Consider the following 144,179-nt stretch of genomic DNA (forward strand, 5'->3'; position numbering starts at 1 on the left):
AAAACCAAATGTCAATTCGTTCATATTACAAATATGGAATCCGATCTGTCATACTGTTTCAAAATGAAGGTCATTTGAAAATTTAAAAACTTAGTAACTCCCATAGTTTTGGGTCATATGATAAAAAGAATAAAGTGATTTCTCATTTTGGTTTTAAAAATCTTGGGCAGGTCTCAAAAAATAGTTATTGAGTATTTTAAATGACTTAATAATGCGCATCACGCAGATTGAACCGGACATTGCCGCACTAGTACAGTCTTATATTTTTCTTTTATTTCAATATGCAATTCTCATTAGTTTCATAACGAACTTCTTTCATTTAAATTGATTTTTAAACAACTCTGCACTTTTTGAAAATGTTTAATAGATGTATTTTTGTTGTTCTTAACACTATGCCTATGTATAAAAATAAACATATGCCTATCACAACAAAATTCAAAGTAATATTTAAACATATTTTCGGGCATTAGATTCTATTTTTCTCTTCAGCTTATTTTCGCGACTCCCCCTACGGGACGCAACTCCTAGGTTGAGAAAGCCTGCTATAGACTGACTAAAAGTAAGCAGCAAATAAGTTTGCAATCTCCTTATTGCGTACTCTTAGGTTCTTGATTATTGTGTACCAGTGTGTTACACATGAGATGATGTGTCTTTAGCAAAAGTCCACACTTGAATTGGTTCGATTGAAGTGGCATGAGTTTTAAAGGAAATGTAGAGAGAATTAAATCCAAGAAAATTCCCTGTGGCCGTAATATTCCAAATTATGGATACGTTTAAATATTACGTAATAATAATACGAGGACACTTTCTCGATGATGGGCACATCAAAACGACTTTAACAAAATAAAATCATATCAACGAAGAATTTATATGTCGATAGAAATCAAGAAATCCTTGTTATTATTCAGTCCAAACCCTCTTCTCCTCGCGAATTCTGTCGAAAATTTTGAAGCTTAAATATGTATAAAACGATAATTATGTCTATTGTGCTGTATGTTTGCGAAACATGATCACTTAATTTTTAGAATGAATTAAGACCTACAGTATTTGAAAATTAAATCCTCAGGTGAATACTCAGACCCAAAGGGTATAGAAATGAATGTCTGAATCTATCCATATTATAGGAAAGTGCTTAATGTTGGAACATATTTTAGTATTATATCGTCTTCAAGAAAAATTCTTCAAACCTCACTAGATTTTGTACCAACTGTCCATTTAAAAATTTATCTTTGTTCGTAATTTTAGTAAAAAATATTTTCTAATAAGACATAATACTTGGCGGGTAAGGAAGCACAAGAAGGCAGGCTTTGGTTACACTTGATCTCAGCAAGATACACTTTCTTGTGTCGCCCGAAGATTCCCTCACGGTCATGCTTCCTTGTTCGTTTCTTTTTTCTTTTGCTTTCTGTTCTTCTTCTTCTTTCTTTTTTGATAGTTCAGCCGCACATTAAAGATCATGTTTTATTCATTTTGATCCGTCCTTCCATAAGCTTTCTTACCCATAATTCGTCTTTCATCCGTTCTGTTCTCGTGAAGTTAATCCCTCCTAGTATCGATCCTCGTACTTTCAGAGAAAGACTGCCAACGGCTCAGATTATCTAGCAAAAGCCAGTCGAGGTTCTCTGTTATTTTCTCTTTGAAGGAGGAGGGAGGGGAAAAAAAGGTAAATGCCACTCACTACTGCCGAGCGTTTGTTCGTGTCGTGAGAGTTTTACAAGAAAATAACACTAAAAAAGTCATAACTTATTTTCAGGTTGTTATTGTTCAAGTTAAGAAAAAAAAGTACGATCTGTCCAAAAAAAGGTTTGTTTCTACTCATAGAAGGTTTTGTGATAATACAATAGCTCTTGAATTATGACCTGTTCTTGCCATTATATGATGTATTGGCCTAAATAGTTTTCAATGCTTTAAAATAAAGGGCAGACCTCAAGTATGATACACTACTAGGTAACTTGTATATGTAACTCAGCAAAAAGTGATCTTTGCTATTCCTTATGGCATTTATTTTGTTGAACAGTAGAATTGGTTTCTCATTCTGAACATAGCTGCTATGTGGCTAACATACGGGCGTCTTAGAAGCCGGAGAACGGGATTCGTTTCCTGTTGAGATGTAGATTAACATCTCTAATAGACCCGGTGTTGACAATGGGCATTAAGCTTCAAACCAACCAACTAATCATTTTGAAGATATCACTATCATCTACGAATGAAATTTATATATATATATTATGAAGTAACAAGTTCACTTAGTAACAGTAAACACTTAGGACTGTTTGTGATTCTGTATTTTGAACAATACTACAACAGAACAATGATAAAAGCATTAGTCTCCCTTTCTTTTGTTTTAGTAATCGCGCTTCTATCCGTATCGGATAGAAATCTACTATTACTTCCGGTAGGGTCACTCATAAAGAAAGGAAGCGCCCACAAACGTGTAAAAAAAAACAACATATATTAACCCTTATCCGGGCAACCGGGGCCTCCCAGGCCCAGTAGCTTCATATTTTTCTTAGAATTTCTTAATGACCATAAATATTTCGATGTCATAAAATTCTGAATTCTTCTATCTTTAGTCGAAGTTAAAGTCATGAGCATATCGAGTTGGTAAGGCTAATAGAGTTGGTAAGGTCCCAGTTGCAGTCTACGTTACAAAAATAGCTTGCCCGGATAAGGGTTAAATATATGCACATAATCTCCATTCCGAATCAGTAATTTGTCTCACCTTTGGACCCATATCTCAAAACCCTTTGCAAAAAATCAGGGGTCTGGTTATTTAGCACTCTCCTCTCACCATCCACTTCACTTTTTCATCACCACTTGACAAGAGATCAGGTTCTTAGTCGAACCTGATCGTTTCTTCATGGAAACGCAATTCAACCTAACTGACGGGGTCTCTTCTTCGTCTTGACTGTAACGCCCGCTGGAAGTCAAACAGGACACAAAAAATGAAGAATTAGGGTGGAAACGGCTGTCCCACTCTCCATACAGCCTGAATTTAGCACCGAGTTACTTCCATCCTTCTTTTCGGTGTTAAAGTCTGCATTACAAGGTGAACGTTTCGAAAGAGATGAAGAAGTAAAACGGAATGCGAGGAGAATGCTAAATAGCGAGAGCAAAGGGTTTAGATAAATTCGTGCAACGGAGAGACAAATACCTGAATCTCAATGGGGATTATGTGCAGAGGTGAGGAAAAACCCACCTGCACATGTATATATAGTTTGCAAACGTATCTTAAAAAATAAGTATTTTACAGCTTAAGGAATCTTATATATTGAAGAGCCACGTATATATATATATATAATATAATAATATATATATAATATTGTTTTCCAATTGTGATTTCTTCCAAGTTTGAAATTCCCGCTGAACTGCCTCCTGTAGTGCGCAGTCCCACGTACGATCATGTTTGCTAGCAACGATTTTCCACAAAAGCCTTAGTTTTTAAAATTTAAAATAATGGTAAAATAATTCGAAGAAAAACAACGAGATTTTCAATCCTTTAATTATTACTGTTACTATTGTTACGTGGCTATTTTCGTAAAAATAGAGTTGGCAGCAGTGCTGACGTTCGTTATGGTTGGGGCGGGGAGTCATAGATTGTATAGGGAGCCCACTGGGAAAGTTTAGACATTCTGACAGAAAATATTTTTGGGGTTCACGAAATATACAGTTTCAATATGGATTCTCATAGAACAGAAACAGTAATAGATAGCGAGAGGCTATTTATTGATAACGGGCTGGAATGAAATGAAATGAAATCTTTGAGTTTTACGTCCCATGGTTATGCCGGTTAGACTAAAGGAGACGGTGATGATGAGTAATGAATGATGAATGAGTAATGAGTAATGAGACGGTGATGAAAAAGTGTTTCTAAAAGAAATATCTGATTTAATACCTTTTGTTCTACACCAGTGATTTCCAATTACCTCGAAGGTTGCAGCACTTTTTTTTATTTTTAAGATAGGATATCGACCCGATCCCTTATCCTTAAATTTTGGTATCTGCATAGCAATAGTAGTAATTCCGCCGAGGTAGGTAGCAATAACAACAACAATTAGATCACAAAACCTATATTTATATTATGAACATACAATATACAGTACATATATAAAGACGGCCCATAGCATAATTTATATCATTTATAAATTATAAAATGAAAACAATGTAACGGAGTCCCTAAATATGGTTCACGGAACCCTAGGAGGCCCGCGGATCACCAATTGGGAAAGACTTATTCTACACTATTTTCATTTTGTTTCTTTTCTTCTATTTCAATTATTTTGCGTAGACTTGCATTACCCAGGTCTTTGTATTTTTTTGTTTTTGTTTTTGCCCTTTGCAGGAAAGTTAAGCTCATATTGTGTATAGGCCTATAATAAATTTTCAATAGTAACATTTTTGACCGTGAAACTTTGTAGCAATAAATAAATAAGTGCACGAAGGAAAAATGTGTCTTTTGTTAGTACAGATGTAAATTTGTTTCAAGCAGTGGCGTATTTAGGGGGGTGGCTTCCGGGCTTAAGCACCCCCGAAATCACTTTGTATAGTAAAGTAAATGAAATATCTTGCAGAATGTTCACATTTCCAGGCAAAGCCCCCCCCCGAAAGTTAGCAAAGCCCCACCCGAAACTAAATCGTAAATACGCCACTGGTTTCAAGTGAATAAAATTTGTGAGTAGAATTTAATTTATTGTCTTGTCTTGTTTCTGTTTTGTACATGCTATTAAGAGATACAGAGCTTGGAACAAGTACAATAGAAAATAGTAGCAGGTTTTCCAATTACGTAAAAAATCCTCAATCATTAATTTTACAAGTAGTATGTACGTCAAGAAGTGTACAGGTAATCGTTAAAGGAACAAAGACCAATAGATATAATCTGGTACTAAATAGAATGCTTTGATACATATACAGGGCAAGACAAAATGATGAACCCGATTTCAGAAAGGGCCTGTGACACATTATTATTTCAGAAAAAGCCTGTGAATTATTTGCGCATTCTGCGCAGGTGCAGACAATTCGTTTTGATTTCGTTTTAAAGCTATCATGTATCTACTACGGCTTGCAAGGTTTGCTTGATCTCGGTGGATCCGTTCTCGAGATATCACGACAAATGTTATCTTTAATAAATCGATTGTATCTCAGAAACTACAGCTTCTTCGACAAATTCCTGCTAATTACATTAGTTTTGCAAGGTGTCCTATTATTTTTCTACCAAGTTTCATCAAAATCGGTTGTTATGGCCCAGACACCTTATGGATGTGTCACAGGCCCTTTATTCTGTGAAACCTAATGTACATATGTTACTGTGAGACATGTGGTAAGTTTTCCTGAAACATATCACAAGGGTTGTATGTGAGCATCTAGCATAATACGGCACACATCAAGCCGATTATGCAATTCCTGTAAAAACTCCTGTAATGTGTTGTGGTCAATACCAAGCCAGTCGATTTTCATTTACAGATGAAGTCCAAATTTCCGAAATGTTATACCACATACGAATAGCCTTCATTGTATATGGGTCTCTGCGATATTTCGTACGGAAATGACTTTGCACACTCATCACAGACTTGTTTACATGATAATCAAGCACAAAACAAAAGAATTCTGTTTTCCAGTCAGCGCCATTTTCCTTGACTGCTCGCTGCTGACTCTTAGCGGTATAAAGTGGAAACACAGCATGGAATCAAAACTTTGGAAATTAACGTTTCAAAGCGAAGCAATTGGTGAAATAAATAAAAAAAAAGACATTTGTAAAAGGGAAATAAAATATTTATATTTTAATCGTAGGACGAAGATTAAACAAAACAGGCACATAGTTAAGTACGAGAGTTTAAAACTTATATTTAATACAATTTTGGTATTCGATATAATTTGTACTTTAATAATTCACAATTTTAAATGACTTTTTATGTGTAGATCTTATCAAAGATATACGGCAGCAAATAGCTGTTAATTTAGCATGATTTACTTCACATAAATTTACAATTTAATACAGTTAGACTTGGATTTACGTCCATATCATTTTAGTTACACCTTCAGATTGTAACTCATGAATACAATCTAACATAATTTAATGTTTTATACAATCTTCTATCTTTATGCCAAACTTGATGAAACAATTAACCTGGCTTATGGCTGTAATTTTTATTATTTTAACTAGTCTGTAGCTTAGAAGAAAGAAACGAATGTTACAGCATCGATTTTAATACAGATTATCAAGAACAAAGAACTGCGGTTTTAAATATAAGTGTTACCATGTACCTCAATGTTCTATTTTGCTTAAATTTATAAACGAAATGTTTACAATAAGGTAATTAGTAAGATTGAACTAACACATGAAATGTAGATATATAAATACCAGACTCTTTCATCACTAATTGCTCGAAGATATAGCAGCGAAACTGAGTCTCCTCGAAAACATTTTTTTCCACTGTACTGGCAACATTTTTTTCCATTTCACATACTGTATAAAACAGAAAAAGTATTTGAATAGCAAAACAGTGTACGTATATAGAAGAGCAGCAGGGAAGTCAGTATTTTTCAACATGAAAAATTCAGAAGGGTCATACCGTTCTACTCTTACTCTATTATCTTCGCTTCCCTCTTCTCTCTCTCTTTCCATATTCTAAAAGTTTGGATTTTTCTTCTGCATTATTCCTCTGCTATTATTTACTCCGTTCTTTCTATTCTTGGTCCATTGTTTTTAGTGGCTTTTATTCTCTAAACATTGGCCTCTGGTGCTGTTCGTGCTATGTAACGAAACTAAACTAGTAGCATTGGCAGACGGTGATTTATATGTATATTTCATTCTTTCCTTTAACTTACAAAGTTTCAACCTTGTTCCCTTAAAATCTTCCAACCCGAATTTGACTAATTTTCTGACATCACAAAATTATCAAATTTTGCACAGCAACATAAGTAGGATAACAATAAAATAGATTCCATTGTTACAAGTTGGGTAACAATTGAATATATTTCACTGTTACTTTTATATATTTATTTATGTATTTTTGAAGTTAGATCTCTTGTTCAGTTTTAAGAATCGATATCAGCCTTTTGTATGCAACCTTTTCACTCTTCCGTAAGGCCGAATTGTTTAGTACACGAATCACAATTAAAAAAAAAAAAAAAAAAAGATTTTTCCACGAGATTTTTCATAACACATTTTATAAAAATTGATTTTTAAAAGAACATGTTTCCTTTAAACATTTAACGAGCAACGTGGAGCAAATCGTACTAAAAAGTAGAAAATAAAATGTGCTTTCTTTAAATTAAAAAATAATAAATAAAAAAACACAGATCGCACTTAAAACTTAAAAAAATAACTATTTTCGAGAAAATTACTTTCAAAAACATATTTATGCACGAATAAAATTAAAAACATGGAGATTGATCTCACATATAGTAAATCACTTGATTTACATGAGAATTATATATATGATTCCAAATATGTTATTATATATATTATATATATGATAGCAAATATGAAGTTGGGGCCAACTGTTAAAATATAAAATTCAGAGCACCTGATCATATAAAACCTTAATAAATATTTTTATTGTTTCTAGAAGCTCCACTTGGCGATTATTGAAGTACGGTCTAGATTATATTAATGGTTCATGTTAGGAAATATATTGTTCATATTATGAGGCAGTAGCAGCATTTTAAATTATATTCAATTCTTTTGGAAATAGTATGGTGGGCCTATTTCGCCGCTTACAAGTTACATTGAGGAAACACTGACATAACTTAAAGCCTTAAGAAAGTATTTCTGGAGGCTCTGATAACACACAGTTTACTGAAATGAGTCCAGATCACATTTTGGCTTCATTTAAAACATTTACGTGTTTCTGTGTTATTTTGGGGATGTCCTGAACCTCTTCCATGTTTCATTTTCATATTCATTTTCATATAGTATTACTTGCATTTGAAGTAGGCTTCCCTTGAAAGGCAGGGAATTTTAAAAAGAGGGCCCTGCACCTGTGTGCTGTTGTATGAACACCTTGATGAGGGTATAATTCAATATCAATTTTAATAGATGCGCTTTTATCGCACTATATCAACTTTTAGGTCAACGAGAAACAGTAGTTTTCTTCTCGATTTTCTCGAAAATTACACATGAGGATTTATATTCACCCACATTATTTTGTTCATCCCTACAAGATCTATGGATTCATATTTGTCTCATCTTCAGACAAACAAATTTTTACTATACAGTAATAAAATTAACGTAAATACCCAAAAATGTCTAGTCAAATTTGGTTCTCTCAAAGGAAAGATCAGTTTGCAACGTTCGGGGAGAACATGACTGTATCATTTTGGTTAAAGCTGCGTACAATTTAAACAAAGAAAATTGTCCAGCGAGTTTGTAATTTCGTCGAGTGTTTCGAAATCATCGTCGCCAAAGATAGTTATAACATTTTAAACACTCGTAAAGCATATACATTCATACAACGCTATGTGCAGTTTCCATATTTAACCTGCTCTAATTAACTGTTAGAGACCACAACTACCAGGCTCGAGGACAAGACACTTACTAAAACGCCTTAGCTTTTTTTATTATTATTATTATTTCCATAGTCAAATGAAAGATGCTGAAATATCTAAAGTTGATCTGCATAATGAACGGTTAGTGTTTAGTTCCGAGTTAGTACCTACCATTTCAAACGAACGCCACGATCGGCTTTGTGGCTATTGGGCTTCTGAAGATGTTTTCTTCAGTTCGACCACATGAAACTTGGATGGTGGCTTTAAGTGTAAACCCTGGTCGACTCGCTTACAACGTTTTATTTCTATTGTTAATTTCAACCAGAAAATATCTTTCGACTTCGTACCTGGGAGTGTAAAATGACATGAAAATGAAATGAAAATATTTCAGTTTTATGTCCTATGATTATACCCTTTAGGCTAAGGAAAACGGATGATTAAGGCAAACGAATGATGATGGATGAATTGGTGGAATGAGAAAGTGGGAGGGAATGGGAATACACAGTGAAAATCCATGGATTTGATGTCCTCTTCCATGAACATACATGGCTAGGGAACCCATTCACTCAAGTTCTACTACTGAATCACCGCTCACCCTATAAAATGACATGGGATTGTTACTTTTATGTCCTACGGATATGCTCTGTACGCTAAAAGAGGCTAACGATTAATAAAAGAGGATGATTTGAAGGAATTGGTGGAATGAGAATGTAAGGATATTGTGTGGGGATCGAGCTAAGTCCCTCCAGTAGAGGTAAGCATTCTACCACTGACACACCGTACCTACCACCTGAGGGTATGTTAATAAACAAAAGAAATAAATGTTATCCCCGCTGGTCTAGTGGCTATGTACCTAGGCTCGATTCCCGGTAGGAGAACATCGAAATTTCAATGTGTTACGGTAGTAGGATGCTACATCTTAAACTGTAAGTGCAAGTTTTGTGTAGCCTCAGTGCTGCAATAAGAATAACGGAATTAATAAAAGAATGTTTATAGACTTAGACATCTGACCGCGGCATCGGATTCTAACTTTTCCTTCTGGAGAGACATACAGCTTTGTGCTTTTTGTCAACAGACATCCAAGTAAAGGTAACCAGATCCTGAGGAGCCCATCAAACTTTGGAGGTAGCGTGCATTGTCATCTTCCCAGCATCGGCGCCCATGATTTTTGGTAGTAAGTAATGTAAGTAGCTAAACATAAAAAACGTTCTGAATAATCTGCATGCATGAGTTTTTTTTTCTAAATTCAGATCTACGTAAATTTGCATAATACAATATTTTTAAATCCAGGTTATTAGACCATGTTTTATCCAATACAGAACGAAAATTAAACATATTTTTTTTTAAAACACAGAAAAATAAAATACGAGATACTAATATCTGCAGTACGTGTCAGAAATTTATGAAAATGTAGCTTGGCGAGAAACATTTTTCGATTGATTTTTCATTTCGTATATACATATGTGTACTTTTTTTTTTTTCATATTCCACATCCCCATTACAACTCATCTATATGTAACCCCACATGACAAACCATGTTTGCAGGCCAGCTATCTGCACCTTTTTTGTCACATTTTATCAACTAAAACAGCTGGAAATGAATTACATTTTTTTGTATTTATTTAGTTTCTTTTCCAAACGAGAGACAGAAAAATACATTCAAAAAGTGAAGCATACTAAAAAAAATATCATCAAAGAAATTGTAATCAGTGCACGTTTTTCTTTTGAGTAAATAATTGAATTTATTTTTTTCAAAATTGATATCACATTTGTTACAATTTTTCTAAGTAGGGTGCAATGGTCCATTTGTGGCTAAACGGCTAGGACTGAGGAAAAAAAGATGTATGTGGCATACGTACAAACGTAGGTTACATGCGTAAATCCTATAATTTTAGGACTTAGCGTACGCCTGTATGTAACATCTTGTAGCATATGTATAACTAAAAACGTATGTTTCATACTTTCCGTATAAGTTTCATTTATACGTACTATCGTACGAAAGAAAGTACTGCATATAGGCGGTCAGGGTCTCACGTATAGATGGACGTATATAGCATATAGCTGACATATGTAATATATGGAAGACTGTTAGATGTCAAACATCATGCAGTGGCATGATGTGACATTTAAGAGGGGGGAATAAAAGGCAGTGCTATGTTGCATATGGATAAGGTATGCACCGTTCAGATTTCCGTAGTAAACATAAGTATTCCGTATATTTGTGTAATATACCGCTGTTCGGATAATGGATTTTTCTCAGTGTACTATATATGTGCACATGTTGTAGGTTCTATCCCTGAATAGTAGGTTCTATGTTGTCTCAGATTATTTTTTTTTTAAAAAAAGAGTAATGTTTTGGGTCTCGCCTAGTATAACCCCACCCTCGTGATGAAAAAAAAATATCTAGCATCAATCATTTAATTAACATACTGCTTTCTGTTTTGTTTCCTTGGTGATGCTATGTGCGTCCCTCTTCAGATCCGTTGCTATACGAGACATGGGTGTACAGTTTGTGGTGGAATCTGAACCACCGCAATGCGTTTAAATTTTAAGGCTGTCCCCCACCAGGAATACGTACACCAAAGACGCGTGCGCTACGCACTAGACTAGCTTTCGAGAGAAAACAAAATGTTTTTTGCGATGTATGTCGTCCATAACCAAATCTGATGCAATTGGATAGCTTTTATTTTGCTAGATTAGATTATCTGTTTATTTAGTAGCAGAAGTACCTGACCCTTGCACTAACCTAACAGTATTCAACCTATAACACTGGTGAGCATTGTGGACCAGTAATGCCAACCTGGACCATAACTAAATCCCATATTGAGAGGCAAAAGTCCTATTTTTCTCTGAATTATACCATTATACTATTTACAAATATAATATGACAAACAAAGCTTTTGTGTGTTACTCACTTTTCACAATATCTGTATGAATTAACCGTAAATTTCGATTTTCTATCTTGGAAGAATAGCTTATGAATAAATATTTTCCTCAATCGAAAAAAAAAAAAAATACATTTCATTATCAAGAATGCAGTGTCCAGATCAAGATTTTCAGTCATCAGCTTCTACTGATAGTAACTAAACGGAATAATACTTCATTCTCCACATATGTTGTACACAACATACGGTTTTTGAGCGTAAATGCACTTCATAAAACATTTTCACTACTAGCATGCACTTTCTTGAGAGCAAAGACAATAAATATGTTGTGCTAAGTCTTTGATTTTGACTACCAACATTAATTTCGCGCTTATTTATGACTATATTATGTGTACTTTGCTCCCGTAGAGAATTTTGTTGACGTTGATTCTATATATGTTGCATATATGAAATATCCCATATATGTTGCCCTTTATCCCTTTCTGAATATACAACGTCAAAATTCCCACGAAATGGAATATTTCCCATAGGCATCACTAGTGTGGACTGTTGAACTTCAAAAAGTTCTAATATACTCTATACTTATTACATCCAGAACATGTGAATCCCTCTTCTGATTTTCTCCTCGAATCGAGAACTAAAAAAAATGGCTTTGTATGCGATTAGATATGGTGAAGATCCTATCGGTGTACATTGATTTTTCTAACTGATTCTAGAAAGATTCACAGACACACATATACACATGCTCTTTTGTATATTACCTAGTAAAGATGTGTTACACATGAAGAATATACCATATTACAGTATTCTATCTATTTGGTCTCAATACCCTTAACAATGAGACATATATTCTTAAGTGTAATAAACATATTGCAAACAGATTCTCTCATACTATTTGTAATTAGTGTGTGTTTTAAAACTATTATAAATCATACACAAGTCAGTGTAGAACAATCTTTAATTTCACTTTGTTTTACATTGTATTTTAGATGTTCCCCTTTAAAACCTAAATAACATTAAGTTCCTCTAAGTTATAGAGACTGGCAACGCTGCACAAGGCAAAGCATAACGAAGTGACTTCCCTGAAAATGATCCGTGATCCGCTGGAGAGGAATTTTGACTGAGTTTTATGTGCAACAGCAACCTAGAGAATGCTCTTCCTTAACGTTCTCTATTTTGAAGCTCACGGAAGGTGTCGCATGGCCGCAAGTCGCAATAATAAGCAGTGTTATCGCTCAAGATTTTCTAGTTATAGACTCGCAGCTTCATAACTAAAATGCAAGCAACATCTGCTTCGACGCTTTAGGCTTGCTGAATGACTACAAATGTCAAAAGCAGACTGTCGAGCAAATGTGATTGTTAGATCTTGGTTTTCGTTGATGTTATAACATCATTGTCAACCGATGTGCATTGTTGATTCATTACTAACAAAGACGCTTATAGTGTTGGAAATGATTGCAGTTTCGTATTCCTTCTGTGAATCGGAAATGAAGGGATATGAAGGAACATACTTTAAATAAGATACATTAATTTCTCACCAACGCAAAATAGCTTATAAAGTAGATTATCTTATTACGAACTGTTGAAAATTTGTTCAAAATTAATGTAGTTAATTTTGATGTAAGATTTAAATACAACAAAAGAGGTATCGAATACAGTATTGTATCAGGATAATCTCAGTATTAATGTTGTGTCTTTATCAGCGGCGCAAATCTGTCAACATTGGGGTGACGGATAAGACCGTTCCCATATATTTTTAAGAGATGTTCAAAATATTTATGACGTTGAAAAATGAAGCTGTGGAGGATGAGGGTAGCAGAGTTGTCTTCAACATGGAGGTGGGCAGATTTGTGGCTTATTCTGGGAAGACATCAATTTCGTCTCACTTTCCTTTGTGTTAATCGGACACAAATCATCACATTGCCCCCCCCCCAAAAAACACATTTCAAATCAGATTATTGAGGAGGACAGTCCCCTAGTTCCAAGATTGGAGGGGACATGTCCCCCTCATCCCCCGGGATTTGCGAAAGTGGTCTTTATGTATTAAAATTGAAAGTAAAGTTATAGCTTGAGAAATCTTATGCATCTTAATCAATAAACCGAAAATAAACCTATTAAACGAACTCATATTTTAGTTGATACACGTTGTCGTGTCCGTAGGTTTTCTCGGGATACTCAAGTTACCTTCCATATTATCATTCTACTCAGTGGCGTATTTAGGGGGGGGCTTCCGGGCTTAATCCCCCCCAAATCTTACTTACTATAGTAAAGTATATGAAATATCTTGCAGAATTTTCACATTTTCAGGCAAAGCCCTCCCCGAAAGTTAGTAAAGCCCCCCCGAAAGAAAATCGTAAATACGCCACTGTTCTACTTATTCTTCCAACGTCATTCACTAGCCTGAATCATCCGTTTCCCCTTTAACCTAATGGACATATTCGTGGTACGTTAAACTGAAAGCTTTTTAAAACACAGTAGAGCCACAATTTATGAACCCCCTCCCCTTGTAAACAATTCAGTTTAAGATCAAGTTTCGTGAACAATTTGTATCTCGGCATACGAACAATATTTAGGGTACTCCACACTCGGAAACTGTATTAAGTACCGTGTACCGGAAGTAGTTGGCAGGAAGTGACAAATTTCGGTACCAATTGCATTTTCTTCGTCAAGACGAGTTGACTGATACATATAAGTTGCATGTATGCAATGCCTTGTAAAACGCCAGACCGGTAACTGTATAAGGTACCGTGCACCGAATGTTTGATTGTTATAACGAAACAAAAACATTTCAAAAGATTCTCCGTAAGTTTTTATAACTTTTTGAACACATTATAATGTATATATAGGATTATGAAGGAAACGAGATTACACTTGTGTATATATATGAGCGAATGTAATTTTCTATTGAATACCTCACAAGTGTAATCTCGTTTGCTTTATAATGCTACACGTTTTCACATGACATTGGTATTGACTTGACTTTCGTGAAGAAATGCGTCCATTTCAGGAATTGTACCTAAATTTTTTTAGGGGCTAGTCAAGCTTCTGCACCTGAAACAAGATACTCGTGAGTGATTTTATAAGATGCCTCTATATATATATATATATATATCTATATATATATATATATATATATATATATATATATATATATATATATATATATATATATATATATATATATATATATATATATATATAATATAATAAACAACGCTTGCAAATATCATTTTATTGGATAATTAGATAAGGATAAAATAAGTTTTGATAAGGTGACCGAAAGTATTATTATTCCAGCTGGTTCTACATACATTACAAACACTTTTCTTGGTTACCGTATTCAACTTGCACAATGGACGATGCATATATACATGTATCATTCTGCGTTTATTTGTAATCAAGCTTGTCTTTATATGTTGTAGGTACCAATCCGGTATTTGCAACAGAGAGGAAGTGGTAGGCGACTTTTTCTTTTAAAAATTCCCGGACATTCGTATATCTTCCTCTATATACGTAGGTATACCCTTGTGATGAAGGGACTGTTTCAGTAGTACTTATGTATCCTAAAATTTTACGACGAAAATTAAAGGCTGTTTCATCAACGATCATGACAGAATGCAATTTCATCCTGTTGGAAAAGGAAAGGATATATTGTGCTTTGTTTCAAGACGGAAAATATAATGTTCTTCCTCTTCATTCGAGGGAAGGAACATGACCGCTTTATCTTTAAAAAAATGATAAGAAAAAGTGGGAAGGGGAGAGAAACATTGCAAAACATGCTAGCTGGTTATCAAGAAGACCAGTTATGTGCTAAAGCTTGCTACCCCATTTTTTCTTGAACAATGTTCTTAGTTGACATCACTTTCGAAGGAAAAAGGGGAGCGTAAACGAACGCTACCTTTACAGCTTGTGTTGACCTCATCTGTATTATGTCTTGTTGTACTGCGTGCGTCGTGTATTCCTGAAAATTCTTAAACCCCAAATAAACCTATTAAGTGCTGAAATAATCAGCACAAAACTTGTTTTCCCATCCAACATTGGGAACCACGTTTCAATTGGATAGATATTTTTCAAATTATGACGTGATCAACACATAAAGTGTTGAAAGAAAATTGAAGTGCTTCCCTACTCATTACAAAGCACAAACGGACCCTTAAGTATTTTACTGAGTCTCAGGTTTAATTCAACTTAATTAATCAACTGATGATCTTATTTTGTAAGTACATAGTCATATTACTTGATATGAATATATGTCAGAGTCAAGACGGAAAACGGATATCTTTTTAGCAACAAGGGCAAATTTATATAACGTAAGTATCTTTCCAAAGGATCGCATGAAGCATTAAGCATATAATTATATTTCACTTTCGTAAAAATAACCTTCTTATTGAAGAAAATGAATCAGGTTACTCCTTTTCTGTGTCTTTCGTCATGTAATTATGTCATGAGAATAAGAACGCTGTGCTGCAGTTTGGATAACTTTACGCAGGAGAGAGATAAGACCCATCTTTTCAAAAGTATTTGAATCTTGCTAGAACACTTTTTTATAGACCAAGGGCCAAGGGGCTGATAAATCCCCCCCCCCCCCGATTAGGAAACTTTTCCCACTATATTAGAAATATTCCTTAGGGTCCTTAGAATCAAAAATAGTTGTTTGTCAAGATATAAGGGCAACACCTGGGTCCTGGGGCTCTTAACCCTTTAGCGCCCGTGTATATTTACAGCCATCGATGGGATCTCTTCAAATGACCGTAGATCAGATCGTTAGTGCAACAGTGAAACAAGTTATACCTCGAGCGGTTTGTTATGTAATGAATGGAACATTTCTGTCTACATAGGAAAACTAATTGAGGGATATTTAAGAAAATTTCCCTTAAAAAGTCCCTTCTCGCGATTATTTTAGCTATTGGGATTCCATGCCCCAACTAAGGAGATGTGAATAATCAAGAAGAAGCTGCTAACTTTTATCTTTAGCGGATTAGAATTACGTGGCAACGCTCCAAACTAGGTGAATAATAAAACGTATTTATGTGCCCTATTTTGTCTTTAACTTAAACTGAAAATTTCATCTTGATCTATCGAATAGCAGCTGAGGAAATATTTTTTTGTACTTTCCACAGAGTTCATAATAGTAGATTTTCATGGAAGAAGGATACGACTTCGTGTCAATATTCCGAGCGTCAGGGCAACAAAGGAACAAGTTGAACCTCGATCGATTTGTAAGAGTGTAGGCTTTTAGTTTACGTAATGAACGAGACTTTTCTGCATACAAAGGAAATTAATTGGGGGGATATTTAAGAAAATTTCCCTAGAAAAGTCCCTTCTTGCGATTCTTTTAGTTATTACGTAGCAACTCTGCAAACTAGGTGAATAATAAAATATTTTATGTGTTCTGTTTTATGATCAACTTAAACTGATACTTTCGTCTTGATCCACCAAATAGTAGCAGAGGAAATATGTATTCTATAGTCTTCACAGGGTTCATAATAAGTGATTTTCATGAAAGTACGAGTATGACTATGTGTCAGTGTTCCGTTTTATTTTTCTATCGAAAACAAGTGATACAAATTATTCTAATTGATTTTATCATTCGTTATATCATGACAGATTCTCAGTACCGAGAAATTTCCCAGGAAGGTTTTATGGTTTGTTGGTCTATGGTATAATGGAAAATATTTCAAAGTAATAATTTTACTGTTGTGCGGTTACGTTATGTTATTTTGAAAATACTTGTTGTCAGGGGCGGACTGGTAACCATAGGGCCCACCCTGATAAACTGAAATGTGGGCCCACTGTATAAAAATGTACTTGGCATTCTTCATATGTATTACATATAAAAGTCCATCTTTGAACCCATAGATAGTATCCCATATATTCATACAAAAGCAAAACATTAATTACAAAAAATCTTAAGAAACTTAAGAAATTTCTTAGAATCTGCTTGCAAGAACAAAAAATCTGCAGTAGGAACGTTTTAATAGTAACTCATACAGTGTGTAATTGGCATTATCATTTTTTATTGTAAACACACATAATACAGGAATTGGTGCTTTCAGTTATTTATATAGTGCTATTGTTTTTTATGTAATAAATTTAAACAATTGAATGTCATGTTTTAGAAAACCCAAAATATATACATGTGCAATAAGTAAAAACTAATCTCAAGTCAACTTTGAAACACTAAATAATTAAAGCACTGACATAAATAATGTAAGTTTCTTTCCTCATAAATCAGTTCTAATATCAAATTGGTTGAAATTTTCTACTGAATTGCATACTGTAACCTAATATAATATAATATTAATATGAATGCCAGAAATGTATGCTAATATTAATATCTTCATTATGCCTCAGTTACACTTATTGAAATTTGATAATTGTACTTCACTACTAAGTATTTTTAAAATTTGTTCAGGAATGCGATGATTCATCGTTACACAGCCCCACTTACACATGCCGGAAGAAGTTTTTCAATGGAATAAGGGCATGTAGCCTATTCAGGGCCGGCGGAGAATGAACAACAGATTTTTCAAAATTATAAACTAGTTAATTTTGACATAATTTTACCCATGTCTGGTGGAAATCCCAAAATAAAGACTGGTATTTCAGAAAATGCCATCAGATTAAAAATAAAAGCAGTAGAGGAGATATAGACATTTGGGAAACGTTAATTAATTTTGAGGCAATTTTTATTGCGTTTTCATCTAAAATAACATATCTGAAAGTTTTTTTTTTAAGTAACCAAACCTCCAACCACCCTACTTAACGAAGATCCGTATTTTGTCATAGCTGATCTGGGGCTCCCCTCCCCCTTGATACGTAAAAAATACCACTTACTTCAGTCGGGAGTCTGCTCGCGAATGTGCAGCAATCTCTCTCTGTACCTGTCTTTTTGGCGAGAAGAAAATGTAACCCACATACACAAACTCGTCTAAATATTGCTGTATAATCTCGAGGAAGTACGCCCCGCTCTTAGCAGACAAATCCCCCCCCCCGCCCCAAGCGTGTCAGGTGAGACAACAGACATGGCGTCAGTGTTGGGAACTTGAAAAAGCTGTAACTTTGTGGCCTCAATGCAACACAAAGAATGCGATTGGAGGTAAATTTGCGATAGATTTTGAAACGCAAGATTTTCCTTGACATAAGTAAGTCATAATATCATATCTTCATGTTGCAGAAAGATTAGATATCGTCTATCGTCTGGTGTAGTCCACCCGTTCCTCGGCTGGCCCCAACTTCTCTTTTCATATGAATACCTACTTTGCACATCACAAATAATTTTTACATTTTACTACACTTTTATTTTAAATTAACTTTAAATAACTAAAGGGAAGTTAACATTTACACGATATACACACTGATTTGACTGACAGCATAAGTGTTCAGCACTTTTAGAAGTTACACCAACGCTTACTGAGCCCAGTGCCGGCAGCTAGTCAGTCAAATCAGTGCATGACTACGAACCTCCTTGGGTAACAGGTCGGGTCACGGCTGCTGTGGCCACGGGTCGGCTCGGGTCAACTTTCTTATGCGTCGTTTCGGCTAAAACCTTGTCGGGTCATGAGTCGAGTCGGGTAGACGTTGAACTCGATCCGACCCTCTCGACCCGAGAAGGATTTAGCCGAAACGGCGCATAAGAAAGTTGACCCGAGCCGACCCGTGGCTAGAGTAGCCCTGACCCGACCCGTGTCTCAATCAGGCTTGACTCGACCCCTGACCCATTAAAGCCTGATCTGACCCGTTTGACTGAAGCACTACGCGGCAGCAAACAGTTCAGTTAATTTCGTGTTTGCCTGTTAAAGTTGTGTAATTTCAAGTAAAAATAGCCATAAAAGATAAGCTACAATTGACTGAAGTCATCCAAAGACGTGGTGTATACATTATAATTTATAAACACCTTAGACAGAAAAAAAAAAACCTGGCAACTGTCCTGCAGTACTCGAATGAGTCACATCACGCTCATTTGTTTCTTGGGGCTTCACATTCAAATAGCCTACGTTGTTTTGGGTCAGATGCAGCTTTTTGTAAATCACATCTTCGTTTGTGTTTTTGTTTAGCACCACTTTTATATTTTTTTCTTTACAGTAATCTTACAATCACTCCTACCATCCATACTGACACAACCACATGTCTTCCACGACAAACGACACGTAACTGGTGTTCTAATAATTGAATTGCTGCTATCGGATTTTCTCTTAGATGTAATATACAAATGAAACACGAGCCGAGGGCAGCAACTTCATAGTAATTGTTTGAGGTTTGTATAAAACAATCGTTGATAGTGGCGACTAATTTCTTTTCCCTTTACCGCACTGAAAAAAAAAAAAACAACAACAACGAAGCCTGATCCGATTTCTTTCTTCGAAGCTTGGTCTGAGGACATTGCAGTTCAAAAGCGTTCCGGCTCCACCTCCACTTTCCACAATAACAATATCTACGAAACTATTGTTTCTTTAAAACATCGCCACTCGCCGGCTTGTAAAAGGACCGGAGTAGGCAATGGTATCCAAATCCAATAACAACCTGAAATCTACTGTGTTCCTTATATTTAAAAAAAGTAGTAGTTAGCGTGCTCGTTTTTAACAGCTGCTGTATCACAAACCCTGCAATGTTTTAGGGCCTGATTGTCTCATAGATGGAACCTTTGTCGATAAACGTGAAGAAGAATAAGGTCTGTTCATGAAAGTTTAACTTTACGTCTTTTTTTTATGCAAAACACAAGTTAGCGGAAGTTACAATGCCATATTTTTGATGCTGGTAGGTTTAATTGAGCACATCTTTTTAAAATTGGTGAAGGGGGCCCACCTGTTTTGGGGGCTCACCCTGCATTTGCAGGGTAGCAGGGTAGGCCAGTCCGCCCCTGCTTGTTGTTCTAGTATTCTGCAATGAATACAACTTCCAAACATATCTGCTAGTATGTGAAGTTATCAAAAACTCTCAAAGTTATTTCATAGGGCATGTATTCTTATTACATGTGCACACAGATAATCGCACTTAACATAGTATATAATATATAGTTTTTAAATTGCCGTAACATTAAAAACTTTGGTATATTTTTGTGATCTTGTCTGTCTGTAAGTTGAGCTCGTTTGCTCTGAAATCAACGTGTTCCCCGTTATTCTGAAAAAGAATGGCAAACAAAAAGAAGCCAATCAGACAGACGACAATTGGAACAAGAAAAGAGATTGCTGTTGTGAAAAATCGAAAATTTTGTGTAACACACTACGCATAAAACGAAACCGACATGAGGACGACAAATTTCACCGAAACAGCTTCTATAAAAACTTTCATGTCAAAGAACAGTGGCAAAAGAGTAATACTGAAAAACTTCACCGATTAACATCAATCTTCATCCCAATTCCTTCAGAATACGACACAAACAAACACGGTCTATCTCTGACATTACGAAAGTTTCATAAAAGTACCACGATTGCTAAGCCAGTCTGCTGAATCATATGTGGTGGAAAATTGTACACTCTTAGTGGATAATTCACCATATTTGGAGCCTATTTCTAATCGACAGTATGTAGCAGATATCCTGTTAAACGAGGAGCAGTGCCTATTTTGCCGAAAATAGAGTTAAAATGAGGATCTCAAGATAAAAGGGAAAGGATGTTTCATTGGAAACTCTAGCAACATGTGTCACTAGAGCAGCTGAACACGCCATTAAAGGAACAACTATACTAACATATGCCAACATATTGGACCGAAATCCGGATGTTGACATATACAATTTTATCCACACATAACTCAATGTATTAATAACCATACTACCATGGGGGCAGTTTGAAAAGTTTTCTTATAATAAACTTATCCATTTAATTTTAGGTAGAGCAAATAATTAGTTAAGATGGATGGTTATAATTGTAGGAATAAAAGTAGAGATATCAGAACAGATAATTACCCAAAACTGGTGCTGTGGCCTTACGCTAAAATTTATAATAACTGTCATAATGATTTTTGAAGATAGGAAATGAAGTAAACGAATTTTGTGACAAGGTCGAATAATAAAGTGTGATATCAAATAGTATCCAGCATTGTACTCACCCAGATTTTGACGAATGAAGATTTCATAACGTGAAGTAGGAAGCGTTATTATTTCCTTGATACATTGCTACGTAACATATTTTTATATTTCCTATTTAAAAGAATGTTTTAACTGGACATAGTTTTAAATTATTATGAGACTTCCTTGATTTCTTTGCACGTGTGAATGACCTACAGCACCAGACTGGGGATTGAATTTTATTTGCATTTAATATAACAAGGTTTACAAAATATTGAAGCCAAAACCAATAAAATATTAATCGTCCTCACCAAAATGCTTTAGTCATATTACAATACGATACGAAGATGAATTACTACTGTTACTGATTTAAGAAGTGAATCTCATAGCAGCCGAAATGAGGTACCACAACTTGTCGCAAATCGTCAAGCTCAAATTGTTCATGGAAGAAACATACCTGGGTTGGGATGGTTTTTTTCATTTCACTTTGACGGTGCAACATAGGGGATGGGGAGGAGGAGGAGGACAGAGCTATATAAAAATAAATGATAGATGAAAGTGACTACGTTTGGAACTTCGTACCTCTTGAATCACCAGATCGGTCTCGATCAAATTTCGCAAATAGATGAGATTCTGCACTGGGATGGTTTTTATCATTTCACTTTGACGGTTCAACATAGGGGATGGGGAGGAGGAGGAGGACAGAGCTATATAAAAATAAATGATAGATGAAAGTGACTACGTTTGGAACTTCGTACCTCTTGAATCACCAGATCGGTCTCAATCAAATTTCGCAAATAGATGAGATTCTGCACTGGGATGGTTTTTATCATTTCACTTTGACGGTTCAACATAGGGGATGGGGAGGAGGAGGAGGACAGAGCTATATAAAAATAAATGATAGATGAAAGTGACTACGTTTGGAACTTCGTACCTCTTGAATCACCAGATCGGTCTCAATCAAATTTCGCAAATAGATGAGATTCTGCACTGGGATGGTTTTTATCATTTCACTTTGACGGTTCAACATAGGGGATGGGGAGGAGGAGGAGGACAGAGCTATATAAAAATAAATGATAGATGAAAGTGACTACGTTTGGAACTTCGTACCTCTTGAATCACCAGATCGGTCTCAATCAAATTTCGCAAATAGATGAGATTCTGCACTGGGATGGTTTTTATCATTTCACTTTGACGGTTCAACATAGGGGATGGGGAGGAGGAGGAGGACAGAGCTATATAAAAATAAATGATAGATGAAAGTGACTACGTTTGGAACTTCGTACCTCTTGAATCACCAGATCGGTCTCGATCAAATTTCGCAAATAGATGAGATTCTGCACTGGGATGGTTTTTATCATTTCACTTTGACGGTGCAACATAGGGGATGGGGAGGAGGAGGAGGACAGAGCTATATAAAAATAAATGATAGATGAAAGTGACTACGTTTGGAACTTCGTACCTCTTGAATCACCAGATCGGTCTCGATCAAATTTGCCACATAGATGAGATTCTGCGCTGGAATGGATTTTGTCATTTCACTTTGACGATGCAACATAGGGGAGAGGGAGGGAAGTATGTATAAATGATCGAAAATGACCGATATTAGTTTCGAGTAATTGTGTTTGTGTTCACTGAGACGAACAGTGATTTCTGATATCGTTTAAATCCAAATTAAGCTCTGCAACTTGAGTGAGTGGGAAGGGAGAGATAGATACAAATGATAGAAAATGACCGATTTTAATACCGAACTCATAGTTTTTGGAGTCGCTCAGATCAACAGTGACACTTCCGACGCTGTTTAAATCCAAATTCAGGCCGAAACTTGGGGGAAGGGAAAGGGGGATATGTAAAAGTGTTCCAAAATAACCGGTAGTGTCGAACCTCTAGCTTTCGGGGTCACTGAGACGAGCACTGACACTTGCGACACCCTTTAAATTCAAGTTCAGCAATTTATGTCCAAAATGAAACGTATTTTTCCCGTGCGAAGAACGGGTATTCTGCTAGTAACGTATAAATTTGGGTGCCGAACATTTTTGGCGTCATCATTTTGTATGAACAACGTTGTTTACTTTCAACATTTTTCGTTATTCACTGTTTTTAGGTTTTTCAATATTTTTTTTTTTAAAGTGGGGTTGAACTAAGCGAAGAATCTTAAAAGTGGGTCGTAAATAGAACTGGGGAAGATCTGTAGCTTTCTTACTTCTCTGAAAATTAAAGGTGAAATCAGGAACTTCAGATTGCCGAATTTCGTTCCAAAAAATTCTAGAATTTAATCGACTCTTAAAAAATTGGAGCGAGATAAGTAAAGTCAATACCGCCTTTGCATTAATGATTAATCTTGTGACTAAATTATTGTAGTGACAATTAAACTAATCACAGCACCAAAGGTGAATGCAGTGTGCCCTTCTTCATTTACTCAGTTAAAAATTTCCCATCGCCAAAATACACAGCTTCTAAAATACAAGAAAAGTCGCAGCAACACTAATGCAGCATAGTAACGTTACCGGCCTCAAACGCTAAATGGTCATTCGATTCAGCACTTTGTTTCTGTCTCAACTAACGGTTACCGCCCAGCACTTACCGAGTTAATGGAATTCTAATCGATAACTGAGATTTTATGTTGCCGGTCATATTGCTACCTGCCTGCTTGCCTGGGATTCTTGTGAGATTTTTTCCTCTTATTTTGTTGGCTATAATATTACTGAAACTTAATTACAACAATAATAAGAAGCCGAGATGAACCAAATTCAGAAGATCCCGGTGTGAGAGCTGTGCAACGCAGCCTTTGTTGTTGAGTCAAGCTACTCCCTAGTCGAGCTACGTATGGTACCAAGTATAGTGATCTTTATTCTTCAGACAAGGACTACTTGCCCAACAAATTCCATTAATGTCCTGCCAGTAGTTACCAAGAAATAAAGTACCACATACTAGGAATGCAATGGATATACCCGATTGCAATGAAATGAGCTGAGCGAGCTTAAACTACGTAATCAGGAAGCGTTTTTCGGTGATTATTCCTCGATGGTACATCGGATTTTTGATTTCGACCTATGTTGTCACTCAGCACGACATACTCTATCAGCGTGCTAAGTTTGGTTGAGATCGGCCAAACGGTCTAGGAGGAGTTCGCGGACAACCAAACGGCTAACCCGAGTATAAGAGCTTCGCTTCGCTCAGCTCAACAAGTCGAGGCGAGCAAGTTGCTGGCCGAGTTTGGACACCAATTGTAGAGAGTTTTATTTCATAAACAATGAACAACATGACCACTAAATTTCATTCAGGTCCGGTCAGTAGTTACCGAGAAATAAAGTACTAAATAAAATTCAAACGAGCTGATCCTGTCCCTGCTAGAGCCTCGCCACCAAATATTGCAATCATTAATCCTATGTGAGCTGCGATGGTTCAGTGGTAGAGCTTCACCCCTGGTGCATGGGATCCTCTGTTCGATCCTTGCTCGCACTAAGTGAACTTTCTGCTGGACAAACACCGTGTGCGTGGGTTTTCTCGAGGTTCTCCCGTTTCCTCGCACTTTCTTCATTCCATCATTTCATTAATTTCTCATCATCGCTGTCTCCATAGCCTACCCGGAATAACCGTTGGACGTAAAATTTAAAGATTTAATTTCACTTCATTAGTCCTATGACCATTCGCTACTTCGCCACCAAATTTTGGTACAGATTCGAATGGTAATTACCAAAGAAATAACACACACAGAGAGAGTGGAACTATATGCTCCCTTATCCTTACACCTGGAGCTAATAATTATCAACTTCTTCAATAAGTTATCACAAAGATATTAGAGAGGATAGCGCTAATTATATGTCTAGAGTATGGCTAGCCACCTTTAAAGTTTCCATTACCCGTTAGATGATTATGGATTGGCCCCATTATAAAACTCGGTGGAGATAATCGCTTAAGCTATCTATTACAAAAACAAAATTCAAAAATTCACTTACGTGTATAGAATAGAGATAACCACTGTGAAAGTCGCCGTAATTCGTTGAGTTGCCAAAGGATTTCCTCCATTAACGAACTCAACCGAGGTAATCACTCTAGCAATCTATTTCAGAAATCAGAATTAATAAATTCTCTTATATGAAATATGGACTATATATACTGTTAAAGTCCCCGTTATCCGTTACGATGTTAATGAGTTGACTCCATTAACGAATTCGATCGAGGTAATTGCTCTAGTTATCTTTTGCAGAAAACTGATTTTTTTTTTTTAAATCGCTAACATATACGAAATATGGACTATACATAGCTACTCTTATCCCTTAATACGTTATCGTATTGACTCCATTAACAAGCTCAGACGAGATAATCGGTATTGGAATAAAACAAAATTAAAAAATTCGCTTCATGTATGGGATATGAATTATAGATAACTGGATGGATGGAATATTCATCAAATTAGAATAATTCTGTGATATAAATTAACCTTATCTTATTCACAGGTTAATTTATGTAGCTATTTGTATATATATATATATATATATATATATATATATATATATATATATATATATATATATATATATATATATATTTGCTGGAAATGTATAATCTTGTAATTCGAAAGAAAATATCCAAGCTTCTTTCCTAGAAAGACAGTAAAACAAAAAGTATAAACAAAGGTGAAAGTATGAAAATAACATATGGGAATAGAAAATAAGCAGGTTAAAACCAAAAAAGAAGTGTAATGTTTCGTTAATTTAAAATAGAGAGATTTGTTAATAATTTGAATAATTGGTTGTAGGATATTGCTTATTTTTTCTTGTATAGTATTTAGATGTGCATAGTTTTTTGAGAATAACTGAACAATTGAAATGGTTTTAGTGTTTTAGTAAAAAAAAAAGAAATATTAATTTAGATGCATTTTAATTATTACTATAACAAGTTACATAGAATTAAAAGAAGGTTACAAAATAATAAATACAGAATTTATGAATGAAAACAATTAAACTTGTCCTGGAGTAAGACCTGCATGCACGGAACTTCTTGTGTGTCGCTTCTTAGCATAATTAATTGAAAGTTACTTATAGAATAATTTAATGGTATAAGCCAGCGTTTCCCAACCTTTTTCAACTTGCGGCACACTACGGGTGTAACTTGAATTCTCGCGGCACACTCATAGATATTATTATTTGTAAATATAAAATACCGTGGTATTTTTTTTCTGTTATTACTGATATCCTTCTCACAGAGAAGAAAGCTCGATCACTGGTTTTTCCCCGTGGTAAATCATTATGCTTATTTTTCATTCTAATTTAAAAATAGAAAACAATTGCAATGAAATATTGGACTCAGGTTTTTAAAACTAAGCTTTCTTTTCGAAAACTCTATCCAACCTTTCACTAAGAAGAAAGATCACTAAAGAACGAACGAACAAACACATTTATTTTAGTTTTAAAACACAAATGTAGGTAATCTGTATGCATGTTTGCTCTATTGAAAGGATTGAATGATATTTTAAAATTTCAAGTTACGAAATAGTCTGCAGCAATAAAGAAGCAATAATAGTCATAACAATGGTAACAAATACTTTTTCAACATTAAAAATGTACAGAAAAGTAACACGATATGAAACTTCAAATTGTAGATTCATAGTAGAGATTCATAGTAATGTGAAATACAAATATATACTTTTCCTTTGTCTTGCAATTTGATTGCTATAGAATTAATAATTTGTTTCCATTTCCTCGCGGCACACCAGTGTGCCGCGGCACACCGGTTGAGAAACGCTGGTATAAGCTAATGCCCATCGTAACAAGGTTTTAAATCTAATAGTTAACCAGCTTAACTATTGCAACTCTAGTGACAACTCTGCCCATTCTGACCATTTATTTACTATTTGTTTAGTTTAAATACTTCTGGTTTTCGGCTTTTTACCTGTATAAGTTTTTTGTTTTGTTTTTGCATTTTTGTTATTTTCACTTTCATCTTTTGATTTGACTTTCTTAAAAGTGAACTTGTTTATGAACACCCAGCTTGTATATTTTTATTTTTAATAATAAAGTTTTTTTATGTACATTAATGTGCTTAAAATTACATTAGAGTAATATAAGTTGTTGCCGACATGAACAAAGGGTGTTCTTCTTGAGTCAGAGCATATCTCAAAATTCGGTTGATGCCATGTCTGGGAATTTCACCCTGCAGGAATTACTCTGTACATCCATTGAACATTAATGAAATGTGCCACTTTAGACTGCGTATGAATGACTTCCTTTATGCTGAAAAGGACCACCATCCAGAGTTTCTCGAATACGAAATAGGGCCTCTCGATATTTTGCTTTTCCGCGATTTTGAATAGCCCTAGCTCTGAAACTATGTACTTTTCCCCACATGTCCATATGAACTTTTTGTCTTATATTGAAGAATCAATTCTCACAGTTTTTCGGTATAGTTCATTAACACCCAGTATATATATATATATATATATATATATATATATATATATATATATATATATATATATATATATATAATTACCTACTCCTCCTACTTATTTATTCCAATACTTATTTATGCCGATGACACCGTTTTCTTAACTCTCGGAACAACTATACAACAAATTAATAGAACCTTACAACTCACAGTTAATAACTTTCTTGTGTGGTGTACGAAATGGAAGCTCACCGTCAATGAAGAGAAAGCTCACATGGGAGGATCCCACAAGTTGTCGCTAAAATCTGATTGCCATATAGCACATCTGATAGAGCATCGTAAGAAGTGAAAATGAGCAAAGTTTAATGTGCTATGGACCTGAAGGAGAGAAGCTACGGGGCTTTAAAATTTGAATATCCAAAAAATTATATCATGGAATTATGTATGTTTAAAGTAAATATCTTCAAAACTGTTAAAACAATCAAAACAAAAGTTGCACAATTTAATGAGAACAAAATGCCCTATCGAAAACCACAAACAGTGTTGACATACATGAAACATTGTTGCCAACTCAGCATAAAAATATTTTGTTTCAAATAGCACCATATACAAGTGTTCACAGATTTAAAACGCACAATTATCACTAAACATAACAGTGAAGTGTAGTGGTACAGTGTTGGACACTGTTGGAACTACGTATGCTGAAAATGTACAATGTGGAAGTCTGATATGTGGCAACACGGTAATAAATGAATGCATTGGAAAAATGACGGATCTGCATTACACTTCCGTAGCCTCGGTGAATAAGGAGACAAATCGCGAAAACAAAATGATACACGCTTGGAAAGAAATACATGTTTTCTAATTCTGTAAAGTGATTCTCCAGATTATCTTATCAATATTTGGAAGAGTAGTTTCTTGGCATATATCTTTCGTGTTAAGTGACAAGCTCTTTTACTTCCTTTCCCACATACCATATGATTAAGTTTGTACACTGTAATATTATCATATTCACATTGGAAATATAATTATTTTATTACTATCTATTTTCGTTTTTAGTCGGCGCGGATAACGTGTGGTCTAGAAGGCTAGACAGCTAACCTATTAGAAATGCGAGTTCCAATTCTGCCTCAGACATGTTCTTGTTGTACTTTTCGCCTTATATTTCATTGTTATCCTCCTTTGTCATAGTGGATCGGATCCTATTTTACACTATAGGTCCCGTCCTATATAGCTTCGAAGCATACACAGGACATTAAAATGGCATCACTCAATTTCGTTTTTCAAATGCATCAATATTTTGTGACACTGCTGACATTTGGTCTGTTATACTATCGGTGTTATGCATTTGAACTAAATTCATAATATGAGTCCCAGATTCCATTATTACCACCTGTTGTCACATATCAGACTTCTCCATTGTACATTTTTAGCACACGTAGCTCTAACAGTGTATGACACTGCACAATTACACTTCACTATTATGTTCTGTGATAACAGTGCGTTTTAAATCTAGGAACACTTGTATATGGTGCTATTTGAAACAACATATTTTTATGCTGAGTTGGCAACACTGATTCATCTATGGAAACACTGTGGTTTTCGATAGGGCATTTTGTTCTCATTAAATTGTTCTACTTTTGTTTTGATTGTTTTTAACGGGTTTCAAGATATTTACTTTAAACGTACATAATTCCATGATATATTTTTTTATACTTTCAAATTTTGAAACCCCGTAGCTTCTCTCCTTCTGGTCCATAGCACCTTAAATTTTGCTCACTTTCATTTCACATGATGCTCTATCAGATGTGCTATATGGCAATCAGATTTTAGCGACAACTTGTGGGACCCTCCCGTGTCAGACCCTAGTTATTATACCACCTGAATGCCGCAGTAAAGTTCACCGTAACCCCAATCTGCTTGATATCACTGTCGGAACACACAGATTAGAACCATCTAAATCAGTCACATATCTGGGAATAACGTACGATAATAAATTGCAATAGACTGCTCATTTCCGGAAACTTGTGCTTAAAGCAAAAAATCGGTTGCTATTACTTCGCAGGCTAGTAGGACAGCATTGGGGGCTAAACTCAAAATTGCTTATCAACACATATAAAGCGTTCATGGGCAGCATTCTTACATTTGACCATATTGTAAGAATGCGATATGCAGTACGCTTAGCATACCGCATCAAACTACCATATCCCAATCGAGAAATATACAATCGAATAGACTTTCCACCACTTGTAGAACATATCTCACTCTTACGTAAGCGACATATAGTCAAATGCCTAGAATTAATAAAGATATTTTCTGGACACAATCTTCATAGTTTCTGAGCAGGAATCCTCTTTCAAATATTGTCATACACCGTTGAGTATATTGATTGCACTTCACGTAAACAATCTTCCTATGGATCACTTTCATCGCAGATTCTTTCAACGTCAAATCATTCATCAAGTCATACCTCATATTTTTCCATAGCTGCACTGTTCTCCCTCACCAATAATCTGGGCTCCCCATGTCTACATCAGTCTTGAGACGCCCCAAGACAGAAGAATAACATGCATTCGTTACTATTAACCATTTCATTGTGTTGTGGTGTATAAGGAACTTTCATCTCATCAATCATGTTAAAGTAATTACAATTTCAATTATGTTCACCTTGTATTCTTATATATCCTTTATCACTATATGCTTTCACCTTTTTCTGGTTATTTATTGTTAATATTTTCCTCATGATATGTATATCTTTTCCACAGTTGTATATCATACAATGTTTATTATTTATGTTCATGCACATAGATCTATTTCAGCACCTTTGAATGTACTCGTTCTATTTAGCACTAATTATTCTCTTTATATCACATTGTCCAACTAACGTTGTTTATGTTTGCACTTGTTTTCAGTATATAACTTGCCGAGAGAGAGGGCGTAACCCTTTAGAGGCAGTTCAATATGCAACCACTTGATGATTAATGCTAATGGAATGAATTATATCCCATAAATCAATAAATACTTCAACAAAAATGTATATCCTATAAGAAAACCCATTCCTTGTTTAAACTCAATTCCTCTTCAATAAAAAATTCCATCGTAAATAGACCTAGACATTCTGCATAGTGAGGAACTTCATAGAACTAATTACTATATCATACAATCTATTGATTTACGTGATATACGACAAAGAAGTTCAATATGTCAAGGAATACAGTTATCTTTCTCGTTTGTTGCTACAAAAACAATTTATGATTGTGGTAATACAGTTTCTTTGTGTGCTGTACCTAACGTCTTTGAAGTCAACAAAACAAACTAAAATAAGGTCGGAGCAGCAAAGAACAGTGAGTGTGATGAAAAGACTAGGAAGAGGAAGAAAATTAATGTATAAATCTGTGGCTGACAGTTACGTAGACATTGTCTGTCTAAACCATTTATATATTTATATAATTTCGAGAATTATATATGAACAGACCAGACAAGAAATGTCTGTAAAATGTCAGAGTTCATGACACAACTGTGCCACTTTCAATTTATTTATTTCATTTGTTTTTATCTTTTTCTAAATCCATCGCAGTTTTTTAACGTTAAATATCAATTATAAATGTTGAAAGAAAAATGTTCAATTGATTAAACTGCCAGCCGTCTTGAAACACTTATGCCTTTAGGATAATGTGTGGCCAGCACATCACACCCTTCGCTGTTCATGCTGGCCTTCTAGACCAAAGTTCGATACTTTTTTCTTTCAAGTAGCTCCTCAATTGTCCTCAAGACGTTTCGTAAGTGCATCAAGGTCAACACTATCTGATAAGTACAAAGGTCACCCATCTATCCTGCGACACAGATTTGTCACTGGTTCACTCCGGTGATCCCTCGAGAGACCGGTATTCCAGTGAGACTAAGGCATTGGTTTATAAGAATATACATAGGTGTTGTTCTGGAATCTGTTGATATTATTATATCATTTTAAACTAAAAGGGCTTCGCAAACTTTTTAAATGAACTCCAATAAAATCATTTAAAATTACAATAAAGTGTTGTGTTAGTAGGAAATTACAATCAAATTAAAACACAAGGATTATCTTTTGATATTAATCAAACAAAAAGATTAGTTCCATTTCACGTCGTGAAACTACGATGGACATCTAAACTTCAAAGATCCAATTTTAAAACCGGAAGTGACAGATCTAATACACATAGTTTCAATAGAGGAAGAGAGAGAAAGTAATTTTTATTTGTAACTTGGTTTGAATATTGGATCTTCGTTGTTTAGAAGTCTATCGTAGTTTTACGATGTCAAACAATTAATTTTTTGTTCGTTTCATATCAAAGATAATCCGTGTGTTGTAATTTGATTGTAACTTACTATCAACACAACATGTTTATTGTAGTTTAAAATTGATTTTATTGGCGTTCATTTTCAAAGTTTGCGAAGTAGTTTTAGTACACTAATAATACTAATAGATTCAAGATATATATATATATATATATATATATATATATATATATATATATATATATATATATATATATATATATATATTAGAACCTGGATAGGATATACATACAAACACTGGCAACAATGTAAGGTGTGTACCGTATCATCGTGCGTAAGAAGAACACAAAAATTGATAACTCGAACTATTTTCGAAGTGTATAGTGTCAAAAGAAGTCAGTATAGTACATAGTTTGAGTGCTGTGCGTGGTTGGATTAGCTAATGGTGTATGAGATGTCATAAGCTATGTTTACACAATTTGAATAACGTTCTTCAATAAAAAAAATCATTTAATCCCTGGTAAATGTGAGCATCAATGTGATGAAAGCTTGCAAGAAGTGTGTGGTAACGATACGTTACCGAACCAGCAGGTTGCATGATGGGACAAAACGTTTTATTTAGACCACGAGAGGAGAGAGTAGACTGGATCCGTATTGGTAGTCCGTCCATTATGGAAGAGTAAGTGGACTTAAGAGCGAGGTTTCATTGAAAATGATTGTTACTGAACTATCAGGGAGGTATTTCTAGACAATGGGGTTAATTGTCTAAGTGTAGCAAAACCTGAGACTCATTGTTACATGGCAGGTACGATGGATTGATTGTAGGCCTGCTAATAATGGAGACGTTGGGAATTTCTGAATATTCAGAAATTATACTACAGTATCTTCAGTTTCTTTATAGAGCTAGAGTGTTATAATGTTATTCTTTAATTTTCAGCAACTTATGTGTCTAAAAAAGGTTCTTAAGCAAATACTTATTACAATCGTAGGAATTTCATGTTGTCTAAGCAAAGAGAGAAGCTGGAACTTAAAACTAGTTGAAGCGAGTGTTAGCGAAACTACTAGTATTCGACTCGCTTGACATATATGTGTCTGTCTTTTTGTCCGTTCCACGATAACTCTTGTAAAATTTATCCGATGTCAATGGTTTTTTGTATCTGCCTTCCTTTCACATTCAGAAATAACCCTGTTGTTTGCGGTTGTAAAGTATGAAGTAATAGAGGGTGAAAAGTGGGTAAAATCCACTCCATGGTGCAAGCTTATATAGGTACATCCAATACAATTTTCATGTATAAAACGCGCATAATATATATTTTTTCTTTTATGACAAAACTGAATGTATAATATAGGTATTGAATTGGAAATATCTCCACAGCGTACGATTAAAATCTCCTGAGAATGAAAGTATGGTAAATCCGCCTTCTCTCAGTTTCAAAAATATGTTCCAAGTTAATTTTCATCAAAAATGTTGGATATTGGGGTAGTATTTCGTATATGTGAAGCTTACCAATCACCCTATTTATAGGAAATTCAAATTACTAAAGAATGAAGTAGTGAGTTTATTCTCCTACAACTCTCTCCCTCCACGGATTTCTTTTAGAGCTTCACGATACATTTTCCTAAATTCATTCGGTTTTGATACAATATAATGTAAATTTTCTTTTATTCTTTTCCGTAATCAACTATACTTGGAGCCAATCACCCTATTTATAGGAAATTCAAATTACTAAAGAATGAAGTAGTGAGTTTATTCTCCTACAACTCTCTCCCTCCACGGATTTCTTTTAGAGCTTCACGATACATTTTCCTAAATTCATTCGGTTTTGATACAATATAATGTAAATTTTCTTTTATTCTTTTCCGTAATCAACTATACTTGGAGCCAATCACCCTATTTATAGGAAATTCAAATTACTAAAGAATGAAGTAGTGAGTTTATTCTCCTACAACTCTCTCCCTCTACGGATTTCTTTTAGAGCTTCACGATACATTTTCCTAAATTCATTCGGTTTTGATACAATATAATGTAAATTTTCTTCTATTCCTTTCCGTAATCAACTATACTTGGGAGCAAAATCAGTGAAGAATGAGCGGTGAATTCAGTCACATGTAGGATGGATTACATCCTCCTCCTACAGATTAAAAAGTATAACCCAAGATATCTTTCGTAAAAATATTTTCATTCAATGTCACGTACATTTTTTGTGGCTTCTTAATCTTGGATTTAAAATCAATCGAAAATGAGAGAGTAAAGTTTTTCCTCCTTACTTTTAAGGTTTAAAAAATATGTTAGATGATAACTCTCGCAAATACTATTCGATTTTAACATAATAAGATGTTTGTGCTTATTGAGGTTTTTTCACTGGTCACGATAGATATACACGCAACAACCAAATTCTGGAAGATTTAGAGCTGCCTCCTGTTAAGGAAGTTCTACGGCACCTCCACCATAAGTTCTGGCATACTTTACCAAGATACATAAATCCAGCTATAGCTACCATTGGAACCAAATGCGCTCTACGGAACGTTCATCGCACGCCACGCCTTTAATATCTTTCCTTAGATCGTAATGACTTCAACATCAGCTACTCTGCGACAGTTGCAGATGTAGTCTCACAGACATAACAAAACAATAGTAATACCCAACAAGCCACCTGCACATCTGTATATATTCTTTCTGCCATCTTACTCGTGGAGTCAGGGGCTTCGGCCCGATACTCTTCACAAAAATTCAACATTACCGTGACCGTGAAGTTTTTACATACTTCTCATTTTCGCAATTGAAGTCAAGCAAATATCAGGACTCACATACCTCCAAACCTCAAAAATTTAAGTAAACACTGGTAGTTTTCGTACAAAATGCAATTTTTTGACTAGGTTTAATTTTTTCTGGAAAATTCAAATTTCTTAATTGTTTTCAGTTGAAAAGAGACAATAATGGGGAAGCGATTTCTTCCCAATTTTATAAAATACACTTTTCTGAGTATTTATTAAGTATACTCAGATATCCATAGAACATTGTCTTGTTTTGTCGGAAATTAGAAACTTTATCTTATAGTTTCCGGGTTGTGATTAGTGAGAAGCAAGATCGCTAGGTTCACCAATGCATAGCATCAGTAATTGAAAGTGAATTGCGCCAATGAAGTGTGCGTTCTTGTGGTAGAGCCAATATCGTAATTCAGCTATTATGTAGCTGTTCTACAGAATGTTCGATTCTTTGTACTTATTTATACTTTTCGAGTACTTATTTATACTTATTTATACTTTATATTTTATAATATTGGTCAAGAATGATACTATATCAAATCGATACATGACATAAAATTGAACAGAATGACATAGTTATCTGTAAATTCAGACACGTAGTGTTCGAAAAGTTGAAGAGACGAATTTTTGTGGCGCTATTAGAAAGTATACTATTTGTTGCCAATGATAATTAAGGACAAATTTTTATATCGCTAGAAAGTATGTTATTCGTTATCAATAATAACTGAAAGTTCTTGATGTATTATCGTTTATTTATTTATTTGTTTATTTATTTATTTATTTTTGCACTGTACATGTAATAAACATAACTATTTAATAGTAGATTTTGTCTATTATTGTTTGTATTTTCCTAACGGTGACACATATCCTCCAAACAATGACGTCCATACTACTAAAAGAATTACTTGACAATACGTCAAACCAAAATTTGATACGTGAAATTATGATTTGTTTTGGTTTAATTTTGGCAATAAATTCCTGTTTTCTATGTTAATTCATTTTAAGTTAAGGAGCTACGGTATTGATTGTTGTGGTAGATGGGAAGTACCATATGTAAATATTAGTTACTAGTATCCAGAACTTAGAAAAAAGAAAAAAATGACAGGAACAGTTAGCCCAATTTCTTCCTTCACTAACAGAGGAAATTTCTTCGAAGGAGAATTTTCTTTCTTGATAGCAAGAAGAAACAAAGCGGATGGTGGGAAGGAGGAGAAGGAACTAGTAAATGAGTTTTCTATGAAACTTTAAATTGAATGCCTTTGGATATCTAAAGAGTACGTTTTATACTTCGGAAGAATTTCCTCAAGAAATCCATGAGGCTCAAGAAATGAAGAGTAGAGATGATTTTTTTCCTGAAAGAATTGAGAAATATATTTCGACACTTTTCTAAGAAGAATCTCTTTTGCAGTAGAGGGGTTCTGGGGTAGAGTAGGGTAGAAGGGGGTATTTCATATAGAAGAAGTCCTAAGATTTTTTCCCCTTCATCCTCTCCTACCCTCCTCCGCGCCCTTATGCGAAACCACCAAGATGTTTAATTAATCCTCTGCTTTTCCGCATAACCTAAATTGGAAAACCGGAACAGGGGCGATTTGTTAGTCTAGCATTTTGCGGGGAAAGATCTGAGGAAAAGGCCTTCGTTAGAAAGAGAGAGAGACAGATAAAAAATCAGACATGTTTAATTGCTGAGTCTGGAGGATTAATAGAGAAGATCATTCCATCTGCTTCCATGAAAACCACAAAGTGAAAAGTATAAGAAAAAGAGATGAGTTTCGCCAGGGATGCTTTTCCATTTTCGATCATAGTTGCCAACTGGACACGATTGTGGATAGAACGTGCTTATCTGAATTCGGTTGTACTGATTAAATACTACTACTGTGGATTCTATTATTATTATTATTATTATTATTATTATTATTATTATTATTATTATTATTATTATTATTATAGTTGACCGGAATAAGCGCGAATTTTATCTAACATTATATTATAAATTTATATAGACTAATGTCATAGTCCCTACAAAGTGGACTTAACGATATTGCGTCCCTAAGCCTTCTTTATTTTAGTTTTTAGCTCAGTCACTTACTGGATTGGAGATCATTTTTTCTATTGTCTTTGAATTGTACTCTGTTTTGTCAAACTCAGTTGCATTTTATAGGTATACATTTAATATTACTTAAATTAAGGTATTCAATATTAAAATTATATGTATCATACAATTTAATATTCGTGAAATATGATTCATTTAAATACCTAAAAAAAATTGAAGAAATAAGAAAGCTCTAAAATGTTAGTATTAGAGCAACATTTAACAATAATTATTCATAAAAATCAATGGGCTATAAAACAAAGATCGCGTAGGTGTTAACACGTTAATTCTGGACATTTTTAATTGGTAGAAATATGTGTCCAAAAATATAAAAGAAATGTGATACCTGCTAAAGATGTGCATATTATCTATTCGCACGTGACATGCGTAATCTGTCGATGAGTTTATATGAAAATATGAACATTTCGTATTGTATATAAATTGCACGCTAACTTAAAAGTGTAAAACTTGTTATTTGGAATTGAGTCGAAAACATAGAAACTTCCTTTACATTCAGATTAACATGTTTCATTTTTGTATATATTCGTGATTAACACAAATAACTCAAGTAGTCGCTTACATTCAGGCAGGAGATGCCATACCTAAGTAGATTGTTAATAACTTATTTCTATGAGTTTAACATGTTATGTTCTGCAACAACTAGAGGTACGTGTAGCACATGTATAGCTGAACGTAAGTAGAACACGTTACAAAATATTTTGAATGAGTTAAACAATGAAAATGTATTTGAAAATAATAACTTTCATAACATATAATGTTCCAGTTTCATCTGGGAAAGGATAGATATTCGTACAAACAATTAAAAAGTTGGATAACGGAGGAGTCATTAGAAGACAGAAGAATAAATAGTATCAAGTAACAACACAGTATCTAAGGCATTAAAAATTTTCGGTCAAACTAACATATCTTTTAGGATTGGGGATTAAGAACTATACATTTAAAATACTGTGTACATAGAAAATACTAGAATCATCTTAAATGAAGATTGTCCAGTGTAAGTTATTGTAGTTCGAAATCTACTTGAGTTATGGGCATGGCCTGATTAAAGGGGGCTTTAGCCCTTAGGCTCCAGGTGGACAGGGGCCTCTACTCTGATCAAAATCTCAACTGGCTATCTAAGAGCAATCATAAAGATACAATCATAAAATAAATAATGACCAAAAATATTAAATATATTCCCTTAACTTTCCCACAGTATTTTTACAGAAAAGTATTAGGCGAACTCAGCAGGGGCCACATATTTTTTCTAGCTCCGGGTTCCCAGGTGGGTTAATCCGTTCCTGGTTGTAGGTTTAAATTTTGTATAGCATAGGTGCTAAAAAGAAATTTAAACTCGAATCAAACGAATTGGCTCCGGCGAAGCTGAAGAATGATTTTTCTCATCTATATAAAAGACGTTGTATGGCAAAATGGTGTAAATCACTTTTGGGAATTTATTGCGAAATTGAGATTGATACAAAAACTTTCTCAAATATTAGAAAATTTTACTCTGAATCAGTTATGATGCCAAAGTATGTTGCCAATATACATCACACACCACTTTGCCATCAAATAAATTGTGACTGATGTTCACGTAAATCCATCTAGTCTCATTTCAGGAACAGAATATTTATATCACTTTGCCACCCACCGGCTCATATGTACGTTTATGTGTTTCTTTATTACCACTTGGATCATAAACTGCTTTGTAGATATATGTCTAATAATTTGTAAATCACTTTCAGTATATAAGGTTCAAATAATTCAACTTAAATGTCATATATTCATTGTTAAAACATATTCTCGTATACAAATTTCTTAATAACATTTTATAGATAAAATATTGACAGATTCTGTTTAGTTTCCTGAATTGAATTTCATTATATATAAATTTCAATTAAACGGAGGAAGTTTTCGTCAGTTTCGGAAATCTTTTGTAACATGAAACCAGTGTTGCTCTTCTAAGAAGCGAAATTGCCTAATATGCAAAGATTAACTTTCAGTAATTCAAGAAAGATTTGAGTATATTTTATCTTATTTTCACGAACTCTATAGCAAAATCAAAGATATACATGAAGTAAAAATTTCCCTTTTTTTCTTTAATTTTTGAATGTTAATTCCTGTTGTTGCTAGAAAAATGTTGAAAACATGTAAGAGCAGAGGGCTTTTAAAATAATATTGGTATGTCAACAAAAGCTTTTGGTATTTTACAATTTTGATTTAAAAAAAAAAAAATAATTGGAACACCAAATATAGCAGCAGTTCTGTCTAACTATTTTTCTTTGATGCTTTATCGAATTTTGGAGAAAACTTCATATTTATGTTGCTTTTGATACTAATGAATGTTTTTACTACTTTTTGAGACGAAATTGATATTTTTAGTTGTTTTGCTAGTTTTGTAAACAATATATATATATATATATATATATATATATATATATATATATATATATATATGTGTGTGTGTGTGTGCAGCTTTCACTACTTTCTTGAGAACGATATCAAGAATTTATCCATACAAATAGAATTTCTGTATTTCAACTACATTTTTATAGTCAATTTAAATACTTAATTAGCGAAAGATGTTTTTTTTTTTAAATTGCCATTTGTTAAGGATAAGATTGTTGTACATAATTAACTTTGAAGTAAAGTCCATAATTAACCAAAGGAATAGAGAAGGCATTATTATATAGCCATAAAGAGAATGTGAATGACACAGATAGCAAATACGAACTCTATCATTGATATTCATGTTACAAGGATAACTGGTAATCCAAACACTTAAGAAAAATACGCATTTATGACATATAAACAAAGTCACATAAGATTTTTAGGAAAATCCTCCGGAAAGAAGTCACTCCAGAGGAAATATTTTGATGAGAAATGAAAGATGACAAATTTTAGGTTTGTTAGTTAAACATCTATTTATGAAAACTGAACAAGATCAAGTGAACCGTTTTAAAGAAAACAAAACAAAAGCCCTCTTAAGAGTAAACTACCCATTGTGAATTTTTTTTATGAGAAATTGCATTATGAAATGTGAAAAATATTGTGTGAGTCGTTATTTTGTTTTAATAAAGTCAAATTATCGGAGAACTTATTATGTGATTAAACTACTACTCTTTGATATTTTCAGAAAAAAGAGTAAATTATGTTATACTTTAGGAATAGTAATAAACAATTATTTATGTAAAATAAACAAAATTACTGAAGTTATTTGGTTTCCATTCTCGAATAAAATACCTTTATTTTGGGACTACAACGACAATTCAATAACGTTTGATAAATCTGATATAAGTGTCAAGTTTAAATAGTTGGGTCAGTATAGGTCGGATGGTACAGTCTTTAGGCAAATGCACACATATCACAGTAAAACAGATGAGAAGATGGAGACACATTCAAAACAACTATTGAGGTATATAAAGGTCATGAGACGTGTAAATCCAATGAATTTTTATGAATTTTTTCATAATCACCATATTTTCTCTTCTATCGTTGCTTAAAATAATAGGGATATATTTTCAACCTAATTATGTATACATATTTTAACTAGTGAATAAATATTTAGTACTGTTATGTATAAACTGTTTTAACAATAAAATGATCATTAAATGACTTCCTACGGAGTCTTAAAGAGTTCTATTGATTAGATAGTCTGACGTAAAATCTCTCGAACTGAGAGCAGCTGCCATTTTTTATAATCATCATATATTTTTATATTTTTTATCATCAAAATTACTGTGTTATAAAATCATTAATAATAAGAAAACAGTGGTATAGGTGACCGAGAACTAGGTCTACATCTGATAATATAAAACATCAGTTGGAGTTATTAAAGAAAAAAATATAATCTTTTCGGGATAAAATTCGCAGGAATAGTATTATAAACAGATAAGTAGTTTTTGAACATCTACATTGTAAACATGTTTATAGAGTGGGTTAAATACCGATATTCTATTAATAAGTTAAATAATTATGTGAAAGACAAAAGATCTCATGAAGATAATAGGAACGCTATGAAACTTAACATTTTCCGCTTATCTTGGAAGTTGTAAACATTTATGCGCAAATGTATACTTTATTAAAATGGAAACCCCTTATTAACACTTTCCACAATTTAATCTAATAAACTCATTGGAGTTTCCATAGAGTTTATTTCAAAATTGAGAATATATGAGACGTGGACCTACAGTTTAATCTGCAATCCGGTAGTACGTACAAGTTTCAAGTCTCTTCGACCAGAAATTGAAGCCAGGACCCCATGTACCAAAGGCACGCGCGCTAGCCACTAGATTAACAAGTAGGGCTACGTACAGAAATTGTCAGCGTTGTTGGTTCATTACTGATGTGTTCTGGATTCAAGAATCCTGACGCATATTATAGATCGGAGTTTTCATTTGGCCCCTTTCAGACAAATTCTTGAATCAGTACATTTAAATTGTCTTCACTTTCAATTAGTCATTTCTTTTAAATACAAAAGTTATTAACAGTTGAATGTAAAGATTTATGGTCTTTCCATAAATATAGTGTTAAAAAATAGTATTGCATAAAGAAGAGCACAGATTTTTGCTCTAGTGAGTGTTCTATCATCATGCTCGTTTAAGTGTTTACGGGACCATATCATGTTCAGTACTAAGAGCTATGAATGTTTGTATGTGTGTGCTAAACAAAGGCTAATTATTGACTCAGCGCAGAATCTCCTTAATATTTATATACGCCAGACACAAGAGAAGTTCCGTTGTACTGCAGGAGACCGTGGATCCTATCTCCCTGTGGCCCATCTTTATTTCTCTCCTCTCTCTGTCTCTATCTTTGTCGGACTGAAATTGGCTCAGCTTGGAAGGAAATTGTACCTGTCACAAACAGAGGATGTCCACTCACACAAAAGGATTCGAGAAGGACCAGAAGGATGAACAAGCGAGTTGAGGTTTAGATGCGGTGCTGCTTCTCGCAAGAAGGTAGGAGACTGCACATCAATGGAAGGAGGAGATCTAACAAGACAGAAACCAGAAGCAGAATGGATTGGTTAACTGTAGATCCTCCAGCGTATTATGAATTTATAGCTGAGTGTATATGTGTAATATCATGTGTGTGTTCCAGTTACCTAAATTGTTTTCCATAAATTTCTGGTTTCACCAGCTGTGGCAATAGAGCTCCGTGTCACCCCCATGTGTTACTTTAATATGTATGTACAAGCTTTTCTTCTTAACCTTTCATTACGCAAATTAAGGTCACAAGTTGTTGCGCTTAAGTCGCTATACAGTATAGGTTGAAATATCTAATACTTAATTAAAAGCGTTATTTTTATATGTATATTTAACATATTTCTTTTTTTTTTTTTTTTTTGTTTTGTTTTGCTCACATTGCACCTCAAGACCCATACACTGTTTTATGTAGCTAGGTGAACCTAAGCTCTCTACACAGCGCATCATTCACATATGAGCATGAATCTCCTTGTCATTCCTCACATCTATACATGTCTCTTTAGAGACACAAGGGAAAGACGTCCTGATGAAAAATATCGGCAAGAGGTATCATAAAGATTAGATTTTTTTCGATTATTTTTTAATGTCTCGCACCGCTTGCAAGATTTGAACCTACTTCCGGTTGGAGTTTCTAATTCATGTATGATCAGTGTTTTCTTTCTTCTTGCATGCAGTATATGATAAGCAAGTACATTACACACACAATCAATTATATTGTCAGTGATGTATGGTACTCTTTGGGCAAAACACTCCAAACAATAAAGATTCACCTTAGACTTAAGAAATGGTTATCCTCCGTTTTTCATTATCGTTTGGCCATGAAACAAACACTAGAGAGATATACTAACCCCGTATACAAATATATGGTATTGGAATGTATATCTCGTAGGATATGATGCTTTGCTTCTTAAAATTTCAATACTTCAAATGCACTCCTATAAATGTAATTAAAAATGACGGCCATTTTTTAAATATTCAATTAGAACTGAACAATCTACACAAAATTTGCAGTCGATCAGTAAAAACGGCACCTTTCTAGAGCTTGGGGCTTCCGAGATATCATTGTCAAAAAAAAATTGGCCAAAAAATATACTTTTCTTGACCACAAATATATAAACCTAGTATTTTAACATATAGATTGTGCATTAAGATTTATGCACATATCTTATTACACAACGATCCCACAGATGACAACATCTATTAGCGACAGGAAGACAAGTGATAGGTCACGTAGCGACATCTGTTAGTATGATTATTTACTATTAGAAATTATCTTCATGCACTATGACTGCCGTTTATTAGAGGAAATCTACATTGTGCCCCTTTGTGTTTCTACAACCAGCTTTACATATAACTTCAGCAGGGTTGTATAACATTTTAGGATATTGAGCAGAGATTGACTTGCATCCAGAAGGTGGTTACATTTATGGTTTATCTCCTAAAATTACTTCGGCTCAATGATTAAGATACATATATTAATGAATATATTTCAAGTAAAATGCTGGGGGAGGTAAAACGCAGATAATAGAAACGTTATACGCAAAATAAATTAATTAAGTGTTAGATCCTTTCTTGAAGATTTTACTCAATCGTTAACATTAATTTTATTTGTAACAGCTAGTAGTTTGTAGTTCCAAGGACGTTGAAAATCAATTCTTTAATAATATCAACCCATAATTTTAAAAAAATGTCCGAAGGTGAGACACATATCAATTCATAAATCTCATTGAGCTAAACACAACGACATAGGTGAGAGTAACAATTTTCATGTTCTTAAAAATACAAACAAAGGAACAACAATTTAATTATGTTTCCCTAAAACTTCGTAAGTATTTTAAATCACAGACGAAGATGTTGTAATCTGTTGTAAAAACAAATTTTGACCAAAAAATAACCATCGCAAAAATCGATTTCTAGCAATGCCACTCATACATACATCAAAACATTTGAAATTTCACTGATAGTTATTTCAATTTGAAATATGTTTTAATCGATAATTATTCCTATTATCGAGATATTATTCCTATGAAGATATTAGCAACAAGTCCAAATATTATTTCTGGTGATGTCACTAATATATATTTTTAACATTGGAAATCGATGAGTGTGCTGAGGCCAACATTAGAGACTTTTTTCTTTCTTTCTTTCTTTTTTTCTTTTCTTTTCTTTTCTTTCTCGTTTGGTTCTCGACATACATGCATTTAAGACATTCCGTGTAGACAAATGTATATGAAAGTGGTCTTCTTCTCAAGAGCCGCTTTTAAAGATATATACCATGCTTATATTTTTTTCAAGTTTAACATCTCAAGATTATACTTCGAGGCTAAGAGACTCGCGGATAATGATAACGAACGAAATGGTCGAGTAAAGAAAGTGGAAGGAAACTGGATACCTCCGAAGAAAATCCTATACAGGTGTCTGTCTAATACAAAGTACACTTCGCCGGAGCTGGGATCGTACTAGGGACTCCATGGGCACTAGCGCTGAGCCAAGTGTGCTTATTTGTATTTATCTTATGTATGCTTATTTGGCTTAGTAGCTATAGTTAGTGAAGTTTTAGTACACGGAGTTCGTGTTCGAAACCGATGGGACAGCATTGAAATTTGAACGCATTACAACGGTTCGAGTTGCACCTTAAACTAAATACCTGTCTCATATAGTCTCGGTGTTGAAAAGTGACGCCAAGCTTCAAACAAACAAACGATTGTATTAGAAATAAGTTTTCACTTGCAGTACATATTCTACTTAAGATTAGTAAAAAGGTTTTCGATTGAGGAAGTAATTCGTTTTTAATTGATTTTAGAATTTTTACTATGTACACACTCCATTTATTTAACATTTAAAGTCAAATTAACCTTTAATTAGATTGTTCCACGTATGTCCACTTAATTTGTGTTCGGAAGTTAAATTCATTGTTAAAATTTGACTACGCCCAAACTTCAATTTTTATTGACAACACTGCTCTACAATGATTTGCTGTTTGGAAACTATTAAGGTTTTCTTAATGTTTTTGACCTGAGAAATCCAAAAGTGTATTTAGTTTTGTTCTATCACGTACAGATTTCTTAAAATAGAGGAGAGAAGGAGAGGAAAATGACCGTATAAATGTATATTTCGATAGAAGTACTGATTATAATTACAAATATTAAAAGATACTTTCAATGCCATAGCCTTCTGTTTATCTTTGAATTTGTAATAAAAGACATGAAGTTACTTATTCTGCTAACATTGAAAAAATATGTACTATATCTGGTAGCACTGAATTATATCACAACGGGTTACACGTTGGGAACGCAATAACAGTGCTATGCAAGTTGTGATTGCGAGAACTATAATGCAGAAGAATAGAGGCTATGCATTGATTAAAACAAGAGAAGTTTGAACGGTCTGCTTCTTCACAACAGCAACCAACAACCCTCTGTATACCCATTATTCATTCTGTACATTTAAAGGAGATTTACGAAAATATTGAAATGTTTTTTTAAAAAATAAAATAATAGGATCATCAGTGGTTATTGTGTGGCGATCTGAAGGTGATATGTATGCTTCTTGGACAGCAGTAAGGGTACACCAAATATCCATGCCACATTTTGCGAATGGAACAGCAGAGAACGCAATAAACACTGGACAAATTGGTTGTCAGCGAAAACCGCAATATAGAAAGTAAAAATGTGAAAAACATCTGCTTTGTAGACCCTTCACAAGTCATATTACCACCTTGCATATTAAACTGCGCCTAATGAAACAATCTTTCAAAGGTCTGAATAAAGATGGGCAGTGCTTCTAGTGTCTAGTGATAAAATTCCCAGAACTTTCAAGTGCTAAGTTAAGACAATGAATATTTATCGGTCCTCAGATCAGAAAGTCTCAGATCAGTCAGACTTGAACATTGTATGACAAGTATTGAAAAGGAAGCATGAAGTACATTCAAGGACGTGTGTCATAATTTTCTCAGGAACAACAGATACGAAAACTACAAGTACATTGAGTCTAATATTCTCCAGAAGTTTAAAAGATTAGGGTACACAATGAGTCTTAAGATTTATTTTTTGTATTCACACTTAGACAGCTTTCCTTCGGTAATTAAAGTGAAGAACATTATGAAAGACTTCACCAGGACATCAAATCAATTGAATTCCACTATCAGGGACGTTGGAGAACACCAATGTTGGCGGATTACTGTTGGAACGTTGGTACGTGAAGATTCACGAACTACTCACAAAAGAAAGTCTAGCTTTTCAAGCTTCCAAGTGAAAAAAACAGAGACAAAAATGAGGAAAGTTGTTTATCAATGACCTTCAGCGACGTAAATACGTTAGTTGTCGCCTGGGACAAAAACGCGCCTTAGCGCCCCCTGACCACCCAAACCAAAACGCTCCCCCAAATATTTGCCCAATTTGGGCCCTCCCAATCTGGCGCCCTGAGCACAAGCCCCGTTTTCCCCCTAGTTACGCCACTGATGATCTTAATTATTTAGGATATCGATGTTCAGATTAGTTCTGACGCAAAATAATGTTTCTTTGTTAGAAATATATAGTAATAATGTTACTCTATATTAGCAGCGTTGCTGTGTAAATAGCACAATTTACGCAATCATGTTTTCCGATTTGTGAAAAAACCTGACGTGATGGGGGGAAACTAATTTCATTTTCGTAATTAGCAACCTCAAATTATATAAAATCAGGTGTCAAATCAAAAACAGCTTTCAAAAAGTTTCATTTTGTCGAGCAGTGCAATAAACTGTGGTGGACGGTAAAAAGGATTACGTACTAGAAGCTTCAATTCCTTCCGGTAGATGTCAACCACTGTAGAACATTTATCTGCCATCTAAGGGTGAAATGTATACCTTCTACCAGTGATGCCAACTCGTAAGAAAAATCCTATTATCGGGGACTTTCTGACATTATTATTATTATTATTATTTTAGAAAAAGGGAGAAAGGGAATTTTCGTCGCAGTCAGCAGCATATATGGAATTTTTCATGCATTTTCCAAACATTGTTAGGGACATGAAGTCTACGGAGCTTAGGTGGGCAGGTCATGTAGTCAGAATGGAAGAAAGTAGGAACGGTTTCAAAATCTTAAGTGAACGACCAATCGGAAAACGACCACTAGGAAAACCTAGGCATAGATGGAAGGACAATATTGAGATGGACCTAGCAGAAATGCAAATACAAAGTGGAAACTGGATATAGTTGGCTAAGGATAGAAGTCAATGGAGAGCTTTTATGAACGCAGCATTGAACCTCTGGGTTCCACAGACCATAGAGTTAGTTAGTTAGTTTATACTTAATCGCAGCAACAAAATTCTCCATGAACGGGAAGTAAACTAATGAGACATCAATATTCTTGAAATCAATTGTGATTGTCAAATTTTGTTACCGGAAAGTGCATGCATACTAGTGCAGCATTAACTTGTGATTAAAGTAAAAAGAATACTCCAATAAAAAGGAAATTGTGCTCTAGTACTTTTTTTTTTTTTTTTTTTTTTTTACAAGAAAATACATATCGGAAGAAAGTAAAACAGAAAATAAGAGGTAATAATTTTGGAAAACGTTTCACACAAAATGACTGAAGAATTAAGTTCTTATAGTAGACCCCTATCGTTAAGTACATTAGAAGATGAGCCTCAAAGGCATGATATAAATACTAAATCCTGACATCAAATTGTAATTGTTCTTGTTAGTATTTGAAACAAGAAAAATTAAATGAAATGTTTCAGTTTTACGTCTCACGACTATGCCGGCTAGGCTAAAAGAGGCGGTGGCGATGAGAAATGAATGGAATGAATAAAGGGGTAAACAGTAGAAGCCAGACAAAATCCACGCACATAGTGTTTATCCACTACAAAGTTCACTTGCATCGACCTTGGATCGAACCAGGGACCCCACGCACCAGAAGTGAAGCTTTTACCATTGAGCCACCACGGTCCATATTAATATTTGATAAAAATACAAGATTGAAATTTACGGACAGTTCACTGAAATAGTGAATATTATAATTAATATAAGAGGGAAATTTAACACTAAAATGAGAATTTCTGCTTCTCGAGATGGGTTTTTATAACGCTTGAGATTGGCATCCTGGCTTCTATTACCTTTGCAAGAAACAAAATTCAAAGGTTCACTTTCGTTCAAGAGTTTTATTGTAGAGTAATAGACGGACATATTTCACCGTTACTCGTTAAGATGTTAACTGATTGACTTCGTTACTGATCTCAACGAAATAATTTCTCCGGTTATCTATTGCAAAGAAACAGAATTTTAAAATTTGCTTTCATTTAAGAGTTATCATGTATACTAACAGACAAACATAGATCGCCGTTACCCGTTGAAACAGATTGTCAACTGTAGATTGCGTACAATATACAGAACCAAAACTAAGTATACAGTCCAGTACTAATCAGCTCACTGTATATCATACAATTTCTTATTATTATCAAACAAGTAGACCTAGTTTCTTTATTATTTGTTCTTAATGTCCTTTTTACTTATACCTTAAGCTCGGAACAGCAGAAGCAAATAAATCAATAAATTAGAACGTTATTCTTGATCAATGCAGAGGTGTATAATTGCTTTTGCACCACCCTGTATATATTGTTTATATGATTTTTAAAAGAGGAAAAATAATTAAAATCGTAAAAGAAAATGAAATGCTCCTGTATCTACGATGAAGTATATCCGGTTAGATCCCAAGTAATGTAACTCCAAAATTGAAATTTTTCAGCATAGAATTTTAAAACTAGAAAACCTCATGTAAATCGCTTCAAGAGAATGTTATTCATTATCAGCAAATAAAATAAAGATCATAATTGTTTACCTCTTGTATGCCAAGTAAAGTAACACTTCAAAATTGAAATTTTCCAGAAGAGAATTATGATTTAAAAAAAAATGAGATATTGAACTTCAGGTTTCTTTTCTGAAAAACATTTAATTTTGGAGGTACATACCTAGCATCCAAGCAGTCGATATGATAAAACTAAAAAGAAAGGAGCATATTGGAATATTCTCAATACGCGATAAGCTATAGGTAACTAACAAACAATATAAAATTTGATAATGTTTTACTTTATGAAGAGGAAGTACTTTGAATAAAGACTTTTAAAAACATACATCTAATGTCAATTTTAAGTTTGTTGAATGCCTTCAGGCTGAAAATTCTCTCCTCATATTAATCTCTTCATCCATTAATCATTGAGACGTTCTTCGTTTCATGTCTTGGAGATATTCTCAAAGTTCTTTTTGGCTCTGTTTTAGTGGGAGAGGGAAGAAGGCAAAGAAACCGTCACTTAACTCACTTTGAAACTCGTATTAATAAAGAAAAGTTTTGACTGTAAGAAAATGTTAGATTTATGTATAAAATTGATGGAAAATAACAGGTTCTTGATGAAACTCCAGCCGTGATACTTTAAGCACTAATAGTTAGATGAAAATGTGTTCTATAGATTGTAGAGTTATTCCAGTTGCCTCTGTAATAATTATATTTATTTTCACTGCATAGCTTATGTTTGGATTTACGGATTGCACTTCTAGAATTTTTAAATGGGCTTTGATTATTTTCATGCAATTATTATTTCGTTAAGGAGATTTGAACTACCCTGAAATCACGCTGCTGATTAATTAAGCATACTTCTAACCTATACTGTATAGAGAGCCGGGAATTTGGGCGCAACAACTACTAAATGTATACACTCAGAACTGTATTAACGTTGCATCAAGGTATGTTCGCGACAAACAGAATTTTTGTGAGTATGGCGAAATTGCAAAAAACTCCAGACACCAGAGCTTGTCTACAGGAGTTCTTTAGATGACCCTCAAGTCCCATGTCTGATGTCCCGGGACGATCAAACTTACAGTAATAAATAAAAATTTACGAGATTTTCTTTCGACTTCAAAGAAATGTCTCTGATACGGATTCATATTGTATCTGGATATCCATAAGTCATCCTCTGATTATCACGCAAAGAGCTTAAAAATGTCGCAAAATGGGCGACAGAAAGTGCTATCTTTTTTTTTGGGGGGGGGGAGACATAAAGAGACATCTATATTTCCTCTTTTGTTCACGCGTCATACTTGCAAATATAATATATAGTGTAGATGTTCTGATATTCCTTGGACATTTGTATTTTTGTGGAAAATTAGAAGTGAAATCATAAGAACTGTAAGAGTGTGCAACAATTACATCAATTTTATGTGACTACATTGGAAAAAAGGTCTTGTCAGGTTGAACAAAAAAATTGTGCTGGTTTCCAAATCGTTTGGTCAACATAGCGCCAACCAAACGTTTGGTCAACAGCACGAAATCATTTGGTTACGATTTGTTTGGTTGCAGGAACCTAGTATTTGGTTACAAGTACCAGGTATGTATTTGCTACTTCTGACCAAACAAGTAGAATTTGGTTTGAAATCTCAAAATTCGTTGCTTAAAATGATCCAGATTTGGTTCTTCGAACTAAATAATTTTGTTCTAAATACTAAACCTGCATTTAGTGAATTCGATCAATTGTGCTATACCGAACTTGATTTACCAAAATATCTGGTAGCACTTACCAAATTTTTTGCTTACTGGCGCTAAACTGAAAATAATATGAAAGTTCTAGCAATAGTCATGGGAACTTTCTTTCTAACGAAAATGATAACAAAGCAATAAATTCTTAAATATGCAAATGGAAAATTAGTACATATGTAAATATAACGGGTTGGATGAAAATACATATCCCATAATACGAACAATTATCTTTACTTGTTTTTATCATGCTATATCATGATGAACATATGCTCATACAACTCCTTACATGTAACATTTACGTATGTACTAACCTTACATTTGCATATTTTTGAACTTTTTAATGTGTGACCATTTAAAAAAAGTTGCAATGACTTCTGCGGTAACCCACCTATACATATACATATTTTAAAACTAATACATGTATAAATAAATTTTATGAGAAAAATTGAACTATTTGATGGTGTCCTCCGGTTCTGCTTAGAGTTCCTCCAACACTTTATAGAAAATATTTTAAATGATCTTATCCTTAGGCAGAACGGGAATTCCCGTTCTGCCTTATCTTTCGAGATGCGGAATTCTGTGTAAGGAGGAAATTTTTCTAGGAAAGTTTTCATTCGTATTTGTATAAAACAGATTCTGTAAGAAGAATAACTATTCTTCAAGTATCATCATAAATTTTAGATATTGTTCTAATTGTTCTCCTCAGAAAAATGACTAGGATACAGTTCTGTTATTAGCAGTATTATTCACTTCCACTTTAGTAAAGATAAATGTGATTCTATTTTAAAATGCATGTAGGGAAAAGAAGATTGATTGACTCAGTTGCAAGAAAGCCGTTTGACATTGTAATTGACTTTATATTAGAACAACGAACATAAAACAAACTTACTTCGCGTTAATATCAACTCATTTCACAACAAATCTTTTTCGGATTTCTAGTAATTTGTTTCCAGCATTCTAAAGATTGCAGTAATAAAAGGTGTCACTGCTAACATCCTCTGTATGTATGTTTGACTATATATTACACAATGCAAGAGTATGCATAAGGCAGCGCCTTTGAAAAAGAAGTCTTTGTCTTCTACATCACAACTCGTTTTTCGGCATCATCTGATCAGGTGGTTTGTCTTCTATACATACTTCTATAATACATGCAATATGTCATATATACTTATATTGTCAATGTAAATACTAGCAATACTAAATACCACATTTCATCAAAATAGCCAATACAATTTAAAACAACTCATCATCACTGTTCTCAGTGCAAACAGTGTGCAACCTCATCCACGTAAGCCAGCACATCTATTACATGTGATTCCAGTCATCTCAATGATTTTATTTTCTGTTCAACTCGCCTATATTTAAGCTTTGATTCCTTCGGCTTCTTTGGTGATGCCGATGCATTGTTTGTTTAATGTATGACCATACATGTCTTGAAGATGTGAACTGTGGCACATTTTACGTACTGAGAAACGGAGCATGTTGGAGACGAACTGCAGAAAAAAAATATTGTGATATGACTTGTTATTAGACCAAAGTAACTTTGTTTTATGTCCGTTTTCGTTTCAATTACAATCTCAAACGGCTTTTTTGCACTGAATTAATTATTTTTCCATTTCTCTGCAGGCATTTTTTTAAAATCACACTCCTCTTTACTAAAGTAGATGCGAATAATACTGCTAATAATAGAACTGTATCCTCGTCGTTTTTCCGAGAAGAACAAGTACAATAACATCTAAAAGTTATGATGAAACTTGAGGAAATAATATACCTTCTTACAAAATCTGTTAGAAATACTGAACAGATTATTACGAATGCAGAACAAAATCCAAGAGGACAAAACCCAAGGAAAATTCTGACAAAACGGACAAAATTGAAGGGATACAATCATAGGCGTAGCCTAAAAAAAGGATGGTTATTTTTTCTTGAACTGTCATGCATCTAAAATGTTATCTGTAATTCTTCACTTTATTGAAATAACACTTTTTAAAATACTGAAGACACAATTAAACACGTAAAACTGTTTTAGTATGTATTTCACATTTTGATCTTTGCTAAAAAAATGTTAATCAGTATTTCAAAATTAAAATAAATAAATGTTTATACAAAACTAAAAAAAAGGACTACTAAAATGCTATTTAATAAGGATGTTTTTTAACGTCAAATTTCATCACAGTCACTTTTCGTAACTGAAATGAATAGTCTTACAGTAATATGCTGAATGTTTTTCAGATGTATTAAATGCATAATAGTTGTAAATATGAGTACCTAGAACTTTTCATATGAGTGTTTGTGAAAGTAATTAAAGCCAATATGCAATTTCATTATAACATTTTATTGGATTTTCAGTATTTTTCAAAAGTTATTTCGGTAACTTGAAAAATTACAGAGAACATTTTAGAATATATGCCAATAGATGGAAAAAATAATCATATAGGTTGTGTACTGATACATCCAATATATACTCCTATAATTCTTTCCCTTGGATTTTGTAGTCTCGTCAGAATTTTCTTTGGATTTTGACCGCTCGGATTTTGTCTCTGCTCTTGTTATTATAACCATGATGGGTTAATATACATGAATTCCGATTTGCATAAAGATGCGCTATGAGTCAAGCTTTTCAGTGCTGCATTTCCCTAAAAATCCCTCCTTGCCAGAAATATCCGGGCTCCAAAGATTAGGCAGAACTGGAGTTATTCAGAACGGGAATTCTCGTTCTGCCTAAAGATAAGATCATTTATAATATTTTCTACAAAGTGCTGGAGTGCCTTTAGGCAGTACGAGAATGAATCCCATTTGATACATAAGGAATTTCCAATAATTCCACTCAACATTTTTCTAAAAAATCATTTTATGATAAATAATAATAATAATAGCAGCTGAGTCATGCAGGCTTCAAAATTAAATAATGACAATACCATCTATCAACGTACTGAAAATAAAAGTTTTAGACTAAATACAAAACTTTAATTCAAAAAACGTAAACAACTTTAAGAAAACTTATACTGTAATTTTACTCCTAATAAACAGCATTGGAGGTCTTTCAAATAAATTAGAAACGTTTGATGATATGATAGAAATATGATAATAATAATCATAGAACAGAACTTTTACTTCGGCAAGTTAGCTATTAGCAAATACTTTGGTTGCATGTGCTAAACTTTCAATAATATAAAATAGTTTTCCAGGAATAATTCAACAAACTTCAAATACTTATTAAGATATTAATGCAAAAAATGTTTACAACTTTGAAGGAAATACACATTTACGGAAATAGGACCAATTTAAGATAATCTGTGAAATTGGTCATAGGGTGGCTATACTGAATAAAACAACTGACAAACACCACACACGTGTTTAGATCCTCAATACAAGTAAAGAGTTAATTTGTGACTTCGGTTGGAGACCCCTAATTACAGAGATGAGAACTATTTAAGGTAATTAGTGGAACATATTTCATTTCCGTAATTAAGCATTCGGTTCAAATTCGAAAAAAACAAATTCCTCTTGTATTGAGGTTCTCAACTGTATGTGAAGTTTGTCGATTATTATATTCAGTGTAGCATCCTACGATCAATTCAACTAATTACCTTAATTTTTTTGATAAATTAAGGAAACAACCAATTTTGTTAAACCGGATCCTCTGTAGGTACGAAATTAAAGATACGCAAACATTGAAGAAAAACTCAACCAGGACTCGGGTTCCCACCATCAGCGACGCGCCAACTCCCTTCGGTCACCGCCTGCGCGGGTCCACCACCTTCGCCCTGCCTTGACTCGGCTATATAGCATCCGTGCTTTTTAGTGGCCACTTAACATAGATTGGTTTGTAGTTTTTACACAGTACTTTGTATCCTATATTTCCGGACGCCGTATTTATTCGTAAATCGTAAAAAATTGTATTTTTTAAGGATTTTTTCTGGGTGGTGCCCTTGAATTTAATCTATGCCAAGTAAGATATTTTCAGATCGCCCAGTGCAAATCATTTAGAAGATAGTAAGAAGGCAGTTAGTACGATAATTATAATTTCTCAACAATTATATCGAATGGTGTTCCAAAAGTAAACCTGCACGTTACATTTCATATTTCATCATAAATTTTAAATTTTGTGCATCTGTAAACTGCGAATGCACCAATTATTTTTCGAACTTCTGGTGTTACTATCACTTTATTTACATTTTCCGGAAGTTTCTAGTGGTGGAATAGGAATTGCCCCCAACCCCTCTCCCTACAATTTTGCGCCCTGCCATAGGGTCATCACTGGACCGTGCACATTTATTACGCTAAAGCAACCAATACACATTACCTAACAGTAAAGTAATATATACGAAGAAGTAAGCTTACCTAGAAACGGGTCGATTAGTTGCAGTAACTTAGATCTTGTTAATGTGTTGATTGCACTCTCGAGAATTTTTCGCAGCCAAACAGGTGTTTTTGTTCCTTGCTTTTGTTCCTTTGCTTCGATTACCCAGAAGTCAAGTAGATACACGTGACTTTGTAACTAAACACTTTGGTCAGGAAAACTAAATAACTTAAGATTTGATTGACATAAGAAAATTAATCAACCAAATATTCTGACAAAAATATAGTATTAATGACCGAACATGTTTGGTATAAATGACCAAATTTTGGTTAAACTAAGCAAATAAAGTGACCAAAGGCCTTGACCAAAGAAGTTTGGTATTCCTGACCAAGTCTTTTTTTTTCAGTGTACTACCAGTAATGATTAGAAGGGATGACCTGTGGGAAAAATTGGCCCCGCACCTACGAAATTTTCCTCTGGGCCCATATTTGCTTTCGTGCTCAATGTAGGTTGTTGTAGTAATACTTTTCACTCCCGTATATTAAAAGTTCCTTCCCGGAGAAAATTTCTGAAATCTTCAGTGAATATTGTAAACAATTCATGTGTAAACGATATTCTACCATCTGAACCTGTCTGTATATTTAACGTGTTTAGTCAGTAATAACTTCCATAAAATGTTGTTCGATTTTTAATAGAACTTGACGTTCGTTTTGGTTGATGCTTTCCAAATAGGACTACTGCTTAGTTTCAAATCGATCAGGAATAACAAAGCAAAAAGAATAAATTCGCCTCAATCTAGCAATTTGCATCAGGAGCATTATTTACGGTTTCAAGCGGACGGGACTATTGCCCTCCTGAGATTTTGATGTATATTAATATGTACGTATAAATGTTAATAAATAGCATAATAATATGTAAATGAAACACCTATAACTTTGCTTATAACGGAAGAGTCTTTACATATTTTTCTCGTCCACTCAGAGCAAACAAAACCTGCAGTGACGTTAATCGTTTTGAAAGAAGTTCCGGAAATACCTGCAAATAAAATACTTCACAATACCACAAATTTTAATATCATGTTAGTTTTCTATGTACACTCATGTCCAAAATGATTGTCGCATATCGATATCTGTCTTCTTGTAAGAATATAATTTGATAATGATTTTGCAGGATACTTTTAATACTGATACTATGTGTATAATCGGGAAATGTATATTTGTGGCAAATTTCATAGGAAAAGAATTATAAATATGAAAATTAGAATCAGTAAAACAAAATTTTGCTAAATGGACAAGAAAGTTTTATTTTCGTTTTATTGTTCTTATTTACTGCTATTTTGACATGAAATTTGCCACATACATGCCTTTGCCGATTATACACATAGTAACGTTATAAGAAATATCAGACGAATTAGTTATCAAATTATATTCCTACAACAACACATTTATAGAAATGCGACAATAATTTTGGACATGAGTGTACATCCCTTCCTTCTCCACAAACTTGCGCAACTGGTCGTAGAGATTCTAGAATGTTTCAGGAAACTCGACCACTTGAATGTTGTTCGCATCGACGTTATATTCTTTGTTTGTGGTGTTTCTGTATTATTTGTGTTTCTTTATTTGCTGTGTTTCTTTATTTGCTGTGTTTGCTTATTTCTTGTGTTTGTTTATTCGTTATGTTTGTTTATTCGTTGTTTCTTATTCATTGTCAGTATTTACAGACTGAACCGATATGCTGTAATCAAGTTTTGTGTTGAATGCATTAAAATCGCGATTGATATAAATAATGATGGGGAACTCTTATCGACGTGATTTTATTAGTAAAAGAAAATAGTTCGAAAGATTTTCACGTTTCAAGAAAGGTTGTGAGTCCTTAGAAGACGATCCTCATGCCGGTAGATCTGTCAGCAGCCGAAGCCAGGAAAATGTGAACCGTATATACACACTGAGTCGCATTAACCAAAGAAAGAGCACAAAAAATATTGTAGATGAATTGGGTATTGCTGTAGACACCAATTGTCTTGTTTGTCTGATTTTGTCCTAACCTAAAGACATAGTCCTTGAACATCCCCAATATTTGTCTGATTTGGTCCCACCTGAGCTCACGTTTCTCCTTAACTAAGCTCAAATCTGTCTTATAAGGAAAATGTTTTGAGGATGTTGCATCGATTCGAGTGAATGTGAAAGGATGCTGACAGCACTCCAGTGAACAACTTAACACCGGGTGTTCCAGAGTTTTGACGACCGGTCCCGCGAGTGTATGGGCCGGGAAAAGGTATGTGTGCAGAAAACTAGGCTGGAAATAAATTGGTCTGTTATAAGTTTCTATTGTTTTGAGGTAGTCTCGGAACTTATTGAACGTACTGTGTACATATAATATGATACAAATACTTCCCACAAACATTCGTAAACATTACAAGCAGTCTGTAGTGCTTGTTACTCTTAGGATTATGTGCGTCACTGTTAAGAGTATATGAGTCATTGTTAAGAGTATATGAGTCACTCTTTGGAGTATGTGAGTTACTGTTAAGAGTGTATGAGTCACTGTTAAGAGTATGTAAGTCACTGTTTGGAGTATATGAGTCACTGTTAGAAGTATGAGTCATTGTTAGAATTGTGTACATCATTGTAAGGATTATGTACGTCACAGTTAAAAATAAGAATGACACTCACAAGAGACGCTGTTAGAACTATTGTCATTCATAGGAGAAATCTAACTATGATATATACGATCAGATCCAACAGATTGACATCGAATGACACAGTTTTGAACGCCATGGAAAGTCAATTTTCTTACAAGAAACACACGAGCCTTCCTTTACATGTTTGTCTTCCATAATATTAGGCTTGTTGTCTCATAGAAATTATATTTTCTTGTTTTCTCGCATTTACTGTTTACAACTCTACCGTTTTATTACCCCTCAAATTAATAAAAAAATACAACCATGATTGTATCCGCTTTGACAACTAATAGATATCAACTGTGCATAAAAGACTTGCCAGTCCTAAAAACCCTGCAGGGCTTTCGCATGGTGGAGGCGTCTTGGGTTTTTTCCTCTTGCTTCCCACCTTTCTTTCATGGAAGATGTGCCGAATATACATGATGCATATTAGATTTTCTACGATAAATTTGACAGTCACTCGAATTGCTTGGAGTTGAAGTAAGAGACAAATTCAGAGATGACTTCTGCATTTTTTTTAAAAGTTGCACGATAGGTTTCTTGAAGTTATTCGATTTTCGAGAAACGTATCATACGTTTTGTTAAAAAGCTTATTATTTGAAGCTGAAGTCAGTTTGGACCAGGAGTTATTCACCACCATATTAAGATACAAATTCAACACTGTTCTCGGGTATTCCTAAGGAAGGTAGCATACAAATAGGTTGTACCACTGACAAATTTAAGTACATACTGTAGCTTTTCTATTTATTATCCAATTCTGGCGAAACATGCAGTGTGTTTTCTTTTGGGACACACGTTACCATTGGGTGCTTATGCGTCTGGTCTAAATCAAAAGAAATAGCAAATTCATATTAATCTTAGAAAAGTAATTTTAACCATTACATTCACAAAAAGTAGCATTTTAGGAAATAGTATTTGCTTTACTTTAGATTTCATAATTGATTTTATTGGTTGGTTGCTTTAGAGTTTGACGATCTTGTTTAATACCGAGGCTGTATGAGAAGGAGCGTACAAATTAACATAATATTGAGCCACACGATCTACGAGGTGGCTCATGTCTAGACTGTAGACTGAATAACATTGAGTCGCACGATCTCGTACTATTAAAGGTAAATACGGGTCTACAAATATCCTTTGTAAAAAAAGTTATTGATGACATAATTTCTTTCAGGATTGCCAATCGAATATTAATTAGAGTTAAAATCGACTGAAGATGAAGGGAAATTTAATCTACACCTTAATTTATTTTTAACACTGCAGTGGTCGCGTAGCCCTCCATTTAAAATTTAATATATTTTAGTGTAATTTTTATACAGTTAACGTTTATTGTGTATAAATTCCATGTCAATGGATTATTTAATTAATTTTAAAAGAAATAGGATCTATTAAGGTAATAAAGAATAATAAATTGTAATAACAACAGCATTTAGTGAAATGGTAAAGAAAAAAACATCTGGAGGACTATTGTCCTTCACGCGACCATTCCATTGTGAAGCAGGAAAACTGTTATTTTTCATGTATCATTGTGTATATATGGTACTTGAGGTTTAAAAATTAGTCTTCTTGATTGCAGCTGAAACCAGGATCAATTCAACCGGTCTTCAAAACATGATTAGCGACAAGTTCAACAAACTAAAAGTATTTAAATTAATTGTAGACTGAATATAAAATCCGTGCTAAGTGCCAAATCGAAAATATTGAGTAAACAGCCGAGATATTACTTCAGAATTGATGTAACGTATAGGCATTCGCATTCTTCTGTTGATTCTTTGAACTACTTCCGCAGTGAATACTAGATAGCCCGTTGTTCACTGAGTAGTGTTAGGCACATATGTCACATTTTTACGTTAAACCGAACTTTTCCATTCTTGAAACTTAGCACGGATTTTATATTCAGTCTACAATTAATTAAATAAAATTATATCTTTCAGTTTAACGTTCCAGGGATATGCCCTTTAGGCTAAAAGACCTGGGTGATTAATGAAAATGAATGATTGCGAAATTGACATTTCAGCTCTTCCACCACGAATTGAACCTGGTGCCATGTACATCAATGACACACTCTAGCCACTAGATCAGAAGAGAGTATTATAATTAATAAACAAAAATAAAAGAGAAAAGATGGCGTGAGTTTCTCCTGGACCTTCAAAAATTGTGACTATTCCTTGATATTGAAATTCATTAACATTAAATGGTGAATTTACCTCAACTTCAAATTACGTGACTCAGAGTGATTTTTGTAAAAATAATTTCATTTGTCATATAATTTCGATTGAATACTTCTCTCTTAGATTAAAATTGTATCTGTTGAAATCTGTTAACAGTAATGATGATGAATTCCGTCTGAATTGAAAAAAAATATTTGGGATTTGTTGTACTAGCCAGTGTAAAACGTTTAATTATTGCAGAAAAGTGTTAAAATATGGTTAGGTAAATTGGAAAAGAGTAGACTGTGAATTACTTGAAAGTAAACCTCATAATCGATTATATTAATAAATCTAAGCGTTGAATGCATTACATGATATATTGTTTGCTATGGTAATGTAAGGAAATTGATCTCGTACTGTAAAAAAAAAAAAAAAAAAAAAAGAAGACATATAGGTCACATTTACTGACCGATTGTAGTCAATTTTGGCTGGCAACCGATTACTCTAAAATTTGCTGTATTATTCTAAATATCTACGGTATTACTGTAAAATATATGATTATAAGCCACAAAAAGGCTGTATTTATACCTTACTACCATAACATTAAATCTAAGTCCGTAAATTTTAGGGTAATTGGTTGGCAGCCAGAATTGACGGTTATTGGTCAGTAAATGTGACCGTAATTGTTTACAGTGCTTATTGTCTCACACCATGTATGTTGCCTAAGCTTTGACATTAAGTGACTGATATTTTCGGGATCAAAATTTGTGTACACTAACATAAATCCGATAAAACCTTATTTAATTTCAATTACTATTATACCTCATGATCCTAAATACAGAATACAGCTAGATAAACAAAACCGAAGGGAGTTGTTTAATGTATACAAAAGTTTTAGCAATTGTTTTCTTGGATTAAATAATTGGGTTTTTCACCTTCAGAACAGTGGTGCATGTATTTAAGTTTTATACGTTAAAATATCATTGTAGATACAAAGGCTGTAGTGGTAAAATGTACTCTAAACTCTGATGCAAGTAACACCCAATAAAATGTAAATAAATACTTTCTAATATATTACCACCTATTTCTATGGAATTAGTGTTATTGCTATTGATGATTACTCGTTTATATAGACCTAACGATAGGATATTGTGCCACTAATTTAGAAAATAAAAAGTACTTTCTAATTTAAAAATAATAGTACACACGTACCACCAAAATCAATATATAAGCTCGTACGGTACTTCTCCCATCGTTTTGTGTTATGAATGGATGGGAGAAACCTTTTCCTTCTGTTTCTCGCCAGGCGAGAGAAAGAAATACATATATTTAGTTTTACATTGCGTGAACTAATGCAGGCTGACATACACGCAATGAAAAGCTTTTCCTTTTTGCGTGAGATCATAAATCATAACTGGCAAATGCCTCTTTCTCCAATTTCGACATAGTTTCTTCAGTGTTTTTCATTTCTATTTATTTTCTCTTTCTACATTATCTTCTTTTCCGTCTTGACCACTAACGGAATGGGTTAAAAAGAAGCGAAAGATTAGGAGTGAGAAAATAAAATGTACTATAGTTCTGTTTCCAGTATCTAGAATCAATCACAAGGGCCCAATAGGAGAAGCGAATTTCTTTGATCTGAAAAGTCCAAAGAAACTGTTAAAAAGTGTCGATCTTGTATGATGAAATCAGCGGCTGGAACACCTCTCATTAAAAACAGAGTTTTTTTCTACTCTCTGTTTGCTCTTAAAACACCTCCCCAAAAATAATCAATTTCTTCCTAGTATTACATACACTTTCATTATATTATTTGTGGTGATAAATCAAGTAGAAGCAAAATATAAGAAATTTCTTTTAACGATTAGCTACAATATTTTTCTTCCTGGCTAGACATTTCCCTGCATGCCATACAAGAAATATATATTTAGTTTCGCTTAGTTTTCAGTGATTAATTTCCCAAGCTCGACAAAGTCTAAAATAATAGTACGAAATGGGTGATTGATACAAATATGGATGACATTTTTTCTACAAATACATTGCAGGAAACAATTTTTACATTACAAACTCCATAAACAATAGGGGGAATCATACAGCAATTCTTTATTATTTTTATGCATTTATTCTGTTTACGAATTACTTAAAGACACAATTCTAGTAACGTGATTTATTTATCCCTATCTACAAGCATAGTCAGCGACAAAAAATTTTTATGTTCGATGAAATTAGTTTGGTAAATTAACTTAAGAATGGAAGGACAATTTGAGAACAGTTTGCAGTAAATTAAAAAGAATGTAATTTTCTATATATTACTACAACCATTATTCTCAGAATGCCAGCCATACCCCGTTATTTCCAAAATAAATGTTACCAAACGGATAGAGCTTTTTGTCGCTGACTGTACATATAATGAAGATCACTGAGGGACAGGGCGGTGCCGTGAGGGGCGAGCGGAGCGACGGCCCCGGGCGCCGAAGTGAGGGGGTTGAAAAATTCGGGAGAAAAAAGGAAAAGAGATAGGAAAAATTGCTTGGAATATATGTATAGGGGCGCCGTCGTATACCCTTGCGCCGGGCGCTGATTTTCCACGGCACGGCCCTGGTGAGGGTTGTAACATGCGAGGTTGAAACTCCCTTTTAGTCCTTGCTTACTATACACTGGACATCGATTAAATCGTAAGCTAACTAGAGAGTATTATTAAAATATTCAAATGTTGATTGTGAAGTATCTTTTCACCTCATCCTCGTTTTCGTTTTTCTAGATACTCAGTAGTGTATTTCCTTGAACTAAGAGTAGCTATCCAAAAGTATACAAAGGTTGCCTTATATGTGACATTTCACGGTTATGTGGTTGTGAAAAAAGAGTCAGTGATAAATAAAACTGATTAAACTTTGAAAACAGAATGAATAATACCATCTCAGGATATGAGAACTAGGTAACTGTTTATAGATATGAGAACTAGGTAATCAGAGGAAGTGCTTACACTGGTTTCCAATATCATCATATTGGGTGATTAACTTAAAAAGTTGAGAATGAATGAAATATTTAAGATGTAGTTGCTGTTGGTAGAATATGAATTGTTAGTTACCAGGGCTGTTAGTTAGAATTGGTTGAACGTGGATCTATTTGTAACTGAGATTAGTATACAGAAGCAATTAAGAGTGATTACAAATTAACTCAATACAATTATGCTTGTCTGTTGCAAAATTGCATGATCAGTAGAGCAATCTCAGCTACTCAAAAATAAATAAATAAATAAAGTAAAAAATAAACAATCTACCACTAAAGTAGATGCTGTCGTTAAATAAATATTGCGATTTCTTCAATGTATATAGTATACAAATCCAGAAAAATAAGAATTTTCCTATTGTTCGTCCTAGATTAAATGTAATAATCTGGAACATTTTTTTATCTCAATACACATTACTGAAGAAAGTACTTAGTTGTATAGGAAGGTGACTACATTTAATAAACAATTAAGACCTGTTCTTATAAGTTTACTGCAAATATGCAGTTTGAAATAATTTTCTTTTTTGAAGACTTTCAGCGGTCTCTATTTCTGAAATAATCTCAAGTACATCTATTTTTCTACTGTATATACAAGCGTATGTGGCGCCTGAAAGTTTATGTGACCACTACAACCTTCTAATAATTGTGGTTACAGATACTGTAGTAGAAAAGTATGTAGTAATGCAAACCACATTTGGTAGTGTTCCAATCTGTCCACTGTATTGTCTTCTTGTTTGAACATTCAGCTCCAAAGGAAGATTATATATTATGAACCTAACGTAATGGTGTGAGATTACAAAGACAATATATTACGGGTAGGATACAATAATCATTTTTATGTAGTTTAAAGCGAAATGTGAAATAAAACCAAGATTAAAGAGATAGAGTAAAGATTTCATTATTTTGACTCTTAACAGTCCTTTCCTGCGCCGAGCAAGCTATAATAATCATGGGCCTACAGTTTAACATGGCATCTGAACCACATGTGCTCCTTCGGGAATCAAACCTGGCTCTTTACCTCCATACATTCATACTAAAAATATCCATTCAACCAAAAGTAAACTTTATGGCATAGGAATAGATAGGGCATTATGAAAGTGATAGCTCTAGAAAGAACTCAGTAGTTAAAAGTTCATTATACAGATTTTTACCCATGTCAATTAATAGTTTTGCATTACAAGGCATTCCTACTACCTACACTGCCAAGAAAATAAAAGTGAGTTCAAAAGTAATAGCTTTAAAATTTTTGATCTGAGTGTGAGAAACCTTTAAAAGAATGTACGAACGTTGTTACCTAGCTCGACCCAGGCATGAAGTAACAAATAAATAAATCAATAAATAAATAAATAAAATAATAATCTATCTACGCTAAATTAATTTTAAGAAGTAAGTGTCCTACGTCAAAAGTTAAAATAACGCTCTGTCATACAATATATCACTAAGGCGACTTTCCTTTGACGTATTAGTCGTTTGCTTTTCCAGAGCTAATTCCATATGTATTCGAAATACTTAATCTGTCTTCTCCCCATTATTATTTCTTCGGATGGAAAAAATGATATTGTTTTCTTGATTTCAGGCAAAGATGCAAATAGAGCAAGTATATGTCAAAAAGTTCAAGCGTAAACTTAGACTTTTATAAAATCAGACAATCCTTGATCACTTCTTGCTTTTTCACGGTATCTGTTCACGCAGTGTCAGTTACTAATTATGATAGAAATGAACGCGATTCAACACATTGATATACAGTATATTTGTTCTTACAAATACAATATATAAAGAATTTAATTGGTCATTTGTCTCTATCTGTACACTTATTAGCCGTAAAAACTCATGTTAATTTAAAGCTAAGTCTATCAAATAAATAAACGTAGTTAACAAAATACAATATTTACACCTGAAAGACAATTTGATAATATACAGTGCAGTTTGTTGGGATCTTAAATAATAAATTTGCTATAAAACTAATAGCATCATTGTTCTACAAAGAACATTATAAGTAAGAAAACTAACAAATTATTCACGGCAATCGTATATTTTAAAAGTTCTATTTTTTAAAATAAATTTTAGAATTGCTTGCTTAGCAGAGTGAATATATGCAAACAAAGTATCACACAATGGAATTTCCATGATTGAAACTGATATTTCAATTCTTAATATGCCATTGCTTTCAAATCAGACAGCTTAGCATTTTAGGTTTCAATGTATATATTTGAAAACTATTAATATTTGACAAGGCTAATATTACTCTCAAGGAATATTTTTTTTAAGAGAAAGCAAAGAAACAAATCACCAGATAGTTTAAATGTTGCTTCTTTATTGTCAAGTTACAAAACAAACAAATACATGGTACAGAAAAAACATTGATAGATTTCTAACTTGTCATGCGTGGGAACCCTCGTTCAATCCTGGATGGTAGCACGTGGACTTTGTAGTAGACAAACATTGTGTGCATGATTTTTTTGGGGGTTTGAAAATACGTTTTTAGTATCTTTTTAATCTTCCGATACTTTTTAGTTAAGGAGCCATAAAGCGCCCTTAATACGGGTCTGCTAAGAACTGCTTGTGATTCGTATGGTCCAAGCGAGTAAAAGCCCACGCCAATGCTCAGGAATGTTATGCTGTGCGTTTGGTGGGATTGCAAGAGTATCGTGCATCACGAGCTGCTGTTATCCGACAGAACTATATGTTCAGATATGTGTTGTCAACGACTAGCTCGAGTGTACCTAGTAATTCAAAAGAAACGGCCGGGACTGGTCAACAGAAAGGGTGCCCTATATCATGCTGACAAAATCAGACACCTTTGACGACGAGTCAAAAACTGAATTAAATTAGCTGGGAGGTTTTACTTTATCTACTATATAGTCTGGATCTGGCACCCTCAAACTATAATTTAGTTCGATATCTGCAGAGCTCTTGAATGATATTAAGTTAGTTTCAGAAGTTGTCTGTAAAAACCACACGTCACATTTTCTTGACCAGATAATCGTAAGTTCGCATATAGGGTTTTATAGTAGTATTTTTATATTGCAAAATATATTTTCACTTTTAACCTCGAAAGAATTAATGCCTTTTAGTCAACCTCATATTTGATTCTGAACATTTCTCGATGGATATACGAGGGGGTACCAAACAGTCCGAGCAAACAAATAGTAAAAATCCACTCTGTAGAACTTTGACACATAATAATGGTATTAGTCCTTCTCTACATAGTCACTGTGCCTAGTGACACATTTTCGACAACGGTTCTTTACTTTCCAAAAGCCCGTTTTGTAAAAGTATAGTTTGCCTTGGAAACCATGTTTGAATCTCAGAAATGGCGTCCTCTGCGTGGACATTTTATTTCTGGGAAGGGAAAGAAGTCACTTAGTGTAGGTCCGATGAGTGTGAGGGTGGGGCAATATTTCATATCCTATCATGATGGATGCATGGGCGATATGAATTGGTGCATTGCCTGGCAACAGGAGCACGCATTTTATGACCAATCTACGACATTTCTTGTTCAGTTCCTCCCGTACAGTTAGGAGATGGGAATAGTAGATAATAGTAATACTTTGCCCCTGTGGTAGGTAATCTGTCATGATGACCTCTTCACAGTGTCAGAAAACGGAAAGCATCACCTTGGCGGCAGACTTCTGCACTCATACAATTTTAAGGGTGATGAGGAGGGGTGTTTCCAATTTTTGCTCATATCCTTTGTTTCTGGGCCATGAATTTAAACTCGATTTTCATCTATTGTCGCTAGTCTGCCAAAAATGTTCTCTTCATCCACCTCACAGCGATACAACATTTCTCTTGTACCGTTCATGCGATTTCTCTTCTGGAAAGGTGTGAGCAGCCGTGGTACCTACCATGCTGACACTCTCTGAAGATGTAGCTGGTTGTGAATAATATTCCAGGCAGACTCGTAACTTGTACCTATTGCACACATAACACTTTCAATGCTTATCCTTCTGTCTTCCATTATGATCTTCTCAACTTTCTCTGTCAACGTGGCATCATCAGAGAAAGATTGTCTTTGAAATCTAGAGGCGTCCGCGGTGGTCATGTGACCAGTTTCATAGATGGGTTTTCATCCGTATATACTTCTTTAGTCTCCTAGCGGATGCGCTTTCCTGATTTTTCCTTCAGATGGAGGAACTTCAAGACGCTCCGTGCCTCAAGCTTGTCAATCATCGCACCTTCAGTGAACTACTTGCAAAGAAAAAAGAAAGAAAAAAGTTGTCCGAATCTAATCAGGAATTTGTATTGTTAACATACAATGACCTAACTATAAAATCCATTTCGGAGGGGGTTCATAGTTCATCATGTTCTAAATGATTGCACGAACTTTTTAATATGTTCTCGTATTTGAAAAAGAAAGCAAAGAAAAGTAAATATAAATAAGTATAACTTAATAAGGGATAATATTTTTTTAACCTTTAGTGTACAGCTAACTGTTGATTTGGGTGGGAACAACTAGTCTCTGATAACTTCAATTTAAATGAATCAAAGATAAGTTCTGAATGAATATTGAAGTCCCTAAAAAAATAATAATATTACATTCGATCAAAAGAAAGCAACTTCTTAATTTCAAATCATGAGCTTCTCTGTCATTGCTGCACCTATGCTTAATCTCATAACAGCATGATAAAGACATTAAAAATTTTAATTACTGCTCTCTGCAAATAATACATAGACACTAAATAATGGATCAACCATTAGGAAATAACATCTTGAAACACGTGACCGATACTTTTCTGGAGATCGTTCAAAATTAAGGTCATGAGATATATATATAGTTCTATTCATAAGACTTATATTCTTCAGGGGATTCCTTTTCGAAATTTAGAATCAAGATAAATTCTAGATGTAATAAAACATACATAATTTTATTATCTTGTTTTTGTACTAAAATTCACTAATATAAGTGAAATATTTGACAGGAATACATTTACATATATATACTTTTACGATATCTTTCTTTATTATTAGGCACCAAAAGATATATACATCTAAAAAGGAAAAGAAATACCATACAATGATGAATTTTGTCGATGTAACTAAAACATTTCTAATAGTACAAGAAGCTTTTAACCTAGAATTTTTTAGAAAAAGGAAATGAAAGAACGAAATTCCATAATTAAAATTTAATCAACAAATGGGACTATTAAATACATGTAGTAACAATTTCTATATTTTATTTAATTTTTTGGAACCTGGAAAGTGAATTTGTGAATGTCGAAAGCAATAAAGAAAGAAAAATGAATTTTATATATATATATATATATATTCTGGACATCTGGAACAACAGATCTGTGCCTTTTGGAACATTCTCAAGAAAGTCCATAGTAGTAAATATAGTATGGGTGTGGGTGGGTGAATGTTCCTTTTATGAAAGTGAAGTTTGGAAATCTGCAATTAAAACTGGTTTTCTTTTCTTTTGTTGTGTTGGATCATTTCCAAGTGTCGTTGTTCAAGGGAGGGGGTTAGTTTTCTGGTGTAGGCCACTAAAGCTTGTTCATGCTGCTGCGGTATAGCTCAGGAAAATGATTCGGTAGTTGCCAGATTTTTGTTAGCCTTTTTTTTTCAAATTTCATTTTAACTTTCGGTTTAGCTGTACGATGCGGATATATCTTGTTTTTCTTAGCTTTCTCCACTTTTTGGACTTTTCCATTTTCTCTCATTTGCTTTAGGTTTTCTTCTTTCTCATCTTCTTTTTAGTCCTTTTTCTTTCGTCATTGTCTTTTATGTCTCTCCCTTTTCCTTTAACGTCTGCTCTTAAGCACTCCAACCTTTTCTTAAAGTCCTTCTTTGTATTTCCGAGGATATTTATTTTTTCCTTGTGGCAGCATGTAATAAGTAATCTATCTTCTTGCAAAGTGAAAATATAATATTTTCTTGTTTAAAAAATAATAATCATAAACAATGTTTAATTGCATACTTTTGCTCATCCGTTTTTATTTTCTAGAGTTAGTTTGTTTTTCTAATTTGACTTGGTAATTAAAATAGTGTAATTACTTATATAACACGCTATTTACGACTTCTTTTTCTCATAACTCTAAAAACATTACTACAATGTTACATAACTTAATTTAAAATATTTCCTAATTGTTTTAGAAGTGAATTTATAATAACTTGTGTAGAATCTTTCTCATCTCAAGTTTTATTTTTATTATTTATTTTTTTTAGTTTAAGAAAGAGAAGTAGGAATATTTAGTTTTTGTTTGTTGTCATGTTCTTTGTTTTCTTTTTCTCTAAAAAGAAGAAAGAAAATTTCTTTTGTTTTGCTTTTAGCGTTAAAAGACCCTCCTTCTGGAAACGTTTCTGGAGGGAAAAAGTCGTATTTGATAGTCCAACGTTCAATAATAACAAAATTTAATAACAACTGATGCATGAGTTGATATTCGTAATTTAGGAAATAGTAGGAAGAAACTTTAGTGCGGTGACCCATTTGTTTTGTCATTACTACTGTTGATCTTTCCTTTTTTTAAGTATTAGCTCTAGTAATAATGATAGAAGACAACTCATCTTGTCAGTGATTTGCTCTGATCTCCCTTAAAGATCTTATAATGTAAACTTTATATGTTATTGAGTCAAAATTATACATGTGCAGGGTGTTGAAGAAGTTCCCGTTACCATAAGTTTGAAAATCAGAGAAAATTATATCAGGGTGATTTTAGTTTGATATTGATAACACTGCTTTCATGAACCCAGATACGGACCTCCCTGCTTTCAAGGACTGTCTAATATCCCTGCATACGAGACGACGTGGAGTATTCAGTTGTGAAGCAATGGCTGATAAGAATAGTTGAATTTACACAATTTAGGGACAGTTAGTGTCATGTGTGTGTGTGTTTGTGTACGCGAACGACCACACGTAGAGCAAACAATCAAACATGTATTGACTGCGTTTATAAGTCGATTTTTCAAGGACTCACTTCATAAAGCAGCTCTATTTGATATGCAAAAACGTGCGTTTGCTTCGGGACGTTTCAAAGACAGGGTGCGAAGTGAAGTAACATAAGGCGGATGTAGAAACATGTGTTAAGGAGGAATATGGTCTTCTGGTGTAAAGAAAAATCTTCATTATCTGCAAGAGTTGAAAGGGGTCTCTTATGTTATGATACTTGTGGGATAATATTGTGATACTAGTTCGGATCAAATTTGTTTACGAATATGTGAATGAACATTCTTAATTAGAAAACGTTGCAAACGTGGTTAATATCTCAGGTACAAGAGAAGAGAATCAATAATCCTGTGTGGATATAGCAGCACAGCGCTCCAGCACAGAGTGTTCTTCAGATGATTGGTTTTCTTAATGGATAATTTACACGTTGGTAGATTGGTCATGGTTCAGCAACATTTGCATCTCTGTCTTCCAATACGTTAAAGAGAATATGAAGATGCATACCTCTAACAGTAAGTGTGCAATATGTAGAGCATATACATTCATTGGATACAAACCTCGTATATATATATATAAGTACTCACCTATAGCTTATATTAAATTTAATAAACTAAAATTACAATCACACTGTTCCCCATGACACTCAAATCTAGGGAAGGTCGCGGTGGCTCAGTAGTAGAGCGTTCACCTCTGGTGTGTGAGGTCCTTGGTTCGATCCCAGCTCGCGCCAATTGAGCTTTGGGATTGACAAACACCGTGTGCGTGGGTTTCCTCGGGGTTCTCCCGTTTTCTCCCACTTTCTTCATTGAACCATTTCATTCATTTTTCATCATCACCATCTCCTGTGGCCTAGCCGGCATAACCGTAGGACGTAACACTTAAAGATTTCATTTCGTTTTTTCCTCAAATCTAGGACTTCATGGATAATGTATATTGTAACATAATGCATGCTCAAACTCAGAGCATGTGAATGAATACTTGTGATGCAAAAAGTTCTTATCTCCAACACATGCGTAGTACACTAACAACATATGTCGATTCTTAAAAGGGAAAAACGTTGAAAATCATTTGAAAGTATTTTGTTAAATTATGATTCCTTTCCTTGTAAATTAGTAAAAAATAAACCCTGGAAAGAAAAGTTAACGCAACATTCTTTTAATAGTCGTCGTGGGAAAAGAGGACTTCTTGCTTCTCCATATCAAGTATTTGCTTTTAAAATGCAAATGCATTCGTTTATTCTTCTCTCTTTCTCTCTCTTTCTTTCTATTCTTCTGAACTGTAAGGTCTTTTAACCTCGCACGTGGCAATTTTAAGCTGTTGTGATATTGATCATTCACTTTTGTCCTTAAAAAGTAGTAAGAAATGTTTACACTTTCTTTCGGATTTTTTAAAACCATAATTTCAAGGAATGAATTATTTGCTACGTAAGTAACAATACACTTTGTGTGTTTACCATTAAGTTGAACTTTCCTTTTTTTGTCATCTTTCGCTGGCACTAAGCAGTTTCATTTTCGGAACAATAAGATCGATTGAATAATTGGCGTATGATTTATGTATATTCAGTCTAAAGCAATGTATGTAGTAACGCAATGTAAAATGTATATACAATGATTCTTATTTTGCAAAACCATGAAACGTAAAATTACTTTTAAGGATCAATGCTACTCTAAAGGAAAAATAGCAATAACTAAAATTCTTTCAGCGTTTAAAATGACATTCTAACTTATGGGCGTCATTCTTTACAGAATACCATGCGGACATTACCTTATAATTATTCTGTTTTGTTTACATACTTCTTGTTAGTATTACTAGAAATTGAACCATCATCATTTAACTTCAATATATCTATAAACTCACATTTTTTTTACTTTTATGGTTTCTCCTCTCACCATAAAGTTATCGATAACATGACTGTTGATACTGATATATACACCTGTAGTGGACAACAATGTTATTACGTTCACCGCCATTCTCATTCAACCAATTCCATTGTCATTCATTTATCTCACTGGTTGAGCGCATGCCTTTCATGCAAGAGGTCCTAGATTTGATGCTCGTTCATACAAATATCCACATCATTTATTTTATTTTGCGGGATTGTCCGGTGTTCTCCCACATACTCAAACGCATTCTTGCTGATGATTGTGGAACGCTATTTTGCTACATGAGGTCTGAAGTTTAGTTTCAGTTTCGCCAACCTCGTCTCTCTCTCTCTCTCTCTCTCTCTCTCTCTCTCTCTCTATATATATATATATATATATATATATATATATATATATATATATATATATATATATATATATATATATATATATATAATTAGGATTTTCAGATTGTAGAATAAAGAATAAAGATAATATTGGGAGTTTGCAATGATGCAATGACTCGTGAGAACATTGCCAGATACTAATCATTGGCGTACATAATGGTAAATTTCCAGGTTTTAACTCCCATTTTCAACAAGATGATACCCCCCATTTCGCAACCTTTTAAAAATTATACACTTATGTAAAGTCTAGTGACTTTATTGGTTGTCCTACTGAATTCTGTCTTTGAATTGAGGAATACTGTTGGAAACCCAATTAGTAACGCGCAATGCTACCCAGTGTCATGGAACTGTATTTCATCGTTTTGAAAACATGCGGAAAAATCCTCATCCAATATCACGAATAGTACACTATCATTTTATGTAGCGTATGCAAGAATAATTTTCTATTAAAATTACTATTAATGAATGTACGGTAGACTAAATTCTCATCCTAGATATAATATCTTATCATAAATAGAATTTTTGTCTTATATCTAATTAGGTTGTAATCACTTCAGTACTATATCTACAGTCTTGTAAAATCAATATCTACAATAAACACAGCTTCATCGAAAAATAAGATGTTGTTCAAATTATCTGCCATCATTGATAATAAACTTTTCATTTCATTTACAAAATTAAACTCGTTTACCGAGCGGTTTGCAGAAGTTTTAACATCAATTATGTCACTTGTCCCTATAGATAATTAACTTGCACTACATTCAAGAATAGGGGTGTGAAACTTCTCGCAATGTATTTCACTAATGTTGCTTTCGTTGCTGTGGAGGTTTCAGCTCATGTAATAGATTTCATGATCTATATTATTGTTATGATGTTGAAAACTTTGTTTATTCACTCATTTTCGGCACTTACGCTGGCCATAGTGACCCAGAGACCACTTTTAACGTCTGTTTTAAAACCGGGATACAGTTTGCCGACCAAGCAAGTGGAATTATGTGAATCTCTGTTTTGCTTAAATGCATCCTTATTATATTTTAAAGAAAAACTCCCCAGTCTGTCACTCCCGCTTCTTAGTAGTTCACAATCAAGATAATAGTTTTCACTAGCTGCTCTGACCCTCACCTGACACCACGACATTTTGCTAGCAAGCAGTCAATTTACAGACGATACAAAGGATTGAATAAAGAAAGAATCTCTGTAAAGAATGGTCATTCATTAAATCCTATGCAGACTTTTGCACCATCCTGAAGGTGTCGTAGTTTCCGTTTTCTCTTATTTTGTTGTTTTTGGTGTAAAATAAACATATACATGATTAAAATATAAGGCAATGTTCGGAAGCATGAGTTCGGCAAGTTGATTGACACCAATAAATAAAACCAACCTGTATTTTGTAGCAAAATAATCACTCTGATTTGAAGAGATACGACGCTGAAGGAACTTTTTTCTAGGGTACCGATGCATTCTTTCTTAGTTGTTATGCTTCCTCATAATACAAACATAGTGTTATTGAGAAGTGACTATGTACTTCTGACAGAAAGTATGAAAACAAGCAAGATATGTATTTTTAGAGGTATTAGTTTCGTTTATATCTAGATCCGTAATAATAAAAAATAAAAAGATATTTTTAAATTACGCATCAATCCTTCCGTAAGATAACGTAACGGACTCAATTTTTTACGACTTAAAAATATGTAGTTTACAAAGGTAATTCTGTCTGAATGGCAAACATATCAGGAATGTTTTCTAATCCTGATATCCAATATACTACGCTGGTGTAATTTATCATTAATAAAATGCAACTCGTTTAACCTTATTGCTTCAACTCTAAGTATTTAGTAACTTCAAAAGTACCGATACTGAATTAAATATTGTTTCACGTTCGACTTAATATACAGCATGCCCGGAAAGTACATATCACCTATACCTTATTGATTTCTTATTACAGTAATTTAGTAATGAATTTAGGGTTAGTTGTCAAAGTTATCCGTGCGTGCTCCATCATCACATCATTGTTAAATACATCATTGAATGCGTCTCCAGATTCTTTGTGGTATTTTTCTCTAAGACTGCATATGTGTGTGTGTGTACTTGTACTGAAGGTATACTGCACTGCTTTTCTGAAGTTCATCGTTGGTTCTCTAGCAACGCCAGCCAACCTGTATCTTAATAATTCCTTACAACTAGTTATCCGGTCGTCAGGTCGGGTCTACGTAGAGGAGTAATAGTGGATATGCTTGCGACCTACATCCAATCCAGCGTCAAGGGATTTATGTCTGTTGTTTCAACTCACAGAACAATTGAGTGAAGCGAACACAGATAATAAACAATGATACAGTAATAGTAGCAAATATAATACTAACAACAATAAAAATATCAACTACACAAATCTCAATATCAACAAGCATTATTATTTATAACAGTAATGTATAAATTTATAAGTACTTACTTATATTATACATTATACATAGTATTTATATTACACATTATTAGTATTTATAATATACATTTAGTAATGTATATTATACATTAGTATTTATAACATTAATGACTTATATTAATAAATTTAATATTATTAATAAATATAATATGAACTCTAATAAAGTATAAGGACTTCATGGATATAATGTATAAAATAAAAGTTCAAGAGAACTTTTGCTACCTTATAATCTTAGCTAATTATCACTAACTATTTTTTTTCAAATCTTTACAAAACCAGTCACTAACCATGTAACAAAATATATACAGAATCGTACTAACTACGTATTATTACAAGTAAATAAGGATATGTGCAGAATTTATCACTAAATTAAAACGTACATCACTTCAAGGCAATAGTTTATCCATTCAGAGTGAACACGAGATCTTAGTTATAGACGGTTGATCATGGAGCGAAGAGAAGACTTGAATACGATCTTCAAATACATATATTTGTGATGTGCAACATTATAATATGAATTTTCTCAGAATTCAAGTATTTCCCCCCCATTTTCTCCAGTTATTAAGCTGAATGATCGAAGATCTACTTTCACATGGGACTTTTTGAGGGGTAAAACTGATTTATCTAGGCTGTTTGAGGTAAAATGTCCAAATATTCAACATTGATCTACGATGGTTCATGTCATCGAGAAATGGAACCGAAAAATTATTCAATTGTTCCAATAGATTAAGGGACTTTTCTTGTAAGCGTATTCTCCTGTTTTCTGACTTCTGTTTAGTAACGTAAGGACAATGAATAATATTTAAAAAAAATTAGAACATTTACCAGACAATATCTGCAGAATGCTATTGAACAAATTAATAGTTGTTCTGAAGTCCTTTTTTAAATTGCTAAAGTTTGAGTGCTCATTAATTATGACGTTACATGGTAAACACCCAGATATTTTACCCGTAAGTAAAGGTGTAGAAGAGTTAGTGGCATATTTCATAACATTTTGCAGATACTGTTTGGCTCACTTTCTAAATTTTTAGACTTCCAAAGAATGTTCTGCATGAGTATCGGAAGCGTTATAGAATGGCTATGTCCGTTCATCCGTCTGTCGAAAGGCATCAGAGCAAAAACGCTAACAGGTACCGGCAATCAGTATTCTGGAATCAATGCAGTGTTCACAGAATAAATTCCATCTCCTCCATTAACCATCCATTCGAACCGGAAGAGGTAAAAGTCAACAGTTTCCGCTTTAAACGTTGATTGCCGTACAACACAAATGTTAATAAGTAGTAACAAGCAGAATTTTGCAATCGATTCACCGTTTCAAGGAAATGTACCATCCTTTCTGTTATCTCTCTACTGAAACCAGAAATTGTTAAATGTACTACTACACTGAAAAACCTGTTATCCGGACAGCAGTAATATATTGTACAAACATACGGAATCTAATATTTACTACGGAAATCTGTACGGAGCATATGTTACACTACATACGTACTGCCATTTTCCGCTTAAATATTATATCAAGCTGGTGCAGAATGTCTGACATCTAACAGTCAGTCGTATATTACATACATCAACTATATGTTATATGCGTTCATCTGTATGTGAGATTCTAGTCACCTACACACCTTTCACTCTTTCATGCGGAAATTACGTATAGATGGAACCCTTATACGAAAAGTATTATAAAACATACACTTTCAGTTAAAGTTTTACTGCACGACGTTACATATAGTCATAAGTCCTAAAAATACAAGATTTATGCATGTAGCCTACGTTTTTACTACGTCACATACTTTTTTCTCTGTGTACTTCTTCTAACTTTAATATTGATCTTCATGGAATAAATACACTAAGAAAAAGCAACAAGTAGTTTTTTTTTTTTTTTTGGTTTGGATTTTGTGTCCCAAGAATAGTTTTCATCTAGACTTTTACCCCTCTATGCAGAATGGGAACCCTGGAAATTTATGATTTCCGGTTTGAACACTCATCAAATAGATGTAAAATGACAATATACAGCAAGAAGCAGCTTCTAAACATAGATTTAATATCTTACGTACATTTTTCATCTCCGACTCAACTAAGTGAAGCATAAACCTACTACTACGTCCAATACTGATATCCTTACAGCAACAACGGTGAAAGTTAGTGCGTCATGGATTTGTGATATGGATTCAATGTTCCGAAAAATAAACTTTATTTTCAACCTTATCCCTCTATTCACACTAAAAAGGGTGCAATCTCCAAAACTTATCGCATTAGCGATAAAAACGGTAATAGATAGCCAAGAAGCAGTTTCTCTGTACGAATTCAGTACTACAAGGATGGACCTCATCTCCGTTCCTCTATAGCAACCCGAATTTATAGAAATTTACTACCACTTCTTGTTCTGGTATTGATTTTTATAATGTGTGCACAATTATAGAAGACGACAAATAGCGTTTTGGTATAGCTCCCAAATCCCAATAACAGATTTCATATAATATCTTACCATTCTGCGAAACTAAAGTAGTAGTAACAAGTCTAACTTACGGTTTCAATGTTCATTCAATATATAGTAATAATTTTAGGAAATAACGAATAACTTACTTTGATGTGAATTCAATATATAGTAATAACTGTAGGAAATAACGAGAAATTAAGTTTGAAATGGATTCCATATATAGTAAAAAGTGTAGGAAATAACGAGAATGGTAGGAAATAACGAGAAACTTATTTTGATATGAATTCAATATATAGTAATAATTGTAGGAGATAACGAGAAACTTATTTTGAAATGGATTCAATATATAGTAATAATTTTAGGAAATAACGATAAACATTTTTGATATGGATTCAATATGTAGTAATAATTGTAGGAAATAACAAGAAACTTATTTGGAAATGAATTCAATATATAGTAATAATTGTAAGACATAACGAGAAATTTATTTTGATATGAATTCTCTATATAGTAATAATTGTAGGAGATAACGAGAAATTTATTTTGAAATGATTCCATATATAGTAATAATTGTAGGAAATAACGGTAAACTTATTTTGATATGGATTCAATATATAGTAATAATTGTAGGAAATAATGAGAAACTTATTTTGATATGAATTCAATATATAGTGATAATTGTAAGAAATAACGAGAAACTTATTTTGATATGAATTCTCTATATACTCGTAGTAATATTGGTAGGAGATAACGAGAAACTAATTTTGAAATGGATTCAATATATAGTAATAATTGAAGGAAATAACGATAAACTTATTTTGATATGGATTCAATATGTAGTATGGATTCAAATGTGGGAAATAACGACAAAATTATTTCGATATGGATTCAATATATAGTAATAATTGTAGGAGATAACGAGAAACTTATTTTGAAATGAATTCAATATATAGTAACAATTGTAGGAGATAAGGAGAAACTTATTTTGATATGGATTCAATATATAGTAATAATTCAAGGATATAGCGAAAAACTAATTTTGATATGGACTCAGACTCCGATGAACATACATCATCTTTCACATTATCATTTCGTTGCAGCTAGAAGTTATATGTCTACTGCTTTCGGTTTTAATATTGAAGTCACATAGTTTAAAAGTTTATCATAGTTTGACAACGTGAAACGGAACTCACTTGTATGTAATCTTCTTTGTTGTCTTAAACTTGTTCACCAAAATTAAAAAATAAAAGAATGTAAGAGTAAGCGTCGTATAGCTAATATTGCTAACTGTTCCATAGAGTTGGAATTAGCGCGACTTGGATGGAGCAAATTTTATGGTATAATAGTTGTACATAAGATTTGCCCTCTCACCTCAATTTTTAATACTAAATCCATTTACTCCGTGTATTAACATAGTTTACATGCATTTATCATTAACATCTAACCAAGATGAGTAAATTTAATTTGTGTGAAGGAAAATAAATGTAAATATCAACAAGGAAGAGATAGATTTAAAGGAAACAATAATTTTGTTTTCTGAATTTAAAGTACATCGTAATACTCCAGAGAAATAGCTGATCAGAGTTCAACCATTTATAAATATCGAAGTACAAAAATAAAAACATAATCTTTATAATTAGTTTTTCAGTGATTAGGGCTAATCCTATATTCCCAAATAATTGGCTTTTAAAAGTACTGCATCCAGTTTCAGTTTTTTAAAAAAAAAAACTCAATGGGTTTGATTTTAGCTCTTAGGGTAACATCTATTGGCAACCGACTCTATAACGTGATTTCCCATCGTGCACATTATACCCACATGCACTAACACACACAGTCCACATATCTATCTATCCATATTTGAACACCAAAGTCATTAAAGCCAATCGCATACTAATGAAGGTAAAATTAGATCTTGCCTTGCAGCGTACTCCGGATATTAAAGGGAGCCAAACGCTTTTCCGAAAGCGTGTGGGGTGAGGGTAGAATTCTGAACAGAAGCTGAAGTTAAATGCCTATAAACAATAACGGAGAGAAAATGTATGTGTATGGGGACAAGGTAATGGTAATAGCCTTTAGTGATATACCGCAGTACAGTTTAGAAAATTCATTTAAAGTAGCAGATCTATATTCCTTCATACAATAAATGAAGAGATGATAAGGATTTAAATTTATTGCCTGCAATAATGTAAGTTAAAGATTGCAAATGACATATTATTATTATTTATTACAACTGACTAATTGTTGGTCACAAACTACAGGGTAGCGCAAAAACCATGTATCAAAAAAAATATATTATGATAGTTCGAGCTAAGTGATTTGTTTCAAGGATATATTTGGCCATATCATCGTGTAACATTTGAGCAGTGCACTCGTTTTTTGTCGACAGTTGAAAATCAAGTTTGTTTGAATATGGTGATTTTCTTGCGTATAATGAAACTTGAATTTTGTTTACGGGTAAATTGAGAATTCGCCATTGTATAAATTTATTGATTACAGTACTAATGAAAAAAAATACTTTTGTTTTTTTTTATTCTGTAGAGTTTAACCTGTCTTTCAATATGAGAGTTTATGAGGTGTATACCCATAGTGTAATGTCAGATTCGAACCACATCTAAACTCGAAACCAAATTTTCAAAGGTAACACCACTACAAATAAGGAAAGAAAAATATACCGTAATATATGTTATTTGGCTTTCCATCATTAGTTTGTTCTAAGTGATATATTCTATCCAGGTTTTAAATTTGAATACGCCGAAATCAAATTTAAAAGCAGCTGTACTATTAGATTCATGGAGAAAGTAATTGATTTATTATCTTGTATTTGCGCTTTTTGTCCTATGTGAGAATATATTATACTTTGACCAACAGTTTAAAGTGAAATATGAACCATGGTAAATAATGTTTTATTCTCTTCCATTGGAAGTGCCATTGAGTGCACGCACGCCAACAATTAGATCAGTTAGTTGAGCATGGAGAAACACATTTTAGAAGAATTGAGAAGGAGAGAAACACATCGTAAACCATAATGGATGAGAAATCCTGCTTTTTAAAATCAAATTACATAATTTTAGCAACGGAAAAGAATATCACTGTAAATTAATATTAGACTACTTAAAATGGCCGATACACACACGTGGAGAACAAGTACATATGAAGTATGTGAATTCTATTCCCTTAGGATACGGATTTTAATGAAAATATAATGACAATAATACGTATGTCTCAACTTTCCACCCTCTTTTCTTTCTCACGTGCGATGCCAATGGGTACTGAACTTGTACTTAAATGTCACATATCATCTCAGCGACCTCGAAAATATGAGTTAAATACTAATATTGAATGTTTTCAATTATTGTCACAAATGTTAGCCAATTTCAACCACCCTTCAACTCCCATGTTAATGGTGGATAGATTTGGACTTGAGCAACATCCAAATTGTCATTATACAATACCTTAGCGACTAGAACTATGGATTCGACACTAATATCTGTCATTTCAGATTACTGACTCTGTCAACTTTTCCCATCCCCTTACCCACTATACCGAAAATTGTTAATGTAATAATATAAGATTCTTAGGTCTCGGATTGATAACGATATCAAGTGGTATTGTACACGTAATTGGTTCAGTAGCTATTGCGTGATTAGGTAAGACAAAGTCACATTTACTTTCCTACGTATACGCTATTGTTACATATTTGTATAACCACCGTTTTACTAACATATTTTTCCTTCTCAAAACCAAAGCACTTTCACTAATGCTATGAATAAGCGGAAATGTAATTGAGAATAAGAAAAATACTTAATACAAAATTATTATATGTTGTTAGAAGTTATGGCATGTCAAGTCTTGTTCCAACTTTTATTTAAAGATTAGAAAAGAAATGTTAGAGACTATAACAAGTCAAGTTTCCACAATTCTTGGTCCAACTTTTTCTTAAATATTATTGTTTAAAAGAGAGAAGTGGGTGTTTCTTCTCAAGGTCAACAGAACACACGTGCTTAGGTGAATAGGATTTCGAAGTAGAAAAGAGTGGGGGGGGGATTGATCGAATATCATCGTCCTGATGAAAATCTTTGTCTCGCTGACAAGAATGATTTAAGTCCAGGAGTGGCAGGCCGATAAATCAAGCAGAGATTAACACCGACCAAGTACAAAACCCAGAATCTCTTGAGTGAAGGAGTCAGGGTTCTGAGAAGAAAGACGATTTTTTCTCACTTTTGTTCGCTTTTCTTTCCTTCTGGTGGAGGGTTTATCTTTTTTACTTTATTTTTGAGGCTATCTACTGATTTGAAAGTGATCAGATAAGAAGTTAGATGGAGTGTGCTGTTCTAACACAAAAGCTTTCTTTTTTAGACATTGGTTTTCTCCTCTATTTGTGAACTCAATAAAGGATTTGGTGGTGTATTGTAACTGTCAAGTCTCGGTCAAAGAAAAATGTACGCCCGTTCTTTTTACCTTTTTTTCTTTTTTGTTTTCCGTTTTTGTGTTTGTTATCAAAGGATTTTGTAGTGACCCTTGCAAGAAGGATGGGTACTAATATAGCAACTTAATATGATATATTTTTGTTCACTTTTGTTATGCGTAGGTTTGATAACATTTAGCAGGGAAATACTCTTGTATTCTATATTACTATGTTTACGTATTGAACCAGCTACGGCTAAGATTAGTTTCATACTTTATGGTATATCCCATATATGGAAACAACGTTTTTAGTTCTGTCCTTTTGTCTTTGTTCCATAAATTGAAATTGGAAACGACCTTTAAACCCTTTAAAATTTACTAAGGCGTTCATAATATTCTAAGCCTAAAGGTTATAATATTCTAAAGCCCAGTAGTCATAATTTGAGAAACTCAATGAAACGATTGTATTATCGTTTCTTAGCATAAAGGTAAATGAATGTGCTGCTATTTATCGTATGATTTTCGTAAGGGACACAACGTTGATGGTACCCACTGATGACTCTGAAAGATTCAAGGCAATGCTCTGGCGCACAGAGCCTTGTTTTTAAAGCTGTTATTTAATAGTGAGTATTGTAGTTTCCTCCCCATCCACGCTGTTCGTCAGACAACCTGTATGAACTCAGTAGTGTATTTTGTGGGCTACCAAGCCTACCGGCGGTAGCTCTAGAATATTGTAAAATAATTATAATATAAACTAAATTTTATTGATAATTTTATACTGTAATATTTTCTTTCGATGAAGCAAGTTTCTGAAAACTATATGTATTTAGAAACACTCACTAACTTCTTTGGACGCAGTCTGTCTCACTTTCTTAAGAGGTCTCCGATTTGACAACACAGAAGAAACCACTCTCTAGTTACTCTACTGCAGCAAGAATCGTGTAGTGATCAGCGCATTCTCCTTCGCTCCATCACCACCGACAGAGTGGTGACTCTGCTGCCAGGTAATACCACTTGCCTCTATAGAAATCGGTTTCTTGGGCTTGAGCAAAGAGTAAAAGGAAATTCTACGAGTAATGACAGTGCATTTTGGAGGTCTCTGGGAATTGTCTCGAACATCTTGAGCCTTTTTCTGTACTGGTTTGCATCAATACAACGAGAATGTTGTGTTTTACAGTGTATTGCGATAGTTGGCATAGCTGTTATAAACACTTGTTTTATTATTTGCGAATCGTTCCGAAGGCTCTTACAGATTGAGGTTCTGTATAATACTAATCCGATAAGTCTCGCTAGTGAAGGAGCTCACGTAGGAGTGTTGTTGAAACGAAACGTTAATTTTAACTAATCTCTGCTGAACAGTAAAAAAAATCCTGAGCTTAAATTTTAATTTTGTTCGTTAGATGTTAAACGCAGAGAGGATGTTTGGTGCCATCTAACGGCGCGATGTGTAACTTCTGCTAACTTCTACTACCTTTATTTGAATAGTAGAGAAATGGGATATGGATAGCTCTCGTTCTGCATTATATAAATTTGTGAACAATCAAGGTCACTTGCCTAACGTGACAGGTAATAAAGGTCTAAATGCTACGTGTGGAAATCAGTGATGTTTTTTAGATGTTTTCTCCCGAAGGGGGGGGGGGATTTCAATAGGCAGAGGGTTAAAGTGCTGCTGCGAAAATATTGGTAACTGTTGTCGAACAAAATCGAAGATTTACCCAAAAAGTAATTTGTAGCTCCGTGGGAATTCCCCCGGGAAATCCACGTAAATAATTGCCAGTACAGATAAATAATCCATGATTTCGTGACGTCGGCACTCATGGAGTCAGCAGCATGGTCTGGACTTATGTACTTCTTCAGGTTGTCCCAAGTACGCATTTTAAAGACGCTGCGATGCACTGGAACTATGGTCGAGTCAAAAAATTTCTTGCTTATACCGAGGATCAAACACGGGCTGTTCTGTTGGCTGATAGGTGCCTTACCATGACTTTGAACAACGTAAAAATCGATTAATATTATTAAACCTCGTCACAAAATAATACAACAAATATAACTGAAATTCTTTGCGCTTGTAGCATTACGTCTGATATGTTGAATGATTGTGCTTGTACATATATGTAGAGCGCTTGACTAGAGTGAAATAAGAACAAGAAAAAGAACCTTATGTTACAAATTTAGTCCATTCTTGTAGGCATAAAACACTTTTGTCTTCTATATTCAGCAGCTTCGATCCCAAAAACCCTTCTGTCATTGTGCATCAGCCAGCGAAATCCGCCATTCATTCAGTTTCCCGTCTGGAACATGCAAATGTTCCTGCTTTCAGAGCCTGAAATAGATAGCAACCACTTATCAAATTATTCTACGCGTTACGGCTCTACACAACAAGGAAAATCTCCTTTTCTCATTCTCTGTCTATCTTTGTCTTCGTCACTATTGTCTCGTTCTCGCCACTCTTGTTCTTGTTGTTGTTTGACTGTGTTGCACTTTATCGATCTTATAGAAGCTGTCATGTCAATTCAACAACTAAACAAAGAAAATCTTCAACAAGTTAATTGCAAGAACAAATCACAAGGATGCGATTCTTACCTCATATTGAGTTGGCTAATACTGGTTATGCGGTAATACTTCTATAAAAACCTTATATAAAATAATATTTTGTGAATATTAGTATTAAACTCTAGTTTTGCTTTCCTTTAGGGAGCATGGTGATTCAGTGGTAGAGCTTTCATATTTAGTACAAGGAATTCATAGTTCGATCCCAGTTCATGTTAGTTTGTGATTGTGTTGGATATTATTGTGCTCATTAGTTTCCTCGCAGTTCTCGCGTTTTTTCTTTGGTTATAATTTCTGTTAACCATTTGCTTCCATTAATAATTCATGTCTTTTACAGTAAGGGGGACACGGTGCTCAGAAGTAGAGCACTTACTTCTGGTGCGTGGGGTCCCTGTTTCAATCCATGGCCAAGTAAGTTTGTGGTGAGTAACATCGTGTCCGTTTTCTTTCTCAGGATTCTCCCGTTTTCTCCCACTTTCTCATTCCACCAATTCTTTTATCATCATGTTTACTTGCTTTAATCATCCTCTCCCTTAGGCTAAACCGGTACAATTATGGGACGTTGAACTAAAAGATTAAAGACTTTCTTTAACGTAAAGGACATACTAAGGAATTAAACTAAAAATTTCCGTTACTTTTTGTTTACGTTCCTTTACTCAAAGGATCCATATTAGACTTATATCATATTTAGCATGACCTTCATACAATAAATATTTATTTTATGTATAAAAGAAATGAAAATATTTAAGAAACAACAATGCATATAGTTATTAACTAAAATATACATTTAAAATATGTAAGGGATCTACTGGATGAATGTTAGGTTTGAATATTTGAAGTGTTGTATTATCTTCTATTTATGTGAAGGATAAATCCGATCCGTAATGAACATTAGTATGTCGACTGGTGTTTACTGATAGTATGGTTTGAGGAAGTAATAAAAGATTAGTATGTAATACGAATTTGCTTTCAGTGTGTTCATGGTAACTACGTAGCACCAATGGTCTGTTTGGTATTTCTCATAGCTCTCATCGTTGTTAGCAATTTATCTAGAACCAACTTCTCAGCTAATATGTATGTAAGTACCAGACGGTTTCATAGAGAACACCATCATACGACTAATATACATGTACTCTAAGATATAATTGGCGTGTTTTAGACATAATTCAAACAGCTACAGCGAAGCCCCAATTAATCGAATTGGACGCAATCTGGATATGCAGAAATTCAGATAATAGAGTAATTATCAGAAAGGTGTTATATTGTGAACACAGGAAGAACTGATTAAGTATAAAATGAAACTATTTAGCCGACTAATCTGGAAAGTGTTGGAGTTGGTGATTCTTTTTTTACAATTTCCAAAGTACAAACGAATTTTCCACATTTTCTTAGAACATGGGTTTACGGAAATGCTGTGTTTTTGAAATTCATGCGAAATACTGACATAATATTATTCAAGTATATACTTTTAAAATTTCAAATACAAGTACATTTAAATATTGGTTAAGATAGGAATTTCAAAGAAACTGTATTCTTACAAATAAATAGGTCTACATAAATTTCACTTTTCAGAATTTTTTTAAATATTTCCTTTTTTCTAATATTAATCCTGATGTCTGGGGTCTCAAGTTTGGTTAATTGAAGTTTTACCGTATTAGAAACCTAAAATGGATAATTTGAGTTTTATTGTATTAGATACTTAAAATAGATTATTTTAGTTGTATTGTATTAGATATATAAGATTGATAATTGAAGAATTGAATTTATACTGTATTAGATACATACAATGGATAATTTAAGTTATAATGAATTAGATATCTAAACTAGATAATTGAAGTTATATTGTATTAGATCCTAAAACGGATAATTGAAGCTATATTGTATTACATACCTATACTGTTCAATTGGAATTATACTGTATTAGATGCCTAAAATATATAATTGAACTTATACTATATTAGACACCTATAATGGATAATTGAAATTTCTGTGTTGCTCAGTTCGAAAAATTTCTATATCTGCTTAAGAAGTTAACCAATTACCTTGCAATGTTAGATTGATTTCAAACTTTATCTTCCGTACAGATAACCCAATCGCAGGTCATAAAGAACAAAATGCAAGCTTGCTAAACGGTGAATCAGTTATAGAGTGCTCAACTTCAGATGGTGGGGCGTCTGGTTCGATCCCAGCTCCCACCAATTAAGCTTTATGGTGTGCAACACCGTGTGCGAGTGTGTTTGGCGGGATTCTTCATTTCTATCCCACTTTCTTTATCATCCAACTCAATATCAATGACTATCTCACGCACGGTGCATTATCGTGGGACGTTAAATTAAAAAAAATATTTGGCAATTATGAAAGAAAACTATTATATATAGGTATTTGAATAGTAGATGTAGTTAAGAAGCATGCTTTCAAAAATTACAATATGGGTACCTTGGCACTTGCAAAATCGTAATCTCAGCATATATACAAGGATATGTCCTCTAAACGCACATTTCGTGTTGTGAATTGCTTCGAGTTATCATGTAAGTTTTTTTCTCGACAGAAATATTTTCTTTACTGCTTGAAACAAATTGAAATGAGAGTATATTAGCATTTGCATGTTTGAATACGTAGGAAATAAAATGAGTCTGTTAGCGACATTTTGAAATTATCTATGAAAGAGGGAAGGAAGTATTTACCTGCTGGTCATCATGAATAATGTATGATTTATCCTAGAGCAATATACATACTCGCTGTGTAAACTTTCCTTTTTGAAAGGGTTTGAATGTTTAAATGGTGGATTATTACCATGATATTCTTGTGTAAATTGTAGTAATGACAAACATACAGAAAGTAAAGAGGATTATTTTTATAGGTTGTAACATATTTAGGCGGTGATTATTGGAACAGAATAAAGTATAGAATGTAAAATAAGTAGAGGAAAAAATAGAACAGATGATTGGATTTGCGTTATTCCCTCAAGAGATTGTGAAGAATGTGAATAATGAAAATAAAAATTTTGTAGAAAAAGAAATATTCATTGTATTTGTTCCCGGAAAGAATTCAGGTGTGTTATAGTGTCAAGAATTTGCTCGTGTTAAATAATATATAACTAATATAAAGTGAATTTTGTTTCACACAGTGAAACTAGAGTAGACATCTAAGTGTTAGTGGCTATATATTCCATACCGAGTGTGTCAAGTAAAAGTAAGACACAAATGGCTCCAGAAGAGATGAAACCAAAAAGGAGACTACAAATTGTCACAGGACCTATGAAGGAGTGGCATCTGTTTGGCCCGCAGATCCCTCATATCATGAGACTCCATAGTGATATACGAAAATTTTAAATAGAAACGTACGTAGTCTCAAACAACACTGAAAAAAATGGAATAACAAACAACTTTTGTAGGACAATGTTTGTCGTGTGGGTTACCATATACGAAACGGCTACTTTGTGTTTCATCCTGATGTTATTTCCAGCCATTTATGATGTACAAGCACTAAACGGTTCATCTGAAACATACGATATACACAAGTAAGTATACACCCCTGCATTGATGAAGTATAATATTTTAGCTTATAGGTTTATTTGCTTCGGCTGTTCCGAGCTTAAAATCTAAGTAAAAAGACATTAAGAACAAATAATAAGGAAACTAAGTCTACCTGATGGATAATAGTAAGAAATTGTATAAAAAACAAGGAGTTGATCAGTACGGGACTGTATACCTACTTTTGGGCCACCCTGTATGTACATTTTTTCATTACATCTTACAATTTTAGTTGGATGAAAATCCAATATTAATACAGGGCGAGGCAGATTTATACTGTTTCCGCTTTCAATAGGTATATTAGAGCGGAGATTAATCAAATTCTTGAGATAATAAATTAATATTTAAAAAAATCCATGTTACATTTAACTGGAAATTCCAATGTGCTGGACGTCAATGGGTACGACTCTTTGTTACAGCAGACTGAAGACCCCCTGAGTGAATCAGAGGATAACTATAGTTCTGATGAAGGGAGCAATGAAGGGAAATGGACCACTGTAAATTTCATTGTCATAATAATATAAATATCATTTTCTTACTGATTACCGTATTTTAGTTTTAGTAAAAAATGTATGTAAAATCATTTTCCCGCAGAAATGTCACATCTACTTTTAGATTTTGTTTTCAAAAAAGTGCATGAATTACGCGAGCAAATATATGTTCAATCATGAATAGTTGTCCTTTTAACTTTTCGCGAGTCGAATGTAATACATTAAGAGTATTTCACTATTAGAAATGGAACACTGTGGTAACTCTGTAGTAGAGGATCATCTCCGGTACATGGGGTCCGTGGTTAAATCCCAGCTGTCTCCAAATATTTGTGGTTGTAAAACGGAATATGCGTGGATTTTTTCGCGGTTCTCTCTCTTTTTCATTTCGTTCATTTGTATCGTAACAATTTCTCATAGATTGAGAGCATAAAAATTAGGGAATATACATAGAAATACATCAAATGGAAATTCTTACGGTTCTTCGCTAAATTCCTCCTATTTTTTTCTTAAATTTTGGACAATAGCTTACAACAAAGATATCGAAATAATTTAATAACCGATATAAACGATCTCTTATAGATAAGTACTTTGGATGTGCAGTTTATAATGTGGAGACACTCTTAAATTTATATACTACACGAAAGGTCTTGAAAACAATTATTAGTCTTTGTAATAAGGTTCTCCACGTAATATATAACTTCTTAAGTTTGTGTTTAAATTATTTACAAAAATTCTAAATTATTTACTAAAAGGGTATACCAGGATAAGGCGGTGGAAAGTGCTTTTATACAGTTTACTGTAATGTTCATACCAAAGGTACCTCATATCTCAAGATAACCTTAGCCAGGGTATCAATTTCTAATTCCTTCACATTTCGAAGTTATTGTTGAAAATTCGAAGATCAAAAAAGTGTTTATATCTCGGAAAGGACTTAAGTTACGAGAATGAAACAAAATATGAGGATACTTTGCTAAAAGAGCCTAATCCAAAATATGAAGCAGTGTGTTTCCTTCTTCAAATTTCTAGAGTAAAGTGCGTCGAAGATATTCGAATTCAAATATTTGTGCTTTATTTTTGAGTGACCACCTTGTATTTCCCACCATAGAAGCAACGTCAACCCACCTATAATATATTTTGACCATGATTTTGATATTCCCGATGCAACTTGGTGTAGAATGACGAAAACCAAAGTCGAGTTGTCTGGAAGATATGCAACCCATGTTACACCACAAATGTTTTGGTCGGCTAGAATAGTACCAGAAGTTAAAGGTGGTTGTGTTTGAGTTTCTGTCTCGTCATGACTGGTTCTACGTGGGAATATAACTCATAATCGTACCTCTTCCAGAAACAGCATGACACTTCTAGTGCCATTGATTTTCAGTCTGCCTTAGTAGGATACCAATATTTTAAATCGTAATTTACAGAAAACAACGTTTTTGATTATCCTAATGTTTGCCCGTGTATAATGTACAAAATATTATAATGCAAAAGATGATAAACAAAAATATGCAAAATGGTTTTGCAATCTTTTCTGTATCATAAAATATTACAAGGAAAATGAATGACCCAGTGTATACAACCTTCAATCTTTATCACTATGTGCATTTACTATTGGAGTGACGAGACCGGAAACACATAACTTGTTTAAAATCTCTGTAGGCCGAACAATCTTAGCAAAGTATCGAGCATGGGACAGGTAATAAATGTTTGCAGCGATATATGAACAACACCAAACTGTTTGATTCTCATGTGAACATTCACCATAATACGGCATTAGACCCGAATACGTTATTGTTGAACTTGGAAAAAGATCAATATAACACCTGTATGCCTTTCTACTAATATGTCGAGATCATACCTCGAATTTAACGGTGTGGGTATTTTTTTTTCTTCAGAAAATGGACGTTGATACTATTATCTTCATTCATCATTGCTTGAGTTGAGTTGATTTTGAATTTAACGTCCCTTCCAGCAGCGGGGGTATATGATAAATTTACTTTCTGATTAACGTGGAATCCTAACCACATGAGCTTCCACTGGGAATCAAACCGCTTGCCACGAAAGGAACTCTCGTTCATCATTTCAGCCGAGTTAGAAATTGCCTGAGACAACTGGTAGGAGCCTCCAAAAATAATTTTTAGGTCTATTTATGTCAACTACGGGAAACCCATGATGTCCGCAAATGTGACTTTTGCGAATATTATGTAAAAAGTTATCCAGCATAACAATCCAACTTGAGCAAGCAACATTTTGTTTAGTTGGTGACCTAGAAGACAATACTTGTCCAAGATTACCATGAATGGCCTCAACAACCCAGCGAATGTTTGTAATAATGGGAAATCTTCACCTCAGCCGTAGTCAATTGCTTACGCTTACTTTTCAGTTTAGGCATTAAAATTGTAAATCGTCTGTCTTCCAAAAATTCAGTTGTATCCCGAAAGCCGCGATTCACACAATAAATATCACCTTGTGCCATGGGAATCGTTAGCCTTTGGAACTTGAAGCACACCTTTTACTCTTACTGCATCATTTGTGATTGAAGTATGGTTCCAACCTATCTACAATATAACCAGTCGCAGTACAAATATGGTTTTCATAGAAGCCATACGATTCTTGTTCAGGGTACGATTCTCATTCATACTCATTATTCGATCTCTTACCGTGTCGAATATATCTTCCATCTAAGATTAATATCAAATGGTCCACAGTATTGTGAAGTTTCGTTGCCACAATAGTTTCTTCAATTCTGATGATATTTTCTCGCAAACAGGCCGCGACTTCAAACTGATAGGGTAAAATGATTTTCTTCGAAGGACTTTATGACAGATGCACACATATCCGAAATTTGATGTTCCCTTTCCAGCCCTAGAATTGCAGCATTAACACTATTCGAATTTTCAATGAGCAGTTTAAACAAAAACGTAAGAGTAGTTAAATGACAGTTCGATTATCAGCGGCACTAGCGCTGTCACGCGGTTTCTCGAAGAGATACGACTATGATAGTTATACTATCATTTAGAGCCATTAAGACGAGTCAGAAATTCAAACTCGATCATCTTTGACTTCTTATAGTGCTCGTGGCGGCAAAAACATTTATGGTGCAACGCGGATTGCATATCTTCCCGGTGCGTCCGAGGTTGGTTTTTCTCATTTAAACCATGGTCAAACCATAGTCAAAATATATTATAAGCCGTTTGATATTTCTTCTACGGTGGAAAATAGAAGGTGGTCACTCACACATCAAGCAAAAATATTTGAATTCAAATATTTTTGACGCGTTTTACGCTAGAAATTTGAAGAGCGAAACACACTGTTTTTTGTTTTCGATTAGGCGCACTGTTACTTGTTTCCAGTAAACCTCTTCAAACAAAGTATATTCATATTTTGTTTCAAAAAGTCGTAACTTAAGTCGTTTCCGAGATATGAACACTTTTTGATTTTCAAATTTTCAACAATAACTTCGAAACTAAGAATTTGGCTAAAGTTATCTTTAGATATGAGATACCTTGGGTATAAATATCACAGTAATCCGTATAAGGGCACTTTTCACCGCCTTATCCGACTATACCTTTTTAGAACGTAGGAGTGAGCATAGTGAAGAGCCATAACAAAGTTTTCAGAAAACTTTCGAGAATTTCCGGAAACTATAGCATATCTGAAGGAAGTACAGGGTGTCTTACATAAAACCGCTACGACTCATTGTCTATTTGTCTTTCACGAAAAAAGGCATTTTACGTCACTTCATACGTAAATATCACAGACGATTAGAACTTGTGCAGAATACATCAACTTATTAAGAGAATCTCCTCATCGGTTTGTTGAGGTTTCTCAATATGTCACTACGAATTCTATTTATTAGTAACTGGATCTTCACTTATCTATCGCACACTTATTCTTCATTACATTTTCTATGGATCCTGTTGTATTTCATTTCTTGTAAAGATATTGAATTGTACTGGTTATGAGAGGTGTGATACCATGTTTCGCCACATACACTTCTATATTCAATTCTATGAACCATCTCTTTATTTAAAATCCCTCAATTTCAATTCAGTGTTCAACTGCAAATTGCACCACTTCTCCTTAACACTTACACGAGAATTATTATTAAACCATCGAGCTAAACTTCAACGTTTCCCTAGAAGTAATCCCTCAGTACGCAACTATATTAGCCTGATATGCAGTGAGACCAACACCCATTTATTTATATACTTTAAAATGGAAGTGAGGCATATCGGCTTTAAGTGGCACATCCAAAGTTTATTGCTCAAATATCTCTTTGACAAAAGCAGTACATGAGGCAGCATTGTGTATATGTGGCAGCATAGCATTGTGTATATGTGGCAGCACATGTGTCGGTATAGTCTTGTATTGTTTTCTGAATTGGGAAAACATTTGTCTTTAGTTTTGGATTACACAAATAGATATTCCACATTGTTTAATAACTTCAGAATCTAGGCAAATTTTAGTTTTCAATGTTTGTTGACATTCTGCCTCTCAAAATAAATAAATAAATAAATAAATAAGATCAACGAGGACTAGTTGAACAGTCATACAGACACTTGTTTGTACAGTTATTCATCGAATTGTATTTGTATCTTGACAGCCAGCTTTTCTATAACAGAATTCAGTACAATAACTATCATTGTAGACGTTTCCACAATATTACTCATTCGCAATATGTAGTGATTTCAGATTTTTCACGGAAGGAGACTTTCAACAGTGGGGGAAAAAGACAGCCCTTTGAATATATTAACAGCCCACATTGAGCATTACCGGAGATATGGATCCGGGGGCGATTTTGTAGCCGAGGGGAGAATCTTGTAGCTTCGAGGGAGTTTTATAGTTCCATGGTAGGAATTTCCTCCCCGGACTATATCTCTGAAATTATCCACAGTGATAGATAGCTTACAAATTGAGACAACATAAGTGTTTTATATAATGTCTATTGAATTAATTTCTTAATTAAAAACTTCTTTCTTTTCAAGCTATACTAAATTAGTATAAATCTCTACCATTGCAACCTACGTCTTTTCTCTAATATATTGATGAGAGGTTGCCTAGAGTTGTGATCTCAAGCTGCTAAACTTTTACTAATACTTCAATCCGGGTAACAAATTAGTGCTTTACACGTATATTTTGATTACGAAATAGTGATACTTTTTCACCATAAGCAATTTGCTATCACTAGCATGTGGTTTCATTACAAATTTGAGAGCGAGCGGTCCCGAGTTCGATTCCCGGCGGGAACAATCGGTCGGAAATGTGTAACAGCTTTTTCAAGCCAGCCATCCTGAGTTCGATTTTTCCTGGGTTTTTGTCATTCACACCAGGAAAATGTCGGGATGGTACTTAACATAATGGATCCAGGCCGCTTCCTTCCTTTCTAATTCCTTTCTTCCTCTCCAGTTTTCCGGACAGTGTGATCGTCGAAGGGCTAATATGGCTAATATGTGTGACGGGCTAATATGGCCATAGATTCAGAAAGCACAGATATCTAATTACTAATCCTAAGAAACTGAGAATTTTCCTTCCATAACAGCCCCTAATTAGCATATGTATCTTGTTATAGAAATTGTTCTTTTTTAATATTGTACCCAGGTACATCAATTTAAGCTTTATATTTTTTGGTTTTCCTATCCCTTTAATTGCCACTATCTCAAAACTCAACTTTTTTTTTTTTTTTTTTTTTTTTTTTTTACAAATCATGTTACAACCAGCTTTTCTCTATATTTTTATTTTTTCAAATAGTTTCCTCTCTTTCTCATATTTCCACTAATATTTTTAGTCACACATTTTGCATTTATCCAGCATTTGCTAAAACATACTTTTGAGAATAACTATTCTACCAGGCCTTGTTTTTATATTGTCAAACTAAACACATCAAAATCAGCAAAGCTATGCGATAAAAAAATATAAAAAAACACAAACATGTAATAGTTTCAACACACCAAGTGTGTCTTCATCAGTCTTCCACCCCTTCTCTTTATGTATCTATATATAGAGTACGGATAAGAAAAAACTACCAAAAGATTCATTAGTTTTAGTGATATTTCGGTCTTTGATTTCAGTCTCAAGCTATATATATATAGATATATAGGGTGTTAATTAACTATACCGACAAACTGTAAGAGGTAATTCTTCACATCAAAATAAGAGAAAAGTTCATCTGGACCTATGGCGAAAAGTGCATATATTCAGAGCTAGGGCTGTCCAAAATCGCAAAAAAGCCAAATTAGAAAGAAACCGGCAGAAGTGTTAGAAACAGGCAGCTCCATGTTTCTTTTGTTCGGAATAACGTGTGAATATTAGGAGCGGATTAAGGGCGGAGCCAATGGAGCTGAGGCTCCAGGGGCCCCAAAAATCCGTCTCTTTAATACTAAAATATAGCAATTAACTTATTATATTATAGGCTTCAGACCTATGCTAATTTATTTTCCCGCTCGCTACGCTCGCGGTATCGCTTGAGTTGTCTTCTTTCACCACTGTCTTCACAATATTCATTTTGTGAGGGATGTGAGCTATTTTGGACCTCTATCACAAACTAAATTATTAGCTTGTGATGACAATTAGTTTGAAATATTTCTGTCATTTTAATTCATTTAATGATATAATAGAATTCTTTGCAGAGCAAAAATACAGGAAGAAAATTTTTCTAACAATGTAGCCTTGTACAACTTTACCTATTTTTATATGAGTTTTCTCCTTTTACTATATAAATGTTTTTACAGGGAGTGTTGACTATTCGTTTTATATTTGGCATTTGTGTGTTACACTACAGTATATGCGCATTTAACTGTTAATAATGAATGTAGTTAAACTTATTATTTTAAACTTGGAGCATATTAAAATATTACAGCATACTTCTTGGTGTTTTGATAAGCTTATGAGGCTGTGGAAGGCAGCAAAGAAAATTTATGCGCTGGAATTATTTGTAACATAGGGCCCCAGAAGAATTAATCTGCCCGTGGTGATGATATGTATTTCGTCACGTTTTCTTCACATATAAGCGTGAAAGAAAACATCGCACCATGCGTTCTCCCGAGTACGAGACACCGTGCTGCTGACTATCCTTAACACTTATGACGTCGCGCTAAAGGATTTCGTGTTCACTGCTATTAAGGCTTATTGTTTGCCTGCTTTGGACAAATCATCAATTCAGAACATATCTCAAAATTCGGTTGATGTTATGTCTGGAATTTCACCCTACAGAGAATAATCCGTACACCCATTGAACATTAATGAAAGATGCATTTTTGGATCCCGTATGTCTTACTTCCTTTACGCTAATAAAGGCAACCATCTACAGTCTCTCGAATTCGAAATAGGGCCTCTTGAAATTTAACTTTTTCGCGATTTTGGACAGCCCTAGCACTGAAACTATACACTATCCGCCATAGGTCGATATGAACCTTTTCTCTTATTTTTATGTGAGGAATCACCTTTTGAAGTTTGTCGGTATAGTGTGTATCCTTGCTCAGTGTGCTGTTGATTACTGTATTATTTATTTTTGTGTAAGAAATCTAGGAAAATTTAATTAAGTTAATTGCGAATGTTAAAAAAGATCTACACTTGAAAGTTCAACCTTAAAAGCAGTAAACGAAAATTTAAAAGTTTTCATTTCTTTTTTCTGACTGTTAGTTGTGTTTGCAATCTAAATTAATTAAGGAAATTGCCATTTATCGTACGCCTTACAAAATAGTTCGCGTAAAAGGTTTTTAACATGTCAGCTAAGTTTAATTCACATTAATTATGTGTAAAACTTAAGGAATTTCGTTTTTCATTTATCTTGGCAAACACACTCTTACTTTTACATGAAGCTTTTACGTAGTTCAGAACACGATTAGAATGTTATATTTATCATCGGCATTAAAAGTGTCATGTAATTATACAGTCTTAGAAACGAAGGCGACATTTATATGTGTAGTTCACAGCACGCACACAAGTTCTCTACTCTGTAATACCGTGAATGATGGCCGTCTTAAACCAGATACGTCGTTCCCGTGAAGCGTAAAGTAATGCTGTTAAAGATTAGTTGTACCAACTTGAAAGAGAGAGCGAGAAAAAAACGAAAACAAGTTTATATCTTGAACCTGTGTGTTATTCCTTGGCTTACACCTGGAATTTATTTTAAACAACCTTGCGTGCTTGTCTTCTTTACTGTTGTTGTTGTGATAGAATCACGATTTTCTTATCTCATAAAATGAGTAAAAATGTTTCTGATTGCAGCGATGACACTATAGTACGTTGCACTAATGAAAACAACAAGACTTCAAGTTTTTGTTATCTGTACAACACGCAAGGTTTATGCCGTTTCAAATTGCATTTGCAAAAGGTAACTTGAACCAAGTATACGATGAAATGTTTGGTATGTTGTTCTAGTGCACCAGTAGTACACCTTTAGACTTTACTATTATATTAATAATAACATTACTAAAATACCCTGACTAGAAATGACTATTTCGCACATCGAGCTCGATTTTTAATGAGGCTCATGCTGGCTCAAACTCGTATTCGGTAGATCTCGGACTTGCTGACCTTAAGTAACACTCTTGATTATTATTCTCATTGGGCTCGCACTCGCAAAGACCTCGGGCTTACTATCCTCAAAGGCGATGCTGTCGCCCTCACTACTTTCATTGACCCATAGCTCTTCACTTATATCCTGTGTTACTCATTCTCACTCACATGGTCTCTTGCTAGAGGCTGATCTAGGAATAGGTAGCATCTTCTCTTTAAACCTTTTATTCAAACCGCAAATGGAAGAAACAGTCCGTTTTCAGTTTTAATATTGATTGGTGCAGGGCAAAAAAAGTAACAGCGAGAAGCAATTTTCTAGAATCAATTAAACGCTTTAAGAATATATTTCGTATCCACTCTAATCTTTTTCTTTGAAACCCGAATTGATAGAAATCTTCAATCAATTTCGGTTTCAATATTAATTTAAAAATGCAATCCGAACTCCTCAACCTGGTATTACACATGACACTGCTACTATTTCTTCATGTGTGTATTCCCAACGTTTGTTACACGATATGCTTAAGCAAACTCATTTGTGGGCAAGTGGCTTTGCGTGCATGTTCTCTGCATGTGTGGTTCCGGTCGCGATGCTACCCCGAGTAGTAGGTTTGGTTCGACTGTAAGAATTAGGTACCGTTTGATATAACTTGATACTAAAAAGCTAGATTAAAGTTTAAAGGCGCTACTTTCTCTTTCATTTTCGATTTTGCAATATTTTCTTATCTTTCTTTAAAAGTGTTAGATTATTAGGAATATGAATGGGCAATACAATATTTTGAAATCAAATTTACAATAAGTAAGCCTATCATAAGATAGACCTTATGCCTATAATAATAATAACTATATTCCGTATTATATTTTATTATTTTGCTCTAAGATCTTATCCTAATTTCTGATCGTGTCTGCCTAAAGTAACCACATATTTTCTATTAATTGAGCAACACCCACAACATTATGTATGCATTTTTTATAGGATCACTATCTCAATGTTCTAATACTTATGGCATATATTGAAATCTCTCTCAATAAACAAAACAAAATAATCCAGATAATTAGTAATGGTTACTGACTTTTATTTACACACTTACTGCCTTACAGAAACTAAGAATACGATAACGTATTTATTATTATTATTATTATTATTATTATTATTATTATTATTATTATTATTATTATTATTATTATTATTAGTAGTAGTAGTAGTAGTAGTAGTAGTAGTTTAACAATCCACGATTATGCCTAGAGATTAAGGAAGACGGAGATGATAATCAAGAAAATGGTAAAACGGATGAAGTGGAACGAAACCAAGAAACGCTAAAAAAAACACTCCATATACACAGTGTTTGCCCCATACAAAGTCCACTTGACAAAAGCTGGGTTCGATTCAGGACCCCACATATCAGAGGCGAACACTTTACTACTGAGCCACCACGTATACTGACAAGTCATATGTATATCTGTTGCTGTAAAATCTATTCCAATGGTCAAAATAAAGTGATAACGTTATATAACGGACCATATTCAGATATTACGACGAAAAAATCATTTGACTGTATGACTTTGTCGTAGGTAAATTTTAGATCATAGTATTGAAATATGAATCCACCGATTCTTTTCAAATGGCAGTTAAAGTCGTAGATATTCATACTAACCCCATCTCTTAGCAGCAGTACAAGATGTATAGTCTATATGAATAAAAATAAACACAGTTTGCTTGCTACACAAAAATTGCTAAATGTATAACTTTTCTTGCAGCATGAAATAACTTGTGTGTATATAAATCGATTTAAGGGTTGTAAATAACATCCTAGATTCAAACTCGGGATCTTGTAATTTACTGTTTGTGTTAAATTTAATAGCGATGCAGGAAACATTTGTATTATGTTTCATTCGTTCTTAATTTTTTAGTCTGAATTTTTTCTGTAAAACATGTTCTAAAATATGTTATAAAACATTTCTGTTATAGTACATATAACAAGAGCTGAATATTTAAAGGAAAAGAAGAAGAACTGCTTAGTTTAAATAGTTCTTTGTGCTTTCCGTTGGAGAAAGAAATGTGTTTTTCTATGTGATATTTTGTATGCGCAACAAGAACTAGTCTGCTTATTTTCATTCCAGTCCCATATAAACTTGAAGAGTGTCTGCGTTTTCAGTAAAGACATTTATACTGTTAGCCAGCATATTACATGCATTATTCTAACTGTTTTAAGTTTTTTTTGTTCTTTTTTCTATCTTGCAGTATAGTGCGCATATACATATATGTATACACATGCAATTCATTTCTAGTGGTGTCGTAACGGCGTCATATCGTACCAAGACCAGAAGGGAAAAATCCCTTTCTATCTACATGAAACAGGGATATTTTCTTGGACGAAAACTGCATTAGGAAAGACATATCTATGTCGCTTTTTTCCCATTGTGTAGGTGAACAGCTGATTCGGTTTTCCCTGCCTTTATCCTCTTTCAAACATATTTCTTGTACGAAACCAGAAATGAATAATGTATGCAAAATGTAACTTTCTATGAATTTTCTTTGAGTAAATGAAATTATGCAGCAGGGTGGAGAATCCGCACACTATGCGGTTACGAGTTGATTTTCTTTTTGTTGGTTATTTTCTTCCTTTTTGTTCCTTCGTTAACGAAAGATATGTTAAAGTACCACAGCAAGAAATGTTGGAAGCGGACTTTGGGCAACCAAAAGTCTTTTATTTTTGTTCTATTTCATTTGTCTTCTTTTCTCTTCTATACTTAGTTACTTACTCAGTTAGTTGCTCTCTACTGCTACAACAAATACTATTATCTTTGCGTCTGTCCTTTTTCCTTCTATCTCTATGGTAGAAATTCCTTAAGGAATTGCTTTAAGAAGTAGTGGTAGCGACTGAAGAATTGCTGAAGTGTACCTACGTACGTAACAAAATGTAAAAAACTTGGTTTTAGTGTGAAAACGGAGAACTTTTGTGGTAAGAATTCTAAAGAGGCTGGCAGCGCTACGTTAAGGTGAAGCGAAGTGGATATGCTGAAGTAAGGATGCGGAAATTTCTTCTTCTCTGCTTGTGTGGAACAAGTCAGTGGGGAAGGCAGCTGTAAGTTGAAAGAAGCTAAAGCAAGGGACTTCAGAATTTTTTTCCTTCGCGTAGTATGTTTAATTTGCCTTCCAAAACGGTGGAAATTCGTACAAAAGGAACTTTTAGTTAAGGACTACCCACACTACTAATGTTTCTCCCTTCCACCTCCACCATATCTCCGTTAGACCGTTTTAAGGATATGCTACAGATGCTTATAAGTGCTCTTAGCAACTAGTTACATCAGCAAAAGTAAATGTTACTTTTGGCTTCTTCTTCAAAAAAAAAAAAAAAAAAAAAAAAAAAAAAAGATTATAGAAAATTGAGATTAAATTAACTAACTCCATTACCTATGGAACGCGGAAGTTGAATTTCGTGTTCGCTAAAGATCTCCGATGACTTCTGTACTTTGCAAACTGGATCCAGTTTTTACTTTGTATTCCTATTTCTGCGAGATCCATCATAATATTGTCCCCCCAATTGCTCCCAGTTCTTCCTAATGGATGTTTTCTAATTGGATTTCCAATTAAAACCTTGAAAGCTTTCCTATTTTCTTCCATTCTTGCTACATGACCTGCTCACCTGAGTCTCCTAGACTTGATGATCCTAACAATGTCGGATAAATGGTATAAATTATGCAGTTCCTTGTTATGAAGTTTTCGCCATTCCCCATTCCTGTTCCTCTTGGGTCCGAATATTCGTCTCAGGATCTTGTTTTCAAGTACTTTATTATTAGTGAGTAAAGTTTAGACTATAGTAATAAATGTTTCTTAATAGCTTTTCAACGTATTAGTTTCTAAAGACATGGAGTGTGAACCTGAAATATAAGCAAGGTAAGTAATACGAAAGGAACTTTCACACGAAAGATAATTCTATCATCTTTGTCCTCGAATAAAGAATTAGGAAAAGGGCCCATAAAATTTTCATGTGAAATAGCATATTCTATGAAGCAGAAATATTTAAATTTTGACAAAAGCAATGAAAATGAAGACTAAAGGCTTTGGAAATATTGTTGTGGCAAAGATTGTAGACAGTTAGCTGGGTTAAACGGAAAATAAATGAAGAAACGTTAGAAAAAGTAGCGGAGGAAAGAAAAAATTTAGATGTAATTAAAAACATGAACAGAAACTAGTTAGGACATTGGCTGAGGAAGAACTGTATCATGAAGGAAGTCCTAGGACATACAGTGACAGGAAAAAGAGTGAGTTGGTGAGAGAAGATACAATTGATGGATGATATTAAACGAACTACGTGAAGAGAAAGAGGTTGCTGAAGACCGCGGGGCAAGAAACTTCAATTTGGAGCAAATAGACTACCAATTTCGAGAAAATACCTATGATGAAGATAGATTCTTATTGTCTGAAAAGTAAACTAGAATTTACAGAAATAATGACGGAGAACATTATTGTCGAAATGCATATACAGCAATACGTACAAAGTCAGGTTTTGTAGATTTGGAGGATCATATCCTTAACGGTTAGACTAATAAGGGTAATCTTGAAATTGATGTGATGGTTATTATCATAGATTTTGATCTCTGGGTCTTTTTATAAGGTCAGCATAATATTGTCCTTTGAAAGTAACACTGGTATACAAATTTTGATCAAGGTCGTGCTTATGCTGGTTTTTCGTCGGTTTCTTAATGATTTGAACCCACTGAACACGAATATGCCAGTTATTTTCCCGTAATGTCAAAATTTATGATGATATAAGTATATCAGATTTTATTGAAACAGTAACATATTATAAAATTGTATCTTATAGGAACATTGAATTACAAACATAACACACACATTTTGGACATCAACTTTCTGGGTAAAAAAAATCTACATAACAATATATAAATACCGAAATATATGAATATTACATTTCTTATAAAAAATATAGGAAAATGTTCATCAAATACTGAAATTTCATAATCAAAAGTGAAAGTTAGTGGTTCTTTTTCTTTTGTGGGAAACGTTCGCTTCGTCACGGACTAACCCCCAAATATAATCATCCGTCATTGCACAGTCCCACCTTCCTTGGTATCTGCTTTTCATAACCTGAATGTCCTTATGGAAACTTTCCCCGTGCTCTCCGTTAATATCTCCTAAAGTCTCCCTAAAGAAATCCAAATATGAATGAAACATATGTAATTTTAAAGACAATGCTCGATACTGATCAATGAATGTCTTTACTTGGTGATCAAACGCTTCGCTTCGGTAATGCACAAGAAATCCCGTCACCAACTTATGAAAGGCCTCTCAAGCGTTTCTTTCCAACTCCGTTATTTTTTGTTTAAGTGTAGCACTATTAAGCATGACCGGAATCTGAGGCCCTGTGAAAATGCCAACCAGCCAGAACTTTTGCCTCTGATAAAGCTGGAAACATTTGTTGAAATCAGGAATATTTGGTATAACCACTTTGCAACCCAAGAAAAAAAAAACAATAATTTTGAAATCCCCATACACGTCCTATTGATGTTTCTCATATTTAATTTTCTTCAACATAGCTTCACACCTGAATAACTTTCCTCCATGTGGATGGAATATGCAACAGGGATTGAAGGATACTGGTTTCCGTTGTGCAAAATAACAACCTTTAGATTAGTACTCGAACTGTCCATGAACAGTCGCTATTCCTTTGGTTCATATTGAAAGCCAATTGCCCTAAAAAGACCACCGATATCTATACAGTAGCACAATGAATCCTCAACAGCAAAATAAACGGAAAAACGTTGGTGTCTGCTTGTGTACTTAGATATTTCGCAGGAAGGAAGTAGGAAGTTCCATTCTTCGAGTCGTGATGCTAGCAATTCGAACTTATTTTTCGGTAATTGTAGATCTACTCAAATCATCTATTTCTTTTTCGTTCAGTAAACGAGGTTTCTCACTATTTTCCAAAACGAGCGAACTATCTGAACTGTCGGGATGAGCTGCTTCTTCACTGAAAACCGCTTGGGGTGGAGGTGAGGGAATAGGGAGTTCACTATGCGGAATAGATGCTCGGGAGGATGGTATGTTTGGGTATTGTAGCTGACGTCTGTTCTTACCTTTCTTGTAGTGCGTCAAGTCGATCATGCAAATATAACAATCACCATGATGGTTGGTAGGTTCTCTGCACACTCGCGGAACGGCACAAGGAATGCTTTTCTTATTCCCACGCAAAAAATGTTCCAACGTCGACCTGCCATGACCACAATACATATGTGGGGTCCATGGCTTGTCAAGATCCCCAACCGCCATTCCAAAGTAAGCTTTATAGGCTGCATAAAATTTTGTTCCAGGCACAATCCTATGTTTCACCTGTTTCGAACCAATATAGTATCCACACATACAACAAAAGGAATCTGCACGTAACTTGCACTTCCGACCGGACGACATGTTGCTCAAATACATTAACTACACACTGCCACTTACACACTGATATTTAATTACACGCACGTACACTCAGATAGACTTATACGATAATATAAAATAACTGTGGAAAATGTAGAAGGAGCACTTTATGACCATTTCATTACTAACAGAATTGGCTAGAGCTTATTATTGCTTAGACTCTATTTAATCGATTTACAATTCTGCTATGAATCTTTAGAATCTATATTCTCTGTTTGCTACTCCAAACAATTATCTTTAATAACAAACGCGGTACCACCTAACGAGTATTGAGATAAATGCACAAAAATTCCTCTGCATAAACCAGTATAGGTAGAAAAATAAAACATGCATATATCACTGAAAATGTTGACACTACATAAAAATAAGTACCGGATTCGTGTTCAGGGGGTAAAAATACATAAAAATTCATCAAGAAATAATAATAAGCAAAATTTTGTATACCAGTGTAATCAATCAATACTACACATAAAGAATCAAATACAAGCTGTTGACATCGTAAGAAATGATTTTCACCTTCTTTAGGATGAAAGAAAAGCTGTGCTTCCACTGTTTGGATTGGTATTTTGTTTTAGGGGTGATAGCATTCGTTCGTAATGAAGTGATAGAAAATTTTCTACGTCATGTTTAAATAGTTTCAATTGTTCAATTGTTCAGTGGTGTACCGACTGTGCTTTTATTTTAGAGTCAGAAGATGTAGGACTCATGAAGCTGAAACTTTTGATAAACCTATTTCGTTCTTTCAGAAAGTGATCTGCCTCCTCCTGTGAAATGCTCAGCCTGTTTGCACCGAATCTTCGTAATCATACCGAGTATGAGAATGATGTTTTTTTTAGTGGTAACATGTGATTGTGTTCTTGATCTCGATTTATCTTCAAAACTCTGCTTGAATTCTTACATTCATCTTTTGATGGTGACATATGAAGCGGCAAACTCACTTAGTAGGAAACACGGTGGCTCAGCGGTAGAGCACTTACTTCTGGTGCGTGAGGTCCCTGGTTCGATCCCCTGCAAATAAGTTTTTGGTGAACAACATCGCGATATAGGTTTCCTCCCACATTCTCATTCCAGAAATTCTTCCGTCATTCACTTGCCTTAACTATCCGTCTCCTTTATCCTAAAGGGCATAATCGTAGAACGTTAAACCTAAAGATTTCATTTCATTTCATTTCACTAAGCTAGTAAAATATTGGCCATATTATAGTGGTTATCGAACAGTGGCATTTCTTTTAACTGTGGATACTACATGACAGCAATGTATTCCCTTGTTCCTATTTCTCAGCTTCTAAAATCAGATTCATTTTAAGGACCTATCAAAGAAATCCCTTAGAATCTTGACACTGGTGCATTTCTAACAAAGATTGTACTATTACGAAACTTTTTCTTTTTTTTAAAAAAAAAAACTTATTTGTGTCTGTGTTAGGTTTTAAACTTTTCACTCACGCGTAGTAAATATAGGGAAGATTTAGAACTGCTACTTTAGGACGTATCGAATAAAAAATATTGTAAGCTAATAGCCCTACTTTAATGTTCCTGATCGGTTTGACTGTCGATAACATAAATTAGTTATATGGGGAAAGGGCATACAGTAGAACCCTGTGAACTTCCTCTATAATTTAGGGTAAATTTAGGAAATGGTATTATATGACTCTTGGTGTTCTGTTAGATATACAATTGAAAATGCGCCTGATGATAATAGTTTGTAGTTTAATATCTGTTAACTTGAATATGAGACCATCAAATTACCGTATGAAATCGAACGCTCCAGTAATCCATGAAGGTCGACTCTTATTATATTCTAAAAGAAATCCTTTTAAATGTCGTAGATGCACCAAGAGAAAATAATGACGGGTAATGACAGGGTTTCAAGATCACTTTGTCACCTCGTAAAGGAACTCTGCTTGATTAGAGAAAGTGCGTTTGTTTCGGATGGGTTATAGACTAACCTCATAGTAGTTGCAAGAAGACGCGTAGAGAAACGCATGCGTCCTTTCCTCTACTCAACTCTACTCAACTGCAATACTCTTACTAAATCGCTTAGAAAGAGAAAAACTACGAAACTGAATATAAACAAACTAAGGTTAAACTGACATTGCTCTCTGTGATACTGAAACTAAGGGGTACTGGAACTTCTCGGACATCCTATAGTTAAAGTATCAATAGGCAATATTCATTCATGTATTCTACAACAGTCATAGAACTTTTGGCAAATTCAAAAGTATGATGTTAAAGAGATTGCCTAGAGACGTAATGAAAATGAAATGACCACACTCACTTTGCTGGAGATCGAACCAGGGATAGAGATGTAATTGAACCAATAGTAATCAGAGGTTTAGTCATAGACTATCTTGATACTTTTTGTAGGCCTATTTATCATTATTAAGTGTTATGAATGATTGTAAGTATTTGCTTTATGTAGAATACATTAATTATGATGAATGCATCAATGTATTCAATCTATACGAATCTATATCAATAGGGGACTAGCAGCATATCTGAAAGACTTTACATTGGCTAAAGCTCCCTCGTGACTAAGCGGTTAGCGCGCGCGCGCTTTCGGCGATAGGTATAGACTAGCTTCTTAAATGATATATTTCTGTATACTACGTTATCAGAGTGTATTTGTTTGCCTTAATTATTATATATTATATATTCGCTCGGAATTTTTTACAGTATACTGAGTTATGTTAAAATTTGGTATGTCAGTACCGAATAGGCAGGGTAACTGACTGAGGGAAACTGCAGGGAAAAATGAAACGAAATAATTAAAAATACAGTAATTATGTCTAATTACTATTTAAATTGTTCTTTGTGTTAAGTTTCAACACCCCTCTCCTCAATTTGATTAATTGTTGTGAATGCGATCGTTCTGTGAAAATTACATTGTAAAGATAGGAGACACAGCTATTAGTGATAGTTCCATTACGTCATGTGGAAAGATTTCCATCGTTAGGTATTCACGTAAAAATCGTTAACAACAAATCAAAGCAGTAATATTATTGTAAAGGATCAATGTAGTAAGATTGTAGTAGGATAAATGGGGGAAAATCATATAGTGTGGCTCTTACTCAATTCACTCTTCGGGGTTTATCCTCCCTGTTGATCTAGTGGCTAGCGTGTGCATGTTTTTTGCACGGAGTCTCAGGTTCGATTTCCGGTTTAAGAGCCTTGGAATTTCAACAGAATTACGGTCGTTCGGATTTAAACTGCAGTTCCACGTCCCATATAACCTCAATATGCTGAAAAGAGACGCCAAACTTCACTAATTAACAGTAATAAATGCTTTATAGTATATGTTTCTACTCTGAAAGATGCAGTTTTAATACTTTTTTATACTTTGGACAATTCCTTGAGAACAAAATCTTAGTTACATCTCTCGGCTCAAGACACAAAGCCAAAATATGTGATATATAAAACATAAAAAAGTTTCTTTTAATTGTAATAATATGACTGTAATTAAAACGTTAGACTTGTGCTTCTAGCATCATAGTTATATAGCAATACCTTTATATGTTTTTTTTTTATTACATCAGCAGATTTTTAACGATTACAATATCTGCAGCGTTTTCTTTAGTGTTTCTAATATTGTTGAACCTTTTCCAGTTTTTCTCATTTCACTGTAGTTATCGATATTTTTTCTCTCCTCTCCTTTTTAACCTATTTCTTCTTTTATAGTGTACTTTTTATTGCCTCTCCTTTTTCCTCTAGTGTTTCTGGCGTTGTTTCGTTTTCCCTTTTCATCGAAGAAAAGTTCATATTCCCAGAAGACTAATCCTTCCGCTTTGCCAGTGGGAGTCTCTCTCTCCCGTATAGCCAGAGCCAGAACTATCTATTCCATCCGGCAGTACATCATTCTGCGCTGTTATTAATAGCTGCTGACGTCAGCATGGAACGCTACTCTAGATCATCATTTAGAAAAAAAAAGACGAAGAGAATAGCACAAGAACTGAAATTATATATAAAACTTTTTTTTCCTTTCGGTCGGTCGCAGTAACTTCTTCCAATGTGATAATAGCCGGAGAATCCATTTAATTTTCTTTTTTTTTTTTTGTCCCCTTTTAAGTATTGAATTAACATAACTCATAACTTCCAGGTTAATATAAATGATTAACTTAAATTCTCGTTCTTCGTATGGGCAGAATCGGTTCGTGTAAAATATTTCAATCCTCTTCACCTCTCTGGGTACATATTTCAATAAATGTGTGTGTAATGATAAAATTCCATAAAATACTCTAGTTTTGACACAGATTTTTAGCCTTTTTGCTACCCCTTAAGATGTCGTCTTTAATCAAAGTGATAGCAACTCAACTTGAGATAGGTAACAATTATGTTTCAGACTTCAATTTAAACGGGTGAGCCGTTTACCCACGACGAGATTACAAACAACAGACAACTTCGATTTCAAGGTGGCGAAATAACACAATCAGTCGCCGATTTGCATGTACAATTTAACGAACATCGGCAATGTTTTCGCCAGTTCGACTCGTTACAAGTCATCCCAACTTCTAATCTTCAGTAACTTGTTCGTTATACTCAACAAATCGTTTAACCCACTTGTAAAAAGTTGTTTCTTCATGGGATTCTCGCTGTATACTTATTCTAACAAAAATTTCCTGTATTTTCCATTGCCCTTCTTTCCCAGCTTAACCAGAAAATGTTCGTTACTTCAATTGCAGATCAGACATTTTCACCCCGTAACACACGCGCATCTCAAACGACAAACATGCCATTTAGCACGAAACAGTCACACATCATCATAAACACTGCTGTTTAACATTGAAATAATAGGCTTTTGAAAAAAAATAGGAAACTTCTTGTATAGTGCTCTCTTTATTCACAAACGGTGGCAAGTCCGCGAACTTAATTGTCAGATCTCGTATGTGTACACCCTATCCCATCTATTGGCAGTCTACCTACTGTTTCAGAGTACTCGTTAAAATGATTAGCAATTATATTTCATTAACAATTATGCAATACCGTTTTAACACATTAGTGAAACTGTAAGTTGAATTAATGATGCTTTAGGTATTTTAATGATATGTTTCAACGATATCTGGTGAAGCTAGCAGTAGACATTTCTCATTGTTTTCATTCGAAATGCAGTGAAATGGAACCCACATTACTTATGCCATCATCAAACTGTTTAATTCGCCAAAACCTTTCTTTAGATTTTCTGAACATAGAAAGTTTCATTTTTTGTGTAAGGTACAGTTTCCTGAAGTTATATCGATTAATAAAATTATTTTACTCTACAATTTTGATTTCATTTCTTCAGTATTTCTACATGCTGTGATCCTTTTCAGGACTCCATTGATTTAAGTCAAACTTAAACGTAAACGAATCAAAAGGGAGAATTCACACCTTTTAGCTATATCAGGATTTTGTACGAATAGCTTCTCAAGATAATATCTAATAATAATTGAGGTTTATTCAGGGTTTGTGGTACATGATGTTTAATAAAATCATAGAAGGGGATAGAATATGATGGTGTAAGAATTATTCATCATTCAAGTTGCATAGTGATAAATTTGATTTTGAGTACTAAGTGAAGTGATATCAGATAAAAGTCTTGGGTGAGAAACATACGTAGAATACATATAATTGGCATATTGTAATGAACACTGGTTGCTTTACGTAAGAAACCATTTAATATTCAAATAATTACGCTGGCTAAAAATGAATTTTCTGTTCTAAGAAGAGGATGATCCTACCGAGAATCTGGTTAATTGGTATTCGTTCTCACTGGCAGTTATATTTCAAATAAAATATGTAAATGTTTTGGTATAAGATATAATAGTTGACGTGCGTCAGACAACAGACAATCCTGTCAAGAAATTTAAAATGTTATATCTTACAGGTAATCTATAATATATATATAGTGAACTTTGTGGTGGACAAACACCGTGTGTGTGGGTTTCCTCGGAGTTCTCCTGTTTCTTTCCACTTTTTCATTCCACCATTTCATTCATTACTGATCATCACCACCTCCTTTAGCCTAACCGGCATAACCGTGGGAGGTAAAACTCAAAGATTTCATTACATTAAATAGAAAAAAAAAACAAAACACTAAAAACTAAGCAAGTACGTTTTATGATGAATGGAGTCAAACTTAACAATATCAAGTTTCTTCAGATTTTTTATGCAATTAGATATGTAACGAAAATAATTTATGGGCCTCCAAGCCCCCTCCCTTGGTGTTATAAGAGTTAATTGAGTATTATGAACTTTGTGAAGGTGGTTGACTTTTGAAATCGTTTCCTCCACTCTGCACTTCCTGAAATAGTAGCATTGGAAGTCGATGCGTGTGACAACGGATCAGCCATTTAAACATAAGTCAGTTGGTGTGTTAGTTTAAAGATTCTGGTCTCTCGTGGTGCAACGGGAGGTAGTTGAAATTTAAATTAAATTACTGATGACGAAAGAGAACAATTAAAAGGATAAATCTGATTTAGAAATTCGTTCAAATTAATGGGAAACTAACATGCTGCTATAAGCATTTTAAAATTTGACTAACACGAAATGTAAGTGTGAAAATATTCATGTAACCTTTTAGAAACCAAGTCGCCTTAATTTAAGTGCAGGAAAAAGCAGTACGATTTAATACAGGGCTTTATATTTACAGGACAGATACAACAGTGGAAGGTTATTTATAAGATAAATTAACTTTCAGAAATAATCAGATTTAGTGTTGATCTTGTAATTTAAAACTAGATACCTAAACTTTTTAATTACTTGCGTCTTTCTATTAGTCAATAGTACTAATAGAAAAACCCGCATCTATAAATATATTTCCCATGGAGAAAGGGAAATCATTATTATACACTATACGGTATACCATTATCTAAAACTAACAGATGAGATATTATGAGAAGTCATCGCTAGGTAATGTTTTCCATACCAATATCCTACAATACATTTACGTATAATAGATGTAGTTGAAATGAAGTAGATGAAACTGCACTGAGAAGGAACTGTTTGATTTTATAATCTAAACATTCTACTACTGATGAAGATTTTTAAATATATTTTTGTTAAATAATTTATAGTTATATAAAATTTTCTATTATGTTATTATGTATCTAATCATATTTTATATAAACGAAAATGCGGTTAACTTATTCGTACAATATCACTCCATTAACCCTAGACAGTATACTTGGGGTCTATAAGACCCAATCGAAGACTTACAAAAACGACGCGTGCACTCCCGTACACGTAAGACCTTATGTACTCGTGACACAACTCAAAGAGAAAAGTCACAAATGAAACGTCTTACCTCCACGGAAGTGCCGTCTCTGTAAATCTTTGCTGGGGTCTTATACACCCTATGTATACTATCTAGGGTTAATTCACTTATAAGTACCCGACTGCATCAATGAAGCAGTGGTTCTGACACCTTATTAGGATAAAGCTAGTGGACATTGTAAGAGTGTACAGTTAGTCCGTCCATTTATAATTCTACTCAATAAATCTTGAACGAAAGCGACTCTTTCCAATAGACGGCTGGATCAATTATTTTGACCAAGTTGTTTAGTGAAATTTTTATAAAAATCATCATCATCATTATGATCATCTTCGTCAACATTATCATTATGATCATCTTCGTCACTATCATGAACATCACATCTTCTTTCTCTTCTTCACTATCATCAAGTGATCATCATCATCATCATGAAGTCATAATCATCATCATCTTCACGGTTAATGGTGAATTTAACGGTGGCTTCCCATATCCCATTCATAGATAAGGTTCCGCTTGTTTCTTTTACTATCTTTAGTAGTAGGGTATTCTTTGCACCTTACTACTAACAACTTTTTAAAAGGCTGTTTCTGTGCTTATTGTACTTCGTAACTTCCATTAAACGTATTAATGTTACAGTATCCAATATTCAAATTACCAAGCATATGCAGATAGAAAAAGCAATTTAAACAGTTGGCTTAAAATACGAATATTTTGCATAGTAAAGTAAAATTGTAGGCGAATAATGGAATTGAAAGATAAAGAAGAATTGTTGAAATGGAATGGCGAAGACAATGGTAGAAATCGGAGGAAAAATTGCCACAATCTTGTTCATCATAAATTCACATGTCTAGGATAGAACTAGAGATCATTTTCACCAAAGTAAGAACACCTACAAAAATGTTACTTAAGTACTTCAGCACATATTTCAAGTATTCAACCATATTTGTGTCTAACGATCCCGCTAATTAAAACAATTTCTTGATTGACTGTTTTGTATTTATAACGACTCACCAAGGGTGGGCGTCAACCTGGTTCGTCGAAATGTGATATACAAATCTCGAGTGGTAGTAGTCTTTAATAATTATATACTATCGTTCTCACCTTTTATATAAGAATGATAATGTCGATAAACAGTGCTAAAAATGGTTTATTAGTTGATATACTTTATAATATATTTTCCTTCAAACTGTCAAGCACACAAACTTGCTGACTAGGTATCCATAAACATGTATCCTCGTCGCCAAAAGTGCCTTTACATCGCCGTGACGGGTATGTGACACCGCAGTACTCTAAGGAAGGGATGGTTGCATAAGAAATTTTGATTAATTTTGAAGAGTTTTTATTTTGACTAAGGAAATAACGTAGGTATAGGGAGTAAGGGCATAGATTTAAAGCATCAGTGCACTGTCATCTCTGAAAATATTTGTATTCTCAGTTTTTCAAATTATTGTCTTATATGTTAAAAACTGCTAACAACTGCTACTAGCGCTTTTCACTCTTCAGGAATTTACTACGACATGTTCGGGCTTGAATTATTTCATTCGCCTCACTGTAATTATTTGTGAATGGAAACTGATTACGCTGAACATGAATATGTTTCGTTGTCGTAAAGCAAGGACCGTAATAAATGTAGATCAGGTTCTTATTATTATATAAAACACATAAGTATTTATTCCGTGTATAGAATAATATAATACAGTAACTAAGCAACATCATAATTACTAACGCCCGCAGGATTTTTTCTAACGGATGGGGGGGAGACCTATATAGAGTTTTTCGTTTTATTCCCTATATATATTACGTTAACAGTCATAACACTGATAACGTATATCGTCTTTCGCCGCTGTAGGCTATTAGTCAGAACACTGATCTCCAGATATGTCGAAAGAAAAAATAAATTGATACGAACAGTGATGTGATTAATTTTACTGCGCCCTGGATCGATCTACCTTCGATTTACTCATACTCCCCCAGGCCCCCTGCCCCAGGTATTTCAGCTGCTGCGTTATATATACGGTTCCATGTCAAAAGGGCCTGACAAAAGGGAAAAGACCGAAAGGCCAGAGTCAATATGGCCCGCCACAAAAGGACCCGAGTCAAAACGGCCCTGCTTCAAACGGACCCGGGTTGAAAGAGGCCCCGCTACAAAGGGGTCCGAGTCAAATGGCCCATGTGAAAAGGACCCAGGTCGAAACGTCTCCGCAACAAAAGGGCCCAAGTCAAAAGGGCCCGAGTCAAAATGGACCATGTTACAAAAGAGCCAGACCACAATGACCCCGCAACAAAAGTGCTCGAGTCAAAAGGTTTCCGCAACAAAAGGGCAGGAGTCAAAATTGCCCGAATCAAAACGACCCTCATCAAAAGGGTCCATGACAAAAGGGCCCGAGTAAAAAGGGACTTGCTTCAAACGAGCCCGGCTGAAAAAGAGCCCTGCTACAAAAGAACCCGAGTCAAACGGCCCGGGCTAAAAGGCCTCCGCAACAAATGGGCCGGAGTCAAAAGGGGCCGAATCAAAACGGCCCTCATAAAAAGAGCCCGGGTCAAAAGAGACCCACGACAAAATAACCCGAGTCAAAAGGCCCCGGGTCAAAAAGGGGCATCGCTGCAAAATGGCCCGAGTCAAACGGCTCGGCGTCAAAAGGGCCCGGTTCAAAAGGTCTCCGCAAAAATTGGCACGAGTCAAAACGCCTTTCATTAAAAGGACCCGAGTCAAAAGGGTCCCACGACAAAATGGCTTGAGTCCCAAGCGACCTGCGTCAAACGGGCCCGGTTCAAAAGGTCTCCGCAACAAAAGGGCCCGAGTCAAAAAGGGCCGAAACGAAACGCCCCTCATGAAAATGGCCAGGATCAAAAGAGTCCCGCTACAAAAGAGCCCGAGTCAAAACTTTCCCACGTCAAATGGGCCCTGGTCAAAAGATCTCCACGAGAAAAGAGCAGAAGTCAAAAGTGGCCCCTCTACAAAGGGCACGAGTCAAAAGGAACCCGCGAAAAAAGGGCTTGGGTCAAACTTCTCCGCAAGAAAAGGGTAGGAGTCAAAAGGGCAAGAATCAAATGCTCCGCGTCAAAAGGGCCCCACGACAAGAGAGCCCGAGTCTAAAGAGACCTGCCTGAAATAAACCCGTGTCAAAAGGTGCCGCGCTACAAGAGGGCCCGAGTCAAAATAGCCCTAGTCAAAATTGCCAGGTTCAAAACCGATCCGCAATAAAAGGGTTTGAGTCAAAAAGACCCGAATCAAAACGCCCTTCATTAAAAGAGCCCGTGTCGAAAGGGTCCCACGACAAAATAACCCAAGTCAGAATGCCCCGCGTCAAACGGACCCGAATCAAAACACCCCTCATCAATAGGACCCGAGTCAAAGGTTCCCGGTACAAAGGGGCTCGAGTCGCAAGGGCTCTGCGTCGAACGGGCCCGAGAAAAAAAGCCCCGCTACAAAAGGACCCGAGTCAAATGGCCCCCTATCAAAAGGGCCTGGGTCAAAAGATCTACGCAACAAAAGGACCCGAGTCAAAAGGGGCCGAATCAAAACGCTCCTCATGAAACGGGCCTGGGTCAAAAAAGTACCACGACAAAAGGATCCGAGTCAAAAGGGCCCTGCGTCAAACGGATCCAAGTCAAAAGGGGGCCCGCTACAAAATGCCCGAGTCAAAACAGCCCCGCGTCGAAAGGGCCTAGGTAAAAAGGTCTCCGCGACAAAATGGCTCTGCGTTAAAAGGGCCCGGGTCAAAAAGGATCTGCAACAAAAGGAGCCGAGTTATAAGGACGCTGCGTCAAAAGGGTCCGGATCCAAAGGGTTCTGCGACCAAAGGGCCAGAGTCAACAAGAAACTTCGTCAAACGGGCCCTGATCAAAAGGAGCACCATTACAATAGGGCACGGGTCAAAACGGCCAGGCGTCAACTGGGTGCGAGTCAAAAGGGCCCTGCGTCAAAAAGGCACAAGTCAGAAAGACCCCGCGTCCAAAGGGCCCGGTAAATACGGTTCCACGTGTAAAAAGCTTGAGATCAATGCAAGAGTGGAGATCAATCATGCAAAAGAGGATTGTGTCCCCTTAGTAAGTTGAAGTGTTTATGCAATTGAAGGAAATATATCTGTGGTTATTAATAACAAATAGGAAATTTGAATGATGATATTAGTTTTGTTTGCTTGTTGATTGTTTTGGAACAATCGCTATCGCTTAAGTCGTTCTCCATGAAAGTTTGCTTGCACTCCCGTCATAGGCGGACTGGGTGTATTAGGGCCTAGGCCGCGGTTACTATGGAGGGAGCTCAGACTATAACACCAATTTCTAAAATAACGTACAATCAGTGACGCAACGAGCTATGAACTCGGGGGCCCATGCCCTCTCCGAAGCAAACCTGGTCTATCTTATACAGCAGCGTTGCAGACAAATTTTGGTGAAATTTCAAAATAGATCAAAGCATAAATGAATATTGAATTAAGTCAAAGCACTGTACGAAAGGAGAAATACCCAGTGAAAACCCCTACATTAATTTCTTAGAGTAATAAATGTTAGTAAAGAGTGCGTCATTTTATGCAAAAATACAGATGTTCAAAATATTTATTATAGCGCAAATTTTAAAACTTGTAACCGTTAATAATAGGGAATTTGTGAATTGGAATTTTCATTTTAAGGTTTCTTAGCATGTTAATAATAAGGATAACTAAATTGCTTGTAATGAGGAGAATTCAAAATTTCAATTTTGTCCACATCAAATGGTGCAGCACGTCGTTTGCAGACTACTGTACTGGATATTCTTGGCCCCTCCCGAAATAAAATCCTGGTTGCGCCACTGTGTACAATGAACATCTGCGATGAGCCATCGCGTTGTGCAGTTGTAAATTCGTTGTTACTTGATAGTTTTTGCAAGCTATAATTTATCATTGGTCGTTGAAAATTTGATGACACAGCAAGCACAGAATTTCCAGAAACAAACTTTCAAGAGAATATTTTATAATTATTATTGCATTGCCACACGGGGTGTCTAAAAAGTCCCCTGACATGGATAACTCTGTTGTTATCAGAGTTACAACAAAATGTAAGAGAGGAAACCGCCTACAAATATAATGTTTTTAATAGACAGTAACTTCATTCATTTATGTTGTGGGTCCGGGTAAATGGTAACGTTGCATTTTCATGTAACATTGGGCGCATATAGAGTGTACAGCCCAAACGGCTTGTCCGATTTGAAAAATTCTTTCACTTTAGATTGAAAACATCATATTTGGAGACCGTTTCCCCGCCTATATTTTTTGTAACTCTGATAATAAGAGAGTTACCGTATGTCACGGGACTTTTGAGACACTCTGTATAGTAGCTGAAACACTAAAAAAATAATAGCGAATAACTTTTACTATGGAATGAACAGGGCAGCTTACTAAAAATTGTAACACTAAACAACTAATAATAACTTTTGACTGTGGAATGAACACGACACTTTTACTGAAAATGATAAGCACTGCTGAACCACGAAACAACTAATAATTTTAAAAAGTTAAGATTCTTTGCAGTTCAGCTTATGAATCGCGGAGTTTCTGAATAACTTCGTTCACAGACACTAAATTTAACCTGTCTCTTTCCATATTCATTAGCAAAAATGTGTCCAAATGTCTTCACACAAACTAGCTCTGAGATTTGTTTACTCTAACTTTAACTTTGAGAAGCACCTTCCACATGTCACTTGTGTGCATGATAGAGACAACGCATGTTTGTATACAATGTATAAATTATTAAAGCAACTAGACTGACGGAAATTGGTGCAAAATTTTCCCTGCACATGACAAACAATTTTTATACAAGGTGTTTGCAGCATCATTACCACTCTTACCGTGAATCCCGTCCAAAGATGTTCCATCTTCCATAGCATGCTCAGATGCATAATCATCATCATCTACGGATTCAGGGGCATCATTCTGTTCAGTATCATCAAAAACGAGAACGTTTTGTGACAGTGAAATACACGACAGAGAACTGCTGGAGCTCTTTGTATACTTTCTTCTGTTTTATATTTAGTTTTTTTTCGGAAGAACTATGAAAGCTCTTGCAGATACACCATTCTTCTTGATTTCTGAAAAGTCCTTAGGTTCCAGTATTTGGAGTTCTTTCGGCTCCTGAAATCTATCACTGACACATGTAACAGCTGTATTCAGAATTTTCGTTGAAGTTTTTTTATTCTGAATAAATCATTTTCACTTATATTTAACTTCTTTTCCAGTTCATCTGCTCTCCTGGCATTTTCTTTTTCTTTAAGATTCTTCTGTGCAAAAAGTTTTTTTTTCATTGCTATCTCTACACCAGATTGCGCAAGCTGTTGATTTATTTTCACACAAAATATTTTTGTGTTTTCGTAAAGCATTAAACAGACATCTTTTGCCTCTATTTTCTTCTGAAGCTGCTGCTGCAAATTGTCTAGAAATCTCCAGGTAGTAAGATAGTCCAATCCGTGAGACTGCAGGTATTTTGAAACAGGCTCCGTTTCCGTAAATAAGTCCTGAAACATAGAAGTCCTCATTACAGTGTTAAATTCTGTCCATTTATTCAGCAAAGTTTAGCTTAAAATTTTCATTTCGCATTAAAACCCCTGTTCTGTACATCATCACTGAGGAACAATAAAAATGAAAGAAATCTTGATGATAGACAGTCATCCTCGTCTTGGTTTCATGTTTCGTAGCGAAACTCATTAGTGTCCACTACTGCATTCAGTGCCTTGTTTCTGCTCCATCATCGTGTTGTACCAACTTGTTGAACTTTTCGTAGTCTGTCATGTCCCTCGTGGCTTGCATCAATCATTTTCTTACAAACATCCTTTCTTTTGTAGTATTCAGACAGAACATGGCACTGGTTTCAAATAAATTTGCAACTTCAGGTATCTACTCAGTCGAATTTGTCATAACGAAATTAAGAGCATAAGCCATGCATTGGGTGTAAATGATTTCAGGATTATCCTTCTCCAGTAATGCTTTAACTCCTTAATAGCATCCACTGAAGTTAGCAGCTCCATCAAAAAAGCAACTTACAATATCATCACAAGCATCAAAACATTTTTGTCACAAAGTACTCTTTTGATTTCATTATAAGTTACTTGTCTTGTAGTGTCATTGTTTACCACTGGCGTCTCTGGCATATACAATTTGGGGAGGACATCAAAGAAAGTTATTTAAATGGTACTATCTAGCCCAACCTGTTTATTATCTTTAATTCCATTTGTTACATTTCTGCTTACCTTCACGGACCCCGTGAGGCATATCAAGAACTCTGTTACACAGCCTGAATATTATATGACAAATAAATATAATTATTATCATTTATATGTCATTCTGCCGTTAGTAAATAAATTAAATTAGAACAAAATATTGAATATTTTGTACTTCAAAATAGTGGAGGGACGCGTCCTCATTGTCCCCCCGCCAGAGACGCCCAAGCTGTTTACGACAACTACTAACAGCCGCTCAAATACTTTACCGTTTATAACGCAGAGAATTACTATAGCCAGCTGATTAAGCCCTGAAACATCTTGGATAGAATCAACCATTATGTTGAAATGCCCGCTTTCTTGGCGTCTTCCACTGTTTTCTCCTGTTATTTTGTAAACTTTTTGATAGAAAATAAATTTTTAAAAATGCGTTGTTTTCCCATTTTTGAATTATCAAATATAGACCTACAAGGTGTATTAACATCCATAAAGAACCAATCAGCCTGTGGTTAAATATGAACCCAGCTACAAACCAGGCACCAGTCTTCAACCTTGAAAGGGATGCAACTACCCTACATTATGAAAAAAGGTCCCAGGTCCCAACAGCTCAACATGATGAAAAACATGCCTAGGACCGCAACTGCTCAATGAAATGAAAGAAGGGCCCCAACTGCCCAATATAATGAATAAAGGGCCCAGGGCCCCAACTTCTCAATGTAAAGAAAGAAGGACCCAACTGTCCAATATATTGAAAGAAGGGCCCAAGGCCCCAGGTACAAACTAAATCACAGTTTCTGATAATAAAAGACCATAGTGAAAGATGGACCTAGCCACAAATCTAGTAACGAAAGGACCCTATTAAAAAAGATAACTTACTGATTGATGGAAGGGTGGAAGAGGAGTGTGTGTTGGTAGCATAATAACACTGAGCTACCGAATTATTTAGCTCTCTTTTGTTTTAGCTTTTCTTTCTCTTTCTTTCTTTATTCTTTCATCATTGTTTTCTTAGAGGGCCTAGGCCGCGATTGCGACCTAAGGGCCCTGGCCAGTCCGCCCCTAACTACCGTCTTTCTGAGTTTGTATTCTCGTGACATAGCTCAATCAAACAATATCTATTGCTGACTTTTCCCTTACTTCTAGAATTCCATTTCTACTCCTGGATCAAAGTATAAAAATACATATTAGTATGAAAAATATTCTGTGGAAAACATTAGATTAATTTTGCTGTGAGAAGACATGTGGATCTGTATACAGGGTTACTGAAAAGTATTGGGACAGAACAATAATAACGACATAAATGATTTAGTGCACATCATGGCAGCCATCTTGAATTCCGAATATTGTATACCACACAATATTTTTAAATAGAAAGAGATATGTGTTGAGTTTTGATTTAGAGTTTAACGTCCCGTTCAACAGCGATGTTATATGAAAAGAGGTATGCGTGTCACATAAATTGATGCTAGAATCTTCGTACAAAAAACTACATTCATCGTCCGTTTCAAAAGCATCGGAGTCTACATTATTTATTATTTCCATAATTTCTCCGGACGAAAATACGCCACTATCATAAGAACCACGACTTGTCGCGGTGGTATTCATTAGGGATGGCCTTTTTAAAAAATCTGTTTTTCGGAAATTTCATTTCTCGTTTTTTCGTTCGTTTTTCGAAAAAAAAATGTTTTTCGTTTTTCGGAAATTTTTTCGTCTTTCATTTTTCGAAAAAATTTGTTTTCCGTTTTTTCGAAAGATTTTTCGTTTTTCGAAAAAAATCGTTTTTCGTTTTTTCGAAAAGATTTTTTTCGAAAAATTCGTTTTCCCTTTTTTGATGATTTTTCGTTTCTCGAAAAGTTTTCGGAATTCGTGGAATGATAATGTGGGAGGAAATGGGAGTACCCCGGGAAAATACACGGACACGATGTTGTCTGCCACGAACTTACTTGGTCTGGGATCAAATGCACAAGAGGTAAGCGTTCTAACACTGAGCTACCGTGCTCCTTGGATTTGGATCTAATGAAAGGTTGAATTGATTTTGAGTTTAACGTCCCGTTCAGCAGCGAGGCTATATGAGACGTGGACCTACTGATTAACGTGGACGTTCACCTCTGGTGCTTGGGGTCCCGGGTTCGATCCCAGCCCCCGCCAAGTGAACTTTGTGGTGGACAAACACCGTGCTCGTGGGTTTTCTCGGGGTTCTCCCGTTTTCTCCCACTGTCTTCATTCCACCATTTTCATTCATCTCTCATCATCACCGTCTTTTTTAGCCTAACCGGCATAACCGTGGGACGTAAAACTCAAAGATTTCATTTCATTTCATTGATTAACGTGGAATCCGAACCACATGAGCTCCCGCCGGGAATCGAACGCGGGTCTAACACGCCAAAGGCGCGTACGCTAACCGCTAAGCCACGGAGGAGCTCGATCTAATGAAAGGATAGTGTGTAGTGCTACTATTGACGAAACTCATCCAATCACGACCAAAATTAGTATGGTTATGGACTGCAATGTATTTAGTACACATGTTAAATATTATGGTGTTTGGGACTTTGGTTCCAGAGTTATTGCTAATCAAATTTGTGTTTTAAGTTAGTGATATCAAGAAATTTCACTAAGTCGCATTTGATTAAACTCAAATGATCTTGACTAAAGTTGGTAGGATCGTAAATATTGACAAGCTTGGTATGCATGGAAGCTCATATAAAATATTATGATGTGCAGACTTTTTGTTCCTGAGTTATTAGCTATCAATGTTAGGTTTGGAATCAGTGAAATCATGAAATTTCATTAAAGCGCGAAAGATGAAACTCATCCAATTTTTACCAAACTTGGTAAGGTGGTAGATCTTGACGAGCTTAGTAACTATAAAGGTAACCAAGAAAGATCTGTCGCTTTTTCACCCAACACCTTCAAACATCGATATTTAACCTAAGACATACGTGGAAGATCAAAAATAGTCTCCTTCTGCCAACTTTTTGGAAGGCCATGCATTCCATCGCGGTAGAACTTGGTGGGCCGTGAATCGAAAAAGGTATCAAGTGCTTTGCGATTCAGAAGTGCTGGCTGCAGAGTCTTTTTTTTTTTTTTTAACACGGCTCAACTGCTGACAGTACAGAGTTGCATTGATGCTCTGACTAGCCTGTAGCAGTATTTTTTCTCAAAATACTGTTCAGAAAATTTGGACTTGAACTTAGTTAAATGAATAAATTTCATTAAAACGCGTTAATCTCATCCGATATTGGCCAAAGTTGATATGGTCATAGACTTTAACAAGTCTAGTACGTGTGCGAGCTCAGCATGAAATATTCTGATCCACAGACCCTTGGTTCTCGGTTCTTGAGGGATATAAATTAGAAATAATAATTCACAAAGGTAAACAGTGTAAAATTTATATTTTACAGAATATTAAAAAATAATTATTTACTAGTGATTATTAATGTGTTATCGACAATATGGCATTACTGCTGAATCGCCGGATCAATTTGAAAATCGAAAAACTGGAACAAAATATACTGCATTCGGTTATATTTGGTTGGATTACATTAAGTTACGTTAGATTATGTTATTAGGTGTGCAGTTTTACTATACGGATCCATAGTATAAGTAGGAGTAGCAGTAGTAGTAGGAGGAGGAGTAGGAGTAGGGGTAGTGATAGTAGTAGGAACGGATTAGAAGCCCCACAGGGGTTTGTTGGTTTCTGTTCTCGACATGAAATGGGCAAATTAAAGATCACTATCTGAGCTTTTGCTATTCCGCTTACCTGACTTTCAATCACTCTTCCTCATAAACTTAAATAAATTCTCCAATTGACCCGGTAAATTTCCTAAAATTAGTCCGGCGATACAGCAATTAGCCCGACATTATATTTTATAATGTAAAAAAAGACTAATAAATTACCAAATAGAAGGCTGCTGTATAAACTGATCGTGATAGTATAAGGCAACTCTGTAATAAATTGACTTTTAACAATTGATTTTAACAAAATATGAGACATGAAGTGATTATATGTACTGATACTAAAGACTTCTCACTAAGATCCCCCATTCATTTATCTTATTTTCTATAACTAATTAAGTCAGTATCAAAAACAATTTGATTGCTTTCAAAAATAGGAAATTTAATACTAACAAAATACTATTGAATGGTTTATTTGTTCTAAAGATGTTTTATATACGGTAAGACAAAGAACTAAGTATCTGACTATAATAATCACATCAAACGAGAATTCAAATTTTAAATAGGTGGGTCTTCGTTTTCGTATTAGTTTTTACTGCTACTAACTTCAGTAGAAGAATACTACTAAGATGAAATATTTTTTATTTGGTTGTTTGTTGAAGTTCAGCGTCCCTTTTCAGAATCGAGCAAGACTATACAAGACGTGGACCTACATTTTAAAGTGGAATCCGAACCACCATAACACGTTCAATGTTTTCCCACTCGGGACCCTGTGCATCAAAGGAATACGCGCTAGCCACTAGACCAGTTGCAGGGCTTGAAATCTTTTCTTGGAATTATAAAATTATATATTGAAAAGAAACGTTTGTCACTTCCTAGTACTTCTCTCGTTCTATGAGAAAGAAAGATTGTAACCAGAGATATAGTAAGTATTTATCACTTTCGGTTGCATTAAACTTAGAGATGGAAACTACCATTGTGGCACATAATCCATATCAAAAACTGCTTCTGGCTATCGTCTTTACTTTACTATGAAATCGGAAATGGTAGTTTCTCACTATTTCCGGTTTATATAGAGGGATAGCGATCGATATGACAATCTTCGAATCCTGGATTCATATATATAAAAACATATCTCATTATCTCTTATTATTTTTGCTCTATGGTGATCACTATTGAAATTAGAAGTGGTAGTAAATTTCTACCACAGGATAAAACTTGGAGATAGTCTATTGCGAAGGTAATGAATTCATGCTTCTCGCTATTACCATGCTTGCTCTATGGTGATCAATAGTGGAACCGGGAGTTGTGATCAGGGGCGGATCCAGGACGGACTTCTGAGGGGGGGGGGGTTGTAATACTGCTACTTAGAGCTATTTTTACGAGCTCCAACTCTGGGGTGGGTTTTATTTATATATAAAATAAGAGTGTTCTCTTCTGGGGGGCGATCGACCCCTGGATCCCCCTGATTGTGATATATTTTTCCTACTTCCTGTTTTTGTAGAGAAACAAATGAGTTTCGTTTCACAGTGTAAAACTGAGGCAGACTTGCAATCCATGCGAATTGAATATTCAAAACTTCAGTACAACAAGTAGCACAACTAAAACTCTTGGTTGGAATAGATTAATAAAATCAAAGATATACTAGAATCTGTTCCTCGGATGCTGAATCCATATCAAAAAGCCATTATTAGCTATCACTTATCGTTTTTGTTCTATGGCGATAAAGATTGAAAGCAGGAATGGCTAATTTGAACCACTTCCGGCTTGAATAGAGGGTTAAGGGAGGAGACGGAATCTATTTTTAGGACGCTGAATCGATTTCAGAAAACTTCTCGATATCTTTTATAGTTATTGTTCTATGCATATAAGTATTGGAACCGAAAGTAGTAGTAAATATCAAGCATTTCCGTTTCAGAAGAGTGGTGCAGGTTATGAAGATATGTTCTCTTAAAACCCTGAATCGATTCCAGAAAATTGCTTGTCGCTATCTATTACAATTTTGTTTTATCGCGACAAGTGTTAGCACCGGAAATGGTTAATTTGAACACTTTCGGTTCAAATAAAGTGTTAACGAAGAAGATGGAATCTATTCTTGGGATGCTGGATTAATTTTAAAAAATGCATCTCGATATCTCTGACCGATTTTGCTCTATGGAAATTAGTATTACCTATAAAATCAAAAATAGTAATAACCTTCAACCATTTCTGCCTTTGTGGAGTGTTGTGGATTGTAATTGTATTTCCTCTTGAGAACCTGAATCGATTGTAGATGAACCACTTGTCGCTATCTATTACCAATTTTGTTCTGTGGCGATTAATGTTGAAACTTGTAATCGTTAATTTGAACCACTTCTGGTGTGAATAGAGATCAAGGGAGAAGGTAGAGCCTATTCTTAGAACGCTTAGTCGATCGCAAAAGACCGCATCACTATTTCTTCAATCTTTTGCTTTATAAAAATCCGTATTGAATCCCTATTGAATATACTAGTAAATTCAGCCACTTTCAATTTCGATAGTATTGTGCGTTGAGATGATATATAGCTTATATACTCTTGAGACGCTGTATAGATTAAAAAAAAAAAAAAAACACTTGTGGCTATCTATTACTATTTTTGTTCTATATCGATCAATGTTAAACCGAAAATGATTATTTTAAACAACTTCCGATCTGAATAGAGGATTAATGGAAAAGGTACAGCTATTTCTAGGTAGTTGAATCGATTGCCAAAATCTACATCTCGATATCTCGTAATTCAGTATTAAAACCGGAAATAATAGTAAATATAAACAATTTCTGGTTTTGATTAAATGTTGTGGATAGTTGTATGTTGTCTAAGACGCTAAATTGTTTGCAACAAATCGCTTCTCGCTATCTATTACGATTTTCGTTCTATAGCGATACAAATTGAAATCAAAAATGGTAGAAGAACCACTTACGGTTTTAAATGGAGGGTTAATTTAGGAGATCGAACCTATTTTAGGGGCTCTTAATTTTACCGCAAGAAACGACTTCTCAATATTTGTTACTGTTTTGCTCTGACACCTCTCGACAGACAGACGGACAAAGCCATTCTCAAGACTTTCGACACTTATGCATAGCTTAAGCTGCAAGTGTAATAAGGGCGAACATTGAATATATTCTTGGGACACTGAATTGGTTCTGGAAAATCGCGTCTTTCTATATGTTACCGTTTGTGTTCTGTGTTGATCAACAATGTAGCAGAAAGCGATAGATCTCTACCACTTCTGGATTATTAAATAAAACTCAAATGCATTAGATGAATCTATTCGTGTTGCAAACTTACATGTATGCTTCTCGCTATTTCTTGCCGCTCTTGCTCTGATACCAGCTGACAGACGAACGGATGGATAGGCAGACAGATGAACATAGCCCTTCTATAAGACTTCCTATACGTATGCATAGTATACTATAGTTTGGAAGTATAACTAACAAATGAAATAAACTCAGTTTGTAATACAAAAATTATCCGTTTTCCGTTTCTCGGTAGTTTTCGTTTTCCGGTTTTCGGAAAAATTTCGTTTTCGTTTGTTCGAAAAAAAATCGTTTTTCGTTTCTCGAAAAAAAATTCGTATTTTCGAAAAAATTTTCGTTTTTGAAAAACTCATTTTTCGAAAAAATGTGGCCATCCCTAGTATTCATAGCCGAAAGCTCAACTAAAAAGAGGAAGTGAAAGTGCTAAGCAAGCTACAAGAAGGATGTTGAAACAACGCTTCCACTGGCTAATAGAAAAAGGAAAACAAAAGTAGCTACAGGTTTTTGCCTTTTGAATACTCATATCTTTTTGGGAATATATACTTGACACAGCATGCCTTTTAAATGTACGCCAGACGTGATCTGTACACATGAAGGTGAAAAATATTCGTGAAAAGTAAACAGATGAGACTAGTTATATGCTTCTGTTTTCTAACAGTCAACTTCGTGTTCAACTGCAGGAACTGACCTTGATACTACCTGACTCAACACCTTGTAACAAGAGGGCAACTATAGTTACCCATAGGTCTCTTGCAGCTTCACAGCGAGCTGTGTGTTCTGTGTGTCTCTCTCTCTCTGCCCCTGGCTGTGTTTGCTTTTCATGCTTTGGGGGAAGGGGTAAGACACCCATGCACACCTTCGAACATAAAATGATCGAAAGACGACCTATGTTAATGTAGAGTGCATAGTTTCAAACAGTGGCGTATACTGGTTTGAAGGCATGGGCTACCACTGACCTTGAATATTATTATTAATAAAAATGGTAATAATAATAAAAGTAATATAATAATAATAATAATAATAATAATAATAATAATAATAATAATAACAATATGAATAACAATGAACAAAAAGTGATTGATGTGTTTTGTTTAGTGATGAGCAAATGCAAGGTCTTGGTCTGAGCTCCTCCGTGGCTAAGCGGTTAGCGTACGCGCCTTTGGCGTGGGAGACCCGGGTTCGATTCCCGGCGGGAGCTCATGTGGTTCGGATTCCACGTTAATCAGTAGGTCCACGTCTCATATAGCCTCGCTGCTGAAAGGGACGCTAAACTAAAATCAACTCAACTCAACGCAAGGTCTTGGTCTTGGTCTTGCACATCGAGCCTTGGTCTTGGTCTTGCACATCGAGTCTTGGTCTTGGTCTTGCACTGGAACCCTTGGTTTTGGTCTTGGTCTTGCATGCAAGAGTCTTGCAAGTCTTGCATTTAAGAAATCTCAAGCTTTTCATAGGTAAATTTTACTATGGATATAAGGGATAATAAACTCTACAAAGCACCAGTAGTAACGGAAATACAATGTATGTTTCTAAATGTAATATAATTTAACGTCGTGTAAGTATGATAGCGTACAACATAGGTTATGACCTTTATTTTTTTTTAATGGGTGCCCATGCTTCACTACTTATAAGATATGCCTAAATCACAGGGTTTCGTAATCTGTTTATATATATTTTTTTAACAGATCCAACATTCCACTGGTTCCCAAACTGAGGAGGCTACCCCTGTTTCGTATGAAAGAAAATCAGACGGCACAGATTATTGAAATACCATGAATTGCAAAATTATTTTTACACTCTAAAGGCGTCAGATTTTTCTTTCTAACCACGATTAGCTAATTCTTGTATTAAACAAACTTCCAATTAAATATTGAATTTTTGTTTTACTGATTCCAATATGTACTCCATGGGGCAGAGATATTCACATTACGCAAAAGCGATAAAAAAATTGCAGACTTTCGAAACATGGGCATGGAGAAAAAAGGAGAGAATTAGCCGTGTTGAACGAAAACGAATGTGTTAGAAATATTAGCAGTAGGAGAAAAAAAGAAGAATTTTAGATATTGTTAAGAGGGGGAAAGGGAACTGTTTAGGATATTGGCTGACGAGGAACTGTATTACAAGGGATGTGCTAGAGAGTATTGTGGAAGGAAAAAGAGGGAGGGAGCGAAGCAGACTAGTTGAAGGAAGGTATTGAAACAGAAAATTGCCACGTCAAGACGAAGAGACCAACTGAGGACCACCGAACGTCAAACCTTGTCTGTTGAAGCAAATAACCTGCCAATAATAGCAGAATAGCTATTATGATGATGATATGTTTAGCAATATTGACAAAAAAAAAAAAAAAAAAAAAAAAAAAAAAGAGGGAAAGAAAACTAAAATAATAATTATTATAATCAAACCTCTTAATATTTTAGAATAATTTGAGGGAAAACTGAAAACGACTCAACTGTCTATGTCTTTTGTGTAGATTCAATTTATATAAATACTGTTGACCTGTATTAGAAATACAAAATAAGGGCATCAAACTCCAAGTTATTTGAAGTCTCACTTGTGAATATGGATTACTAGCATCAAGTATCTACTTAGTTGGGTTAAACTAAAATAATAATAATAATAATAATAATAATAATAATAATTATATATATATATATATATATATATATATATATATATATATATATATATATATATATATATATCGTTAGTCAATCACTTTTTTACTATTAGTAAAGCGCTCTCTAATATCGGTCATCTTCGGTTATTTTTATGTTTCCCTCTCTTCCTCCTCCCCAAGTTGCCGGGCTGAATTTGGATTTAAACGGCATCACAAGTGTCACTGTTCGTGTCAGAGACCACGAAACTATGGATTCGGCACTAATATTTGGTCATTTTTAATCGTTATTATGCATCTCCCTCTTCCTCAAATTACGAGGCTGAATTTGGTCGTAAATGGTATAGGAAGTCTCAGTATTCAACTCAGCGACCTCGAAAACTATGGATTCGACACTAATATTCGCCATTTTCGATCATTTATATATATATATATATATATATATATATATATATATATATATATATATATATATATATATATATATATATATATATCCCCTCCCCTCCGCCAAGCTACGGGGCTGAATTTTGATTTAAACAGCACCGGAAGTATCATTGTTTACCTTAGCGGTCCCCAAAACTATAGATTCCATTTCAATGTCGGTCATTTTCCATCATTTTAAGATATCTTTCCTCTACCTCTCCCCTAAACTTCAAGATCAAAGTGATATGATAGAAACCATCTCAGGCCCGATCCTCATCTATCTTAAAATAAGATCGAGTTCGGTCAGGTGGTTCAAGAGTTATTAAGTTATATATATATATATATATATATATATATATATATATATATATATATATATATATATATATACCCTTTCGCTCTTCTCCCCCTAGGTTCTACCATGAAAGTGAACTGACATATAACATTCCAGGCTTGAACCTCATCTATGTTAAAAATTTGATCGAGATTACTCGTTTGGTTGAAGTTGCTAAGTTTTATTTATTATTATATAACTCCCCCTTCTCCCCTCTCCTAAGCTTACCGTCAAAGTGAAATGATGAAAACACTCCCAGGCTCAAACTCCATCTGTGTTGAAAATTTGATCGAGATCGGTTGAGTGGTTCAAGAGTTTAGGAGTCACAAAAATAGTCACTTTCAATTTTATGACACAGATTTATTGTTGTAGGATAATGTTATATCGCTCAACCCTCGATGTGTCGTATACCTAAGGATGCTAATTATTCAACGTATAAGCATCCGCCCATGAAATCAAACTTGCGGTTACATGTATTAAGTTTTTTCAATGTCATGAAAATGTTATTTCGATATTAATTTTATGAGCACACATTAAAAATTCCCAACGGATGCTTGAGTCTGGGAGCCAAGGCCATACCCATGTAGTCGACACCTATGGTGTACGGTATCACCAATGTTCAGTACTACATTTCACTTTAGTTTTGGAAGAAAAACACCACTAATATGTTTTAAAACGAAACGAAATATCTAGTTTAACGTCCCACGATTATGCATCGGGGCTAAGGGAGACGGTATTCATGAGAAATGAATGAAACAGTGGATTGAAGAAAGTAGGAGGGAACATCAAAACACCGAGAAATAGAGACCTGCACGGGCCGAAGTTTTCGGCCCGAGCCTAATCCAGCCCGAATGTACGTAGGCGCGGCCCAGCCCGGACCCGAAACGTTTTGGAGATTTTCGGCCCAAGCCCGGCCCGGCCCTATAAGTTTTTTAAAATTCTTGGCCCAAGCCCGGCCCGGGCCCGATAAATTTTCGAAGTTTCATTTTATAACATTTTTCACGGGCACGCTTCTTCAACGTTTGCCTTTATTCTAATTATCGTTTAACGAATGTCAATAATTATTAACCCTCGAGTAGTCGCGCCGCGGTCAAAAGCACCACAGGGAAATTATTTTCGATCGTGTGTCCATTCTGTTTGTCCGACAGACTTCTCCGTCTAGCTAATCTTGCCCCTCACCTTCCCAAACATTCCTGCTCAATCACTCCGTTATCCGTTGTTTAGTTTAAGTACTAGTGATTGTTTAGTGATTCTGCGGTGCTTTCCACCGCGCGCGACTAACCGTGTAATGTTTTTTCTCAGTGTTTCGCTCTGCACGTGACCTTTGCTTTGGAGATGTTTAAAGCTTTATAAACATAAATATTATTTTAATGGACGGAAGAGAGGTCGACAGAGTTAACAAATTGATACCAAGTATGAGAAAAGAGAAAATTAGAACTGAACAGCTTAAAACAACGGAGGGAAATGTTAGGGATTGACTATTTGGATAAATCAGCCGACATGATCTCGTGGAAGCTTTGTCTGAGGAAATTCATAACAAATATTTATATATGAGTGAACACGAAAGGTCAAGTGAGGAGTCTGCGAGCGATTCTGAAGACCTTAAACCCAGAAATGACCAGCGACTCCCCGAATGTAGTCAGAGCAAGAGGGGACGAAATAGGCGACGACGAAGTGTAGAACAATGTAAATTTGAAGATAACCTAAAATAATTCAATGTAGTGCTGTATAGGTGAAGTTTCAAAATAACAGGACCTTAAAATAATTCAATGTAAATTTGATTTGATTTCAATTTAGCGCCCTTTTCAGCATCAAGGCTATGTAAGACGTGGACCTACTGCTTAACGAAGGATCCGAACCACATGAGGTCCCACCGGGAATCGAGCCGGCAGTCCCACGCCAAAGGCGTGTATGCTAACCGCTTAGCTACGACTGAGCTCTAATGCAATGTAAAATGCGCTGTGAAGCTTTGTTTTATTGTTATGGTTATATAATATATTTTTAACTAATTTACTATTGCATTTCTAATTTTAGACGAACCAAAGTTGACAAAAACAAAAGATCGTCATCAGATTTAGAATTTTCAATAAAAGCAGAGCGTAGCTATCTATCTAAAGAAATATGTAACGACAAAAACATTTTATTCCAAATGAGAAATAAAAAAATAACATGTCTAGTTGTAGGTTTCTCTAATAGTTATTACTGTAAAACTTATTATAATAATAAAAATGTTATTCCCTCTTAATCAGAAAATATACAAAATTACGTTTCTAATACAAGAAAACTGTTTAAAACGATTTTTGCAACACATTATGTTCGTTCGGTCCATTTGACCGCGCGCGACCACTCGCGTTACTTTTTCAGCGCGACTTCTCGAGGGTTAAAGAATTGCAATTAATCGGCCCAAGCCCGGCCCGACCTGAAAAGAAATCAGTGTCGGACCGCCAAGCCCGGCCCGACTCAAAGAAATAATAGAATCGGCCCGCGGATAGGGCCGGGCTTCGGGTCTCGGGCAAGGCCCGGCCCATGCAGGTCTCTACCGAGAAAACCCACGCACACGGTGTTTGCCCACTAAAAAGTTTCCATGGCGCATGCTAGAATCCAACCAGGGACCCGTATAACCACATGTAACTGCTCTACCACCGAAACGGTACTTGTGCAAGACTCTTGCGCAAGAGTCTTGGTCTTGGTCTTGGTCTTGCAGGTGTGGTCTTGGTCTTGGTCTTGCACCCCTTGGTCTTGGTCTTGGTCTTGCATCGGGATTCCTGGTCTTGGACTTGCATGCAAGACTCTTGCAAAAACTGCAAGACCAAGACTCTTGCGCTCATCACTAGTTTCGTTTGATCTTTTGTTTTGAGACCGTTAATGTTTTCCACCGTAAATGAAATTCCATCATACATTTGAGCAGTTAACTTCTTGTGGATTACATTCGTAAAATGTTAATTTTTACCAATGTCACTTCCCTCAAGAGTCGCCTCTGTTACTGACGTTGGTTGTCATTCCGTACCAGTATACACAAAAATTCTGCAGACATCATTATAATTGTTATGTTTATTATCGCTATCTAAATCTCAAATGTTTGCGTTGTGTTAACAAACGATTCTCAGGCCCTTTTGTTGCGGAGACATTCCGACCCGGGCCCTTTTGATAAGGGGCGTTTTGATTCGGGCCTTCTGTCTCGGGCCCGTTTGTTGAGGAAATGTTTCGACCCGGTCCCTTTCGACGCTGGCCCGTTTGACTCCGGCTTTATTTGACCCGGGTCCATTTGACGCAGTGCCTTTTGACTCGGGTCCCTTTGTCGTGGAACACTTTTGACTTGGGTTCTTTTTATGAGGGGCGATTTGAGTCGGCCCCTTTTGTCTCCAGCCCTTTAAACCAGCACCCTTTTGACGCACGGCCGTTTGACTCGGGCACTTTAGTAGGGGGACCCCTTTGGACTCGGCTCCTTTTTATGAGGGGCATTATGATTCGGGCCCTTTTGTTGTGGAGACCTTTTGAACAGGTCCCTTTTGATGTGAGGCCGATTTCACTCGAGCTCTTTTGTAGCGGGGCCCATTTCGACGCAGGCGCGTTTAATGCAGGTCCTTTTGACTCGGGTCTTTTGTCGTGAGACTCTTTTGACTATGGCCCTTTTGATGAGGGGCGTTTTGATTCGGGCCTTCTGGCTCGGGCCCTTTCGACCCGAGCACTTCAGACGCGGGGCCGATTGACTCCGGCTTTATTTGACCCGGGTCCATTTGACGCAGGGTCTTTTGACTCAGGTAACTTTGTCGTGGAACCCTTTTGACCCGGGCTCTTTTTATGAGGAGCATTTTGATTTGGCCCCTATTGACTAGGGCCTTTTTAATTCGCGACCTTTTGACTTACGGCCGTTTGACTCGGGCCCTTTCGTAGCGGGGCCCCTTTTGACTCTGCTCCTTTTTATGACGGGCGTTTTGATTCGGGCCCTTTTGACTCGGGACTTATGTTGTGGAGACCTGTTGACCCGGGCCCTTTTGATGTGGGGTCGTTTTCACACGGACCCTTTTGTGGCAGAGCACCTTTTGACCCGGGCTCATTTGACGCAGGGCCTTTGACTCGGATCCTTTTCTCGTGGGCTCCTTTTGACTATGGCTCTTTTTATGAGGGGCGTTTTGATTCGGCCACTTTTGACTCGGTCCCTTTTGACGCAGGGTCGTTTGACTCTGGCTCTTTTGTAGCGGAGTCCATTTTGACTCGGGCTTTTTTATGAGGGTCGTTTTGATTCGGGGCCTTTTGACTCGGGCCCTTTTGTTGCGGAGACCTTTCAACCCGGGTCCTTTTTATGAGGGGCATTTTGATTCGGGCCCTTTTGATCCGAGCCCGTTTGACGCAGGGTCTTTTGACTCGTGCCCTGTTGTTGCGGAGATCTTTTGACTCGGGCCCTTTTGTAGCGAGGGGGCCATCTCGACCCGGGCCCATTTGACGCAGGGCCCTTTTGACTCGGGTCTTTCTGTCTTTGCCCTTTTGTTTGGCCCTTCTGACATGGAACCATATATATAACGCAGCAGCTGAAATACCTGTGGCAGAGGGCCTGGGGGAGTATGAGTAAATCGATGATCGATCGATCCAGGGCGCAGTAAAATTAGTTACACCACTGTTCATATCTATTTCTTTCTATTCTCTCGACATCATGTCTGGAGATGAATGTTCTGACTAATAAGCTACAGTGGCGAAAGACGATATACGCTATCAATGATAAATGTTATGACTGTTAATATATATAGGGAATAAAACGAAACATTCTATATCGGACTTCCCCTCCACCCGTTGAAAAAAATCCTGCGGGCGTTAGTGATTATGATGTTGCTTAGTTACTGTATTATATTGTTCTATACACGGAATAAATACTTATGTGTTTTATATAATAATGAGAACCTTATTTACATTTATTACGGCCCTTGCTTTACGAGAAACATTTTCACGTTCAGCGTAATCAGTTTCCATTCTAAAATAATTACAGTGAGGCGAATGAAATAATTCACGCACCGATTTAGGACTTAGAATAATGTTTTGCGAACATGTAGTAAATCCCTGAAGATTAAAAAGCGCTGGTAGCAGTAATTAGCTTAGTCGTTTCCTATAGTCCCTTAGTGAATTACATAAATCTTACAGATGTTGTATCTCTTTCTTTCTCCTCTCTATACATCATGTCTGGAGATTAATGTATGGACAAATAGGCTACAGAGGCAATTTTAAAAAGTAAGATGATCTACGCTATCAGTGACAGATGTTGTGGTGTTTAACTTAAAATATAAGGCAATAATACGAATCTTTTCAGAGATGACAGTGCACTGATGCTTCAAATCTGTCTCTTTACTCCCTATACCTACTTTATTTTCCTAGTCAAAATAAAAACTCTTCAAAATTAATCACAAATTCTTATGCAACCATCCCTTCTTTAACGTACTGAGCTGTCACATACCCGTCACGGCGATGTAAAGGCACTTTTGGCGACGAGGATACATAGCAACAACTATCCCATAATAATAATTTTACATATATTAAAAACATTCTTCTTCTGTTATTATTAAATTAACATTCTATGAAGTATAGTGCGTATGTATGAGCACTTTCTGCCCAAGGTACAGGTAATTATTACACAATCCAAAGTATTTTGTTATATAAAAATGTCGCCCGACAAATGGACTGAATATAAAAGTCATAAGCGAGTTTGACTTAATCAGGTTACATTCATACTTGCATATGAATTTAATAAAGTACATTGTACTGCACAATCATTATTATGTCCCGTATTATTGTTCTGTACAGGAATTACTTCAATACCTGGATCCGGATGTGAAGTGCCATCTCTTGATCTCCAATTATGTCTATCCGCGTAGTTTGCTGTATTCCTAGAATTTCGCCATACATTCGGTCTATTTTTAAACCTATTTTGATTATATGGTCTAACATATGGATTGCTACGATTAATTAGGTTAGGCGGATTCCCTACATAACTTTGTCTATTTTGCTCGTTTTGACTGCTAGAATTTACTCGGCTTAGGTTAGGTCCTGTATTATTCACACTCCGAATATTTAAATTCCGAACAGGCACCAAATGATCTGAATTATTCTTATTTTTACCCATTCCTGATTGTGGGTTCATGGCATGGTATTGAGTTTCGTAGCATTGGACAAGCATCAATAAATGGCTGAAACTCATACACTGTGTGGAAAATAAGATCTGTTGCAGTTTAAATGGAAGCAAATTTCGAATCGATGCTATTATTCTCGATTCCGATTGCAAAGGATTAACGACCTTTAATTCGTTGTAGACATTTACAACAAACTCTACAAGAGATTTGTGCAATCGAGGATTGAAGTGTTGATTTCTAAGGGTGGCATCTCTATTTGCCAGCAAAAAGTCATTTTCATAATTTGCGATCAATGCCGCTTTGAATTCCTCATATGTACTAATGTGATCACGTATTGCCTTAAACCATAAGGAACAAGGTGGGAGTAATACATGGGGTATTAATTTCATATATTGTGATCGATCGATAGACATTATATTGCATTCGTCTTGGAATTTCTCTAAGAAAGAAGTAGCATTCTCATTACACTTACCACTGAATTTGCTCATAGCTCGAATTTCACTCATCTTAACACTTAATTTTACCTTCCTTTTATCATTCCGTGTACTTATTGGGTGACAGTCCCTATTCATGACGTGATGTGTCGTTACACCATTTATGTTTCGCCCATCTGTACTCTTCGGATGTATTTCTTCCAATATAATATCATCATCAGACACCGGCGAAGGCGAGTTCATCTCTGGTGAGTGGAGAAACTCCAAGCGATCACTACCCATGTTATTACGGTATGTGTTGTCCTTAACCTGTAGCATTCTAATTTCTTCCTGTAACGTAGCTATCAATTGCGTATTTGCACGTATGTTGTTAGCATTATTGATGACCTGTATCTTTTGTTGTTGAACAGAAGATTCTGTTACTTCTAAATCCTTTTTTACATCACTGATTTCTTGTCTCAGGTGATTGTGATTACCCTGGCATTCCTCCGATATTCCTTTTAACTTTTCCTCGAACTGCGAGGTGATATCGTTCATCGTCTGGATAATTAATTGTTTCGTTTCATCCGACTTCTGTTCCATCCGTGTACTTAATTCCTCGTATTGCTTGTTGGATTTTTCGGAGTTATACTCTATCGTCTGCTTCAATTCTTCGTATTGTTTGTTAGATTCATCAGACTTCTGTTCTATTCGTCTACTTAATTCTTCAGAGTTATGCTTCATCGTCTGCTTTAATTCTTCGTATTGTTTGTTAGATTCATCAGACTTCTGTTCTATTCGTCTACTTAATTCTTCAGAGTTATGCTTCATCTTCTGCTTTAACTCGGTAGACATCTGCATCAATTGTCGCTGTAAAGCTAACAAGATTCGATCTTCTGATGATGTCATTCCTGGTGCTACACTATGCTCACCATTGTCACTATTAGTGGATTCATGCTCCATTGTTTCATTGTCCATTTTCCTTATAATTATTCTACCACTTCTCAATATGGTCAAATTTGTATTCATTAACTAAATTATAAAAGTAAATTCACCCTTACTTTGCTTCGGGGTAAGAATTTATGAAAAGTCCCGGGTGAGGTAAACCAAAATTTTTATAACGACTCACCAAGGGTGGGCGTCAACCTGGTTCGTCGAAATGTGATATACAAATCTCGAGTGGTAGTAGTCTTTAATAATTATATACTATCGTTCTCACCTTTTATATAAGAATGATAATGTCGATAAACAGTGCTAAAAATGGTTTATTAGTTGATATACTTTATAATATATTTTCCTTCAAACTGTCAAGCACACAAACTTGCTGACTAGGTATCCATAAACATGTACATAGCAACAACTATCCCATAATAATAATTTTACATATATTAAAAACATTCTTCTTCTGTTATTATTAAATTAACATTCTATGAAGTATAGTGCATATGTATGAGCACTTTCTGCCCAAGGTACAGGTAATTATTACACTATCCAAAGTATTTTGTTATATATTTTGGTGCTGTGTTAGAAGCGAGGTTATGTATTATAAGCCCTACATTTTAAGATATGATCTGAGTCACTGCGCTGCCATTGATCTCTCCCACCGGGAATTGAGTTAAAATTCTCGTGAACCAAAGGCATATCCTTTATTATAAATTGTTGTTTCTGTATTTTATAACTTGCTTTTGATAATGAATATTTGTATTACGTAATCAAAAATTTCCCACCACAGCCAGAAGAATGGCCAGTGCATCTGATCTCTATTCTGATTTCTATTTGGATCTGATTTCTATTCGGTGAAACAGAATTTTTCAGGTCTGATTTCGTGAGCCACTCGTGGTAACTACTTGTGTTAAGAGGTAATGAATTCTAGTTTAGAAAGTCTAATGCTGACTACATATCACACAACTAAAATTCATATTGTAAGCCACAGCAGTACTCCGTGGACTGTTATGCCTGGAAAACAAGTTTCAATTGTAAGTTTCAACAAATAACTGTGCATGAATCCTTTACATTTTGGTTTTTAACCTTCGTGTGTTGAATAATGAATGTTTCTTGGTTGAATATGAGTTGGTCATTTTACTGGCATAAATATGGATTTTCATTGTATCTACCAACCATTCACATGCACACACTTTTCTCTTTTACCCTTTTCCACCTACCCACTCCTATATACTGTACATATCTCTCGGAGCAAACACATATATACAGAAACAACAGGGCTTATTTATCTTCTACAAACATAACCTTCTAACAGGAAATTAAATTCATTAGAGAGAGAAGGCACATTTCACCTGAGTTCCACAATACACTTTTTTTCTCTTCGTTAGGAGGTTAGTTATGTCTCCCGCAGCATGAGGGTACAACAAACAAGCATCTAACATCTAACATCGTGCGAAAACTTCTCTCACCATAACAACTGTCACAACCTGCCTTGGACGAATTTTCTGCGTGGACCGCCTCTTCAGAATAATTGATGGCTTTTGGTTCCATTCTATGGTCACGTTTTATCTCTTTTTAGTTTTGGACACTCCTACTCTTCAACTGGGTTTCCGTCCGCCCCTCACAAGGAACGCATAGGAGTGACTTTATACGTCTCTTCTTCCCTCAACCCCGCTAGATTGTGCCAACCAGAGCGACGCCACGAACATCCGACGTCCAAAACCAAAGTTGATTTCTCTTCTGTGCACACAAAATGAGTCGACACTGCTGTTTAGGGAAGTTTTTGAATAGTTCCTCTCCTGTATGTACACTCTTCCAAGATTTGTACAATAGAGGAGCATGTTGCCTTCTATTTGTGCGCCTACTGTGCTTGACTAAATATATATAACCAAGGATTTCATTCTCCATATGTTAAAGTAGTATCATTATACTCTCTGAACTAAAGTACAATTTTTGGTTTTGGTTTGCTAGAAGCATTTTTTCACACGAGTGACTGAGTTGTGCCACCGAGCTACACCACTAGCATGAACGGAAATATAAATCAAGCAACTGATAGCAGACACCATCTTTTCTGATTTTTCTGTTGTTCCACCTTTCAACACTCACGTATTATCCTGTAGTGTGATGGGGTTGCCAGGACACAAGAAATATATAGCACCTAGGTATTAGTAGGCTATATTAGACGTAGATCCGTGGCTTTAATTCAAACCACAGTAGGCTCAGTGGTAGGACCACGTTTACCTCTGGTGCCTGGGGTTCCTATATTGATCTCCGACCAAGTAAGTTTGAGGTGGACAACAACGTGTCCGTGGGTTTTCTCGGTATACTCCGTTTTCTCGCACATTCTGATTCTACCAATTCTCCCATCATTTATTTGCTTTAATCGTCGTCTCTCTCACCCTAACGGTCATACCTGTGGGACGTTAAACTGAAAGATTTCATTTTTTCAAACCATAGTACCTATCACCGGGAATGAAACACGGATTTCTGCATAGGCAGCGGAGTTCTAACCACTTAGCGACGAGAAATTCCATCGATGTGTGGTTTTGTCAACAACATATTTATATTTCCCTCCGTTACTTCTTTCCTTAGTGGTTGAATAATAATAATAGTAATAATAGAACCTTAAATGCTTCATTTGGCAAACAGGGATGGCTGGAAATCGGATGATTAATATACATAGAACAAGACATAATAGACGACTAATTAGCTATACGGGCACGTTTCACGTTACAGAAAGATTAGGATTATAAAGATAATTTGGAAAATGGTAATATAATAATTTAAAGAAGCAAGCAACAATCTGTTCCTGGTATCACAGGGATGACATCCGGGCGTCCATCACAGGAATGATATCGTATTTTAACACAGCATATAGGAATAGTCTATAATTGATTTAAATCAGTCGATATTTTATGTATATGGTGTAAATTAAAGTAAATTTTAAGCGATAAACGATTGTGCATTTTTCTACGCTGACCAGTAATTCAACTAAGTTTATATTTATTTTAATTTAATTTATTTTATTCTTATTATTTTACAAAATATATGTTTGTAACTTTGTGCGGCGGCCTCAACTGCAGTGTCCCGTATGAAAACTTCCATTTAAGACAATGCTTCTTCCCGAGTGGCGGATACTGAAAGTTGCTCGAGATGGTTGTGCTAGCGCAGATGGTGGCAGCAACTGTTTTAGTGGAGGCAATTGCACTTGCCTTGCACGAAAGCTCCAATTCAAAGCTTCTGCACAAGCGGTTACGGAACTCAGTTGCTACGTGTGGAAAAGAGCTAAGACGAAATATTTTGCTTAAAGAAAAAAAATGTTTGCTGTTATCTCCTTACAATTCCTTGTCGGTCTCAATTTATTTATTGATTTATTTTTTACGATTTTATTATCTAATGTATTTGTTCACTAAATACTTTCATTTTATTTTATCTGTTGTTTTGAATCTTTTGTGGGCAATATCTGTTCTGTGGGTTTTCTCGATATTTTCCAGCTTTCTCTCATATTCTATTTCATTAATTCTTTCATAATTATTCTCTTTCATTCATCATCTGTCCCCTTTAGCATACATAGCATAACAGAGGAACGAAACCTGAGAGAAAAAAAAAAACCTGTGAAACATATTTACGGTGTAAAGAATTAACAATGAAAACAGGCTTGACTTTTTGAAGAAAATAACCCAAGACTTCTTCGTTTTGTATTGTTTGTTTTTTGAAATTTAGCGCCCTTTGTCAAGAACGAGGCTTTTTGAATGTGGATCTATAGTTTCAGGTGGAAGCCGAACCACCGTATCGTGCTCAAATGCTCTCTAACCAGGAATCTAACCTGGGACTGCATGCACCAAGTACAAGCAGAATAGCCACTATATTAGCGGGATAGACTCCCTATATTTCAACATTTGCTTTGTGGCAGTAGTCTATAAATAATCCCAGCAAGACCTCAATCAGATTTTTGGGCCTAAGTGGCTCAGTGGTAAAGCGTTCACCTCTGGTGCATGGGGTCCTTGGTTAGATCCCAGCGTGCACCAAGTTAGCTTTGTGGTGGACAAATATTGTGTGCGTATGTTTTCTCGGTGTTTTCCTGTTTCCTCCCACTTTCTTAATTCCATTTCACTCATTTCTCATATTCGCTGTCTCCTTTAATCTAGCCGGCATAACCGTTGGACGTAAAACTTAAAGATTTCATTTCATTTTTATTCCAATCAGATTTCAGATACTTGTTATCTTTTTTTTTTTTTGACAGTTAATACACAGTTGTATAGTGCACAACTGTAAATTCCTTATTTGGGACAACTTATAAGTATATAATTATTGTCCCAAAAATGAAAAAAATAAGTATATAAGATTTTAACCTGAATAGTATTTCCCTTTTTCCAACGTCGTAAAACGATGAGCCAGCAAGGGAACTTAAAAATGTTACGAAACATAAAACCTCTCGTTACAAATTCAATTATGGTAGACTATGAAGTTTATTAAGTAAGTGAAACGAGGGCTTCTCGTAGTATCTTTTATTATATCAGGAATTACCATATAGAACCAAAATTACTCCCATTACATTGAATCTCAATCCCTCGTAATAACCCAGCACACTTAACTTTTTCCATTGCAGCTTGATATTTCAAAGCGACTTTTTGTGTATTCTATGGCTTTTTCTTAATTTCTGCTTTTCTATCTCTGGGTTTTAAAGGGGATAATCGCTGTGTTACAACTTCAATTTCAGTTTTGTGCGCAAGGGAATTAGGTTCTTACATGCTAAACAGTTTCTTCGTTGTGTGGGATTCTTTTCTAAAATGGTGTGAAGGTCGTTTTTCGTCTCAACTAGGAAATCTCTTGAAAGTTTATCTTTATAATGTAAATATCACGATTATGCCCTTTAGGCTACAAGAAACGGATTATTTAGTAGACGGACTGTACATGTTACTGAATTATGGTGCATTAATTTGTGGGACGAAATAGTAGTGGGTATTAGGAAGATCCGTAATAAAACAAGGACATCAGAAACTCAATAGTCAGCTATACAAACTGAAATAAGCTTCTTTATTCGGATATTATCAGTATTTCATATATAAAAACATATCAGTATTAAATATAAAAAAACACATGAATAATTTATGTAATAAATATATAATCATACTTAAGGTTCGATCTCATCCAGCGACCAGTGGCTCTGGGGTGGACAAATGCCTTGTGCGTTGAGTTACTCGGGTTGTTCCGTTTCCTCCCACTTTCTTCATTCCACTATTTCGTTCTTGTTATTATCATAATCTTTCTTAGTATTCGAGTATAGTCTTGGGACATTAAACACATATATGGGATATACACTGACAAGCCAAAATATTATGACCTTCCACAACTTTTTGAAAGAAGTCGTTGGGCTAATATGAGAGGCAAGGTTTACAGCAGAATCGTTCGCCAGGGTGACAGAGATCTCACTCGATCAATCGATGTCATGCTTGTGCGTAGAATGGGGAAGGCTGGCAGTATATTACAGTTTGATAGAAACTGGATTATGATGGCCAGAATGCTGCCAACAAGTAACTCGAATCGAGCGCGACCATTTGGGTGTTCGCTAGTTTCTGTGGTAGTTTCTTCCAAATGTGAGAAAAGGGCAAATCACGAAGATGAATCAATCCAAAGACGAAATCGAGCCAAACGACAAGACATGGTCTCAGTATTGTCCTCCCATCTGCGCTTAGGTCTTCCTTTGGGACGCTTTCCAATTGGATTTCCAGTTAAAACTTTCAACGTGTTCCTACTTTCTTCCATTCTGGCTACATGACCTCCCCATCTGAGCCTTCTAGACTTGACGACTCTAACAATTTCATACTACATTGGAACAAAAGAGATGTAAAGTGAGTTTCGATGTCAGTATGTTTATGGTTGTAATATTTGCAGCACGGTACACATCCAGACGATGATCAATTTCACACTAGAATCTGTCGAGCATGTACAGCGTAATGGTATCATTTTCCTTGTTGATACATGGTTTCAGGTGGTTTACGTTATCATTTTAGCACGGTTCACAATGTTTTTGACAAATTCTCACAAGAAAAAAAATCCAATAGTGTGAGATCAGGACTTCTTAGGGAACCGAAGAATGAGTCGTTGATGTCCACTCTGTAAATATCCAAAACGAAAATCCAAAATATGAGCAAAGTAAGGGAATCCCATCGTCCTGAAAGATAGTTTTTAAGGTAAAGTTTCCATAATCTCGAGACTTTTGGCAATCTATATTGACAAGCAAACGTACTTTAACAAGTTTGTTTTCTCACAGTGTAGTGGATTGTAGTAGCAATGCATTACTAAATTAATTATTTGAGTTACAAAATAGTGTTCCCTTCAACCTTACAAGTGTCATCACTCCTGTAAAGAAGTGAACAAAAACCAAGTTATGTAACTGGACGTTCTCTGGACATTTAATATCATACTTCAAGTAATTGGATTTGGAATAACAAATTGAACTTTAGTACGCTTGTCGAATTTTGATAACATTATTTAAGAATATCACCAAAACTAAATATTTTGAACTTTAGTAGGATTCTTTTTTTGGCATTTAAAAATCTCCCACATGCTACTTAAAAGAGATACCTTCTAAACCCACTAAAATTATTAGGCACTTCTGGTAGGACTGATGATGAAATTTGGCATGTTTGTAGCTAGCCGGAATTGATTCACAGAACAAGTGCAAAAATATTTTAATTTCTAGTGGATGAGAAAAAGAATTCTATGTGGAGAAAAGGTGGAGAAAAAGAATTCTATGTCATCTATTTAGGCGTTTTAGTTTACATTAAATCTCATTCTTTAGGTAATTGGATTTGGAATAACAATTTGAAATTTGTAATATTAAGGTTTTGAGAGCATATCCTGAATAAAATAAAAATTTCGAACTTTAGGGTTTTTTATGAGGAACTAAGAAATCTTCCTCGTGTTATTTAAAAGGAACACCTTCTACAGCTCATAATTATGAGGCATTTCAGTAAGGTTGCAATGATGGAATTTGACAATTTGTAGCCTCCTGGAACTAACCCAGAGAAAATTTGCCCAAAGTGATTTTTTTCTTTTAGTTTGAAGGCTCTTGCTAATCAAGTGGGTTCATTTTTTCAATGAGACAATAGAAGTTTTGGTACTTCATATTGGAACAGAAACTAAACATTTGGCTAGCTTTTAGGTTTTTTTTAAATTGGCAAAGAATTGTCAAATATAAGAATGTTCTGCTTTTTAGCGGATTCTATGGGTTTCTTAAAATTCGAATGCTTGTATTTTTTTTAAAAAAAATCTATAACTTCCTTAATATGGATGCTAGAGGAGAAATAAAGAATAATCCTCGTAAGATTCCCTACATTTTTTGTTGCAATATCTTTTCGATGGATGATAAATCAAAGATAGTTGTAAAAATAAAAATACGAGCGAACAAACATCGTAGTAGGCAGCAAAGGTTGGAACATATCCTATTATCTTCAAAATTTTCATTCCTAAGGAATAAATTTTCGAACCATTTTAATATTTGATTTTGTATGTTTAAAATGGCAAAAAAATAAAGAAACGTATACACTGTTTTAAATCAGGTTTTGAACGAAATTAGCCCTTAGAAGATCCTGGGTTTTCATCCTTACATATTCATTGAAATCACTGTTCCAAAGTGGGCGTCAAAGGATGTTTAAATGTTTCTCAAAGAATAGTGACTGCACCCTTGAAATGAATTTTTGAACATAGTTACCGTAACAACTTGGATTTTTATAATTTCATTTCGATTGAAATTCGCATCCTGTTTGTGGAAGTATTTCCCATAAATCTATTTGTCTTGTTTGAAGAGCAGATATTGTAGCTGGTTGCAACTAATATATATTGAAACCTTGATTCTAGAACAACTATAACATAAATGATTAATTTTATGAACATCTGGAAAGCAACTTCCTCTGTACGTTCAGCCACGTTCACTTTCAGATATATTTCGGGGTAATTTACTAATTAATACTACATTATTTTTCTTCCTTCCAAGTATGAATTGATTGTCATCTTCATCAAGAAACAGTGTTTCTCCTTTAAAGTTAAATTAATTGTTACTTCTAAACAATAACGATCTATTTATTAATTTTAGAAATTATTGTGATACAAATACAGCATGAAATTCCGCGTGAATGATATAGAAGTAAAGAAAAATAACATCTGCAAATTATTCATTTTTATTTGATGTCACTTTGACCGATCACTAAATTAAGAAAACAAGGTAAAAATGTCATATAATGGCAAAATATTGTTGGTAGTTTAGAGGCAATCTGGCATATCAATAGTCCTTCATCAAAGTAGTTGTTGATGTCACCGTGATAACATGCAGATCGGGACAGTGTTGATGGAACATTGACAACGAGCATGAATTACATGTATCACAGCATATGTGTTATTCTATACATGTTATGGTTCCGACTATGTGCTTATAAGTGTGCGTATGCGTTTGTCAGTGTATGTTGTGTGTGTGTGTGCGTGTGTGTGTGTGTACATGCATGTGAAGTGCCTCCCCCTATGTGGTCACCTGTGAACGCTTCACAAGTCCGCAAGTGAGTAATTAATCACCGCAAGCAGCCATGATGGTTGGTGAACTGAAAAACGTGCTGTTGCGTTCATTTCGAGTTCAAAATAACGCCAACTTTCAGAAGAAAAAAGGTAAAATATTACTGTTTTCATTTTGTTTCATCACTCAAGTGAGGAATATTTTGTTTGGATAGAAAGGAAAAATGAAACACACCTTCAAATTTGTATGAGTTTTCTGCATGTTTAAACTAAATAATGCGTAGTCCAGAAAGTGTTTTATTTTAATAAAATCTTAAAGGAGATAGATGAAAATAGGTTTAATTATATATTTCTTAAGGAACGTTTGTTGTAAAATTAAACACTATAGGCCTTATGCAGAGTCGATCTGACGCGTTATTAGTGCCATACTAAGAGTTTGACTAATACATGTTTCCTGCAGTAGTCAGACCTTTACTATGACTAAAACGACTCTGCCTAAAGTGCTATATATTTAATAAGGTTGTGTGTAAAACTTCCTTTTTCTCATTGTTCTCGTGAGATGGGAAAGAATGTTAAATCTTATATCTTAGTTTAAAAAAATCTCCTTAACAGTCGATAAGATATCTACTGCCAATCCAGCAGTCTGGGTTCGAGTTCTGGTGGACAAGGGACTTTTTCTCGTACCACCCTCCCTCGAATGAGGTAATGAGATTCACCTAGTTAGCTTCTTTTAAGTGTATACCTAAGGACTAAAGGGATCAGAGCGTGGTGCCATGACTGCCGAAGTCAAGAAAATATAAAGCCGTTTCTTTGACACACATATCTAGTTTCTTCATGGCCTATCTCGGAAGGGAGACGATTTTTATTTTACTATTATTATTATTATTATTTAATTTCACCAAAATGAATAAACTTTGGAAAACAGTTGAAAAGATTAGGCACTAGAAGTT

The sequence above is a fragment of the Thermobia domestica genome, chromosome 12 (genome assembly GCF_964235325.1).
Source record: "Thermobia domestica chromosome 12, izTheDome1.hap1.1, whole genome shotgun sequence".
NCBI classification, from domain to species: Eukaryota; Metazoa; Arthropoda; class Insecta; order Zygentoma; family Lepismatidae; genus Thermobia; species Thermobia domestica.